The sequence below is a fragment of the Agelaius tricolor genome, unplaced genomic scaffold, assembly GCF_023055355.1.
Source record: "Agelaius tricolor isolate 1412-34295 unplaced genomic scaffold, bAgeTri1.0.p SCAF_4, whole genome shotgun sequence".
Lineage (NCBI taxonomy): Eukaryota > Metazoa > Chordata > Aves > Passeriformes > Icteridae > Agelaius > Agelaius tricolor.
Window position 1 is genome coordinate 33,400,065 of NW_027269264.1, and position 144,179 is coordinate 33,544,243.

At 40.5% G+C, this 144,179-nt stretch overlaps 1 protein-coding gene across 1 annotated transcript; it reads left to right on the forward strand.

The window, feature by feature from the left end:
* The first annotated feature begins 2,660 nt into the window (after window positions 1-2,660).
* ARHGEF28 (Rho guanine nucleotide exchange factor 28) lies at window positions 2,661-87,055 on the forward strand. The gene is made up of 28 exons (XM_071425183.1): window positions 2,661-2,768; window positions 32,073-32,203; window positions 34,684-34,985; window positions 37,475-37,619; window positions 38,948-39,059; window positions 43,424-43,469; window positions 44,001-44,124; window positions 45,468-45,600; window positions 45,978-46,033; window positions 47,574-47,625; window positions 48,182-48,329; window positions 48,439-48,560; window positions 49,420-49,560; window positions 50,024-50,274; window positions 51,199-51,321; window positions 51,715-51,832; window positions 52,708-52,962; window positions 53,866-53,942; window positions 54,591-54,769; window positions 55,431-55,525; window positions 56,406-56,588; window positions 59,154-59,285; window positions 59,915-60,000; window positions 63,324-63,362; window positions 63,452-63,499; window positions 65,290-65,769; window positions 69,075-69,375; window positions 85,971-87,055. The coding sequence occupies exons 2-28, from the start codon at window positions 32,153-32,155 to the stop codon at window positions 86,129-86,131; spliced, it is 3,960 nt and encodes a 1,319-aa protein (XP_071281284.1). The 5' UTR covers window positions 2,661-2,768; window positions 32,073-32,152; the 3' UTR covers window positions 86,132-87,055.
* The last annotated feature ends 57,124 nt before the right edge of the window (window positions 87,056-144,179 follow it).

Below are 144,179 nucleotides of genomic sequence, written 5' to 3' on the forward strand. Positions count from 1 at the left end.
TTTTTGAATATAATAACACTCTTAAGTCCAGCATTTTTGAAAGAGGCTAATGACTTTTCCCCCATTGCCTCTAGAGAAGACATTCAGCTTTGTAGCAGGCAACTCTTCTGTTAGAATATCCTGAGAGGATGTATTTGGCTGAGACATGACAGCAGCCTTCAGTTATGCAAAAGGAAGCTGTGAAGGGTAAGAAATGGAAATTTCAGTGACATTTATTAAATCACTGGAAACCTAACACATTTTAGCTGATTATTCTGAAATCTGTAGAGCAATGGTCTCTAAATACTTGACCCTTATGGAGGAACCCTTGTGTTTAACTTCATACCAAAAAATCAGAAACTGGTTGAGTGGCACTTGAGAATATTTTATTTATTGCCTTTAAACTGCAGAGACCTTTTGTTTGAGAATATATGTATTGAGGCAAATAAATCCTTCCTTGTAGACAGGCCAGGGAATGGTGTGAATGATGATTCAGCATCTAGGTACTAAGTCATGGTTGTGTACTCCTTTATTTTAAACTTCATTCCATTGAACTTGATGATTATGTGCTAAAAAGTGGAGAGGAGAGGAAGGATTGGCACATGAAGTCAGCTTTTGAGAAGAGAGAAGCAGGAATTTTTCAGCATATTCTATGTATGTGTATGTTATTTTATAGCTTATAAGCTTATATCGATTTCTTACTGTCCTGATAAGCAGCCTGCCTTGAGAAATCATATCCCTTTTTTTAATCTTTTTAAAATTTTTTAGTTTAGATACTTGGCTGTGCTGCTGGATGTTTTGTGTTGCTGAGGCAAGGCAAATTGCAGGAAAATTGCTTTTTAACTATCTTCTCCACTGGGACATTTACTGGTGCTGAGTGCCATATTTCACAGAGAGAATGAGAGAAATAATTAAGTAGCAGCTGGAATTATCTAATTTCAGCTAATTTCTTTGATGGAAGAAATTATATAGTATTTAGCTATTCTTTAGCTCTGCATATGCAATTAAGTATATAACTGCTGTTTTCAGTGAAAGACCTAAAATCTTCTGCCAAAAGGATTTTGTCGGTCTGAACCTGAGCTATATTATTTCTGCAGATGATAATAAGTGTCTTTTGATGCTTCCCAGCAAGTAAAATGCTGGGGTTTGTTACTGATGATTTTGATCTGCTTGCTGTGTTTTTTTTTAAGAGCCTGAACAAAGAGAGACTCTTCTCCACCTTGTGATGAAGTTGGGCTTGGTTAAGCTTTCCCTGTTCTTGGCAGCCCACCCTGGAGGGTCATCACCCTTAGCATTACCTAATGAGGATGGAGCAGCACCCTTAGATTTGTTTTTACAGAGTGGACACTCCAAACTTGTTGAGATCTTTACAAAGTGTGTATAATGCTATCTTTGCTCTTTTCTAAATAGTCTTGTCATTTAAGGGATGTGGGGAGTACTGTTATTTATCTGGAGAGAGTTGCCTATTTTGTGCTGGTTTCTGCTGCTTTTTGCCAGTATTATAATTTTAAATGGTAAATTTGCTTTTACAATTGTAGGAAGTTTATTATTTGTGTCCTTCATTACATTTGAAATCAATTAATAGTTAAATGATAGAGAGCCAGCTGCACCATCAGGTACCTCTCTCAGCACTGTATCAGCTGAATCCTGACACACTAAAAACAAGTAAAGACCTTCCTTAAAATATATATAAAGAAATATTTATATACGAACAGAACCATAGAAAAGCTCAAGTTTGAACAAACAAATAAGGGAGAATCAGCAACAAAGACAGTGCTGCAGTTATGACTCTGTTTTGCCAGAGAGCAGCCACACTGACAAATAACTTAAAGGATAAGTGCTTTCTGGCACCTTTCAGCTGTCTGGAGCTCTGTCTGTACAGTCCTGAGGAGGTGCATGGGGTGTATGTATGTGTCTTGGGATACCAAATGGTAAGCATCAGACACCCCTTCTTACTCTTGGCTTTTCTTTGCAAATAGAAACACATGAGAATTAGGATGCATTTTTATTTTGGTATGTGGTTCTTTCAGTTTTGGCTCCATGCAGCCTGTAGTTTATGTGAGACTTATCTGTACTTCAGCTTAAAAAAAAATACAGCATGGGTACAGTACATTATGTTATGACTGTCTCATTTGCTTGTTATGTCCAAACAATACTGTATTCCCTTGAGATACTTTCTGTTTTTCACTCTTGTGGGATAACAAATCTGCTAGCTGCCAGTTGTGTCCTACTGCTATATATGGCAACATTGACAGGAAAAGGTACTTTTTTGCTCATTTACAGCAATAAGGAGAAATAGGTATTGTCACAGCTTGTTCGTTCTGGCTTCTTTAAGTAGTAACTGTCTAGGGCTAACATTGTTTTTTCCCAGTTGATAGCTAGAAGTAGCTCTGTGTTCTTAAGGCTGAAAAGAGTCATTGGTACATTTTTGTTTGCCCAGCTGTGTTTTCAGTGGCTGTTTCAGATTTTCTGACTCTGGTTTTTGCGGTGGGTATGTTGGGGTCCTGACGGGTTGTGCTGGAGGCGAGCTGGAAGCTCAGTGTGGCAGCGCTCTCATTCTGCCTGTGCAGAGGGCATCTGCTGTGGCTAAAAGGGTTTGTCATTTCAGCTTTCAGGGCAGTCAGTCGCTTGACATTTCAAGAGCAGAGATCAGCAAGGGTGCCTGCATACAGCTTGTTCATTCATCTGGAGCTCTGGCGCTGATGTTCAGTCACACTGCACAGCACTTGCTGGAGTCAGACATTAAGCTCTTCAGAAAATACTTCTGGGACAGACCTCTTCTTTACCAGGTACCACGGATTTTCTTCATGATTTCCAGCTGTTGACTTTTCAGGCTGGATTTGTTTTCATTGAGTAGCCTTTTAATTTAAGCTGTTGTGTCACTGATCACCAGTATAATTTTGTGATTACTGGTGTGGGTTTCTACTTTGTGTAGGTGCAGCACATTGTGTGTCTGAAGCTGGAACATAAGAGGTGTTGAGAACTTTGTAAAAGCCTCTTTTGCCTCCCAAGTTGTTTTTTAATCATGGTGGACTCTAAAGGGAGTATCTGTCCCTGAAATCTCTATGTCTTCAGTTGCATTGCCATTGTATTCATGTTTGTACTTGAAATATTTAATTTAGTTCCATTCTTCTGGTAGTGTAATGCCTGGGAGCCTTTATCAAGAGCCAACCCTGGTCTATTATTTACAGTAGAAATACAGAGTACAGACTTTTTTATGGAGTTTAGTTTAGTTTTTCTTATTTTAATGTAAAATGTCTGAAGCACTGTTGTCTTATCCTTCAGGACATCTCTTGATTCAATATAATAAAGAGAATGCTTGAATGTATAAGTTCTTTAATAGCAATGCAGATGCTTACCTGTATTTTTAGATTGAGACTGCACAACATACATAAAACTAGTGAGCTAAAAACACACTAAAAGTTGGCTTTTTTTCTGGTCTTGAAATTCAGCTTTTCTTTTCCGTTCTTAGCTTTGGGTTTCCTCATTTGGGCACTGATTTTCCTTCTGTTACCTTTATTTCATGTGGCATTTTTTTAAACTTAGAAAATGATTTAGATGATATGTTTAATATAGAAATTTAAGGCATGGCATACTGTAATAGTCCTTATGTATAATCTTACATTATTACATTATTGATATTTTGATTTGTTGCCATACAAAAAAGTTCTTCTCTGTAGTTTGCAGAATCCCTGCAATTTGTGTGTGGCTTTTCCATTAGCAATAATGAACTCAAAAGGAAAACCAAAACTATAATCAAGAATGCATTGTTATTTATATGATTGCCTTTTTCTTGCACTCACAAAGTCCTTTTTTTGCATTCAGCCTTTGAAATGGAAAAAGAAAGTGTGGCATGTTAGGTATTCTCAAAGACTCTGAAAAGCTAGAAAATTCTGCATTTGGTATCTTCAGGAAAAAGTCTACTGTCCTGGATTTGTTGGTTCCCCTTTTGCCATTCCTCTAGTTGCAGCAGTCTAGGTTCTGTTGTGGGGGACCTTATTCCCCTCCTGCTCAGCATCAGTGTTGCAGCACTTTCAATCAAGCAGGAATAGACCAGAATAATTGGGAAGATTACATGGTTTATTTAGTTAATTTCTTGTACACAAGCTGTTGTTTTTAGACTATGTATTATGACCAAAAGCAAAAGTAAAATTAATTTTCCTTCTGTTGAAAACAAGAATTTTGAGCTCTTCAGTTGTATCCAAAGCATTGGGAGGCAATTATAAATTTTTGGTAAGTATTAGAGATTTATTTAAAAAGACTAGTACATAGTCTTTTTAAAATAGAGATAGAATTTACTGCTGTCCTGGAGTATTCATTTCATCTACAGAAGACTAAGGCTGTACATCTGGTGTCTTGAGACTGTACCAGTGACCACATTGCTACTTTATGCTTGAGTCAGAAAGTCATGAACTGAAGAAAGGGAGCTTTGTCTCAGTTATGGTGGCATGTAGTGTTGGATTTGTGTGAGATGATTGGCTCAGACAGCAGCACATCTATTCATGCAAGAAAAGTATGAATCTTTCCGAAGTATATTTTTCACTCTCCGCTGTGTCAGTTCTTTCAATTAAAACAAGCTGTCAGTAAGCTAAAGTCACTTGTGTGGGAGCCATGCCTTCATTCAGCAGTTCAAAAAGTGGAAACCCTGTGGCCAGTCTAGGCAACAGAGATGGGGGAGATAGTTGAAATTGCTGAAAAAGAATGTGAAATTGCAAAACTCTGTGTGACCTTCTTGGGGCAGAGATTGCTGTGGGGTAGTGGTGCCTGCCAGTGGGATGATGTGGTTGGTTCATTGTGCACCTCCAGTGGAGACCTAGGCAGCAGGAGAAGGTGATCCGTGAGGCAGTCTGAGCTGCTGCAGGCAGCACAGCCAGTGCAGGGCAGAGGTCTCTGTGGGAGGAAGTGAGATCTGGGGACTGATGGATACATTTGAAATGTGTCAGAGTGATAAAAGAAGCCAGAATGGGCAAGCCAGGCTAATAATCCAAAATGATTATTATAGTTTATGATCATTTGAGTAATTTTTTTTGTCTGGTGATGGACAGATTTAATAGTTTCCCAACTTTCTTTTGACTTTTTCTGCCTGACAGGTGTTCAAGTGGGAAACTGCCTAGCACAGCAAGAGATGAGCAGAGAAAAATGTAACTTGCCCCACTGACGTGGGACTTCATGGCTTTCAAATTAGTTTGGCTGCAGTATTCAGCCCAGGGTCATCCCTGGCTTTTTATTTTGTGTTCAGGTTACCATGTTTTTTCTCTGTTTGCAGCTCTTGGTAGTTGGCAAATACACAGTCTACTAGAGGGAAAGACTAGAAGCAAGCAGAGTGGTAAATGAAAGGATACAAAAGAATCCATTCTTTCTTCCTCCCACTTTGTTTTTAATTTCTGAGAGTAATTTCTAAAATAGGAGACTGTATCCCAGCCCCCTCTTCCTTTTGAGCAGGAGCGATGTAGTTGGTGTGTATCTGAGTGAGGGAGCAGCCTGGCCAGAGGCTACGGACATGGGGAGTGGAATGTCTCCTGGCTTCCAGACTGGGTCTGTCATGCAGTCAGTGTTTAGTCCCAGTTTATTCTCTTGGTATTACCTATCTATCAAAATTGCTTGCTTTACAGGGATGCTTTTAATGTAAACTAGAATTCTGAATGGAGCTGTTGTGCAAAGCTGTTGTGCTGCTTTTCTCATAGAGAAGAAGGTTGTAAGCAGTGAAATGCAAATGGCAAATCAGTTCCTTTGGATCTTTTGTGTATTGTAAGCAGGAGGTGACTTCTCTCTGTGGTTAAAAATATTTTATTGGTTTTCCTCTTGAGGGATTGCTGTCAGTTTCCTCTGGAAGGTAGCCAATAAAATATTCTTTGTGGAATTTCTCTGTCATTTTAGTATTGCTCATAACATAAGTGTTTATCAGTCTTCGATACTTGAGTTCTTGAGTTCTTGAGTTGTTCTTGTTCTTGAGTTTTCAGATAAATGTCATGGGCATCAAATACAGTTACTGTAATTTTGATTTTTTTAATAGAGTATTAATTGAAATGAAGTTGAGACAGTGGAAGGTCCAAAAATGCCCTGCAGTACAACATGCTTTGTAGAAGGTACAGTGTTTTTATTCCATAATGTTGCAATCTTTCAAAGCTCTAGAAAATTGGCACAGATTCATATACTATTTATTTATTCAGAAAGATCATGTTTCATATGGTTTTAGAGACCTCTTAGTAGAGAACAGTGGAATAGGTAAGTCATACATTAAAAGAGTTTTGTAAATCATGATACTCCCCACAGAGCTTGGTTTTCCAGCCTCAGACTGAAACTGTTCACAGAATATTATGATGTTTTTAGTGACTGGAAAAGCCTTAACTGATTCCATTTTAAGAGCTAGAAAAATGTCAGGTGGTTCCAGGAGAGGGCAGTGTTTAACTGAATGAACTCCTGCAAATTCCAGTAAAGCCTAATAAGTTAATAAAGATAGGAGCAGAGTTTGGTTTGTACAGATAGTTCTGGGATCCGGCCTAAACTTCTTAATGTGGCAAAATACTCATTTGTTTCCATTAGATGTTCACTATTTTGGTGAGCAGTTTACCTCTGCAAGGATTGTGGGACTGTTCTTGCGGGTGAGAATGCTCTTTCATTACCAAAATACCTCCCTGTGTACCTCAGAGCAAGCAGGTCTTAGAGCTGAAGAGAAAATCACAAAAAAGTATCATTCTTCAGCATCAGAAGTATGAGGCTTGGGGACTTATATATGATTCTTAGGAATGAATTAAAAGTTTTTATCAGTTGTCCATCAACCTTCCTTGAGGGCAGCAGAAATCTGAGCACCTGCACAAACTGCTGACAGGACCAGGACCTGATGCAAGGAAAGAAAGGATGGGGACTAGTTCGAGGGCCATCAGCTAGTAACTTCAAGTATGGGTAAAATAGGGACAAAGTCCTGAATTTAAATGTATATGCTGCCATTGCTAGTGCTGAAAAAATAGCTTTATACCCAGTTTTTCTGTCCATCTTCAGGCAACAAGTATTCTGCCATTAGAAGTTAAATTAGAAGAGAAATAATAAGCAATTGTTAACAGTTACAAGCTACATATCTGTTATTGTAAGTGCAAGTGAGAATTTATTATACGGGTTTTGTGAATGACCTTGCTGATACAGTGTGAAAATGTGTTTACTCTGGGTGTTCACCTGAGCACTCCACTCTGATCAGGGTGGTCTTTATGCTGCTACGTGAGGATAGAAAGTGAATGGCCTTCATTGGCAGTCTACATGAGGCAGTCACTTGGCCACTGTGACTTGTAGGTGATGATTACTTCCGTATTTTTCACAAAAAGCAGCTTTAACTTGGTCTGACTTGCACAAGCAGAATGCAAATATCAATGGGTATTCATAGCCCAGAGAGAGAGTGAGAGAATCTCCAGTTCAGGACATCTGCAGTCATTTTGGATTCTGATAAGCACCAGAGATATTTGGCATAGGCACACCTAGCTGTATGTGTTTTCAATGGAAGCTGTGGACTTTTGTGCCTTCACGCATCAGAGTTACTTTGCACATGTTTAAAAAAAAATTCATTTCAACACCTGGAAAAGCAGGTTTGTAAGTATTGTAAATACATTTTGTAAGTATTCAGGACCAACACAAACGGATTGTAGTAAACATGTTGCATGTTTTATGCTCTGTGATATCTACTTGTAGACATGAGAAGTCTGTAACTATTGTTTGTATGGTGTTAGTTAACAAAGGTTTTTTATCCTCTGTTATTTTAATATTTAATCAGTTACCATATTTCTGCAAGGCAGACTGTTTTCTAACTGCCAAGTAAAAAAAATTAAAAATCACTGAATGGTGGTTACTGGTGACTAGTGGCTTGTCTTAAAATTTCCATTTGCCAGCACTCAGGAGATCAAAAGAACTTTGTTCCAGATTGAGTTAAAATTGTTGCTGCTGGAAGCAAAAATTATATGAAATTATTGTGCTTTTTTACTACATTCTGAGTTGCATGCACTGAACTCCTTTATGAAGTGTCTGCTAAGTTCAGGACTTTATTTTGGCAGATTCATGTCATGAAAGTATCCCCCTCAGATTTTAAGACTGCTGCTGTTCCAAGAAGTAGTAGCTACTCGCTCCTAAAGTCAAGATCAACAGGCTTTTAAAACCCCATCCTATCAGAACCCCTCAGGTGTTAACGAGAGGAGGCTGATATAGCCAACCTCCTCCATTTCTTGTGAAATGCCATCATATGAAAGCAGTGGATCAGTGTAAGGTGATGCTGCTATCTTGATCTCCAATAGCAACTTAAATTCCAATATATGGAGTGATACATTCTCCTGACAGGATGCAGGACAAAAAGTGAAGTAGGTGGTATTTTGGCTAATTTTATAGTTTGTGCTTTTCTTTTCTCTTTTCTGAGTTTGAAATTCCGTGCCCATGAGTTGACTGAACACTGTTACCAGGAAGATAAGCCAATTGTTGCTACAGTATATATTGTCTAGAGAAAATGGCTTTTTATTTCTGACAATTGTGGAACTGAATAATAATAATAATAATGACAAGTTCATGTCAATACTGTAGAAAAATCTTCTCATGGAAGCTTTAAAGTAGGTGTCTGCACTTACAGAAGAAATAGTCTGTTCCTACTAGCTGAAAGGTGGTGTCTGGAATGTTTAGTTTGAGAGCACCAGGGATTTTGTGTTCTGTGGTTGTGCTGTATTAGAATGCAAGGGGAGATATATTTGTGAGTGCTGCAGGAGTTTAATTAAAGAGGGTGGATTAATTCAAAATGAATGACTGTGGTACTGATCAGCATGGACCCAGTCCTAACTCCTGCCAGTGTCCAGGTGCCCTGCAGAGGTCAGGGGCAGCAGGTTGTAATGGGCACATAACTGCATCTCAGAACTTGTGTGATTTAGGTAATGGGCAGCTGTCTTTGAATTGTTTTTCCCAAGATGTATTGCTAGAACTCTTTTTTTTAAAACCTTGAGTGTATACTTCGTTCAATGCCAGTAAAGGTCCCCAGACTCTATATACCTTCCCCAGACTCCATATACCTCAAGGCACCCTATGCTGCCTGCTGAAGCATACTTAGTTTAACTGTTTGCTGGAGTTGGAGAAGTGAAGAGGATGTCTGAGAGCAGATATGAACCTAGAGTTGAAAGATTCAGTATAAAATGAAGCATATTTACCATGATGACTCTATCTATATGATTTCAGTTTCATTTGATTTTAAAATATGTTTGCTAAACAGTAATGTTCCTGGATGCATGAATGAGGCTTGTGTTCATTTACATTCCTGTATCTTTGCTGTTTCACAGTAGTCCTTCAGGCTGCATTTGTGCAAAACTTGAAAAGTGTGGGAGGTGTTTTTTTTTTGGTGTTGCTGTCTCCTTCTCCACATCCCTTGGAAGAAAATATAAACCAAAACCCAAACAAACAAAAAAAGAGCAACAATGAAGATTTTTTTTTACTTTTTGGGTTAAAAATGCGAAGTCTGATTTCAGAAAATGCATGACATCCCTGCAGAAGAAAAGCAGAGTTCAGCTGCTCTGTGGCATTGGTGTGGGGCACAGTCCTTGAGCTGTTGATTTTCTGAGTGTGTGGGGGTTAATCAGCCCAAACATAACTGTGACAATAAAATAACACTTGTTGTGCATCCAGCTTGCATGCTGCCCACGGGATTGCTGCTGCGGGGAGATGCATGGGCTGCCCATGTCCATTGTTCTGGCTTGCCTGTGTGCTTCTTGTGTCCCCTTTCCTATCTGAAAAAGGAGAGAGACTAGCAGCAGAAACCAAAGCAGACCCAGACTGAATTTCCTTGTTATGAAAGGCAGCAAACTTTGCTCTTGCAGGTCCTGTGAGCTTGGCTTCTGATGAGTTGTCCCGGGATGATACAAAGGTACAGATTTCTCTTTTTACCAATAGCTAAGCTTTATTTAGGCTGAGAAGCAGCAACCTCTGTGTGTCTGTCTGAGCTAAGAAATAAATTCTAGCCTGCCAGGTAATACTTCCTGCTATTTCTATGCTGCAGGAGTAGTTATGTGTGTAGATGATAATTATTTGAAATAACCTGTTATGTAGTTGTGGGTTGGAAAGCCGGCTTGCAGAAGCAAGCTCTGCTTTTGGACCAGAAAGCTCTTGTGTTTATGGTGAAGCTTGCAGCTGCCAGTTTGGGGTCAGCACCAGACCTCCAGCGTAAGTTTTATCCTTCAGACAGCATGGTTCCTTACATCTGAGGAGTTAGTCTCTGAGGGAGACCTTGTGGGTAGCTGTGAGTCCTTAACAAGATGAAAACGGGAATAATGCTTGATGCAAAAAAATACTGCAAGTTCCCATTGTCATCTACTTGGAGGTATCTAAACAGCTTTGGGGAGAGACCAAAATATGTGAGAAGTGCCATTACATCTGTATTTCTGTCAGTTGTACTTGATCTCTAGTCTTATATTCTGCTTTTTATTTATATGTATTTGTTTACAAAACTAGAAAATCTTTGTCTTGGTATTTCTTAAGTACCTTTAAAACAGGAGCTTGATCAGTACCTCGGTTGGTATGAAGCTAAAATAGTAATTTAGATTGAGAGAAACAAAATCTGGTCAAACCAGGTAAATCTAGTAAAAGTGATATCAATACCAAGTGACTACTGTTGTTTTGGGTTCTTTTAATAACATTTGAATGTAGTGGAATATTGCTGAGCTGACGCATTAGGTAATTTTTATAAATGTGGTGACCTCTTTAGGCTTTTTTTGTTTGGTTGCTTGGGTTTTTTTAATTTTTATTGCCAGCTATGAGGGAGATTGACCATTTGTTTGGAACTCACATTTTGGTATTGTAATCCATGACATCTCAGAATTAAATCTGCAGCATGTACACATTTTGGAGTCTATACTGAAAGTGTGTGTTGGAGCAGAGTGTTGCAGCTCACTTGTTGCAGCAGAGTCTTGCTGGGGGGAAAAGATTCTGGTCCCATACTGATGGTCTCTTGTTTTGGTCTAGCAGAAAGGATATAATGAACCTATAATGAGTGAACTGAGCTGTGACATTTCTATAGGTATGAACAGCTCAGGCATTAGAAATATTTCTAATCTTAGAAAATATTGCTGTTTTCTCCATAGCACTGTATATTGGCTATAAGCCAATAAACTTTATAAAAGGCTGAAAATCAAAGTTTGCATAGGAAGTAAGATATGATTTGGTGTCTTTGATTATGGTTAGGATTTGAGTCCTTGGAGTTCATTTGCATATGGAAGTAGCATGCTGTATCAATTGCATTTATGAGAATGCCTAAAATGAATAGTGCTTGAACTGAATTCTGAAAGCCTATAGCACAGTTTGCAACTAAGCATAAATACAGTACAGTTTGTCTTCAGAAATGTAGCTCAATTTTTCTGTTTCTAGCCTTTCCGAGACTCTGGGGTTCCTTCTAAAGAAAATGAAGATAGTGTCTTGTTGGCCATAGGTGAGAAAGAATTAAAATTTTTTACTTCCCAAAAAACTGCTGATAGGTAGTGTTATGTCAGTCACACACAAGACAGTTTCTTTTAAAGAGGTGAAGGTAATTGACATTGCAGAGTACTTGCTGAAAATCAGCCAGTTTTATCTATGTCAAAGAGGGAACCTCTTTTGTCTCTGGCATACATAGATGGTGTATCCAACAGTACTGTGATACCAGGACTTTTCAATAATGTGTTAAGTGTTGTGGGAACAGCCACCTTGAAAATAATATCTGATAGAGCAAACATATGTGACTGAAGCCATATATGTGACTGAAGGCGAAATAAAGTCTGTAGAAATGTTTAAATGACACAGCGAGTTGTGGGCCTGGTAGGAAAATATAGCCAGCTGTGCTAGACAGCACATTTATAGACTGAAACTCCACTGGAAAGGTATTTTTGAGCCTTGTGGAAAGCTACAAGAGCAACAGACAAACATGGGCTCATGGAAAGCACAGCAAGTTGTAACTAAGCTCTGCATGTGGGAGATGCCACTCTGACATCACTGGCCTGTGGTCCAGTGCTGAGCTCAGAAAGAGCAGCCCAAATGGAGGCATTCTGTATGCAGATTTTGGTGCTGCAAAGTTAAGATTCACTTGGTGTGTGCAGAAAGGAAGGGGATAGATGTGCATGCATAGGGGAGATATATGTTGGAGGGAAATGAGCTGACATAAACTCAGAGACAATTCTAAGATAAGAAGCTGGCCGAGTATTTTATTACCTCTCACTAAATCAGCATCTAGTTATCTATTGTTTTAGTTACTGTTATGCCAAATACCTGTACTTCAACTATTTGATGATGATTTTCTCACTGTCCCATACAGGGAATATGAGAGCACCATGAGGGAATTAGGACTAGTAGCAAAAGCCCTAATATTCACAGTCATTCTAACTTTAGTGCTTTTGAAAATAGGACACCGTACCACTCTTTGCCTTGCTCAAAAATGCAAGGTATGTGTGATGTTAGTGCCCATGTGTTCAAATCTGTTTTGTCAAGCAAGACCAAAGTATTGGACTGCATCTCAGTGTAGGAGTGTGTGGAGTCACTGGGGAGTGATTATGGATTGTTAATATGAAAGCCACATTTGCTCTGGTCTTTGTTCCTGTTATACCATCTGGACAGAGCATAAAGTAATTTAGAAGCTGACAAAGTAGAAGTTCTCCACCCTGAAATGATAGCTGATATTTCTTTTTCTTACTCCTGAAATGCTTTTTCCTTCTAAGGCATCATTTGCACAGAATTGCTTGTGACAGCTGAAACAGAAGCCAGGCCCTCTGGCTTCAGACCTGCTCGTTCTCTGGTGCTTGGTTGGGCAGATGCATCAGATCCTGAGTCCTCTTGGAGGAACAAGCAAGTGACTTCGGCTATGGTTCATACTGTTAGGAGTGGTAGTGCAGATTTTTAGAGGAGCTAAGAGGGCAAAAAGAGTGGTGAATGTGAGTATGATTTGAACAAGTTTTAGGTGCTTAAAATTTGATTAAATAAATTTTATTAGGCATCTTATTTGCATATAAAGTAAAATTATAATGTGTAGATATACCTATACGTGTTCATACATGTGTGTATATGAAGTGTGTCCTGAGCACAGGATTATCTTGTATTAAACTGAGAAAAACTCCTTGTTGTAATGCCTATATGAGAAAGAAGCAGCCCTCTATCACCCTCTTTATCATAATTACTTTAGAGTATGTTTAAGAAGTTGACTTGTTTGTGAAAAAACTGCAGTGAAATCAGGTCTACTCATTTTAGAAGTCTCTGTAACTGAGAGTTTGACTGCCCTGTGTAAGGACTGGAGCATGGACTTGCTGCTGGCCCTGCTGTGAGCTGTCCTTGCCCATCTCCAGGTTGTGCACTCAAGTTGGCCAAAACACTCATTATGTAGACATCCAGTGGGATTTTGCCTTTGACCTCAGCAGGGCCTGAAAGGCTTCCAGTGAGCACTATGTATGAGATCTGATGGGGCTGAATTGCAGGCTAGGGAATGAGTGGACTGTTGGGTGTGCAATAAAAAGTGGAAGTGGGGAGGGATGAAGAAGGATGGAAATAGTTTGGTGACAGCCAGAAATTTTTAAGTTTACCGAAGCTGTCTTTACTGGTTTATGTGAATGTAAAAATCAGCATATGTTCTAACCTGACTCATTTAACCATATTGCTGAATATCATAGTTTTCTTACCCTGAATTGTTTCAAACTATTCTTAAAAAAAAAAAAAAAAGGTTTTCTTGGCAATGCTGTTAAATGGCAGTGGTTTGGGCAGGAAAAGCACACAGTGGGGGATAAGAAGAGAAATTCAAATAGTTGTCAGTGGGGGAGAGGGAAACAGCTAAAGGGGATTGAATGAAAAAGAATGAATAGAAACAAGCAAACTCATCTCATTAGTAGCTGGATGTGCAAATCAGAGGGTACTTGTAAGAGTGAGAATGCAAGTGCTCTTTGAATAGGGGTACAAAGTCCCCCACTTCTGTTTTTCACTCCTTTTCCTATGTGGTTCTTGCTTTAGAAATCTTCACCGAAAAAATCAATGTTGTCATGGAATGGTTTTCATTGGAAGGGACCTTTGAAGTAGCAGTGACTACTGGAAGAGCTCTCCTGTTCCTGCTCTCTGTGTTCTTCCTCAGACATCCCTTTCAAGCATGTTGATCATTATGGCACTTTCTCCACAGAGGTTGGGAAGTGCCTTTGCAGAAGGCTTTCAGTGTTTGGTAGGATGCTAAAAGGGAACCAACACTCCCTTCTCCCTGTTTTCTTCATCTTTGGATTGGGACCTGTCTGCCTTAGGCACCACGTCTAGTAGTGAGTCTTGTAGTTTAGTTTTAAGGATTGTAGTTCAATTTTTTTTATGCAAAATGTTTCTCATCCTCCAGGATCTCTGAAGAGCCCCAGGGATATCAGTCCGGGGAGTGATGGGCCAATAAGAAGCCAAGAAGATGATGAGTTTTGGGTTTGCACTATTTAAGAATGGGAGGAATAGGAGTAGGGCACAACAGGATGCTAGACCATGCTTAACGAGAGGCTGTAGGGAGATGCTCCAGTACTAGTCACACCTGCCCATGTTCTTTCCCCTCTTTCTGTCTCCTTTGGAAATTGTTAGAGATCTGTTTAATGTTTACAAGAGAAAAAACTGCTAAACAAAACCCAAAACCAGCCAACCAAACCTCAGTGCCCGCCCCCCCCCCCCCCCCCCAAGGACTTTTTTCCTTTTTATCATTTAAGGTAAATGTGCTGGAAACACTGAGAGAAAACCAATATCTGTTGGGAAGAATGAATAAAAGAAATAAATGGAAAGCAACAAAAAAAGGATTTTTTTTCCCTTTCAATATTATGCATGTGTTTTATTGCCAGGCATTGTCATCCTCAGAATCAGCAACCCTGTATGTACATTTTGGGAAAAGTCTAGGAGGTGACAGCTGTATGCTGTCACTGCTGGGCATGTAACAGTGTGAGCAGAACATGGGTTTTTAAACATTTTTAATTCCTTCCTGTTCTTCATAGCTGGTTGGGAAAGATTATGTTCACAGGGCCATTTGTAAAGCTGCAAAAGTTTCTCTTTCCCATTAAGAAAAGTGACCCAAACACCCAGTTTTTCTTCCAAGGAAATACAGCTTTCCCCCACATCTCCCCTAAACTTCAGGAAGGGATGATGATGATAATTTTTCAAAATAATTTCCATGATCTCCACGTTACATTGCCAACAACCTATTAGTGTCTGTCTCTTTTATTCTGTTTGCTCTGCCAGTGATGAAAAACTCCTGGAAGCCATGTTTTGCCAGAGATAAAATTACTGATGCCAAGTTTTTGGCAGTTCACTGTGTTACCAGGCAGCTACAAAATATTTTTAGTAGAGTCTGCCCTTTGATTTTCATGATTCCACAGAAATCCCCATTTAACCACAGATCAGTTTAAGGAACAGAACATAATTGCCATAATGATCTTTTCTGTATACCAGTGGGCCTGTACTGAAATATGCTGAAAAATCTGGTTTCAGTGTTGCTGTTTTGTTCTTTTCTTTGATTAGATTTCCTCACCATGGTGGGTAAGACTTAAAAGTGGTAATTGTTTTCTGTCTTTTAAGATAGAAAAAAGCAAGGTCCTGCTGTCTGGAGTTTTACCTTTGTGCAGTTTTTGTTATGTCTGTAAATTTATTATATTTTGTACTTACTGTAGTAATATATTTTGCTCCTTTTTTGTGTTTTTTGTTTTTTTTTTTTTTTTTTTCTTCTGGGATTTTTAGGGCAGTGTTTGGAGTCAAGTGTGCCTGTTTTGACATTGGAACTACAGGAAATAATTTTATGGTTACTGATAGGTAAGAGTGAAAGTGTGTTAAGTGTTGCCTATTTGAAACAGTTACAGGAGTTCTCTGATTCAGGCTGTGCAGATCTTTTCTGTTTGCAGTCCTTTTTATATTCTTCTGGCAGCTTTCCATCCTATCTTTGCTTTATGTATGCTTTGAGAGAGGTGGAGTGATCCAGAATAGCATTTCTAGTCCAGGACGTGCAGACTCCTGCTTCAGTTTCTCTCCTTAACAGATTTCTAACAAGACTTTGGGCATATCACTTATCTTTTCTCTGCAACTCATTTTTTCCTGAAAGAAAGAGGACTGTAGAGAGCAAGCTGATAAAAAGGCACTACAGTACTTGGATGATTTGAGATATGCAAATACTCAGATTGGTTGTACCAAAGAAGTTCAGTTTGTGGTAAAGGAAGATTTAAACCCCCTAATTTTTAGTCAAAAGGTAGATGATTTGAAAGTTGCAGAGAGAAACAACAACTGAAGAAAATTGGACAGTTACCACTGCAGCTAATGATGGTGACAATTGCACTCTGGCATTTTGAGCTACAGCTGTGCTGCTTCTTCCACTTTGCAAAATCTTTGCATGGCTCCTTGCATTAGAGGCATACCTTGGGGTTAGTCTGTCACTGTACTGCCAGCACAACCTTTAAACAACATTTAAACATGGCAGTAACTTATTTCTGTAGATCAAAATATTCACATTTGTTTGGAGTGTCTATGAACAATGCAATATTGAAAACTGCAGAATAGTTAAGAGCTGCAGAAGATACAGGAAGTCCCATTTTCCGGGGAAAATGTTCCACAGTTCAGGCTCACAGCCTGAACTGAGTTTAATTAGAAAGCTAGGGAGAAATCTGGAAGAAGCAGCATTAGGCATTGAAATAAGCTTGTTCTTGTTGCTTGGAGTTTCCTCCACTCTTGATTTTCTGAGGGATTATAATTCAAGTTAACCTCAAAAGGAAGAAATAAAGAAAGAAAGAAAAATCAACATGCTACAAACATATGGTTTCTGGCTTTCCAGAACTTGTTCTGTTCCTCTGCCTAAAATCCCAAACAAATTTGCTCAACAAAATAACCCTTCATAAAGGTGCTTTTTAAAAATTGATGTTTAAATTACCTTTTTTTCAGCCTGTCTTCTACCCAGTTTCATTTCATGCTAACATAAATGAGCAATCTGGGATGTATCTAATGTCAAGTTACTCTGTAAATGTGAAATATAACCCGTAAATATATTGTGAAGTAAACAGTTATAGTCTTGAGGGTGCACACAAGAAAACATTTCTCAGCTTTCTTCCTCCTCAAGAGGCAGCCTTCCCTTGAAGTCTTCCCTGAAACATAGAAAATTTGATTTTTAATGAGGTGGGTCTTTGGTGAACTTTTTGGCATCACAGTCTGCCACTGTGAGTGTAGACTCAGTACCCAAGTCACTGGCACAGCTTCAGTAGAAGCAAGGTCCAAGTCAAACTTCAGTTTGCTTTCACATGAGGCAATATGCACGCTCCCTGTTCCTGCTCTCACAGGCCTCCGTGGAGCTGAAACAAGGAAGACTAATCCCTTAGTCCTCCTGCTTTTGCAAATAATCTCTCATTTTCATCAGGTTGCTTTTCATCAGGATACTGAACAAAAAAGTTATGAGCTTTCCACCCACATTTGTTCTGTGTTTCCTAGCTAGTCTTTTGATCTGAATAAATACTGGACAAGGAGGTCATTTAGACAAATTATCTCTATGTTTGCTGTGCTTACTGGTTGTTTCAAGGGTCAGGGCATACTGACCGCTGCCACGTGAAAGTAGTATTAATGAGCTTCTTATCCTAATCCAAGCTTGCTTGCTACCCTACAGTGATATTGGTGTTTTATAAAAAGGATATAAAAAAGAAAATGTCTGCCATCAGCCATGAACCAGACATCAGAGAGGCCTGGGTTGGAGGAATGCTGTGAAATCCTACCAGCATGTGAGTGAACTGGGCAACACAAAGAGTTTGAGACAAAACCCAAGATTCTGTGTGTGCCCGTGGGCTTTTTGGAGCTATGTTGAGTCAGTACTAGGCACAGGTCATGTTCTTGCCTAAGTTTTGTAAAAATATTGGGCCCTTCTCTGTCCCAGTCTGGTCAGTGTTTTCCAAGGATCTTGGAGTACTAGTACAGCTTGTGCAAAGCTATTTCTTTTAAATTTGTGAAGGCACATTGCTTTTTAGTTTATCGAAGAAACAAGCCTGAAGTCCCACCACTTACAAACTACTGCTTTTCAAAAGAGGTACCTATGGCTAAGACCTCTTTGTAGGAGAATGCATCATTCATTCAATATCACAAACATCATATTTTTATCATTTATAACAGTGTTATTCTTATTACAGGTGTTCTAAGTGTAGTTGTCACCCTGCTTTCAAAGAAAGCAGTAAAGAAGTAGCCTAAACAATTAATTTAGTAATTCACATTAAAATTAGAAATGTATCTGCTGGGGAATAGTAAGGAAGTTGATAGAAATTTAGATAGCATGGTCTTCTCTCAGTCTGTCTGATTTGCTGCAACACAGTGATTCCATGTGCCTTGTCTGGGAATGATAAAAAGATAGATCCTTTGGAAGTAAATGGAATTAAGTACAAATACTCTTGGACTGGCAGTCCAGCTTAAAGCAATCCAGAACGCAGTGTGCACAAATTGTCTCTGCTTTTTCTGCAGCCTGCCATGATTGCAGAGTGTTTCAGTAAATTTGCTGTGTCTTAGAACAGTGCTTTTGGAGATGGATAGGGTGCTCTGCTGCTCTCAGCAGAGTGTCAGTGAAGGCAGCAGCTGCTCTGTATTCTTTCCAGGCTAGAGTCCAAAAATTGCTCAAATAAGTAAATGAAAACTTGACGCAATTTCTAGTGCTGTATTGTTATCTTATGTTTTTCCTTATTATTTCTGTTATGTGTCTACACAAGATCTACAGAAGATCTACTTGTTACACTAAGAGGTCCCAAATGTGTATGAATTTTATCTACAGCTGTTTGAATGGAAGAGTGATGAACAGAGCATGAGGGGGACATATGAGCAGGAGATTTATGGGCTGGCGGTCAGGGCCATTTAATCTCATGTCAGAATGTGGCTGGCTTTGATACCTAAGTCACCCAGGACTGTGCTTTTCTGGGAGTGCAAATTCTGCTGCTTTAAACTTGTAGTGGGAGGAGCAGGCTCTGTGATGATGTGGCTATGATCCTCCATCCTGTTGACACCTGTGGCTTCATCACGGTTGGAAGCATGGAAAACAGGCACATACCTTGTTAATGTGTATAAATTATGAAAGGGTTGGTGTCAAGAGGCTCTTCTCAGTGTGACAGGCAATAGGACTAGAGGCAGTGGGCAGAAGCTGATGCACAGGAATTTGAGGAAGGACTTTACTGTGTGGGTGACTGTGCACTGAGCAGATTGCTCAGGGAGTGTGGAGTCTCCTTCACTGCAGATACTCAAGAACCATCTGTGCTCAGTCCTGTGCCATGTGCTCTGGAATGACTCTGCCTGAGCAGGGAGATTGGACCAGCTGACCATTGTGGTCCCTCCCATCCTGGGGTTCTGTGATTCTGTTTGCAAGGAAAGCATGCAGTGCAAGAAATTCTGTGTTCTTCCTTCCCCTGCCCTTCCCAGCTCTGATCCCCTCGGGGTGATGCAGTGTGGTTGGGTTGCCACAGGGTGCTGGAGAGGGAGAAGGAGATGGAATCCACCAAATACTGCCATGACATTGGGTAGTGGTGATGGACAGGGACTGCCTGCCTGGACCATTTGAAATCCACTGCTGAACAGTTTAAATCCCAAACTGCTTTGTTACTTGTGGGAGACCTCTGCTTGCAAAATAAGAAAATAATAGGTCAGTTCCTTAAACAAAATGCCTGAATCTCCCATCAGAAACTTAGCAATAAGGAGCATCATAAAGAATAGGTGAATGAGGTTATCAACTAAGATCTCAAGGATCTGGACTTGGTCCTTTTTTCTTTAGTGATTGGTTCATCAATGATTTGGGAAAGGGAGAGGGAGAGAATAGGGATGTGACAAAGCTTTTCTAACTATTCTTGTATAGACTTCCATAAGAAAGACCCTGGTCTTTACTAGAGAAGAGAAATGGTAAAACTCATGTCTGTGACAAGCCGTCTTTCGAGACCTATGAAGATGTTGGCAGCCACAGTCTGCATAGCCATTGTGTCATTGTCGTGGGCTAATAGTGTTACAGTTGGCAATTGCTTGGTGCCTGGCATCTGGTTGGTAATGTTTTCCTTTAGTTGCCTTTAATTCACATTTGCTGAGTCTTTTTAAGTCTAATGTAGGGTAAAGCAGATAGTTTGTGTAGGTACATTGTCTGATCCTTTCTGTGGGAAGATATGCTCGAATTAGTAAGAACAATGGAGTGAAGAAGGTAGGGAAGCGATGTGTGCCTGTGGATCACAGAGACCAGTGGTGGAGATCACCTAACCCTTTCTACTCCATTTTATTTGTCAGATGCTTTGATGTACTTTGGGAGAGGATTGCAGGCTCCACTGGGCCTGGGGCAGAATCAAGCTGGGGGAAATAAATTTCATTGCTGATACCAGAGGAGACTATTCCCAGAGCAAAGTGAACCGGGTGGTTTTGGCAGAGCTTTTGTTTAGGTGGCTCTCATTCTACCTGTGTCCAAAAGTGATCCTCTCCTGCTCTGTTTGTGGTTGTTAACCACATTTTCCATCCTGTATATGTCCCTTCTCCATCTGGGGAGAGGGTGGTGGCTCAGGGTTGTCCCCTTCTGCTCTGCCTGAGAGAGAGAACTGCCAGCTGTGGTTTAGCAGTGTGTGGGGACAGGCAGCCCACCCACTTGGTACCATAGTGCTGTTCACTGCACGTGCAGGGAGGCAACAGTGCTCTTGCATGGAGTCTGCGGATGTGGTGACATTCCTTTCCTTCCTTCTGTCTTGCCATGAACCACAGGAATGGTATGACAATAGACAATACACTGTACTCTCTCTGAAAAACATTTAGATTTTATGAATGTATTTAGGTAAGCATTGGTTGAAAGAATTTAAGGCATTACATTATTTCTCAAAAGTGTTAGCCTTAGATAATACACATAAACCCTCATAGTTGTTCTTTATCTTCCCATCTGTATCTTGTTATATATTATGAAAAATATTTTGTCAGTGGAAAGAGAGGTTAATATTTTCCAGCTAAAAGCACCTTTTATCTCATAAGCGGTCAGATCTCTTCAGTAGCTGCCTGCAAATGCCACTACTTTTGAAGGAAGGAGTGGCAGGTGAAAAGTGAGTTGGATCACCCTACAAAGTGCAAGAAACAAAATATTTTTAGTCAAAGACTGTACGGCAAAGCCCTTCTTTGTGGCAAAGAACAGCATGACATCTTTCATGGCTGCATAAAGGAGTTCTACAAATAAGAAAAAAGAAGCCTTTCACAAGGCCCAAACAGAGCAAGTAATGTGAGTGATATTCTATTAACCCTTCAAAAGTAGGGGTTAAGGTTGATAATTTATCTGCACTTTCAGACTGGCATTGACAAATTCCTGTACAAGATCCTATTCAGGAGAGGTTGCAGTGTGCAGGTGAAAAGCCTAAGAACTTGGACAAAAAAGAGATGATAAACAGGAGGAGTGCATGTTCAGGGTTTTATCACTGCAGACATTTAGTTGTTGGATTCTCTGAGAATTATGTAATAGGGCTGCTGTTGAAAAATTATTTAACAATCTTAATTACTTGTTTTTGTTAGAATGTTAAATGAACGCAGCTTGTTTAAGGAAGGGAGGGCAGGCAATAACTGAGCAGTCAGTGCAAACATTTATGCAGTGTACAGAGGTCATTCAGGAAAGTAAATGTCTAGGCATGTAAAATATTTTAATGCCATTAAATACATTGGCTGCATTTCCTCATGGTGAGTGTTTTGTTCAGCTCTAGTCACCCCTTCCTAAACTGAACAGAAGTCTAGAAAGGGCAATGAGAGTGAGTTCTTTTAGCTGAATCTATAAGTGAAAAAAGCCAGATTTGCAGAAAATATTCACATATGGAGGTATCACAGAAGTAAGCAAATTTTACCATTTCTTGTAAAACAGAACAAAAGAATAATTGATGAAATTGGAAGGTGAGAAATTTTACAGCAGCTCTCTACATTTAAACTGCCCTTTGTCCATGGAACACTGCCATTTGTGCATGTCTGAAATGAAAACTTTTATTCTGGTTGGCGTTAAATATATCCAATGAGCCAGACAGCACACTTGTGTAGGGAAAATTACTGTGTAGAGGGGAAATCTTCTCTGTTGGAATAGTTGGGAAGGCTTTCCTTGATATGCTCTGTCCTATCCTGTAGTAAACCCCATAAGTTTGGGAAAAGCACCATGGAGAATATGAACAATAGGAATGCTGAAACGGTAAAAGAAAATTCCTGTTTCCCTGTCCTCCACCCTTAACCTACCTCTGTAACCCTATAAGGCAATGTCATGTTAACCCCTTACCCATTGGTCAAGCTTGGATCCTTTCCAACCCTATAAAAGAAGCATACTGTACCCCATTAGTTGGGGAAGAAGAAGAGCAGAGACCCTTCACGGACCTCCCCAAATAAAGCCATCTCCGTGGAACAGCCTGCGCCTTCTCCTTCTCCTCTCTCTCCGTCTGCTGCAGCCTCAAGCCCGGGGCACCACTACCTAGCAAGCAGAGCTGAAATCCTGAGAGCTTGCAATCACTATAGAGCTGATAATCACCATGCTTGCTAGATGGTAGCGTTGGCATGAGCGAGCTAGCCTCGGGCACCTGGTTCCTACTCAGGGACTGAGCTCCTGAGCCCTACTGCTCTGCTTTATGATAAGGCTGATCAGAGGCTTTATTACGATCCATTTCTCAAACTGTGGCCACGGTGGGAGGCAGGCGAGTGCCCTGGGTGGTGTGCAGGTGGGAAGGAGTACGTCAGTGCCTGCATTCCTGTATGCCCAGGGGAGTTATCAGTGCAATTTGAACCTGACATTCCAGGGAGTGGAGATATTTTGAAGTGGATGCTTAGAGCATGGATTTATATCCTCCCTGTATTTTCCATTGTCTGTTGTAATTCCCTGGGGCTGTTAATTATACATATAAATCAAACAAAGTCTCTGAGAGTGTCTAATATTTAAAGTGAAAGTCTAAGGCTTCCAGTGTCTGGGGTGAATTATTCTTTTCAGGCCTAACAAAGCTGGCAGAACTTCAGTTAAGGGAAGGGCAGAACAATGATGTGTTTCAACTGTATTTTATGTAATTTATGCACTTTATGAAGGGCTTGTATAATTATTTTATCCCTGGAAATATGATGGCTATTTTTCTAATGGGTTTTGAATTAAATTTGCATTTGAATTGCATTATTTCCTTCAACAAATACATTGTTATCTCTGACTGAAATGTGGATCAAAGAATCACTTGAAACATAATACAGAAGTAGCACTGCTGACCCTAGCAGCCTGAAAAATAATTGAAGTGAAGTAAGGAATGTTAACAAGCTCAAATGTCATCATCTTCCAAAACCTGACATTTAAGCTGATCCACATTCCCTCTTCTCCTTTATGTGGAATACAAAACCACATACATTGTGGGGTAACTAAAAGAAATGTTTGCTGGAGTTGGTTAAGAAACAGTGGACATGTTATTTTTGTATTAGCTCTTGTATAGCCACATATAAGTCTATTTGAAAAAAATGTAGTTTGTGTAGCGTAAAGCTGTTGGGGGAAGGGATAATGAGTTCCTACTGAATACTAATTGCCTGTGAGTTGTTCGGGGAGACGGTATAAGAATGGAAGATTTGTTGTAAATTAGTCACTAGCTGTATTGTGCATTGCAGTGAGGTTAGACCAGAGCTGTAAAGGTGCCAGCTCTACGAAATCCTGATGATTCACTGTCTAACTTGGTGATTGTGTGGAGAAATTAGTGTGTAGACTAAATATTATTGGAAAAAATGCTCCTCTAATGACTTTCTTCACGACACTTAAGTTTTAAGATCATTTAAGCTAGAAAGATGGGAGTGACAGATTTTGAGTGAGTTACCACTGCTTTTCCAGCTGCAACATCCCAAGGTCTGCCAAAATTATAAATGCTGAGAGGAGGGGTATTGCTCTGGAGTGATATAGAGCCAGCAGATTGATTAGTCCTCATAGCTTGGTGTTCATCTTTGGCTACCTTAGTTCCAGCATTTTGCCTGACCTTAATTTGAGATCTTCTAACCCCCACTTTTAACATGGAAACAAAGCTTTGCAATAGTTTATTTGCTTTTGAGAAGTATTTTCTCATTCCTTACTTGGCTTCTATTGTTTTCATTTGCATCAAAATTGAAAGGTGAGTTAATGATTCATTGGCACACAGTGACCTTACAAATAGTTCTGGACCACGATGCAGCAGCTCAGCTCGAAGCTCTCATACTTCAACCTTCTTGCTTCTGCTTTAATATTTGCAGCCCGATCTGTCTACATCCCTGGACGCCTGAAGAGAGCAAACATTTACAGCTTCTCCCTCCCCTGTGTTTAGTGGGCAATTTGATCCTTCTTTGTCCATTCGTTTATTCCACATTACTCTTAGGCTTGACTTGCTATTGAGAACAACAAAGTGCAACTTTGGGAATCTGCTCTCTGTTTATTTAGCACAAAAATGGACTCAGACTCTGATTCACCTTTTAATTACTCTTGGCCTTCCTTACCTAAAATGAGGATTCGAAGAAGGGCATCCAAACCAGGTAGAAAAAGCTATCTTCTTTTAAATGACTCTTGCTTTACAGCTCTGACTCCTTTTAATTTTCTGCTTCTGTGAAGGTGGCTCTATAAACTGCTTGTGTGAGGTAGATTTTTTTCCTATCAAAAGTCCATCTCACTGTTTTTAATGCCTTTTTAGATAATGGGGTTGAAATTCTTTAAGAAAAAAGAAAGTATTTTTTTCTCCAGATTATGTACTGTTCTTTACGATTGTTTTTATTTCTTTACTCTCTTAAAGCTTTTTTTTCACTTCTTGATGTATGTGTAGCTCTAACTGAACAATTCTGACACCCTGGAGCTGCATGGGATGGCAGCAGCTGAAAAAGTTCTGCTGGTTGCAGTTATTTTCACTTAGGGAGAATTTGGTAATTCAATTATGCCTCAACAGCTAACAGGTTTTTGGGTTTTTTTTAAGTAATTATGAGAAAAGCATACCAGAATGAAGAGAAAAATGAAATGGGTCAGTTACTGTCTTTGCACAGTTAGACATTATCCTTCTTTGTGGAGAAATCTTTGTGAGGTAGGGATTGTAAATGCTGTCAGTATGAGAAAGGGGGGTTTTAAGGAGGCTCAAAGACACTGACTGGTAAGTTTATGTAAGGAAAAGCTATGATTGGAAGTTTTCATGAGGAAAGAAAAATTTTTACTACATATAAAAGGAAAAGAATGAAGAAAAGAATGGCAAAAATATGATTTATGCTTCTTTCATAGAATTGGGAGGGTTTTTGTGTTTCAGAAAGGGAAAAAAACAAATCAGAGAAGTAAGATGCATCAGTGTAATTAAATACAGTAAGCCAAGAGACTCATTTTTACACAGACTGAGACTTTGACCTAGTTTAGAGTGGAAAATGTGTACAGAATGCATGTTGTAATGTGCAAGGCACTTCCTCAACTTTTTCCTTCTTTTCACGAGGAAATCCAGTATTTCCCAACTGCACAGGAGTTTCTGCTGTGTGTGAATGCCCATGCAATTTGCAGAGATGAAATGAGATGCAAGTTGCACAGTATGTGTTTACTCCTTCTCAAAGGAGGACTTGTTTTATCTGTAAATGCTGTAGCTGTGCACTTAACCTTCATTCACCTTTGTTTAGACAGATCTTTTTAAAATACTTGACTGGATATAGATGTGGTGTTTGTGTGTTACAGTATTGCACCTTATTTTCCGTCCTTGCTAATAGTATACCAACAGTATACATACAGGTGACCTTATATGTGGGGTTGTTGGAGCAAGAAGGTGCTTTTGGGTACCTATGCATATTTTAGTGGCAAAGTTCAAGGGTTTGTTTGTGCTTGGCTGATTGAAATTCTGTGTGTTGATGTGGTGGGAGAAGTGCCTTTGCAAGGGGAGAGCAGGCTCATGATCTAAGCACGTGATCTGTGTTTTTTTCTGCAAGTGTTTAACCGTGACCCGTTGATGCTGGTGTGCAGGTGTGGGGCACCTAGCTTATGCCTGCATTTCATTCCTGCAGGGCTTCAGGTCTCAGTGAACAAGAGACTTGCAGTGCCTGGCAGGAAACAGTGCAGGGTTCTTCCAGACACTCCACAAATCATGAAATCATGTATCTGTGCTGGGTGCTCCAGCTCTCCTGGGCCATGGCATTTCAACTGCCACCCTTCCCCTCTGGAACATCAGGCTGTTGGTGTCCTGACCTAGGGTTGCTCCTCTTGGGAGGCCAGGGAGCTGTGAAGACTGTCCCACTCTTTGGAATGGAGAGTCAAAGTTATCACACACCACTTCCCATCATATACATCAGTGTTTTCACATTTTAAGGCCCAAAGTTTCATCGCTGCTCAGGAGCCCTTCAGACTGTGTGTGCAACCCCTGCCCTTCCCCTGAACTCCTGGAGTCTTTCAGGAGCCAAGTGCAGACTTCTTTCCTTTGGGACATATCATTGCAGATTGCCACCTCCTGCTGAAGCTGCTGGGCATGGAATATTTAAAGGGTAATTAGGCTATACAGGGATGTGAACATGACTTTGTCTGAGTGATTGGACTGGGGAGAGGATCTAGGATTTTCTCCTTGTTGCAAGACGCCAAAGGTATTTATTTTGTTATTTTATGTGAAATTGTCACCAGGCATAGTCCTTGCTCTGCACAGTCCTACCTGCTCAGAGACAGTGACTCTCTCAGCCTTTTTGTGGGCTTTAAAAACATTCAGGGGTGCTGAGAATATCTGTCTCTGATATGTCTGTCCTACCTCACTGGGAGGTGGGAGTTACACACTGAGTCCACTCATGCAGAGGTGTGAAGTGAAACCAAACATCCCATATCATGGGAAAGTTTGTTGGGTTTTTTTGTATACTGTTCTATAAAATGAGACACGAACTTATTTCTGTTTGCATATTCATTGGTGTAGTAGGTAAGGTGCCTTCTTCAGGGCGGGAGTCAAGACTGTGGATCCCACATTGAAAACAGCTCACATTTAGGTGACCCCACATTTAGATAAGCAAGACCAAAAGTCAGATTGACAAGTGATTTTATTCTTAGTGTCTACTTTGGTATTACATCTTGAACATGTCGGCATTATTTTCCAGCATCTATATGCCTGATCCCCCTTGTTTAGTATACAGGTAACACAGTGCTTTAGTTTCCGCTTTGTAGATTTAAGACAGTTAAATGTTCATCCATGACAATAGCACTTCAAAGCCTACCTCATTTATCCTCCATGTAGGCTTATTCTCAAGTACTTGCTTAATTTTGCTGTCAGGAGAAGTTGTGCCGTCTGAATGAAGGTCTAAGAAACCTCAATTAAGAGTGCAGTTCTCCCCCTGAAACTGATTGTATGGTTCATTCTGTAGATGTGCATGTTGCTTGAGTTGGACCCCTGCTAGGAACTTCTTTTTAAAAATTCAGGTGACTTGTTTTTAGAGGAGTAGTTCTGCAGTCCTGCATGACCCATCCACTTAGCTGTCTGTATTTTTCACTGATTTCCAATTATACATTAACCCCTGCTCAGATTGCTGGCGGTAAATGTGATGAGCTGTCTGAAAACTGTTCATGGTATTTAGAGAAGGGAATTTGTAATTTCTTTCCTGGCTCTTGGCTTGGTCATGTTGATGTATTTAAATGCTCTTTTGCTGTGTGTTCTCCCATGAAACAAGTTAAGTTTTGATTTTTGGGAAAATAAAAAAAACCAGTGTTGTGTTCTTGCCATTTTCTGACACAGGCCATTCAAGACTATACGTTTTCTTTCACCAACATAAACTATGTTTTTAATTACTGCTATGATGATCTTTAAAGTTATAGTATTTGTATAAACTTTGTGGCTGGCAGAATACACAGACCTTGCTGTGTAACTCTACAATATTAGAGAAGATGTAGAGAAGAGAAATTGTGCTTAGTTAGTCTTTGATCAAGGTCTTTTATTTTACCCATGTTTGGAGATTATTCTTTCCAGCATGACATCTAAATAACACGTACATCTATCTTGACTGTTTATCAGGCAGATGGCAGAGAGCCAGAGAGTCTTCAAAAGAAGGCATGTCTTTATTCTTTTTCTGTGATCACAGTGTAGAGCCAGAGGGTGTTCAGTTCTGGCAGAAGGATAGCTTGTTGAGCTGTGCTTGCTAGGTTGTTTCAGTAGCAAAGGTAATTCTCCTCTGTTCTATTCTGGTAATTCTTACTTTAGTAAGCATCTTGAAATCCATTTCCAATCCCTTACAGAAGCTGAACCATTCTGGGCACACCTTTGCCAGTTTGCTCTGGCAGTCCTGTCTTTTCACAAACAGTGCTGAATTTTTGCATCTGCAACGTGAATAACCTTATTGAATGATCAGGGAAGATTTTTGAGGCATTTTATTTGAAAATGGATTTTGTTGATATGCTTCATCTTTCAGGCAAGTTCAGTCTTGTTGCATATTACTGCTGGTGCCCAGTACACTGAGCCGTTACCTGCTGCCATGTTAACCTGGAGGGAAAAGTCTGCTGATGGTCCCTGTGAGATCAAGAGCACTTGTAGCCAGCAAAGCAGGCTGGAGGCAGTTAGCAAAGCTGTAGCAATGCAGTGTGTGATTTGGACATTTGCAATGATTTTGTCACTTTTTAAACTATGTGGGTCTTTCCAGTGGAAATAAGTTACTAGCGCAGTCAATGTGTAATTAATATTGCTCTCCCCCACATTCAGCAAGGCTTTAAACTTCTCAGGTTACAAAGTTAGTTTGATGTTGTCATTCCTTCACATGTTTGAAATTGAGGGGGAGAGGGGGCCGAGTGGGAGTAAAGAGGTACAGTGGGGTCATACTGCCATTGCACTCAATGATCTTGCAGGTCTTTTCCAACATACCCAATTCTATCATCCTATGAAGCCTGAAATAATTTGTTACCATTTAAAATCCCAATGAATATTTATTTAGTCATCTCACATTTAACCACAGGCTAACTGGAGCATCTCCAGGAAAACATATGATATTTAATGTGGTTAATTAATAAGGGTTTACAGACTGAAGATACTGCAGGTAGGATATTGTGCTATAGCTTGTACTTGCAGCATCTTTCACCAGAATTTGTTACTTAGGTTTTTACTCTTGTACAGAATTTTAAAATAATGTAACATATTATTAGAAGGGGGATTTGGGTTCTTTCTGGCTTGGGATGTTGCAGTCCACTAAGTGACTGTGAAGACCCAATGTGACATCCCACTCTGTAGGGGAAGAGATCACCCAAGATGCTGATAGATGGTCAAAATGAATGGCAAAAGTCAGAGAGCCCATAAAAACTTACAAAATTTTAGTAGTAAATTACAACATGGTGTGGAGAATGTTATAAGGTAGTTCCTGGTGTCCTCCTGTGTAAGCACACAGCAGTGGGTTTTTGGTAAAGAGGTAGGTTGAAAAGGAGGAGAGAGAGAGGGAGATGTACTAAAGAGGGGGGAGAGAGAAAGAAAGGGAGATCACCGGTCCTGGCTTCAATGTCAGTCCAGGCAGTGGGGTGTCCAGAGTCCTGGCGCTCATGTACAGCCCAGCTTTAGAGAAGTATGTTTATTTATGTAATTTTTTTCACACCCAGGAGCTAAGTTTCGTGCTTTCTATACAAATGAGTTATCATGCACAGTCCATTTTTCTAGATCTTTCTTGACCTGGGTAAGAGGGCTTTGACAGTCTTGGGATGTCTTGACCCCTTCCCTACAGCCCATGCCTACTTCTTTACCTCTTTCCTGCACTTGAGCTGTATTGTGTTGTGCTTATCTCCAGGATCCAGAAGAAGGATATTTGTCTCAGAAAAGTGCTGCCCTACCTCTTGAGCCACATCTTGTTCCTTCTCACAGCATGTCATTATGGACAGTCCTTGGCTGGCTTCACAGCTGTCTGTCTATTGGTGTTTGAGACATACACATCAGCCCCCTTATCTTTGAGGTTTCTGCATCCTAGAAATAGGGACTATTGCTGAAATCAAGAAACTGACTTCTTAGGGTCAGGTTTACGCTGTGGTGTGGGAGTCCCTAATGCCTAGGCTGTTTTTTGGGGGTATGTGTTGAACCTTTGCCAGCCTAACACTGGAGGTGTACACCACCCTTGTCTGTTGTACCCCACGGGTTTGTATATGAGAGGGAGTGCAGGCTGGAGGAGCCATTAAGCATACAAGAAGTGATGGAGACTCTGACACTTTTTTGCCTGGTTGTTGGTTTAAGACCAACCTTTGGAAAGCTTTATATGCCCCAAGAAAGTACTGTCAATTTTGCCAAATCACATTTCCATATGATGTGAGCTGCCAGAGTTTGATGAGCTGCTGTAGAAAACAATGCTTTTATATTGTTTATAAACAAAGGCTTTGGAATCTTGTCAGACATAAGGAAATGGTTTGCAGCTTTTTAGCAGTTCTCAATATGAGAGTCACTAAAATAATGTTAAAATTCTTGCATTGATGGAGAAACAAAATGAGATGCGTAAGGATGTTTTAATAGTATGAGATCCCACAAGGCCTGCCAGGACTTGAAACCAAATATTCATACTGTGCCATTTCTAAATTGGAATTTCCGTCTTTCTCTGAGTATAGAAGTTACTCTTCTCAGGCTTTATGAGATAAAATCTTAAAATTAAATAAAAGCTGTGGTGTATCATTGCAGATTTGGCAGCCGTCTGGGACTTTTTTTTTTTTCAAAGCAACAAATGCACCAGATCTTAATAAGTGTTGTTTCTAATCCAGTTGTATTTTTTTATTATGAATTTTCTTGCAATCTGATTTCTATAAGCATCTTGGATGGGCTTCGAGCAACCTGATCGAATGAAAGATGTTCCTGGCATGGCTAGGGAGTTGGATTAGGTAACTCTTAAACTTCTCTTTCAATCCAAACCATGCTATATGGCTCTGTGACCTTCCAAAAGCAGTTACATTGCTATATTAATATAGTGTGAGGAAAGTCTTTGGTGGTATCTTTCCTTTACACCTCAGTAGAAAATAAATTTCTGATGCAGCATAAAAAATATTTTAAAAATAATATTCAATAACAGACAAACTCAAATTAAATTTATTGAGTGGTTTGATTTTGGATATTTTACTGGGTGCAGTAGTCTCCTCACATCATTCTTATGCTAGTGTGGTGTGTCTCCATTCACTTCCAATGGCAATGCTTGCCTTACAGCATTTTAAGGAAAACTGCATTATGACTGCAATTTTTTTAGCCTGTTTTATGACTGCAATTTTTTTTTTAGCAATTGTTTTTAGCCTTCACACAGTCTACAACGGCCTGGTTTTGTGCTTTGTTAAATTTTGCTTGTTTTACATTCAGAGGTACATACATAACCTAGCCCAAATGCTGGACTCTTCATTCTTATAGCCAGTTTTAAGAGAAGTGGGCCTGCAGGACAAGATTTCTGCTGCTCAAAGGCAAAAAATACACAGCCTGTTGAGCTTTTTAAAATACCTGTAGTCACAAGCACACTTTCAAAACTAAACTCTGGATTTGTTAATGATTTCTGGTGAAACTGTTCAAAAGCAGATCAGATGCAGTATTCATCCTAAACATCCTCTTAATGGATCAAGTCTTGCTTGATTGCTGTCACTCTGTAAAGGCAGTATTAGTGGTATTTTATTTATATCTCTTTTGCAATTTTACTGTGTTTTTTTTAATTTTGGTTTTTTTGTTTGTTTGCTTGGTTTTGTTTTAAGAACATTAATCTGATTCCTTGGTCTAAGATTAGTATTTATGTGGCTGTCAGTAGGTAGAATGCTTTAGGAGAATCATTATTTGGTTGCAATTGAACAGTATTTCATTTATTTAATGTATCAGATGTCAGGCATTTAATGTATAGGCAGAATCATGCACAATTCTTCCCAGCCCATAAATCTTGTCCCGTGTTGTTCTGCAACCACAAATCTCTGCTAAGTTCTACTTAGGTGGAAAATAGTAGCTTTTGCTAGCCAATACACAGGGACATTTATTTTTTATTTATGTGAATGATTCTGTGGTACCCTTGAGAGTCTTGACAGCTATAGGCTTCCTGGAACATATTGCAAATGTTGGGCATCTATGAAATGAGCACATTTTGCTGTGGTTGCACAAATATTACTCAAATTGTAATGCTAAGATTTGGTTCTTAATGCTTAACTTTGCAATTTTTATGGTAGTACATATACATGAGAAGGAAATGGTTTGAGAGTTAATGGAAAATTTCCCATACTTTTTATTTTCCAGAGCACAGACACTCTACCCTTGATGTTCTTAGGAAATTGAAGTCTGCCCCTACTTTCTTTGCTGCAACCAGACTTTCTCCCATGCTGAGTGGAAGTGATGAAGTATATGCAAACTGCATGGTAGTAGACCAAGTAAGCTTATATTTGAACTTCTGGCTAATTTTTCTTCATTTTTGGTTAATTTAGTTGCATAATAGTAGGATCTTCTGGATCTGTCAGCAGTGCTGCCAATTAATAAAATTTTAAATTAAAACCAGTAATATCTTACTCTTCTCTGCTATATTTTGTAACCTTTATATGAGGTCTCTTTTAACAGATTCAGTCAATTATAGGAATTACTCTCCCCAAACTGCAGGAAGAACTCTTAAGGCAGGCTGTCTCTTCTGTGTGTTTGTGAGCTATACAACATGTGCTTCTTAACAATATTACTTGTTCGTGTGCATTTCAGATTTCTGAATTCTATGTACATTCACAGTACAGATGAATTTGCTGGATAATTTCAGAACTTAATTATAAGCTCACAGTGAGGCCTACAGGCTCAACAAAAACAAGACATTGGTGAAAAGGTGAAGTTGATGTCCTACAGCTGTCATGGAACATTCTGATATTGGAGGTCCTCACTAGAATTCCCATTTCTGATTTGTCACCAGCACTGGAGATGACCTAAAGTGACATTTTACATCACTGTGTTGCGCTTGGAATCTTTCTTTCATGGTCACACTCCAATACCATAATTTAGGATGTGGGCATGAGTGTGACTAGTCACAACTTGTTTGTGGTGGCTTGATCTAGCTAAAGAGATGCCAGATTCTGGTGGTGTGTAGCTATTTTTCAGTGATGCTTTAAGATGTTTATTTATTTGTAACCTGCTTTGAGCTCTCCCTTGCCTGAATGTTGGAATATAGGAGTAAGAAATTATCAGATAATGTTAGAAGTCTAAGATGTTGAAAGTGTGATTTTCCCCCCCTTTTTTTGCCTCCTGTCTACCCCTACCCCAGTGCCTGAAACACTTCACCCAGTGCATTTGCTGCAGATCCAGTTCATGTGACAGCTGAGATGGAAGTTTGAGTCAGAGACTTTTTTGTGTTCAAAATGCACTGAAGAGATGTAGTATAGATTACATATATATCTGTAGTATATCTATATATTTATCTATATAAACATATCTATATATCTGTAATATATATTAGCAATGAATGTAAGAGATGAATGTATGTAATAATGATGCATAAGTGAGCATCTGCCAGGGGACTACAAAGTGCAGTCTTTGAACCCTTGATTTGAATAATATCGAGGTTGGAAGGACAGAGCTGCATCTCCATTACAGATGGAGATATTACCCAAGTGTATTGCTCAGGAGGCCTTCAGCTTGGGTTGCTAACCTTTGCTCGCTATGTGGCCGCATTCTGCTTTTTAAAATTGCTGGCTGGGGCCAAATTCTCCCTTAAGCACCACTCAGCAGGAGCCAGAGTGGCTGCTGGAAAAGGTCCCTCTGGTGCTGAGGAGGAACATTGCCCAGACAGGAATAACGTTTCGGGAGAAACAGCTGCATAAGACCTGGGAAAAGCATTTTACCTTTGTGCATGTCATGTGCACAGCACAACAGAAGTATTTCCAGACTTGCATGTGCTGTAGCTTTGAATGCAAATGTGGGCTGCTGTAAAAATGCCAGCAGTTCTTCCTGTCTTTCACTAAGAGAAGCAGAATTAAGATGGAGATGAAAGCACATCTCAAGAGGAACTGGAAAAGAGGAAGTAGCAATCAGAAACACCAGGGCTTTGGAGATGCTTGCAGTCCTTCCTTTATTCTTGCCTTTATACAGGTGCTTTTTGGAGATTGAGTGTTTTAACTGGCAATGTGACTTTTCAGTATTATTCAGTATCTAATTACATGACTGTTGCCTCAAGCTAAAAGACTAACAGTGAACTATATTTTAGTATCTTCTGCAGAGTCAACAGGGAATTATTTGTGACTAGAGTCTAAATCCTGATCCCTGTACCTGAGAAAATAGAATTTCCAAATCCATTCCTGTCCTTTTGCAAGAGGAGAGGTGCTTCAGGCCCCAAATTGCTTAATGGCAAAAAATAAGAGTAATTTCCCTTCCTTCCCTCGAGAAACTCTTTTCCAGGTCATGTATATTTATCTCAAAGCTTAGGAAACTGGTGCTGAAAAATTAAAAGTGCATGATGTGTAGGCATCATATAGGCATTTAATAAATTAAATTGCACAATGTTTGAATTCTCTTCCATATGTCTCCCACACAAATGTATTATGCATATTTTTTACTCAACTTAAGGATAGTTTTTAAATAAAATCTATAAATATTTGTATCAGTACATTTAATAAAATGTATAAATATGAGTGATAAATTCAGAAGACTTGGAAATACTAATTAATTGCTGTTCTAATTAGGGAAAAAAAAATAATGCAAAGTCCAGAATCCCTTAGTCATATAAATTGCCTTAAATTCATGTGGTGTAGAAAGTAATAGGGGAAAAACCCACAAAACATATAGCCATAAATAAAATGGCAAACTTCTCAGGTCCTTGCTTCCTGACAATATGTCAACAATATGTTGTTGCCTCTTACCAGCACTCATTTTTTACCTGCAGGCTGGAGACTTAAAGCCTAACTACATTCATGGAGATGGTATCAGCAGTGAAATGTGTCTGAACCCTACCAACTCAGTCCCGATGGATACGAACTCTTTGTCTCCCTCCCCTGAGGAGAATGATAAATTTATGTATCTCCCAAATGAAGAAAGTCAAAGGCCAGTAAAAAGAGAAGAAAACACAGGATTAAGACATGGCATTTCACCTTCTCATCTGTATGTAGCAGATTCATATCTTCCAGTCAAGACCCATGCATATATTAAGGATCGGGGCCAACTTTATGCTGACATGAAAAGAAGAAGGTATGGAATTGATTTGATGGTATGGCCAGAATAAGGATTATTTATTACCACCTTTTGTTTAAAAAGGTGAAGCAGAATCTGAAGTAATAACTAGTATAATTGGGGTGAAATCTCTGTTTTTCTTCACTAATATTTATTGTCCTAATAATCTGTTTTCATAAAATTGCTGTGAAGACATTTTTAACACATAAAAGTGTCTTCTTAGTAAATGTATCTTGAGTGCAAATGGATACTTTTATACCTTTAATTCTTGTATGCAAATAGTCTTAACAAAATAAAAAAAAAGAATCAGCTCTTCAGTGTCACTACCATTGTGGCATTTTTGACAGATAACAGAATTTCACTGTAGTTTTTCCTCAGTTATATTTTCTGTTAAGAAAATTATCCAGAATCTGTTGAAGTCTCTGGGAATCTTTCAAGTCTTTAAATAGGCCTGTAGAAGGCCTACTCCTGATTCCATAGGTATTTATCTCAAAGACACAGTGCACAGTGTATCTGCTGTTTATGACAGGTTCAGACTGTTTTCTTCTCCATTGCTGGTACACAAGGTTTGCTGCCATTTGTCTGAAGACCCTCCTCCAAATGGCTTCAGAAATGCAGAGAGCTTTGAAGATGGAACTATAATTTTGGTCATTAAACATAGGTTTTTAACAATTAATTTAAAATTAAACAATTTAACAATAAATTTTCTTGATGAAAAAGCTTTATTACTTCTCTGAATAGATGAGATTCCTTCTTATGCAGGAGGAAATCTGAATCTTGCTCCCACCTTCTGGGGAGTATTAGGACTAGTTGGAAGTAGAACATCAGATCTATGTAAAAACAGCAAGGAAGAGAAGGGCCAGCCAATTATTATTTCAAGTGGGCAATAAGATTTTCTCTACCTTAATTCTGAGTTTCTTATGCAACTATGAAGGGCCACTAGCAGGAATATTTAACACAGATAATATAATAAATGTCAGACAGAGTTTTTCTTTCACACTCCTTTTTTGATGTTTGTTGTTGTTTAAAGTTTTTTTTTGTTTGCTTTTTCTTGCTAGCTATAGGGATGTCATGTAGAATACTATAATCTTCCTGTGCCTCTAGTCAGAAACATTTTTATTCTATGTATTTTTAGATAGCCCCACCCTTTTTAAGACCTTCGTTAGGTTCCTGTATGAGAACTGTATATAAATATATACACTTGTATGAGAGTGTATATAAATTTTCAGAGACACCTGATTTGCCTTAATATGTCATATGACATATGTAATTGATCCAAATATTAGGCATAAAATAGCACTAGTAGTATGTTATTCTATTTTTAAACTAGCTTCTTATGTCAGAGAAGTTCCCTAGAGAAGTTACAAAGTAAGTCATGGATACTTGTCTGTTGACATAGACATGTACTGCTTTTTCAATTTTAACATGTGACAGTAACTGATAATGCATTTATATAAGTTGCTTCTGATATGTTGTGTGGGCTGTTATTCAGAAACATTACAAAATATTGTACCCAGAATTGTAATAAGGAAGTAGTTTCAGACAGTAGTGATAAATTTGTGCTTCAAAAAAGTAGTGGTGTGTGAAGGAATTTTTGTGCTATTATCCGTGGTAGGAACTCTGGCTGTTTAGAAATACCACACATAATTTAAAGTTTTATGTTGTAAGGCTGGAATGCTATTGCAAGCAGTCAACCATTCCTTTCAGACACTCTGATGAAGAGACCGTGAACTTGCTCTTGCAGGTAACAGGCCTCATCCTGATAAACTCTGCTGAGCAGCCTTAGTGCACTCTCCTGCTCAGGAACCCTTTCCAATAAAATAGTCTCTACATGGCTGACATATTGATTTAGCCAGAGATTTTTCATTCTGCTTGTTGCTGTCTATGTTTTTAGATGTCTATCTCTTGAACTGAACCTTATAAACCATCTCAAGACCCTCCTTAATCTCTTATTGGTGTTTTTCTCTTCCATCTTCTGTCATGAAGTCACAGATGTAGATAAAAATATGTCTGTTAACAGCCATGTCATATCTTCCAAATACACACACGTACATAGTATCCATCTATACTCACGTATACTAAAATCTGAGGTAGTTCTCTCAGTTCCTCTTACTGTCTCAGTTCTCCTTATCTTCTTTGAAGCAAGACAGGTTTATGCCTGGAAGAAAAAATCTCATTTTTTGGGAGATGCTGAGCATGTGTCTAAAACTCATGATCCCGAGGTGGCTGGCTGTGGTGGGAGTGTGTGTGACCCTGGGTGATGCAGATACCTGCACTGTAGGTCCGCGAGACTGTGTCAGAGGGTCCTGGACAGGGAAACTGACTGCCTTGACCAGGTGGCTGCAGACCGGAGAGACACCTTAGGGCATGGTTTACCTGACATAGTAATGGTGCTTTGGGCTGTCATTGGTCAGAAGATTCAGCAGTATCTATGCTTATTGCATTAAGGTTGAAGTAAATTGCCGTGAGGAACTCAGGGAAGTTAAAGACTTTGTTGTTTTCTTCAGTTCAAGTCTCGATGACCTTGAAGTAGACAATGGAAGTGGAGGTGTGTCAGACAGATCCCATGCTCACTACCGTCCCCTCAGCTCTTCACAGACCATGGCTTCTAGCAGAGATGGATTGGATTTACCTACCAGTCTGCAGCCCAAGGTATTTGACCCTGTCTTGGTTTGAATTGTTTTCCTTTTAAGTAAATCTCTGAAACTGTGTGAGAAACGTCTGAATCTGAAGGAGACAGATGAGTTCTCAGCTGGCAGTCCTAGTCTCTCCAGGGATTACTCACATTGAGTTGTGAAACTGAAACTGGGTGTGGCTGAGCTGGGCACCTGCCATAGAAAGAAAGTGTCCATCAGAGATTTACCTCAGCTTTGAAAAACACACCATCTATCGGAAATGTTTCAAAGGAAATATTTCAGGTTCAGTGAATCAGCATTTTTTAACCAAAATATATTTAGCGAGAAAATGTTTAACCAGCTCTAGTTATGTGAGAGAGTAATGGTTTGTAAAGAGTAAAACTAGCCTGCTGCCTGTTTTAAAACAATTTCTACACTCAGGGAAATTCAGTTGGGGTGTCCACGGATTGATGTAAATCTCTTTGTTATGGTTTTCTGAAGTATCCTGTCTACATTAATTTTCATTAGACCATGGTGTCATTTCTGAGGTCTTCAGACACATACATAGAGTTATTTCTTGTTTGCAGAGATTCTTTATGATTTTTTTAGATGCACTTTCTGCCACTGTAGAACTTTATCTGACCTTCAGCAAATGATTTCATGAAGGGAGAAAAAGAGTTCAGCAAAAAAATTAATTATGATAGTGCTACTTTAAAAAATAATAAGGTAAGCATTTTACAGGAGTTTTAGGAATAGTCTCTATTTAAGTGTAAATGACGTATCAAAAATTAGGGGATTTCCTTTCAGGTCTTATTGTTGAGAGATTTGGTAAGTGGAAAATGTTTTCAAATATAATAATGATTAAAAAAGCAAAAAACAACATAGAGAAAAGAAAAAGAGGTCAGGTCCTTTCTTTGGAAACTCTGACATAAGTAATTACTAAGGCATGGCCAAAGTCTCCATGAAATATTGTTCAAGTATTAAAGTAAGATCAATGCCTTCCTTCGTAAAAGAAGATAGCTTGGTCATCAGAAATAATGGCCAGCAATACTGTGTGGATGTCACCTGTTACCAAATTGGAGAAGAATGTAAGCTTTCTTTTATTTTCTTAGTCAAACTTGCACCCACAACTTATTTCCTGTAGCATACAAAAATTTGTCATTTTTGGGATGACAAATGGATCATACTTTGGATGATACTTAGGAAGTATGACAGACTTCCTAAGAATTCACATGAAGTTGTCAAAAATTCAACTTGAAGCCAAGAAAATTTATGCCAGTGGTCAGTTATTCCTGATTTATTTTGGTTTTGTTGCTGATGCAGTTCAAAATGACACAAGATTTCATTTGCTGCAATTTCTCATAGGAATGCACAGTGTTTGGAGTTCGGTCACGCTCCTATTCCTACTCCTCATCCAAAGGTGTGGTGGGAAGACCTCGCATTCCTCGCGACTTTGGAGCTGGGGATTCAAATGGAGGTCAGTTCTCTGGCTTTGCATTATTCAATACCTGCCTACGTCAGGCCCAGTGCTGATGTTACTTTACAGAGCTCACCGGTGTGTATGTTTGGTAGCTCCTTCAGGGCTAGTAGTAGCTACTAGATGGTAGCTCCACCATCATCCCTCCATTTTCTCCCATCTACAGTTCCATCATGCCCCCATGATACAGCGACTGTCCTTGACAGGGCATACAAATGGAGAGAGCAATAGCCACAGAAACGAATATAGACAAGGGCAATAATCCTCTCATTGGAAAATCCTTACCCTAGCCTCCTGCTAAGTGTCTGACAGAGACCAGGAGGAAGCTCAGAATGACACAGAAGGGGCATCAAAGAGGACAGATGGTTCCAGCTTCCCACAGATCCTAAGCAATCTCTGAAACACAGGTGGGCTGTGTTATCTTTACAGGCTGGGAAGCAAAACCCACCCACTTCATCAAGTAGAGTCAGAGATGTCTCTGAAAGGAGCTTGTAATTTTTTATGACTTGTGTCTGACATGCTTTATTTCCAGACACATAGTTTCATGTTTAGAAGACAACACACAGTTTTCTCAGTGAGGATATGGGTTATATTTAAAAAAAGCCTGTCCATTGCCATCCTTCCAGCTTGTTTCTCACTCCAGTATACCTTTAGTTTTTCACTAGTCCAGGGCAAGAGACAGGACATGTGAGCCACAGTGGACAACTGGAGAAGTTTTGGATGCTGTGTCATTGGAAGTGTTCAAGGCCAGGTTGAATAGGGCTTTGAGCAACCTTATCTAGTGGTGGCATCTCTGCCTGTGGCAGAGGGGTTGGAACTAGATAGAATAATGTAGTTAAGGTTGGAAATGACGCCAAGGTCTACCCATTCAATGAGGGAATTCTTCCTTCAGGATGTCCAACTTGAACCTCCCTTGAAGCAGTTTGAGGCCTTTTCTCTTGTGCTGTCATTTGTTGACTTGGAGAGCAGGCCGACCCCCACCTGGCTGCACGCTCCTTTCAGGCAGATGTAGAGACTGAGAAGGCCCCCTGAGCCTCCTTTTCTCCAGCCTAAACAACCCCAGCTCCCTTAGCTGCTCCTCATATGACTTACTCTCTGGACCCTTCACCAGCTTTGTTGCCCTTCTCTGGACATGCTCCAGCACTTCAGTGTCCTTGGAGTGAGGGGCCTAAAACTCAATACAGGATTTGAAGTGTGGCCTCACCAGTGCTGAGTACAGGGGGACAATCCCTGCCCTGCTCCTGCTGGCCACACTATTGCTGGCACAGGCCAGGATGCCATTGGCCTTCTTGGCCACCTGGGCACTGCTGGCTCCTGTTCAGCTGCTGTCACCAGCACCCCCAGGGCCTTTTCCTGTGGCAGCTTTGCAGCCACTCTGCCCCAGCCTGTGGTACTGCCTGGGCTTGCTGTGACCCAAGGGCAGGACCCAGCACTGGGCCTTGTTGAACCTCACACTTCTGGGCTCAGCCCATGGTCCAGCCTGTCCAGATCCCTCTGCAGAGCCTTCCTGCCCTCCAGCAGATCAGCACTCCCACCCAGCTTGGTGTTATCTGTGAACTGACTGAGGGTGCACTTGATGTCCTCACCCAGATCGGTGTTAAAGATACTAAACACGATTGGCCTCAATGCTGTCCCCTAAGGAACAGTGTTGCTGACAGACTCAAAACTGGATATAACTCCATTCACCACCATTCTCTGGGCCCAGCCATTCAGACAGTTTTTTATCCACCAGAGTGCACCTGTCCAAGCCATGAACTGCCAGCTTTTTCAGGAGGTGCTGGCTGGGCTTGATGACCTGGTTGTCGTGTATGTGCCAGTCATCACTCTCAAGATACTCTGTTCCATAACCTTCCCTAGCACCAAGATCACCAAGGTCAGGCTGACAAGGCTGTAGTTCCCCAGATCCTGCTTCTGACTCTTCTTGTAGGTGGGCACCACACTTGCAAACCTCCAGTTATCTGAGGTGTCCCTGGTTAAACTAGGATTGATCATAAGTGGTACAGAGTGGCCTGGCAAGCTCCTCTGCCAGCTCCCTCAGTACTACAATGATCTTTGAGATCCTTTCCAACCCTAACCACTCTGATTCTTTGACATTCATTGTGAATGAAACATACAAAAAGTGTGAAAATGTTGTCATTAACTTTGAAAGCATTTAACAACTTCAAAAACTGTTTTGGGGGCGAGATACACAATGTCTGCAGGCTTCTTTTTTCCTAAGAAACTGAATTAAGCAGTGCAGCAAATAACTTCTTTAACGTTACTCAAATTCACAGTATGATTTCATGTCACCTTGTAAGGAGGAGTAAGTATTTCAGCCTGCAGCATGCAGCTATGTTGTATTTTCATCCATCTCCTAAAGTATTTGTAAGTATTTATATTCAACGCTTTAGGTGAAAAGTCTGTGAAAAAGACTAGAAGAAAAAGCTAGAAGCTCACAGAATTAAAAGCTAGCAGAATAGTAAAGCCCTGTGTCATGCTTAAAGTTAAAACAGAATTCCTTTGACACCGCAGCTGAGGGACTTGCTTGGTGTCACAGCCCCTTAAGTTTCACCCAGACACCATTACTTGCCCTGATTTGGTATGGGCTTGGGTCCATTTCCTTTTCATTCTTTCTCCTCTTCCTTCTGGGACAGTCATTGTTGGACCTTTACATGTTTTGTGGATAAGGTGAAAGCCCATTCTTGTCCAGACTTTAGAAGCAGGGTGTTCTACGCCTGAACCATAGATGCATTGTAATGCTGGGAGGGAGGGGTGGTGGTCTGCTGAGCTTCCTGCTGGCACTTCCTTCCACCAGCACCTCCTGCACTGTGCCTCTTTTTGCCAGCGTTTTGCAAGTATGGGAGCATTGAACACAGTATTTGGCAGCTGGCAGTGATGATTACTGTGAGGCAGGCACACCTGTGCTCACTTTGAGCAGTTTTATCTGGGTATGGAACTAGCCTGGGACCTTGGTCCAAGAAGCTGGCTCAGATAGTTCATCCTGATCTCTGTGGACTGTAGCAGGATTATGTCTGGGCCTGTGCAGTAGTCTGCACGTGGAAGACCTGCCCCTTCACCTCTGCCTAGCTGCCAGCACTTTGGACATCTTGCTTAGGGCTTAGCTATGCAAGAAGGAGGTGCAGCTGCCCTTGCACATTGCAAAAAAAATCTAAGTTAAGCAGATGAATTCAGAAAAAACAGGATGGTTTTCCACACAAAATATGAGAAAAAAAGAGGCAAAACACCATCCTTTAAAATGGAAAGGAAACTTTAAAATGTGCTCAGGTTTAAAACATATTACCTGCCTTTATTTGAGAGGGTTTTACCAGGCTGTAACAGTAAAGGATTTGTGCCTACTCTGTAGATGGTGTGCTCATGAACAGTGGTTCATTCCTCCTCCAGGCCCTTGCACTCTCTAAATCTCAGCTCCATAGTGCTGTTTTGCATGAAACATCTCCTATGATTACATGGTGTTGATTTCTTACAGAAGCTTCCTGTGGCACAGATTGTGCCTGACAACTAACTGAAATGCCCTTTTTGTTTTGCTGCCTCTTTGGTAAATATTCTAGCTCTTGCTAACCTGATGTCTGCATTTGTCTGAAGAGATGTGGATTCCGTAAAGGGTGTTTAAGCCTGTATCTAACTTCAAAGAAAGCATAGTCTGATGCTTTGACTTAGGCAAGCATGTATCTTCCTGAACCATACCTGTGGTAGCTTTGCTGAAACATCTGCAAAAGGGAAGTGCTTTTAATTTGAAAATGGTAGTGTTCTCTACAGTTTTGGGCCTATTTTCTTCTAAAACAACCCAACTGAGTTGTTTTTCTTTTTATTTTGCTTTTTAGAGAGCTTGTGAAAAGTATCTCCTTGGGTCATCTGTTTATAGGATCATAGAATTGTAGAAGATACAAATTTGTAGAACATTAAACATCCTAGGCAGTACTTAAGGTAGTGGTATTCCTCTTTGTGTAGAAGGAATTTTTTTTTTTTGGTAAAGCTGCATAAGATGTGTAACTGCAAATGTTAGAATAATGTCATTAAGATATTTTCTAGCAAATTATATGAAAAGCAAAATGAAGGGAGAGTCATTCAAGTCTATGTTGTTAAGAAAAACAAAAGAAATAATTTGTGCTATTCTTAAAAACAGGGACTGGCATTCAGTGATACCCTTCTGAGTTCTGTCAGAGCCTGTCATCTAAAAGCTTAGTAGGAAGTGGTGTTAACCTAGAGAAAGCTGTTTCTAATGTATGTATGTTTTTGCCTTCCTGATTTTCAAATTACATTGCAAACCCTCAATGGTAGCCTTATGGCTTGGTGGAGGTTGTGAGTTTGAAATGAGCCTGATGACCTTGCAGTGTGAGTGCCCTGTGGCTGTTTGTGTCTTGCAGAGCGCACGTACAGCCTGCCGGAGCAGTGCCGGGAGCAAAGGTACGGGTGCGTGTCATGGAGAGCCGGCAGCAGGTCTGTGCCAGAATGCCATCTAGGGAGCCCTGTGGGCAAGAGACCTTCCTGCCACATGGGCTTTGAGCAGTGGGGTAGAGGCCCCTGGCTTCTGTGAACTCATGCCTAAACCGTGTGCCAAACCCAGCTCTCACCACACGCATCCTGCAGCAGGGATTTACTGGGACATGCAAAGCAGGGATGGGCTGCTGCCTGCTCCTGAGGCTCCTGTCCACTGTAGGAATGTCCAAACCACTGCAGTAAAAGCTGGGCAGTTTTTGATACCAACTGTAAAATAGGCAAGCTTGTTACACATTGCACATGCAGAGTGCTTATTGGCAAGTGTTACTTCTTTTTGTATAGGGATAGCAATCTTTTTCATAATATGTTAAACCCACAACAAAGCATGTAATTGTAAATGTTAGGTGAAACAAGCACTGTCCAGATTCTGCTATATGTTAATTAAAGGAGTGTTGCTATTAATTAAAGGAATGAGGAACATTTTTTCACTGGTCTCTGTTTTAGGATTCAGGAAGAGGGATGGAATAAGTATGTTGTACCCTCAAAAAATGAGTCTGAAAAATATAAAGTGAGTCGGACTTTTAGCTTTCTGATGAACAGGATGACCAGCACACGGAATAAAGGCAAGGTAATTTGGGATTTATGTCCATAGTATTATGTATGATTATGTCACTGTAATTAAATGAATTATAGATGGAAGCTAATTTTTCATGTCAAGATAAATTGTTTATTACAAAACCACAAAAGTCATAGGAAGACTCTTTTCACTTTTCTTTTTTTAAATTTAAAATATATGCAGGTTACCCTGAAATGGCATTTGTATTAAAAACCAGCTTTCCTTTGATGTAATTAGCAATTCTGTGTGGTGATTTAGCAAATATTTAAATGTATGAATTACATTTAAGAAATATTTTCTTTGTTAAATAAAATTAACAGATATGGGCCTGTTCTTGGGATTGCTCTCAAAACGTAATTGAGTATGTAAACTCCTACATTAGGGTGTAATTAGTTGAATTTGCCTTATTTGAAGTTAATGGGAATTCTTGCATAAGTTAACAATGCATAGTGTTAAAGAGTTTGAGAATTGAGGCCTGCACAGTTGAACGGTCCTACTATGGAAGGTAGATTACAATATTGTAACTTAATTCTAAGGCATCTTAATTTTAGATTAATGACATCAGTTAGAAGCTTGAAAGACAGGCTTGGCCTCCAGGCTCTTTCTGGGTGGCCTTTTGACGGTTTTGCAGGCTCCCTAGTATGCCCTCCTGTGCCCCAGGACAACCTAACAAACACAGATGTGAAGGTGTTTGTCTGAGGCAGTACCTTCAGGAGTGTCAGAGCTTACCATGAACATGTGAACATATATGTTTGGTTGAGCAGCTTGTGTCTGTGAGTTCTCCTAAAGTATAACAGTCAGTAACTAGAAGCATAAGCTATATGTATAGTTATGCCAACAAGGGTAGTGGAAAAATAGGCAGAATTTATTAAATTTTTTACCACTCATTAAAAATAGGTTGTTTCTAATGTCTTCTAAGATCTAAAGATAACTTTTCTAAATTTGCATAACTGCACCTCTATCTGCAGAGGCATGAGTTATATACATGTAGAGGATATATACAGTGTGTACAGTGAATGAACAGCACTTCTAAAATTTTGTTTCTTGTCCCTCCTCTCTTTTTAGATTTCTAAATGTATTTCTGCCAGTCTTCCTTGATAATGCTTCCAGGCCTAGCTGCCAGTAAAAACAAGGCCTATATGATTTTAGAGCTTCAGCAATATTGGGTATAAGAGTACAGTATGCTGTTGTAAGTCTTCCAGGACAGGGATTAAATATTCTAGAATAATTTGGTTTGATAAGGGAATATTTTTTTTTATTTTTAGTTTTGAATAATTTTTATTTAAATAATTATTTATTTTATTTTAAAATTTATTAATTCATTTATTTTCCTGCCTCTTTTTTGGGGGATGAAGACAAAAAATAAAGATACCAAAGATAAGGAGAAACCAGCCAGGCACAATTTTACAAATGGGACTTTCCCAGGAGTTATCCCATGTATGGTCTGTGAAAAGGCCCTCCTAGGAAAGGAGTCACTGCAGTGTTCTTGTAAGTAGCTGCTGGCTTTTACTTATGCATTTACAGTGCTCTGAGTGCTGTTCTGACATCCTGGTTCAGTCTGATGTTTGAAACCTTGTCATCATTTGGATGTACCTGCTTTATGTAATGAGCTGAGGTTGACAAGGGAGAGGGAGGAAGGACAGCAGGTAACAGATTCAGAAAGAAACGTTGATCTCCTAGCCCTAGCACATTAGGCAGAAACTTCCTTCTAGCCTATATCTGTACTCAAAGAATCCAGAGGATCATTTTAATAAGTGAATATCAAGTTTTCCCTGAAAAAGGGAAAACTGAAGCCTCAGAGTACATTTTCTGCAGACTGGGGACCCTGTTTGGTGCCAGGCTTTGAAACATACCTTCTCTTTCAGATTGCAGTGTGATTGTGCATAAAAGCTGCAAGGAGTGTGCTCCTGTGTGCACCAAGGTAACCTCCTACACTGATCTTACTAGAGGATACTTGCTTTTCCAGGGGCTAGAAACAATGAAGGAAAAAAGAAAATACACAAAGGCTGCCCAGACCCAGCGTCTGTGTGTGAAGGGCTGCAAGGGTGTTAGAATGGCTAATGTGAGCAACAGAGCAAGCACTGTTTACTCTGTGTGCTTGAATAACAATTTTTAGTAGGGGGTCGAAAAAGAGTTTCATAGAGTGTTTGTATTTTTGAAGCTCAGACTGTGAAATGGTGTGCCTGGAGGGTTACAGAACAGATTGAAAAGAAAGGCTTCTCAAAACCTCAGAGAGAAAGAACCCTTGTGTACGGGGGGGATTCCATATGTTTGGAATAATGGAAAGCAGAGATGGAAGGGGCTCTGGCCGGTGACCTCATCTACCTCCCCACCCTTGGGCTGGCTCACTTCTTGGTAACAATTTGGGCAGATGTTTGTTCTAGGTAGCAATTTGGGCAGATGTTTGTTCTAAGTAGCAATTTGGGCAGATGTTTGTTTCACCCATTCTGGGAAATCTCTGGAGGAGGAGACTCCACAGCTGCCTGCCTAAGCAATTACTCCAGTGTTCAGCTGCTTCTGAGCAGGGCAAAACCAGCACTGGAGCTGATGGATACTACCTTAACAGTTAAGAAGGAATGCATGCATGGTGAGATTATCGTAACAAAGGCATAATCTTGAAAACCAGGCGTAAGGCTACTGCCCTCAAGAAATGAAATGAGACTCGAAGAGAAATGTGCCACGATGATGCAGGTCATTTTTCACAAATGTGAAAAATGACCTGCATCATTGTGGCACATTTCTGGTGTAGCTGGGTTTTGCATCATGGTGGCTTTCAAGGAGAGCATGATTCCATACCGATTCTACAAGCCTTAAACTGTACATAAATCAAGTGGGTTTAATTTTGTTTATAATTTTCACGTCATGGTCTTGCACTAATTTCTGGGAAACTTTAGGCAATAAGGCTGCTGAACTGACAGCTTTGGTTCCTGGGGATGGTGGGTTACTTGCAAGAGGACACAAGAGCCCTCAATTCATCTCAGCAAGAATGAAGTGCAGGAAATGTTCACTGACCCACCTGAAGTGAAGTATATGCCCAAGTGCAGCAGGCTTTTGGTACAGATTTTGCAAAAGTCCACTTTGGAAGGGGGAGCGGTTCTGCCTTTGGTACCCACGCTTCAGATAGTGTACTACCACAAATGCTTTGATCTTATTTGAGTATGAAGCCCTGAATGTGGACTTTTCCTGCAGCCTTTGCAGCCAATACTCATATAGAGAAAGTAGAATGTAACTCAGTCTGCTTAGAAGAAATAATTTTGTATTGTAGTACAAATAATATCCTAGTTTTTAAAAATATTATTATCTACTAATAACTAATAAAATTAGTTATTGGAATGAATTAATACCATAATTTAGGACCACTTTCTTGCAGCCCTTTGTGTGATGGTGTATGTGAATGAATTACTGACTTGACTGTTAAATATATTATCAGCTATGTGATTTCAAAAAATTCTTTTTTTCAGAAATCCCAGGAGAAATACCATAGTAAAAACAAGGTCCAAGTTGGTGTAACAAGTAAGTTAGGTATAAACCTAGCATTTCTAAGGTAGGCCTTGATTAAAAATCTTGGGACTGGCAGCATGAACTTTCCCATGTAATTTCTCTGTTTCTAATTTTTCTTTCAATATCTGTAAGAAAGGGTGTGTGTCTCTAATATGAATGGATTTTTTTTGAGAGATCACTGTTGAATTAATTCGTCTTCTACTAAAATGAGTATGAATTTACTATACCTTCAGTGAAAACAACAAAAAAAGTAGCCAGTTCTGTCTATGTCATTTATCTTGTGCACAAGTATTCATACACCTATAGAGGATGTATGATTTGAGATTATTTCTTTATCAAATGATAGTCACTCTGGGGGTATTCCATATTGCCTACAGGCTTATTTTTATATTGTGAGAGAGCATTGAGGTCATGTACCTTGACAAGTGGGCATTCTTGATGCCTGATATAGGTCAATATGAACACCAGATAGCATTTTTCAGTATAAGTGTGCTGTTGATGACATACTCTGTCAAACAATGACAAACTCATTGTTTGTCAAAATGTTGTGTTGTGCTTTGCCTCACAGATTCCCTGCCTGGAGACATTTCACAGACGGTGCTGCCCTCAGTGCATCCTTCTTTCTCAGTGCCTATCGGACTGTCTCCTGGAAAGAGGGAAGCCTCACAACAGCCCTACCTCTTGTCCAAAAGTGTCCCCAGTGCCAGTTTGGAAAGGTAGAGGGGCAGATGCCAATGGACTATGCTAAATACATCCTTCAGGATTTCTAGGAAGATTTAAACCATGAAATAAATGTGGGTTTTTGTAATTTTATTTCTGCTCTAGAAGAGCTACACAATTTTCTGGACATGACTCTGAGACTAGCACCTGGAAGTCCAAGTCACAGTCTGAAGAGATGTTACAAGCATTAGGGACCTTTTCTTCAATGGATGCTTTTATGATGGAAGGTGAGAATATTGCACAGATGTTGCATCTTATAGCTAGTATTGGAAAGTGAAAACCAGAAAAGCTCCTTAGCTGATTTAGGAAGACACTTCATCTTCTCAAAAAATAGCACTTGATTTTGATAATTACATTTGCATCCCCCTTTAAATTGATGAAATCAAACACATTAATCTTAAAAAAGAACTTTTCCTTTCTTCCTTGTAACTAACTATTTTATAACTTTTGGAATATTTTAGTATGCTATTACCATTTTAAAGTAACAGGGATAAATGTACTGGCATCCTTGCAGAAACAGAACAGTAATACACTTTTCTTTTGCACTCATCCAATTGACTCTGTTGACAGCATCCATTGCAAACTGTAAACCTGCAACATTTCCTCAGTAGCCCAAATTCTTAACTCCTGATGATAAGCTGTGCTCTTAGAATAGCTGCATAGTCTTATGAAGCAAATAGAAATTGATTTTTTTGTGTAGCTGAATTTGAAAGCTGAGGGGCTTTCACTCACGTAGGATGGTGCACATACCACTCACTGGACATCTGGTATTGGAAATGTTGAATTTTATTTTTAAATTTTAAAAGGTTTATGCAAGCAAAGAGTTATAAAAATGATTTGAGGAAAGAAGAGATTTTTTTACCTATTCTCCTCCCCTTCTGTCACAAAAGCAATTCAACACTTTGGTAATAATATTCACATCTGGCAAACTTTGCTGTAGTAAAGACAGTGCCAGCATTTGCAGAAGTCTTACCTGTGATGTTCATCTCTGTGATGTGTTCCCTGTATGAATAGATCTACATGTGCCAAGGGACTTCCCTTCCTCTTTGTATGTGTGGTGTTAAAGAAATACAAATTTTGTCATAGATGATGTGGATTTGTCTCAGTGGACTGATCTCTGCACAGATGCAGAAGAGTTTGAGGCAGACTCCTGGAGTCTTGTTGTGGATCCAATGTTCTGTAGCAAGCAAGAAAAGGATGTCGTCAAGCGGCAGGATGTCATATTTGGTCAGTATTTAAAAGCTGTGTGTAGGTTTAAATGCAATTTGGTCTATCAAATAGAGAGGGAACCTACATGGTTTATGGCCAGAAGAATGAATGCTTCAACTCAAAACAACACGAAGGTTCAAAGAACATTTTTATCACAAAGTATGTCTCCTAAACTAAGGAAATTGATAGTACTGGGTACCAGAGACATACCTAGCCTGTTCACAGAATGGTTGAAATTAGAAGGGGCCTCATCCGATCCTCAGCTCAAGCTATTACAACCACAGCTTTTTCAGTGGGGTAGAGAGAGATGTGTGCCAGAGCCAGATAAATTAAGTCTTCCTGCTGACATAATTGATTAGGTTTGAGGCCCACACCCAAAAAGGAATTATGACTGTGTATTTGATTGACTAAAGTCTGTCTTATAAGGTGTGCAGAATATTCAGGTGATTACTACACTATCCTTTTTTCTTTTATACCACAGAGCTGATGCAAACAGAAGTACATCACATCCATACCCTGTTCATTATGTCTGAGATATTCAGGAAGGGGATGAAGGAAGAACTGCAGCTTGATCACAGCATAGTGGACAGAATATTCCCCTGCTTAGATGAGCTACTGGAGGTGCACAGGCAATTCTTCTGCAGAATGAAGGACAGGCGGCAGGACTCATGTACGGCAGGGAGCGAGCGTAATTTTGTCATCAGCAGAATTGGAGACATCCTTGTGCAGCAGGTAGAAGTATCAGTTCTGTTAATCCTTTAAGTGCTCAGAGTTCCAAATTTAAACAATTTTTTTAATCCAAAACTTCTGTGGGCAGGTAGACAATTATGGTTGCTCAAAAATATTCAAAACCTGTCCTCCCCTGATTATTTCAGGATGAAAGAACAATGCGAAAAGATGTCATTATTGTGAGGTAGCTGTGTGAACTTGGGGTGAATTTCTCCCTATGTGGTATGAGTGACAAGAGAAGTGATGAGCTTGGTCATGTTTGCAGTAGAAGGCTGCTGTCATACTACGGACTGCAAAAAATGGAAGTAATGGATTCACTTTATCAGCTGAGGAGAGATGTGAAGAACTGATGATGGAAAGGAAACTACCCATTAATTTCTTGCAGTAATCTGGCATCCCAGATCAGTTACTTCCCAGGATACTGCTCAGTAAGGAAGGTGTGGTTGCAGGGTGTTTCCTGTGGCTGAAGAATAGCTAAGTGATGGCTTGGCATTCACACCTCAGTTCCTTGTGAAAAGGAGGTGTAGCTTTTCACCTTCTGTCAGTCTTTTTAACTCTGCTGAAATAAAGAGCTGAGATATTAGTTTATCTAGAAACAATGTGGAGATTAGACAAAAGTAAATGAACCTCAGAGGGTTGTGTTTGAAAAGAGATGAAGGAAATGCTGTTATAATGTTCTGGCTGTTCCTGGCAAGAGTACAGTGGAGGTTGCTTGTGCTCTCTCCAGCTGCATTCCTCTTCTTGCTCCTAAAAACAGCTAGCATATTTTCATTCTGTAGTGACAGGCCTACAGACAGGTTAATGAAATTCAGAGAACTTGATAAAGCCTTAATGTAGAAGTTCCCTATTTGTACAAAATTCACTAGTTAAAATTCACTTTCCTGTCAGATAGAATGTTGAGCACAATCCACTTATTAATTTCTTCAGTTTTCAGAGGAAAATGCAACTAAAATGGAGAAAATATACGGAGAGTTTTGTAGCCATCAGAAAGAAGCTGTTAATCTCTTCAAAGAGCTGCAACAAAACAAGAAGTTCCAGAATTTTATTAAAGTAAGTTAATGTGGAATCATGAGCACTACTGACAAAGTGCTCAGGAAAAAGGTGCATGGCTATTACTTAGATTTAGGGTTGGAATTATATTCAGTAACTCACTTTAAATGGCTGATAAAAATGGCAAAATTTTTTTTTCTCCTTAACTAGTGAGCTAATAAATCACAGTTTTCTTTCAAATTTTAGAATGCTTTGGCATCCAGTGTGTATTACACACATGTTCCTGTTATAGTACGCCTCATCCCTCAGCACAGCAGCTGTTCCTTGGGGATGGTTCTGATTACCCAGCATTTGTTTTAACTTATTCTAATGCTTTTAGATCATATTTCTTATTAGCCAATTGGTGGTTTAATATGCATTTACTACCTAAGGTATATATTTACATATGTGCAGCTGAGAAATAGCAACCTGTTGGCACGACGCCGAGGAATCCCTGAATGCATTTTACTCGTCACTCAGCGAATCACCAAATACCCTGTTCTGGTTGAAAGGATATTGCAATACTCAAAAGGTAAAAAAAAGCTAAAGTGTTGCTTCATGTCTGAAATCCTAGCACAATTCTAACATAAGGAATTTGCACAGCTACAATATCACAAAAGATTAAATTTACTGCTCTGTTGAGATACAACCAGAGTGACATAAATACCTACTGTACAGGCAAATGTCACCTGAACAGGGCTGTCTGGTCTATATAGGTCTTGTCTATCTTCTAGGTGAAGATTTCTGATATTCCAGCCAGGTAGGCCATAGAAGTCCAGAAGAACGTACTTGTTTTAGGAAAAGATCTTGACTGAAGTATGTGAACTAGCTCAGATACATGTGTACCTTTGGAATTTATTCTGGAGGAGCTTTTTCTAAGTAGGGCTAGGCAAACATTTTGTAAATTACTCTCTGTTTTTTCAGGCAAAGCTTGAATGCCCTCTGGAACTTAGTATAACTTTTTACAATTACTATTAACTTACAGATAGTGCCCCCTAAATGGGCAGTAAATGAGCATTGTAGAAAGTTGCATATACAATGCAAAATCTTTGTACTTGCAATCCTGTTTCAAGGGTACTTTGTTTAGGCAGAAAAATAATATGCTATATGATTTACTTGGTCACTGATTTTTTTTTTTGAGTGCTCGCACCTCATAAATATGTCAGAAACTATTCAATGAGGTTTTTTGGCTAATGAATAAATCTGAGGTACTGGCCATCTTTTAATAGGTGAGGCAAAGGTATATACCTCTAATAATTCTAGTAAAATGGTTGCAAGGTTCAACTTAAATTAACAAATTTATCAATTTAAGGTTTGCATCATGCTGATTGTTTCTAGAAATCAAGGAATTATATCTTCTCTTGAACATGGTGACTAGTGTCATGTTGTTTTTTTTGTTTCATACAGAAGGAACAGAAGAACATAAAGACTTGTGCAAAGCCCTTCGTCTAATTAAGGATATAATAGCAAGAGTAGATTTGAAAGTGAATGAGTATGAGAAAAAGCAAAAGCTGTTGGAAATTCTCTGTAGAACTGAAAACAAAACATATACAAAGCTGAAAAATGGCCATGTTTTTAGGAAGCAAGACTTGATGAGGAAAGAGAGGATACTTCTTCATGAAGGCTTAGTGTATTGGAAGACAGCGACTGGTCGATTCAAAGGTATTTCATCTGAGCAGTAAAGTCCTTTAACTCTTTATTTGCAAATAACATTCAAAGACTGGTTAAAGAGTGAAAATACTTTCTTGTGCTATATTGAAAATAAGAATGTCTGAGGTAGTGATATTGCCAATGTCACACTAATTTCTGGATGATCAGTTCCAGAAGCTGTGAGTAAACTGCGTAAGAACACAAATTCACATACAATACCATTTGCATTTCTTCTTCCAATCCCCTCCTTCAAGTTTTTTGTTTTTCAATTTTATTTCATAATATTATGTTTTCACTTGTACATTTTTATTGTTCGCAGTATTTGCCATTGAAAATAGCTTATTAACAATTCAGTGGTAATGAGACATCCCTAGTAGAAAATAAATTCTGAAGCCACAATTGGCTGGAGCACAATTTTTACATGCAAGCTCAGATTTTGATTTTTAATCATGTATTAGGTGTTAATCATGTATTAGGGTTTGGGCTTTTTTTTAGAAAAAACACTAGTTTTTGCTGTACAACTTTATAAAGCTGTCTGTTGATCATTATTCTAGAAACGCCTTTACCAGTGTAATACTGTGCTGTGAGTTACAGCACAGACAAAGCAAGGTTATGTGAGATAGTCTTTGCCAGGCTTAGGGAAGTTGTACTGCTGTTGGTGCAAGGATTTCTTTTTTTCCCAGGCCTGTGTTGCAGCATGGTGCACTTTCCTGGGAGATATCAAGCAGGGATGTGCAAGTGCTTCATGCAGACCATGGGCTAATTCAGATATATCTTGTTTAGTTTGCTGTAGGATTCTACAAGATATTTCCTCATCAGGGCTTCTCCCTTTATTTTATAAAGATAAAGTAAGAATTTAACACTGATTGCACTAATTTTAATTAAAAGCCATCATTTTCCATTTCTCATTTTAAGACACCTTAGCTCTGCTTCTAACTGATGTACTACTGTTCTTACAAGAAAAGGATCAAAAATACATCTTTGCAGCTGTTGTGAGTATATTATCAGATATTTTAACACATATGTTGCACTTGTATCTTTCTCAAAACTTAGGTCCTTATCCAGCTCGTTCCCACATAACTTATGTTTTTTCTAAAATCCTGGTATTGTATGTCAGTATATAGAAAATTTAATTTCTTTTCAAAAGTAAATTTTTTTGTGGAGAAGGATAAAAATAACAGAAGTATATCTTTAATTTGTGCCTTACATGACTGTGAAGGTGGGAAGTAATGCAGGCTCTTTCAGTTGTCTAATACAAATTTTAATTTTTTTGTTCCCTAAAACAAGCAGAAGACCAGTTTTTACTGAAAATATAGTAGTAAACACACATAAAGGACATGAAAGGTCATGGAAAGAAGTTCCCAAACTATATAAATACAAACATTATATGAATATTGCGTCTCAGTATCAGTGAGCCTCTGAGATTTTCTTTTGAGCACATATCTAGTGCCTAATTTGTTTGTTGACATATGTTACAAGCAGTGTAACATATTTTAAAGAATAGTTTAAAAGATGTCTGATTACTTAGAACTTTCAGTAGTCTGGCTATACCAGGACTAGTGAAAAATCATGTTTTCCTAGAGTGTGGTGTTTTATAAGAAAGTAATTTATTATGCTTGTGCTTTGACTGTTTCCTGCAGGACCAGAAGCCCTCAGTTATCTCCCTTCAGAAGCTCATTGTAAGAGAAGTAGCCAATGAAGAAAGGGGGATGTTTCTGATCAGTGCTTCATCTGTGGGGCCTGAGATGTATGAGGTTCATACCAGCTCCAAAGAAGAACGTAACAACTGGATGAGGCATATTCAAGAGGCAGTGGAAAGGTAGGGAAAAAGGGGTTTGGTTTTCATGCTGGTAGTCCAAAGCAGATGGGAGGTTGGTTGGATATTCATGGCAGGATGTTCTTTGTTCTCCATTGTACTGGGTCCACCTGTGAGTTTGGGTTTTCCTTTGAGCTCAAGGTGCTAAAATCTCTTAATCACTCCTGCCATACTTCCCATATTCCTCCTGGTTTCCCACTGAATCAGCAGACCCTTTCTGTTCCTCAGACATCCTTACCAGCCATTTTACCAGCCTTCCCCCACCTTTGCCTTTAGCACTGAGTGCCTTCCAGGGTCCTGCAGGTGTCCATACAACCATTTTGAGAAAATCACAATTCATGCCTGTTATCTTGGCATCTGGTCATTAAGAATGGTGGGGAAAATATTCCTTCTGATGGGCCCAAGCTTATGCTTGGGACAGCAGACCTGTGGGTGTGCACCAGCCACTCTGCTCAGTGCAGCCTTACCAGAGTAATAAGGAGTCCTTCAGTCTGCTTGATGTCCACTTACTGCTTCTTAAAGAGGCAGACTAATGGCATGCTTCTGGATTATTGCAAAAGGTGCTGGTGTTATGTTCTGTTTATTGTGAACATAACATTATATTGAAGATGAATATATGATGTGCAGATCTTGCTTTATCCACCTTTGTCTTTTATCTTTGAAGTTGTCCAGAGGAAGAAGAAGAAGTAAAAATGAGTGAATCTGATGAGGACAGACGTATTGCTGAGGCCAAGGCATACAGAATTCAGAAATATCAAGGTGTGGTACCCTTTCCTGTTGCTCTGAGAGCTCCAGCATCCTCAGCATTCAGGATGAATTAGTCATGCACCCATACTGGCTGGTGTGTTCAAAGTGGCTCGACAGGTAGAGTCAGAGCAGAGACAGATGAGGTGGTTTGATGGTATAATGTGAGCGTAGTAAAAAAGAAGCATGTTTTTTCCAAACACTTTAATGTTTTTGCTACATTTCTGTAACTAAAAAATAAAAGTAAAAATTGATGTTTTCAAAACAAACACTGAATTTCACAGATTAGCATCAGGACCAGGTAGTTCTGGGTTTGTGAAAATACCTTGAATCTTCAAAACTGTGTGGCTTTGTGCTTGTTTATGGCACTTTGTCCTTTGCTACTAATATTTTTATCTGCAAATATAGCTAATAAGGATAAATTCTGGTTCCTTGGTGCCCCTGCGCCTACATCCCACATCTTTATACTGCCTTGAAGAGAGAAATTGCAGCAATGTTATTGAGAGCCACATCCTCTGCTGAAACAAGGTGTTCTCTGAGGTTGATGCCCTGAGTTATTAGCACACATGAGCCAAGTGCCTTTCCAGGAGGTAGAACTAGCAGGTTGTTGTGAGAAAAGAGCAGTAATGAGGGCCAGAGAGGGCAGCCAAAGCCACCTCATTAGGGTAGGGCTTTGGCCTAGACTCTGCAAGGGTGTATGTTAGCTTTCATTTGGACAGACTGTGGGATGAACTTGGATGAATTTGGGTCCTGGCCATTTAAAAGAAGTTTAACTTGAATTAGCACTTCCTACATGGCATAAAGATTAGAAAGGTGAATGGGGAGCATGCTTTCCCTGCAGCATAAAAAATGAGCACAGTTTTCAATTTTTGCACTGTTCAATTTTGGTTGACAGAATCACTGAGTAACCAGGACCAGCAAATCTGCAGTTATTTAGAAGAAAAGTTGCGTATCTATGCAGAACTGGGAGATATGTGTGGCTTTGACGATGTCCATGTAGAACCTCACCTGCTTATCAAACCTGATTCCGGAGAAACTCCACAGGCTGGTTCACTGCTGGCAGCAGCACTCAGAGAAGGTGAGTTTGCGCGGGAAGAGTGGATTGGTGGCTCTTCATTTGGGCAGATATTTTAAGGTAATCAAGTGCAGACATGTGACCTTCTGTTGCAATTCTGTCAAGTCTCAAGAAGTGGCAGTGTCAAAAATTGCCAAAGGGCATAGAAAAAAAATCTGCCGCATTTATTGTTGTCAGATACAGGAGATGGTACCTGCCAGAACAGATATGTTTAGGGCATAGCATCAAATATATGCAGGCAGGGGCGTGGTGTTAGGTTCTTGGCTGTCCTCATAATACAGCTCTGTGAAACACAGCAGGGGAGGAGGTTGTATGCAGTATGGTATTGCACCTGGTCCCCAACTTTCACCTACCTTGGCTGATTTTGATGTCACTTCAGAATCTTGTATGATCACATACAGAGCAAATCAAATTTCTAACAAGAAACACCTGCCACAATTGCTGTAGGAGTCCTGTTTTTTCTGCCTAGTATCTAACAGGATGTTGGTAGATCGCTGCACCATCTATAGTGGTGTCCTACAAAGTAAGGAAGGGAATGGTATTTGTAGATACCTTCCCTAGCTGGATCTTCAACTAAACTTCTCCTAAACTTAGTGGAAAGGAGCACTGGTAAACGGAGTCCTGATTTTAGCATCACCTAAATTGAGAACTGTGTGCTACTAGCAACATTTCAACCTATAAATCAGTGGAGCTTGGTCTTCATCATCATTATAAAGTCAAAGAGCATTTTATTGATAAAATTGATTAAATTTGTGTAGGGTAGTAAGTCAATGATGAAACAGAAAATACTTGAAATGGAAGCCTATACTTATTACATACCTTACTCTACCCACTTCTGTACTTTTCACTTTCTCTCACGCTGTTGTTGATGTTGATGATGTCTTGGATTTCGGGACTCTACAACACTTTCTGTGAGCTTACAGTTGTTTACATTATAGACAGTTGTGGGGATCATTTTCCAGGATGGAAATACTAAATTCCTGAGCTAATAGCAGGCTCTATGGGAATAAAGCATTGCTTACAGTAGACAAAGACAGAATTACACCGTGCTTGAGCAAATTAGGTATACACAAATCCATGAGATGAGATGGGATTAGTCCAAGGCTGCACAGCAAGCTGGCCAATGTCACTGTGAGGCTGTTTTCTGTCAACTTTGAAAGTCACAGTGATCAGGAGAGGTTCCTGATGACTTGAAGAAAGCAAGCCTCACACTCCAAGAAGGAATATATAGAGAACTATAAAACAGTCAGTCTCACCAGCATCTCTGAAATAATCCTCCTGGAAGGCATTTCCAAGAACCTGAAAGACAGGAAGATGATTTGGAACAACTGTCACGGATTAATTAGGGCAAGCTGTGTCTAACTAACCTGACAGGTTTTATGGTGAGAGAAAGGTGCATGTTGGTTACCTTGACATCTCTCAGACCTTCCACACTGTTTGCACTGTCTGTAGTGTCCTTACATCTGAATTGATGTAAACTGCTTAACTGGGTGGAAGACAGGCTGGACTGCTGGGCTGAAGGGGTCAGTCATATGACATCCAGTTGGTATCATGTTATTAGGGGATTCTCTTAGGGGGTGTATCCTGAGACCAGTAGCGTTCAACATTTTTATTAATGCAGTTAACCTCGGGATTGAGTACACTCTTAGCAAACCCATGACTGTCATGGTGAGAGCTGGAGCATTCAGTGAGCTGGAGAGACCCCTACAGATGGGGAAAATGGTAAGAGGTACACTTAGACATTTGACAAAGACAAATGCAAAGTCCTGCGTCTCAGGTGATGTAATCCTGTATGTTGGTACAGACAGGACACTGATGAGCTGAAAAATGCCTTTGTAGAAGTGGACCTGGGAGTCCTACTCGACAGCAGGTTGACTACAAGGCAGCAGTTGCCCTTGTGCCAAAGATGCCCAACTTCTTCCTGGGCTGCTGCAGTAGGAGGAGAGTTGCCAGCAAGTTGAGGGAGGTGATTCTTCCTCTACTTCACCCTGGCGAGTCGTGTCTGGGCTGCCATGACAAATGCTGCACTTTCCCTGGCCAAGGGAGACATGGAAAAAGTAGAACAAATCCAGTGAAAGGCACCAGAATGACTATAGGATGGGAGGACATGATGTCTGAAGACAAGCTGAGGTAGTTGGCTTGATGGGATCTCATTTCTGTCCACAGCAGCTTAATGGGAGGATACAGAGAAGCTGGATTTTTGCAGAGGCATATGACAATAAAAGAACACATGGACAAGAGACAATAGTCCTGTGATGAAACACAGGCAATTCCAATTAACTAAAATTAAAAATTAAATGCTATGAGAGTGTTAAAAAATTGGAACAGATTGCTCAGGGAGACTTTGAAGTTTCCATCTTTGGAGGCGTTAAAGGCTTGCTGTGCAACGCTCTGAGCAGCACAATTTAGACTGACCAGGTTTTAGTGAAGTGCAGGACTAGGTGACCTCTGAAAGTCTCTTACAAGCTAAATTATTCCATGTTCAAACATTTCTATGTCATTGAGTGCATTCATGCCCTAAGGAGCTCTTTAAGGGATGTCTGTAATTCTGCATGTTTTCCTCTTTAGTTGAAAGTCTCCACACTGCTGTAATAACATCACAAGTGAGTGAAACAGACAGATCACCAGAGGAAAGTACTGAGGAATTAAGTGTGAAGCATAGATTTGCTACCAGTGAAAAACTGGAATCTGTTCTGGGTGGTGAGTAAAATTTGATGCTTCTACATCTTTCGAGTGCTAAAATAATTGATACCAGATTGGTTTTTTGGAAAGCCTCCATGGTCTAGGACAGAATCAATAGAAAATAATGTAATAGAAGTTGTCTTTGGGCAAATGCTCAGGTAGTGTAAATTGTTACATAACTTTGTTGAAAGTACATTTTCATGTCATTGTTGTTAAGCTCTGCACCAAGTCTATATTGCAATATAGGCCATTTCTGTTATTGTCAGGAGGGCTGAAAACTGGGATTAATATTCCAATAATTTCAGCTGCAAAGGGTAGCATTAATTTCTCACAACAAATTTGTCACTAAAGTTGTGTAAAAAACATTGCTACAGAGCATTTTTAGTGTTATAGTTACACTTACCTCCAACCTTTCATAAATGAAATAGTGCTAATTTGTAAGGTAGGAAAACTGAGTTGAGCCATGTGTGCCATCATGGCTTGCAAATGAGTTTTTCCCCAGCCTAGGATCCATTATGTAACTACAAACTATAAAAATCACTTTCTCATAGTCCTGAGTAGCAGTAGAAAAGCATGCTCTTTATTTTTCTAGTCAATATATGCTTTGATACCTTTCTTATGAATTTTCTTGGGGCTTTATTTGTTAGATGCAGAAAGAAAAGAAATTGAAGAATCACCAGAAATTGATCTCAGTGTTGAAAAGGAAATGGCAGGTGCTGTTCTTGAGGATAAGGTATTGCAAACAGTTTTTCTTCCGGCATTGCACACAGCAGTCTGGGCACTGTGCATGTACATGCTATTCAAATTTTTATGGGGATTTTCACTCAGATCCAGGTAATTCAGTCTAATAGAGGTCACAGCAATTGCATATAAAATTTTAAAAAGCAGCCATAAACAATCCAAGCACAGAATGATTTTTCTGCAAGGCTTGAGATCAGTGAATTGTAATAGCAGGCAGTGTTTTCAAACCACTTGTATGGGCTGTTCCTGTTCACAGGATGATGAAAGTCTCCTGCAGTGACAGAGTCCTCAGCTGATGCAAGGAACACTTGTGCATTGGAAGAACTTTGTCCTGAGAACAAGCACATAAGATAGGATGAATGTTTTTACACCAGCTTGCTTCAGAATTTGAATCAAAACAGAATAGAGCAATTATAGACTAGAAGAGAAGAGAAAGTGCCCATTTTGCAAAATCCTATAGCTGATAAGCAAATTTGGGGAGAAAAGTGGAATCAAAAATCAGTTCTGGGCAAGACTAGGAATGACAAATTTTATGTAGCAGCAGAGTGTTGGAGTAAGCAACATGAATTACTGTGTGAAAATAAAGTGAACCATAATAGTGTAGTTCTTAGGTGGAGAATAAGAATCACAAAAGGAATAAAGGGGAGAGACAAGAATGTAAGATACAGAGTTTGAAATGGAAAGAAAACTTTGTTCAAAAGTTTAGCATTAACATACTGTATTTGCATCAGGTCTGAAAGAGGGCTTGTGTGCCTAAAACCTGTGTTTGTTTGTTTGTTTTCTATATTGAGAATACTCTTGCTAATACACTAATCTCTCTACAACCTCACCTTATGCTTAGCACTAGATCATCTTACTTATCAGACTGCTGATAGAAGGGAGCAAGAGGAAGAATGTGAGTAGAAAAAATTGTTTGAAAACAAAGTGAGGGAGCAGGTGAGGAGGAATCGAACCTAGAGAGGGTGGAGGGGCTCACATATAGCCCGCTAAAAATTGCAGTAGCTCTACAGGAAAACTTGGCCATTGGGGTTATAGAGAAGGTAGAGCTGGGCTTTTTTCTTTTTCAGAGATGTGCAGCAAAAGGGTTAGTGTCTAAGATTACAAGTTGCTGCAAGGGAAATTCTGAGTGTATATAAGGAAAAAAAAAAATCAGTGCAAGGATGATCAAGGAGCAATGTTTGTCCAAAGAGGTTTTGGGGGTCTCTACCATTGGAGGTTTCCTGGATTTGACTGGAGAAGGCCTTCAGCAAGCTCCTCTAACTTTGAAGTTATGCCTATTCTTAAAACTGGAGGGACTTGCATCCAACTCTTCCACTCTAAGTCATCATCCTGTTATTTATGGCCTATTGTTTGGGAAGGCATGTATCACATCTTCTGATACCATGTCAGAATCAGAGTTACCAGGAGGTGGCAGAATGAGCAAAGAAAACAGGCAAGGCAAGGGCTTTCCAGGGAGGTGGGTGTGCCGTCCCAGGGTCGTGGGATGCTGGCTCTGGACTCAGCCCAACTAGCTTGGGAAAACAGGAGCTGGACAGGGGGGCAAGAGCTCCTCCCAGCTTGGAGGTTAGATGCTGACTAGATACTGGAAGGAAAAGCATTGTCCCTGCAACATGAGGGCTCCCCAGTGAGCAGCTGTGAGAAGTGATCCCCATCTTGTCTCCCCTGCTCCTGCCTTTTAAGTGTATCTTCCCAGGCGTTGTTCAAAGCACAGCACAGCCTGCCCTGGAATCTGACCATCTTCATCTCTCTGAACCAAGGTGATCAGGAAAAGAGGCAGAGAGGTGGCCTTCAGCACAGTTAAACACCTGAAATTACTGCTTCACTCCTAGCTGGACTTGCAGGGCCAGCTGTGCCAGCTCAGCTAAGCCTTCCTCAGCCTCATGTCCTAGCACTCAAGTGGTGCTGCAGTGAGGTGACCATGGGCACTGGGACTGGCCACTTGCAACTCCTTGGTCAAGCCAATACCAGACAAACCTTTCCCCTGTGCACATCCATTTTCAGTTAAAAAGAGCTTAAAAACCTGAGGGAAACCCTGCTCTTGTTCAGTGTGCAGGCTCTCCCTTCTTCACTCTTCCTCACCCTTCCAGCCTTATCTCCTTTCTCTCCCTCCTGACCCTGTGCTGCCTCCTTACCCACTGCACACCATACAGCTTAGGAAAAGCAGAGCTATCTTGAGTCTATTCTTGTGCTACACAAAGACATCCATGCTAAATCGTCAGCTTTCACAGGAGAGCTGAGCTTTTCTATGGCTTGGGGATACAGTGAGAAGGAGGAGGTGAAGATGTGGAGGGGGAGTGGAAGGAATTACTGAAGAGATATAATGAGAGAAAGAGTAGTGGAGGAAATGATGCAGCTGGTACTCCCTTTGCCCCAAGGGTGTCTGTGCTGGGTTGTGTTTAGGGGGCTGGTCTTTCTCATTTTCATTTTCAGTTATTGCATCTAAATGTAGCAGATGCTTTGCTCTCTGTGGTGGAAAATGAGACTCAGTAGAGAACTTATGAGAATCAGAGAGAAAAAAAATATTCCCCAAACTCTCCTGAGCTTCTTTAGAAAAAAAAAAAAAAGGAAAAATCATACAGGAAGTCTTTTCAGCGTAGTCTCAGAAGGGATTGTATTTGAAATAGTCCTCACCATTTCATCTTATCTTTCTCAGAGGAGCTGTTCTTCATGCTGAAGGGATTATGGGTAGCTTCACCCCATAAATTTAGAGAGCTTCTTAAGAAAAGGAGCAGGATGGAAAGTGTGAAGCAGCTGTGCCTTGCTGCAGAGGACAGTAGTGACCATGCTGGTGCCTTTTGTAGCATGTACTGGGCATAGCATCTCACAGGGTACCTAAGGCATTTTTTGATCCAATAACATGCCTTCTTGCTAGTTTCTTAGTACATTATTATCTCTAATTTTGAAGATTCTTTTGCTGTTTCATCCTACTGTAATTAATCTTAACCCATTGGGCTGTATATACAGAAATCTGTATATACAACAGATATATAAAAACTCTCAAGCAAACAAAGAATGAATTGAAATGTCTTTTCTGTGTAGCATTACTCATAAGGGATTAAAATTATGGATGAAATAGCTTTATTTGTACAGTTGTGTTCAGAATCTCTAGTAATTTCCATGGGAACTCCATTATTGATGTATTATTAGTCTTCACAGATTGTTGCTTCTGTCTTTTTTAATATATCCACATAAAGGGTTGACTCAGCACACATTTCCTAGCCACATGTCCCCACTAGTTTAAAAAAAAATTACCTTGACGTTACAACTTTAAAATTAAAAAAACCAACTTTTTAAACCTACATGTGTTTCTTTTAGGGAGCAAATATGAATTTTTCAGAATCTACAGGGACAGAGGTGAGTTAATTTAAACTTCAGACAGAATGTAGTAATTATTTAGTTAACAGTGGTCAAACCTTTGAAAATCCTTCTCTTTTATTTTCTAGATTGTACAAGCAATCCAGAACTTAACCCGTCTCTTATACAGCATGCAGGTGACTACTCCACTACTAATTTCAGAGAGTAATTAGTTTGTCCTAATAATTTACTTTTAAAGAATTGTTTTCATGTTGTCCTACTTTTAGACATTATGTTAATTGATCCTGATCTCTTCTGACTGTTGCATAAGTTGTCACAGGATACAGTTTTATTCTACATCATTTCTTTTAAGAACTAAATAATTGTAACCTGCTTGGAGATCAGTCCCTCCTCCCAAAGGAGGATGTCTCTACAGTCCAAAAACCTAGCAGGAAAGCAAAATGATGGCTCCACTTGAACTGATGTCATTCCACATACAGATTTCTGAAATTATAGTTCGAAGAATTGAAAAAAAATTGTATTTTGATTAGACTGTTCTCCTGGCTAGTAATCAGCAGTAATTTGGCCAGGTAGCTCAGGTAGCAAACTCAGCCCATTTTAGGTGCTTAAATCTCACTTACTTTGGGCCTTACTTACTTTACTTACTTACTACATTTACTGTAGAGCCTTAATATGAAGTATTTGCCTCTTTTATGCTAAGCTTGAATGTCTTAACTTACTTCTTTTTATTTAGCTGCACATTTGTAATTCTATTTTTAAATGTTTCATCTAAGTATACCTAATTTTTAGACCCTATTGGCCTTAGCATATTTCATAATAATCCTGGAAACTTTGGGCTTAGAAGTTAAGTGTATTGAAACAATACAAAAGCAAAATAAAAATCCTGTAATTTGCGCAAAAATTTTTGAGTAATTGAAAAACAAATAGGGACAATAAAGTAAGGTTAGGATCATGCCTTAACTGCTCAGACCATGAATGAACAGTCAGGTGCTGAGAAACAAGCAGAGGATCTTGTCCTGTTTACAAGTCACTGGAACTGACCCAATACTGGAGGAAGAGTCAAGGAAAGTGCAGATGGTACATTGCATGAAGTTAAAAGCTTTCTGGGGTGAAGAGCATGTGGCAGTGGGGCTACGTGAGTTCTCTGGGAATGTCTCCTGAAATAGATTCCCATGTCAGCTTTTAAACATAGTGCAATAAGTGCCTCAGCAGATCTAGGGTTTTCTTGCTTTTCTTTCTTCTTAATCACAGCTATTTATTTTTGCGTTACTGGAGGATGTCACAACCTTTAATGCAAACAGTGTCACAACATCCTTGTGACGGATGGAATATAGAACTCCCAACTATAAAGTAGGAACATCAAACCTGAAACCATTACTATACTGCAGGTTTATACTTGCACTGACACCTCGGTCAGCTGTGTGTAGTGGTACAGTCCTGGTGACATGGCTGTGTTGGTAGGTGCAGGTAGGACTGGTGTTAGCTGGACTGCAGTGTTGCAGGTTAGCAAGGAGAGCCTTAAAGCCAGAGTGAAGTCACTTGGAAACAATACAGTTTTATGTGTAGAAGTCACAGCTGTGTTAGGAATACTTGGGTGAATATAGCATTCCCAATGCCTTATTGCCCCCTTCAACCATGAAATATCGTTTTTCCTGTGTGGCTTTACATCCTCTGACAGAACAGGACCCCATCTGTAATTGAAGTGCATATGCACAGCTGTAACATAAACATGTATTATAATACTAAATGTAAACCAGAAACTTTGTTAAAAGTGCTCAAAAGAGTTGAGTTTTATTTTAGAAATACCTCTATGTAAAGGCATTATCACATAATTTTATCTATTTGCTTGAGGAATAACCTCCCAAAAAAGTTCCAGCATTTTAATATAATGATTCTATGTAAAAACACAGAAATGGATTAATGCTGATATTTAGACATTTGTGTCTGATTTTGTTGTGGTGTCTAGGCAGCACTGGCTATCCAGGACAGCCACAAAGAGCTCCATAGGTTACTACTGCAAGAAAACGAGAAGACCAGTCGGAGCCATGGTTCTCGGCTGAACCTCGTTTTGGAACAAGAGAAATATCAGAATCTGGAAAAACAAAGGGTGGAACTGGCCAACATACACAAAACGAAGCAGCAGTTTCAGCAAGAGCAGCAGCGGTGGCTGCGAGAATGTGACCAGCGGCAGCGGGAGCAGGAGGCGAGGGCGGGCCGGCTGGAGCAGCGGGAGCGGGAGTGCCAGGCCGAGGAGGAGCTGCTGGAGCAGAGCCGGCAGAGACTGGAGCTGCAGCTGCAGGAGTACCAGCAGAGTCTGGAGAGGCTCCGGGAGGGCCAGGAAATGGTGGAGAGGGAAAGAGACAATATGAAAATGCAGAAGAAACTCGTGTGGCACTGGAAGCATGGTCAGCAAAACAACCTGTTTTCACACACAGGGGACTATGAGGTTTGTGCTTCCCCATTGTAACTATACCCCTGACTGCATGCCTAGAAACCTGCCTTGATGAATAGGCCAGAATCTCTGGGTTTTGTTGGTTCTTAAAGTAATGAGTGAGCATGTGGGAAGCTGAGATTCAGGCATATCCTAGCGTTTTCTTTGAATGTCATGAAGTTTAAGCGAGGAAAGTGTGAAGTCCTGCCCTTGAGAAGGAGCAACCCTATGCATGGGTAGATGCTGGTGATCACCTGCTGGAAATCAGCTTGACTCTCTACAGCTACCTGAAAGAAGGTTGTAGCAAGATGGGAGTCAGCCTCTTTTCCCAGGCAGTTAGTGAGATGACAAGGGGAAATGGCCTTGAGCTGTGACAGGGAAGGTTGGATTTGGACATTGGGAAGAATTTCTTTGCTGGCATTGAAACAGGCTGCCTAGGGAGGTGGTGGAGTCACTGTCCCTGGAAGTGTTCAAAAAGTGATTGGACATGGTGGTTAGTGGTATGATTTTGTTGATGTGATGGTGGTGTGTTGGGTCGAAGGTTGGACTTAATGATCTTGGAGATCTTTTCCAGCCTTTATGATTCTATAATTCTGTGAAAAGGATTGGGAGTCCTGGTGTAGAATATAAGCAAACAACATACCCTTCGAAAAAGGTGGCACATAGTCTCCAGGGTTGCACTGAGTAAAGTATTGCTAGTAGGTCGAGTGAGGGTATCCTTCCTCTCTGCTGTGGACACACCTGGAGTCTGGCTCCCCCAGTACAAGAAAAGCATAGAGCTGTGGGGTGGAGAGGAGGTAGAGACAGGAAGATGGGTGTCTGGTGAAGTGCCTGTTTGAGAGGCAGGGATATCTAGGGATATCTCTCCAGTAAGGAAGGCTGAGACTGTTCAACCTGGAGAAGAAATGGTTCTTATTAATGGGGATTCCTTATTAATGGGGGTTCCTTTTAATGTAAAAAACCACCTAAATGGAGATTATAAAGGAGATGGAGCAAGGTTCTTTTCAGTGTCACCCAGTGACAGAACCAGAGGCAATGGGCACAAACAAAAACACCCAAGATTTGTTTTGAACATCAGAAAACTATTTTTTCTTGTGGGAGTGATGGAGCCCTGGCACAAGTTGCCCAGGGAAGTTGTGGAGTCTCTGTCATTGGAGATATTCAAAAGCCACCTGGATGTGGTCCTTGGCAATTGTCTCTATGTGGCCCTGCTTCGGCTGGGGGGTTAGATCAGATGTCTTCTAGAGGTCCTTTCCAACCTCAACCATTCTGTGATTTTAAGCTAGATACCTAGAAAACCCAAAGTTAGGCAGGTGTTTTTTATATTGAGAAGACAGAAATTATAAATATGAGAATCTGTGTTTTATTCTGCTTTACTACTGTCTTTGTAAGACCCATTGTGTCTCTGCATCTTGTAGAAATATTTAATTATTGTAATGCTTAAGCATATAAAGCACTTAATGAAGTTTTTGGTTGCTGGCTTTTTTCCTGGACCGCTAGCTCTAGGGAGGAAAAGGTGCACCTCCAGGAGTAACAAACATCAGGCTCTTGTGAACTCCACATATCAGGCCCTGCTGTCCTGTTCCTTGAAACAACCAGCCCCCTAGGGGAAGAGGTTGGTGTGTGGCACCATCTCTGACAGTATAAATCCTTGGAGATGCTTATTATTTGGGGGTGCAATTTAAAGTAGCCCCAAAACTGCTTAAGTGTTTAATAATAAAAATGATTAAGTTTTTGTTGAAGTTGAAGGGTGCAGTCTGCCTCTGAACTCAGCTGTCTGGGTGCTCACCTGCCAGGTCAGTCCTTATCTCTAATACCCGCTTCGTGGTTGTGGTCTTGATTTCCATAACTGTCCTCTAAAGCACCTGAAAATCAAAACATTTTGCCTGGCTTTTCCACATATGGAAAGCTCACTGACCCAAACAGCTTCTTTTTCCCCTCAGGTTCTTGTTTTCACAAGAAAATCTGTAGAGCCTTTCTTCAAGCCATCACCTCCGTAGTTTTTCAGCTGGCAACTCAACCATAACCATTTGGCATCTAAGATTGTGCCCGCCTGAGGGGTTAAAGGATTGGCCTCTGACCTCCCCCTTTTCATCTGGCTTTTGTGAATACAGTGTGTACATGACTTACCCATATATGCTTGCTAGCCCAAACAACGAAGACACTTTTTACTAGCATATCATGTGCTACAGTTTCGACTTGTTTGGCAGTGCTTAAGAAGTGGACGATAAATCCAAAACTGAAGTTTCCCATCAGCTTTAAGGAATATGACTTCTAAAATCTTTCGAAGAGGGGAAGTTGAAAGATAATAGTCTGATACAGGGATATTCAGATGTACAGAGAGGCAAAATAATTCAATGCTGAGTGTCAGAGAGTAGTAGTTTTTGTAATCGAATATTTCATTTGTAAGTCTGCTTGTATTTTTTTTCAAGTAGACTACATGGCTTTGAATCCATCCAGACCTTAAGATTGTCTTTCTCCTGTATTTCCACTACCATACTCAGTGCAGCAGTGGAACAGGTTGAGTGATAGTCGGTCAGCTGGTATTCCCCTCCCAATGTTTTTGTATTACGCACAGCCAAGATAATTTTTGTGTGACCAAACAATGCAATAACTCACTCTTAATTCTCCTGCTTTTTTTGTGAGATTGGCCTTAATAAACACCTGCAGACAAAGAGTCTGCAGGAGTTGCATTTTCCGCCCTTGGGAGCCTTGGCTTGCTTGCTAAATCTCTTTGCCATCCCCAGTTTGACTGCTGCAGCCCTGTTCTCTGTGATTGCCTGTCTATGTGAGGTACAGTGTTATTTTTGGATTGCAGAGTACACAGATTTACATATGAGAAGTGGCACCTTGTTGAGCCATGAGGCAAACTACTTCCAGACTACTACCCTCTGGAAGTAGTCCGCAGAGCTCAATGCATCCCAGATAGTGGTCCTTTTTTATCTGTGACTTCACAGTTATTACTTCTTTCAAGGTGAGCTAAAACCAGATCTGCTAGGTTATTGCTGTTTATTCCTGAATACACATAAAATTTAATATGTTTTGAGGTTAACCTCTGGCAGATTAGATGACTATTTGCAATGAATCCCCATTCTGTCTGGCAGTTAATTTTCTGCATCCTGCTATAAGTATTCTTCAGGATGATGCTTATAGTCATACACTTCAGTTTTATACAGTGGGAAGCAGGGAGTTGGACTCCATGATTCTTATGAGTCCTTTCCAACTTGACATACTCTGTGATTCTCTGGTTCTGTTGCTTGACAAAGGTGAAAGTAAAATTCTGTGTTTTGTTTTTTGCTGGTTTTTTTCCCCTTCTGCAGATAATGGGACATAATCAATTGGACAGCTTACATGGTGAAAATGCATTCTACTTCAATGAAGCTGTAGTGTGTGTGTCTCTAAGAAGAATCAACAGATCAAATTCTTCTCTCATTTATGAGGACGGTGTGTATGGGATGAATATCTCAAATTCTGATGTAGCAGGGGCTAGTGAAAATCAGGTGGACCTCAAAATGGACACGTCTTGTCAGCCAGCATTAACTAGTCCACTGTGGAAATCCACTAGTTCTTACCAGCAGAGGTCTTTTTCCTGCAAAAGCAACAAGGATTCTTTTAATAATGGTAATTAATACTTTATTTAATTAAGAAGTAGTACAGGCAGTTTGCCCCCTCTCTGGCTGAATAGTCCTAGGAACAAAGACAGCTTGGTAGTAGGGGAAGCAAGCGATTTTGATAAAACAGTTGCATGCTTCTTTGCAAGATTTTTCATGATAGGTGAGAAAAACAGCAGAACAGAAATACAGAAAATTACTGAAAAACCCCACAAAACTCCTTTTTGTGTCTGCATAATAGTACTCAGAATGTGTTTTTCTCTCAGTCTTTTCCCAATGCTTTTGCACCTGTTTTTTGTGAGCAGAAATCACTCTTCTACAAGTGCATTTTATTGATTCTTTGAGAACATATGTGCACTACTTGATGATTTCTGGTTAAAATAGCTTTTGATTTCCTGTCTTAGAATGATAATCAGTGTTCAAACACCCTTTTCTTGCTTCATTAAGGGATGAAAATATCTTGAAAGATCTGTGGACAGACAGTGGTATCACTTCTAAGGAATAATATAATGTTTGAATAAGTTACATCAGTAACTTTTGCTGCATTACCTTTCTTTATTCCTGCATTTTACCAGTACTCCCAAAGATACGTAGGCTGCATGGCAAAGATACGTAGGCTGCGTACGGTGGCTACCAAAATGGGTGGAAGAGGCTGCCTATCTGAGCACTGCGTGCACTGAAAATTCCTTGAAGGTCTTAAAAACTTATGAGAAATTCTAAACTATCTGGGGTTTATTTTTATTTTGCACAATATTATTTTTGATCTAACTTCTTTCATTAGTGTGAGTTGTAGACCAGGATGTAAAAACACAACAGCTAAAAGTCTTGGGGGCCAATGGTGCACTTTTGGGGTAAGGGATTAAATGATCTGGTGGGATTTTCTCCACAGTTGTGAAATTCAGGAGACACGACATGGCAATGCTGCAGCAGTGCCTGAGCTCCCATTTTTGTGCAGTTGGCAGTGCAGAATAGCTTCTGTTCTCACACCAGCTTGCAGGTGTCAGATCACAGCAAAGACCAGTGGGCAGCAGAATTAGGAATTGAAAACACAGGCATAAGGGTTAATTGTCTTACATTGCTGATTAAGGAACTTGCTCCTTGTAATGAATTAAACAGGCATCCAGTACAACCTTACTAGTCTTTGGTATGTGGATTGCCAAAACAGCATGTTATAACCAAAGGCAGGGCAGGCTAGTCACATCACTACAATCAGCAAACCAAGCTGATTAGTAAAAGAGATTAATATTTCTAAAAATGCCTAAATAAGTAGCCTGGTGAAACTCGTTCTAGTTTGGCTGTGGTCGTCATTTTAGTTAGTGTGAATTTGAAAAGGAACACATATGTGGGTTTAAAGCTCTCAAAAGTGGCTTAGCTTGCACTGGCAAACATACAGATAGAAACTAACCAGGATACTTTCTGTTGAGCCCACATGAGAGCATCTTTTTTAATTAAACTGGCTTGTACCAGTTAAATTGCACTGATTCTAAGATAAGCTGGTGGAGCGTCTGTGTCTCAAGACACAATGGACCAGCTTTGTGTTCAGCTGTTGTCAATGCATACTGTGTAGACATCGATATCTTGCCCTGGTAGCGGGCACCAAGGCAGTCCCAGCACTCTTGGGGACAAGCTCTGGCTCCAGAGCCCGCCCAAGAGGCCAGTGTAAGTGTCTGACCAAGGTGTGTTGGCAAAATGTGCAGGTACTGCCTGGGTGGTGACACAAGACACCTTATGCAAAGGAGTGAAGCAAATCCTTGCAGCATTCTGATGGTTCAGATGATGCTGTGAAGCCTACCACTGCACTGCTGGAGCAGGCAGGGCTGGAAGCCTCCCCCCAGAGAGATGTGACATCACATTCTATGGTTGCATTTGTTATTGAGAAGATGACAAGAATTTTATGCTTTGATCATGCAGTGCATGAGTCTGCATGATTCAGACTTGCTTCTGTCTTGCATCTGGACCACTGTACAGGGAAGGACTGGGGAATGAGAAGAGTGCTGAATTTCCCCAAGGGACCATGCACATGGAGATTATGCAAATCGCTTGTTCCTAAGCAATGTCAATCAAATTGAATAATATAAACATTTCATACTAGGAAACTGATTTTCTTTTTCTTGAGTAATTTTGGTCATGTTTTCTTCCCCAGAGAATTTAGCAGAGTTTCAGAACATCTCCAACTTTTGCCTCTGCTTTCTGACACCTCAGCAGGATATAGTCAGTTCCAACCACTTTGAAGGAAAGCCATCTTAAATTCAGTGAGGGAAAGAACTTAAAAGTTAGCTAAAATCTTCAATATTTCACGTGGATGAATATTTCATGGCATTTTTGTGCATTTCCATGCATTTTCCACCTAGCTTTGTGTATAAAGTCTCATAATCATCTTTAAAAAAAATTCTTAAATAATTTGTCAACATAGAACTAAGAAACAAATACTTAGTATGGTTTACTGCATATAGCCATGCACCACATACATACATAGCCAGAGCTAATATATAGTTAAAGTTTTGTGTGTACACAAAAGAAATTTCTTGGGTTTGATTAACTTTCACAGAATTATTAGGCATTTTGTAAGAAGTCTGCTCTATCAAAAAAACCCGCTTAAATTATTTAAAGAGAAGCACCATCTAAACTTGTTTCCAAGGAGTTAATCAGACTGCATTCTACCATATGTTAAGTAGTATTCAATTAAGCTTCATAAATATACAGAAATGAAAACGGCTACATTACTGTAGTGCATAATTTTCCATTCATATTTCCTAAGGTAAGACATAGGTGTCTTCCCATAGCTAACATCATGATTATGTATCATTGTTCTATGTGTATGGGAGGGAACTTCAGTAAAGACCTTCAGGCAAGTTCCCACTGAACTGAAACTGGCATAAGTAACCTCACTAGAAAAGGTGTGTCAGTCAACAGGAGGAAAATATGATTGAAAGAAAAATGTGTTAATGCTTTACAGTAATGGTTATGAAATTATCTGCATGAAAGAAGCAAGTACTTTGGCTAATTAGGAAGGAGGGGAAGTATAGGTTTTGTGTCAGACTAGACTGAGAATTGAATAAATTAGTCTTGCATTTAGTTGACATGTCAAGTTAACTAGCCAAGGTGATGCCTGAGGATTTACCTATGAATTCACCTCTTTGATTTCAGGAATCAGGGCAAGTTTAATTCTTTTAAGCTTTGACGTGAATAGATTGTTTGCTGCTGCTACCTTAACTTCATTTATTCAGACATTGTAGTTACAGAAATAGAATTGAAAAGTGATATATCTGGAAAACTGCTGAAACTTGGATGTGGGAAGGTTTTACCTAAGACATTTAGTATGAAGAATCTATACATGTGACACAGTGAAAAACATAGTTTAAATCTTTATGGGGAACATAGGAAAACCTGTGATCTTCATAAGCAGCCAAATGCAAACCCAAGGAGCAAAAAGAGGACTCTATTTGACTAATGTAATTTAAATCTTTTTTAAAGGACAGAAATTTGTACATATATGAGTATAAACAAATGAGATTGTTTGATTTTGGAAAAATTATTTATTTATAGTGGTTTTCATCAAAGTAAGTGATTTCTAGAGATGTAGAATATTTAATTTGCAACAGAAAAAGCAAAGATTCCAGAAACAATGCGTTGTATCCTGTAACTACTAATTTCATATAGTTTATATGAAATTTCCTTCCTGTTCCCTAAGGCAGATTGTGCTAATGGCTGTTACTCTGTTTAACCTGTTCTTAAAACTGTGTATCAGATTCATTTGCTTTGGTTACCCATTGTTACTTTAGATGGCATTTAGAACGTGCATTTTTGTCTGTGCTGGTTTCATCTGGGGTAGAGTTAATTTTTTTCTCAGTGGCTGCTATAGGGCAGTGTTTTGGATTTGTGCTGAACAGAGGGTTGATAATACAGAAATGTTTTTGTTACTGCTGAGCAGGGCTTGCTCAGAGCCAAGGCCTTTTCTGCTTCTGGTACAGCCACACTGGGGAGGGACTGGGGGTGCTTGGCAGGCTGGGAGGAGACAGAGCCAGGACAGGTGACCCAAACTGACCAAAGGGATATTCCAGACCATGTGGCACCAAGCTCAGTGTATAAAGTGGGGACAAGAAGCAGGAAAGGGGGGGACACTTGTGGTGATGTCATTTGTCTTCCCAAGTAACCATTTTGCATGATGGGCCCTGGCTCTCCTGTAGATGGCTGAACACCTGCCAGTGCATGGGAAGCACTGAATTAACTCCTTGGTTTGTTTGCTTGTGTGCACAGCCTTTGCTTTCTCTTTTTATCAGCCCATGAGTTGTCCTGCTTTCACCCTTCCCCAGACATTTTGGTAAGAGAGGGGGCTGTGTGGGGCTTGGTTTCTGGCTGGGGTTAAGCCACCACTACAGCTACCTGAGCTAACCTAAGTTGTGGCCTAATGACATTGTATAAAACTGTCTGCTCTATGTTTGCATCAGGGAGGTTGAGAACAATAGGCCCGGCTCTTTTATCATATTTGTGTTAAGGTGAATTTGTTGCAGTCAGGAATATATACAATGTAAAACTGATACAAGTGTGATAAAAAATAGGTGAAATATGCTTTGCACCACAGTGTTAAAAAGCCATCTGAAGTGGTACAGGCTCTTTGTCTATGCTTCCAACTCAACACTGGATTTTGGCAAGGAGCAAATCTCAGTAACTCAGGGCCTTATTCAGATAGCATAGCTGCTGCTGCCAGTGCTGGAAGTGGCTGATGGGATACCATGATGAGAACTTAGTTAAATAAGATTACTTTCATCACTTGGAACCTGGTAAATAAGGATTAGCAACACCCCCAAAAAAGTCACCACAGTTCTGCATATGTAATCATTGTAAGCTAATTTTTATATTGCTGTTGCTGAAAGAACTCCTTCTGATTTTTCTAAGCTGGATTGTAACTGTGTCCCATACAGCACACACTTTAAAACAGCATCCTTTTGAGTCAGTGACAGGCCAGCCCCCTACCACTTGAGAATTGCATGTGAAGATATGTTTCAACCTATTTTTTCTGGTATGTCTAATGATATTTTTAGTAGTGCCATTTTTTTCACTGTCTCACAGTGACTGAATTCTCTGTGATTTTCTTTCACTTGGAAAGATGGAAAGAGGGAAATTTTTAAAAAGCAAAGGGTGATATGACCCACGGAGCTCACAGTTTGTCAGGGAGCCTCCTGAACAGGTGTCATATTTTGTGCTACTTTAAATTTTTTGTCTTTTTTAATTGAGTAGATGCCACATTGAGAACAATTCTAAATTTATTTTTCTGTGTTTAATATTTCCCTACTAATTTAAGTGCAGATGGCTACAGAGGTGAGCACAGGGCCCATTCAGTGCTCAGTGCAAGTTATAATGAGAATAAAATTAAATGGAAATATATAAGAATATGAAGTTGAGAAACATCAGCACCAGCATCTTCCAAGTTCAAAATCTCATTGATTTATTAGAACAACTGAGCTGTTACTTTTGACTCTGCAATAGGCAACAGCAAATTCTCCATACCATAAAACACTGATTTTCATGCTCTGCCGGAAGATTTCCATGGCTCTGAGATACTTGGATGAAATGAATCGGAGAGGAAGTTTTTTTTTCCCTCTTCAGAATGATGCTGCTGTTTGTTTAAAGCAAATGGCAAAAGGGATTAAATCACATAGCAGTGTGATACTGAAGTCAAAAAGATGTCATTATATGTCACCTGCAATTAGTATATTTCAAGAAACACTTGCTTTTCACTTCTGTAGAAGTCAGATTTTGTTGTTCTGTTACTAATTTTCTCATCTCAAAACACTTTTCTAATTTCTGAAAATAACCACAGTAGATGCAGCACTATAACATAATCCTTTAATTAAGGCAGCTAATGTTATTCTGGTTTTATTTTGTACAGTAATGTAAGTAATGCCTATCCTGTGTAATGTCTGTCTGATTTTATTCTTTCTATTATCTTCTCCTTTAGAGATCATTCATTTGTGGAGGGAAGTTTAAAATAGTGCCCATCTTTAAGGTTATGAATGGAGTAAAAAAGATTGCCTGACCCTGTCTTTTGAAGTACCACTGGTGTTGATGTAAATCTGCACACAATATTCAGGCTTTCATTAACTGCAGACTTACTAAACAGCAACAGAATGATGGCTGAGTCTTTCTAATTTTTCTCACACTTATGATTCCACCAACTTCATTGTAGTGGTTTATGGAGTCAGTGGAATTAGTGGTGTCAATAAAATTGGAATTTTGTGGATGATCCCCCTTATATGCAGATTTATTCTTTACCTGTATTGTGTTTTTTCTACGGGTAGAAGTTTCAGGGAAGTAGAGGGATGAAAGGAGAAAGCAGAAAACCATGGGCAGAGGGATTTTAGTCAGACAACTGGTTCATAGTGAACTGGATCCTAAGCTCCAGCTCTGGGATGTGCAGAGATGTGACTTGGATAGCAAGTCTGCAGGGGAAGAGGTAATCTCTCAGGAAAAGGGCCACAAAACGGCAGTCTTGTTGGTTGTTTGATGTTAAGAAGATTCCTTAGGAGTTCTTTGTTTTCCTTGGGAAGTGCTCTCTGTGGGTGGAGACCTGGCTGCAGTGCCCTGCTTTAGTACATTAAAATATTTTGTATGTATTTTGTAATGAAGTTAGTGCCTGAAATAGATGCACTAGTGTAAATAAATAATTCATTCTAATAGCTGAGCGAAGCTGTTTATGGGTGATCAAATTTTGCAAGGTATTGAGTATGCAAACACACCCTGTAAAACCATTTAGCTGAATCACCAAGTGTATCTGTCTGGCTTAGTTTGAAAAGTACAATCTCATTTTAATTATTTAGTATAATACTTTACATATTCCAAGAAATGGCCCGTAGCATGTTGTACAAAAATAATGAAGTGTTAGTAATATGAAACCTCCTCATCATCATCTGCTGTTAAATATTTATTAAGACACTGGGGAAGATTGTCTGTCTTGTGCGGGTGTTCATCACAGGAGCACCCAACTGCCTTCCAATAAATTTCACTGGCTGTCACCAAACTGGTAGAGGAGATTTCATGGAATATATTGTTTCCCCTTGCCAGATGCTGTAGGAAACTTCTTTTGGGTGTGAATTTTTAGTGGGGCAGTAGAGAGGAGGAGCCTTGGTGCTTGTATGGAACTTAGTTATAGTTTAATCAAATAGGAAGACTTCCAACAGTCACCTGCTGAGATTCCTTGAGTGTTCCTCAGAAGTTTGATCTAAAACTGGGACATAAATGATAAAAAATAGATATGATTTTTCTATATTTGTTTAGGGTCTGTTGTAGAAAAGTCAAAAATCATGTAGTTTAAAAGTCATTGAATATATTCCATGATAAAGAGTATATGAGAGACAGGGAAAGCAGGGTATTTGGCAAGGATGATTTTTTCTTTCTCTTTGTTAATTGAATTTGAAAATATAAGGGTAATTGTTGCTGACATAAAAAGTGCAGGGAAGCTGTCTTCTGTGCAGAGCAACTTGCCATTGGGGATGGGATGAAGGTCTAAGGAAGGCTTCTGCATTAAACACAGGCAATTTAGAGCTGAAGTGAAAATGAATACAGGCAGGTGTTTTAAAACTTGTAGTAAAGGTGAGGTAGAAGGAGGAGGTGATGAATTCAGGCTTAAGGGTAAGACCAGTATTGCTCATACACAGGAGGAGTGGGAGCAGAAGAGAGGAAAGTAGATCCAAGTGCTCTCCACACACTTGTGGGATGGACACACATGCTTATTTGATAATTGTGGGGTTTTATGGCTTTGATGTACAATTTTTCCTTTACCTCTTGTGCAAACTGTTTTCACAGCAGTTATATGTTCACAGAACTTTTAGCAAACAGTTAAAAAGGGCATTCATTTCAAAATATTCAATCACACTGTAAATTCCTATGCTTACAATGCAAAATATGGGGAATGTACAACTTTTCCATTTTTTTCTTGATTTTTTCAAGGACTCCAAGAAGAAAACATGAGTGCATATACTTTCTGCCAAAAATGAATAAAAATGGCTGTGCTAATACTCAATATGCAATAAAAAAGTAGTGAATATTTCCCTCAGTTTTGACCTTGGGAGAGAACAAGTATCTTTGCGACTATAGATAAGAGGCTTCTCTCAGATGCTCACTCATGTAGTCGTGCTTGTATTTTTTCCTGTATTAATCAACAGCAGCAGCTTCTATTAAAGGGTAAGATTAGCATGTAATTGATTTGAAACAGGTGCTTTGCCTGATTTTTTTCTTCTGCAGCAATTCTATATATTGACTTAGTGCTCTTCTGCTGGTCTCTTTGAGTTTTGATCTTGTCAGCTTTTATGAGTAAGAAGTGGTGGATCTGGTCTGTTGTTGGGAAATTACCCTATAAAACCAAAGTGCTTAGGAGGAGACTTGAGTGTTTTATAAATTACCTCACCCTTTTGGCTTTTGTAACAGAGCTGTGCCCTTCTGCTACTCAAGAAAATGTTTGCCAAAGTCCAGAGCACTCTTCTTTATGTTGCACCTGAAAGACTGGCCAAACGCTGGGGACTAAATTGATTTTTTGCCAAGGTCTTTGATTTCACGTTTATTTCAAAGTGAAAAAAAAACCCCAACAAAACAACCCGCAACCAAAGAGTGTCCATAAAATATGAGCCAGAGTTAATCAACAGTCTAACATCTGTCTGTGGTAACAGTTCAGAAGAGGAGTTTTGATGTGCAAATGTCCCCTTTTGTTTCAAAGGGAATGACTTCATGTTCCAGAGACTGCTTTTTCAGGGTTAATGCTGGCCGTTTCTCTTTTTTCGGAAGGGAAGGAGGTAAAACCTCACTGCAGTGTTTTATCTTCAGGGTGCAAATTGGGACAGTGGGTGAGGGAAGTGTGGGGATGTGCTGGCAGGCAGCAGAAAGGGGAACTGGTTCATTGTCCCTTGAGTCCTTGGTAGTGCTGTTTGTGTCTGTAACTTTATGGGGTTTCTGTTTCTCCATTAAACATTCAAGCAGGAACATTCCCTACTGATGGCCATTTGTTTTGACTTCAGTGTGCTGGCCAAATGACTTCAGCAGATGATGGGCTGGGAGGAAATGGTTGCAGACCACTTAGTTTATACCCGCGTTGGACACCTGAAAAAGGAGGCTGTGGGGGTTTTCAGTGCTTCCCCACCACTGTTGCCAGTGGTCAGGCGAGTAGCCCTGCCCCTGGAGAGGTGCTCTGTGTGGGTGTGCTGCTGCCCTGGGTGCGGCAGGGGCCCTGCGGCGGCAGCTGGTCACGTTCCTTATGATCCTGTGTAGGAAGAGTGTTCTTGGGGTTTTATGGTTCTTTCCTCTTGAACATTTGAGTGCAGCTGTGTTTAATGAGCTGGAAAAGAAGTAGGTCAATAAAACATGTGTTCGTTGTTAGCAGAATACCTGTTGGACCACGTGTTTGTCTGTAATTGACCATCTAAAGCTTCAAAGCTTAGCACAAGGACAATTTAATAGGGAATTAATACTTAAATAAATTAATAATAACAGAAGCAGACAGCTGTCAGGCAGTCTGCCCTCCCAAGGTGAGACTGTGGGTATTTAATGCACAGACAAATTATGATTTCAAGTCAGACCTATTTTTAAGTCTCTCTTACTGATATGCATTAGAAAAACAGCATGCCAAAAATAGCTCAGAACCCGTGCGCTTCAAAAACCAATACATCTGATAACATAGCCATGTAACTTGGTTAAAATTTTAATCAACCTAATCAATTTTAATCAGCATGCTATGAATTTGATGTTGAAGTGACATTATCAGTATTTGAGCTTGAGTTAGTTTTAAAATATTTTCTTTGGTAAACACCAGTGTTAGAAAGAGTATGTTTACTGGGCCTTAATAAAAGGAAAATGACTGCATCATCACATTACTCCAAAACCTGGAGTATGAGTTGGAACTTTACGATAAATGCAATTTCGCTGGAATAAATATGTATTTTGTGTTTCTGGTGTCAAGAATTAAGTCCAAATTGTCTAGACGAAACTACACTGATGACTTGTGAAGCAAAACCTGAAAACGGACCTCCATTGTTTTACCTAAGCCAGCAATTACACAAAGAGTAGAAACATGCAGAAAAATGGCAATCCCAGTAATTTTACCCTAATCAAAAATACAGCATTCAGATACAGAGAAGAGTTATGTTTCAGACCTTATTCATCATAGACTTTGAATTCCTTCTGTTTTCTGTCTTGTAAAAAAAAATGTACCAAAATATGCTAAGACTAATTAATGTAGGATATCTTCTGAAATAATTTCTCATCGGATTTTTTGTGTAAAGATGTCTTACTCATGAAGGTGTTTGTTTGCTTAAGAAATACAGTGGCTGCTTTTTCACAGGGTTGGGCTGGTCAAAAGTAAATAACAGCATTACAATTCCCAGACCGATTTTCTTGACTTATTCAGTCAGCTGGAAATGGATTAGGCTCCTCTTTCCTTGGAAGCTTTAGGGTCAAAATATTTTTTCCCAGTGTGTTTTTTGAGACCGGGTACCAAGTTCAGTTCCTGCTGTGAAATCAGCTTTATTGAGTTGTGAAGGGCCTGGTTTGTTGATGGTATGTGAGCTATGTTCAACTGCCAGTGAAACTGTTGGGAATTATGCTCGAATCATCAAGGCTCACACATAACTTTTCTATAGCAAGTGTTCTGTTCTGGATCGGTAGCAGCAGTATCTTGGTTGTTCCAGGTGGTGCCCTGGCGTTCCAGGTGCCCAGTACCACTGCATGGTGTTCCCTTTCTTCCACCAACTTTAAAGAACTGAACTTGCAGTATGGAAAATCCATTGCAATCTGGGAAAGTCTTAGTAGGCATTAAAAAAGGCAATCAAAACTGGTTATGGTGCCTTTCATGGTGAGGAAAGGGAGAGGGGTTGAGGTGCTTGGAGTTCCTGGGGGAATTGACTGTCTGTTGCTAATGAATCTGCATGGAAACCACTGGGAGCATCATTAGAGACAAAGAGCTGCTGTGGGATTTGCCAGTGGGGTTTTCAGTGGATCCCATGGGGAGTTAGGCTGCCATTTGTTGTTGAACTGTGGTGGCAAATGAGGGCCTGTTACCCTTGAATTCCTTTGAATATCCCAGACCCGGTAGACTTAGCACTGGTTGTTAGGTGTCTGCTTGTGCTTTGCATTATGCATGAGTGCCAGTGTCGGGATTAAATAGAGCAGCTCTGCCATTTCAAATAGCTGTGGCCTGAAGCTGATGTGTCAGCTGTCAGTCCAAATGAACTTGGTACCAGTTGTTATAAGTACATGTAAAACCAAAACCCAACTCTATTTATTAATTCAGAAGGTTAGTGGTTTTGTGACTTTTCAACGTATTTGTTGCTAAAAGTGGCATAAATCGCTCTTCATTTAATGCAGTTTTATTATGCAGTTTTTATTCTGTAAAGAGGGCCAATGTGACAGATCTCGGAGAGTCACAGCAAGGTAATTGTCTGCAAAATCCATGTGGTGCGTTCCTTCCACCCTCCCCCTCTTTTTTTTCCCCCCCCTTTTTTCTTCCCTTTTTTTTTCTCCTTCCTTTTTAGAAATGACTAAGAAGTAAAAAAGTATCCAGCCTGGCCTGACCTCAGAGCTAACCCAGCTTTGAGGAGGAGTTTGAATCTGAGGCCTTCTGAGATCCCTTCCAATTTGAATTATCCTGTGGTGCTGTGAAATCAGGGTCAGAGCTGAAGGAGGAACACTAAGGGCTTTCTGTTCAAAACACAGAGACTTGAGAGGTTTTTTGTTTGGAGTGTTTCTTAGTGCCTTGGTTCTTCTGTCCTTCCCACAATCTTCACTGTGTGCAGTCTAGCCTTAACATCAAGAGCTCTGATCCTGGGGGAGAGAGAGGAGGGGTGCAGGGGGTGAAGGAGAGAATCTGTGGCATTTATTTGATGTGGAAGTGCTTACATCCTATGACAACAGACAGGAGGTGAGAATCAGTGTGACTAATGAGTTGTTTACTTGGCTTTTGTGTCCCCTGCCCCCCTAGGTACATGGGCTGTGTTTGTTTTTATATGTATTGATTTCAGATTCCTGCAAATACTATTCCTTTGTCCTTCACCTTGTCAGCAGTTTGTGAGATACTACTAATCCTGTCTCTTAATGCTGTGGAAAAGGTAGGGTAGTTAGGATGCAGAATGCTACTTGTTTTTTCTTTCTTTTCCTGTACAACAGTAACATGTTTTTAGCCAGGAGCTGTCATTTCTCAGAGTTTGGACCCAGACCTTGTTTGAAAATCTGAGGTCCCCTTATAACTCCCTTGAGAACTGATCCCACATCTGACAGGCCTGCCATGTGCCATTGTTTTTATATTGAGGTGGTCTAAAAAAATATGGAAAGAGTAGAGTGCCTTTCTGCAGTTTCCTAATGTTTGTCCTCATGGTACCTGACCAAAACTCAAGGAAAATGGGGAAAAAAATTGAATTTTAGTGTTGAATTTGACAGTGTCTGTGTGAATGAGACAAGATTAGTGTCTCATTTGTGATTAGATGCAGAATTTGTTAGAAACATCCTCTAACTACTTTTGCAAAAATTGGTGGGGAAGACTGCTGGGAATGCCTGGGGTTTCTTTATTCAATGAAATGGTCTTAGCTGAGATTAAAAGGAGTAAAAGCTGTACTTTAGGAGTATTTAATACTGAGGTGTGGCACAGGCTACAAGTCCCAAAAAGGCTGAAGTGCTGTCACAACTTACCTAATATTTGGTCACCAGTCTCAAGCACACCCTTTTTTTGCCTTGGGTGTTTGACCAGCTCAGCTTTTGAAAGAGTGCATTTCTCTGGTCTGCTGTTCACTTTTACCTAGGGTATCCATGATGCAGCTGTGGATCTGGCTTGTTCTTAAGGAAAGACTTACCTGGAATATTGTAGGAGGAATATGTTTTTTTAAGTGAAAAATAGGTGAAGGGGGTTTCAGTTTGCACATAAATTCTGGGGTCCAGGGTACAGAGAGATGCTGACAGCTCTTGGCTGGTGCAAAAGTGGGAGGGAGCAGAAGGCTGTGCCAAGAGTGTACTATGGAAGGATCTGAGCTACAGCTCAGATTTGTTAAAGCTTTGGGAATAGTCAGGGAGTATTTTCTTCATTTATCTAACTGTGAAAGAAAAACAGTGCAGATGAGCAAGTGGATGGCTATGGCCAGGTACAGTCCTTTGGTTTGTCCTCTCTGGGAGGGTGTGAGAGCACGGCAGCAGGCAGAGCCCAGCCCGGGCAGCAAGGGTGTGGGCAGGGGCTGTATCCAGCTTTTGTCGGGCGTTGGTGATGTGGGTGCTGGTCTGGTGGGCGCGCTGTTGAGCCAAACACAGCCTGCCAGAGAGAGCGTCTGCTGGTAGCTTGGAGGAGAGCAGAAAAAAGGGTAAGTAAATGCTGAATTTAAACAAAGGGGATAACACAGAACTCATTTTATGGCTCATTTTGACAGGTGAATTACAATCACATTGACGGAAGCTCATAAAAGGCCAATGGTGTGTGTATTTGCCTGACTCTTGATCCATAGTGAATTCTGATGTTTGCCTCAGTGCAGCAGAGAACGGGCCTGGAGAGGGACTGGGGAGTTCCCATGGGTGCCCCAGCTGCCAGGGGATCGTGGGAGAGCTTCTTGGGTGTCATTTTCTGATAGCAGCCCCTTTGCTTTGCTGTCTGCACAAATAATCAGTTTGTTTTCCTTTTTTAGTTTTATTAAGCATCCTCAGCTCTCAGAGTTCTTTAGTAGACATCAGGTGATGTTTTCAAGTCTTGTTTCAGAAGTTTCCTCCTTGTTTTGGGAGAGCATTTCAAGAGGAAGATTTCTCCCACCCTTCTCCTGCTTGGTGACAAGGGCAACTCAGTTTTCCCATGCTATACCAGAGAGCTCAGGGGAGGCTTCTTGGCTGCTGTTACTGTTCTGCATTACAACAACCAAGGCTGGCTGGCAGCTCAGTCCACTTTTCTCAGTCTCCATTCACCTGAAACTGTTGTTACCATTTCTGGCACTTCTTCCACACTTCACATGCACTACCCTTGGGGCACATCACGCTGCTGCCTGTGATACCAGCTGGTCTGCTAGCTCAGCTGCTTCCAGCATGGCGCAGGGCAGAGAGACAGCAGCCACCCTCCCCGATGGCAGCCTGAGTGTGTTGGCCTTGGGGACACATTGTGCTTTTGTTAGGCAGAGTCTGTGTTGAGTGCCACCTGAAGTGCATCCAAAACCAGCCCCTTCCCTCCTCAGTTGGATTAGGCACAACCTTTCCAGGCTGAAGCCACTCGGTGCCCCAGCAGCGGCTGTGCTCCTACCTCTTGGGTGCTCTCCTGCTGTTCCGGTTTCCCAGATGCAACATATTTAGGAAAAAAAATTAAAAAGAAGCTGAACTAGTGATAAATCATTAATTTTGATAGTGACAGGATCTGATTTGTTTTTGATGCTGAGAGTTTTCACTGCTCAGCTCTGCTGCTTGTAGTTATAACAGTTAATGAGAAAGGGTTTGGAAACAGCTACTGTTTTAATTGCTGAAGCAATTACTATTTAGTTTTGATGGTGGAAAATAATTGCATGTAAGGTGTTTCTTTTCTGCGTATTTTCAAATTTGTAATTAGGCTTCTCAAATTATGTACTTCATAAACTTTGGAAACAGATCTTTCAAATAAGTGTTTACTCCCTGGTATTCTTATGTACATAACTTGGGTAATGTGAATAAACTCGCAGGACTTAAAAGAAATATTAATGTGGGTAAAATTACCCAAAAATGTAAGTCTTTAGAAGTAGAGGAACTTCTGCTAGTAGGGCTCTTTTTAATAAATAAACAACCCAAATGCATCCAGTTTTCATAAAGACAGACATATTTTTGCTTTCTTCTGTGGGCTGCAAATTGCAATCATTTTCTAATATAATCATCAAAAAGAAATAAATGCAGACATCATCTTCAAAAAATCAGGCCTGTTTGACTAAATTAGGGAGTCAAGATTTTCTGTGTTATGTATTGCAAATAACTCACAATCAAGCAAGACTTACTCTGGATTTTCATTAAGACTGAAACTTAATTCAGAATAAAACAGTAAAAGAAAGACAATTGAAGACTAATTTTTGTAACATTCTATGTCATCCCACTGTGACTAAGCTGATTTATAAATACCTTGCTCCTGCCATTGACTGTGCAGTCTTGGCAGCAAGAATAAGATGCATGTGATTTATGCTGGGAGCTGCAGCCCCAAAGCCTGTTTGCTCCCTCCAGCTGTGAGAATATCAAAGAGAAGATGCTGAAGGCAGAGGCTGCGATATGATGTGTTCCCACATGCCCATTGCATAATCATCCCACACTGCTCCACACAGCCCATGCCAGGGAGCAGCCAGAGAGCCTGGGCTTTTCAGGATGCCAGCAAGCTTGTTTTGCCTTGAACTCCTGCCTCAGCGAACAAGACTGATGAAAGTCACATATATTTGGGGAATGCCAAATGTGGGCATGTGTCACTATGAATTGTCACCAGCTAAGTGACATGGTGTGTAAAAACGCAAATAGATCCTTCACAGTAGATTTCCATTGCACATACACCTGAGAAGTAGGGACCAGAGCAAGCATGAAATGTCTCTCCAGCTCTGCATGAGTGATCAAGGCTCAAAGAGCCCCAGTTCTTGGTTTGCATGCTTCTGGCATTACCAAGGAGTTCAAATCTCCCTTTCTTTCTACAGAGTCCTTTTTTGAGAGGGAAGAATGAAAATTTAACCCTCCTGATGTAATAGAAAAGTTGGTCAGGCTAAGATTACAGTGAAAAGTGTTGCAGCATATCCATTACAGATATTTTTCATTGCTATGCATGAGGATACACATTCTTTGTTACACAGCTTGTTTATATGGTAAAGTTGCTTTGAAGAAATACAGATGTAGAAAAGTCAGGTACTGAGATGCAGGTCCTGAGGGCCCAAAGTGCTACAAAATGCTGACTAGGGATAAAACCCAACTGTAGTCATGTTGTTTTGGTTTATAAGGCTATATATGGATCATCATAGAAGTGTTCATTGTGGAATGCTGGAAAACAAGTACATGATTCTCTGCATTTGTGGGAGAAAATTGGAAAGATAATAAGATTGTTGTGAAATAATGTTCTAGTGTTTGGATGCAAGTGTTTCTCTCCACATCACACCAAAAAGATCAAGACAGAGTAGAGTAGGTAGTTTATGTCAATAAACACAGGTAAACTTGGTAGAAAAAGTTGAATGCAAATGCCAGCCATGTAGACTTTTAACTTTGCTCACTTAATTCTTTTGCATCCATAAAAGGAAGGCTTATGAATAAAATTCTGTGTAATGATGAAAACTGTATTAATGTTACAACTGTATTATTACTAGCAAAGATACTGATTATATGCTGTGTGCTTCCCTCCAGCTCAATTCTGACCTCATTTATGTCTTTCCATTATTGTGTATCTGTTTAGTAAAGTATGGCTACACATTTATAATAATTATTATTACTTGAATATATTTCACTAACTTTGGGTAAGGTACCTCTCACCAGGCTGTAGTATAATTTGTGCTAGAGTACTGTTTTCCTTTCCAGACAGATGCAGCAAACTAGAAAATGGTGCTAATGAAAAAGTCGGAATTTTCCCTTTTTGATGGCAGGGGCATGGCAGAAAATGCATTGTCCTTCTCTTGTGTGTTACAGATCTGAACACATCAGAGACCCAAGGTTCCCAGACAAGTGTTCCAAACCAGGGATCCATCCAGTCACCACAGGTAGATGAACTGCTGCTGAACCACCAGCCTGAGAGCCTGCAGGATGCAGAGAATGGAGCCAGAGTAGAGGAAAAGATTGTTTACCTCTGACAACTTGGTTTTCTAATCTCAGTAGCACTTTGGAAAGACAACTGTGTTTGCTTTTCTAAATTTCTGTAGTTGTTCTCTGTATGACCATCTGGCTTTAAGGGTAGTATTTAATAGTAAATGCAAAATTTTCCCCATGATAAATACAGCAAGTAAGTTATTTTGAAGCCATTGTTGTATAATCTTTAATTTATGACATGATTTCAAATGCTTTGCAAGAAGAAATGTGTAGCAGGAGAGACATAACATTTTGAAATTGTAAAGGTGGCACCAAGGACTGTGAAAGCTAGTGTTGATTTTCTTGAGTCCTCTTCTTACAAGGATGAGCTAAGAGAGATGAGTCTGCTACTTGAGATTTCAGAGTGTCTATCAATAACAGCTGTGATATAACATGAGAAGACAGCAATGTAACAATGATGGCTCAAGTCTTTGCTGAAATGTGCTATATACCCTTAGCTGGTGGGTCATTTTCCTTATCTTCTAGCTCAGGAACTGCTCAGAAGGGGATGTTTTTTATGGTCTGAGCATAATTGCATAATCGTAGGTGTTTTCTCATATCCCAAAGCTTATTACCATTTTGATACTACTGCCAATTTCTGTGCAGAGATGCACTAAATCAGTTACTGTGTTATAACTGTTCCTCATTTCATTAAGTGTCCTTACACATTAAAATTTACCAGATGAAACCATCTCACTGGTCAAAAGAAAATAAAGGGGATAAATAGTAGGCTTCAGTTAACTGAACTCTTCTGAAACTCCACTGCTTTCCTGTGTAGAAATCAGATAACTTTCTGCTTTCTGATTCCTGGGATTCTCTGTCTTAGGCAGTAAGAAACCTGTTTTGTGCCTTTTTGTGCCTTTTTGTCTTTCTGAAAAATTCATACACTTCTGTCAAACTTAATAAATGTTCTGTGCATTTCTATGAAACTGTAATTTTGATTCATTTTGAGATTCTCCAGATAAATAAAAAAATTGGAGGAAAAAAAAGTGTCCAGGCCTTGTTTGCACTGAGGTCTGCTGCAGATTGTGTTGCTGGTCCAGCAAAGCCAAAGCTGTGTATTTCAGCTGACAAAACCAAGGATGTGCCTATCGCCACTTAGCATGGCTGATGGCATTGGCAGGGGTGCAGCAGAAATGGAGCTGCACAGCTCCTGCATGCTCCTGCACAGCTGCCTCACATCTGCCCACATCTGCCCAGCTCAAGGAGCAGAGGAATGCAGGATTGCTCCCACCCCTTTGACTGGGTCAGCCCCAGGTGCCAGTGGTTTCCATTTTACCTTAAGCCTTGTGTTGTGAAACGTCTTTTGCAGGCACAGAGTCTTTCTTAGATGTGTGCATTTGTCAGCAAGGGTGTCCTGACTGAGAAGGATTAGTTTCCAGGGACTTGGGTGCTTCAGGGAATACCTGAAAGCAGAGCTTTCTGAGCTGCATCTTACTGGCCTCCAGAGTAGTAGTTCACTTGGTATTTTGGGCAAACAATAAGCACCTGGCGTGATGAGCAGGATGTGATTCTCAGCTATATTAAACGATGTGCAAATGCCATCAGGGAAAGACTGGGCCTGCAGATGTGGTTTCTGGTGTCTGTGCTCAGCTTTCAAGACTCCTGCTAACCTGACAGCACTTTAAAAATATGTCTCTTTATAAGAGAAAAAAAAACCCAAAAACCTCTTTTATAATATCTAGAACTGTTTTATCTTCTTTATTTTTAACAATGAGATTAAAATTAAAATGTGGATCCAACTTCTCTTAAGGGCCCTGCAGTAGGGACAGAGAGTCAGCAATGAATTCAAGGTTGCCACCTGAACAGCTTTTTGGCAAATTTCTGAGTAGCCAGACTAATTTCTTGGGATGCTGTATGCCCCAGGATATGTGCCTTGCCCAGAGACCCATGGGAAATTGAGAAAAAATGAGCAGTTTTCTCCACAGTTACTCTCTTATTATGTCTTGGCTCTAACATCTGGTATTGGTTACTGTCAAATCCAAACTGCTGGATGGATTGCTGCTTTCCCAGTTTGGTGTGGGAATTCCCACATAAGTGTCTTGCCACCGAGAGAGGAAGAGATGATGCTGCTTCTCTCATCAGTTTTAATTGAGGGGCTGGGAGCTGAAAAGCAGCTGGCCCAGACTTCAGCTGTTGTGCAAATTCTTTAAGTCCCTTAAAATCAGGCAGCATTTATCTTATTTTGCTCACCTGTGTTTACAGTAAAACTTCTGGCATTTCAGAAAGGCGAAGGCAGGAAACAGGTGGCCTCTAGATTTAGGTATTTTAATTGTAGAAAATGTTTTAAGTATAGGCCAGTATGGTCTTGGCAGGTGCTCTTTGTAACAAGATGTATTATGCACCCCTGAACTCTGTCCATTATTTAGGCATTTCTTAATACTTAGCAGAATTTAAACACAGCCCCAGTGAGACTCAGCTATTTTAGCAGTCTGTGTTTTCAGTTACCATCAGGCATTTATTAATGCTGGGTCATCTTATTTAATTAGAAAAATATATTCAGAAATTCTCTTCACCTTTTTCATATTATTTTGAGGCTGGCTTACTTGCAAAGCCTGTTTTTTTTTTCACTCATCCCATATATGGTGTTTTCTTTTTGCTATGCTTCTCAAAGCATCTTGCCTCTGAAAACTCAGAATCTAATTTAATCATTAATTTCAGTGCTTAAATTAAGGGAACAATTGTTGTACTACAAATATCCATGGTACCAGGATGAGGTTTGTTTGTTTTTTCTTATTTTAAAATTTTTTCTCTATTTCTAACAAAGAACGGATTTATTTGCTGTAATGCCTTGACTTTTCCAGCATTTTCTCCTTAATGTTGTATGCTAGTGAAGTTGTCACATCAAGCAACTTTAAAAGACCTTTAAGAGAAACTTACAACAAATGTTTTCTTCAGCAAGTTTACAGTAATGGTAGAGAAGAAATTAATGAAGGGCTTGAGCTTACAGTGTGCTGGATCCAGACCTTTGGAGTTGTACATTCAGTCATTTGTAGAATGAGGCCAAAAGGAAGCAAATTCTTCACTTGGATGCTGTTTGAGTATTAAGGTAAACAACACACTTAGCTGCATTTCTGAAAGATTTTTCACAAAGGTCATACATGTTATTTTCAAATTACTAAATTAAATACAGATTAGGCTATCAGCAAAACTCCCCAAAGTTTGTTTACTGAAATGATTGAAAAAACCATGTTGATGTTCCATGTAAGGAACACAAATAATTTTATTTAGAGAGGGCTGTTAGCCACATTAATTTACATGCCACCCACTTAGTTCAAAAAAGTCAGTAGGATTTTTTGCTGCCTCCTAATCAAGTAGGTGCCAATTTTGTAATGTGCCATATTGCTGCTAAAAACATTTTTAGTATTGTGATGGTGTTTTTTCAAAGAAAAAGACATTGTACTTTGGTAAATAGCATGCAGCTTGCTCAGGCTGAATTTTGAACGCACTAGAGAGTTGCAGATGAGACAGTTTTCCTTGTGCATTTGATGACAAAATGGAGAAATAGTGTGACTATTGATGACTAATGGGATAGGGTTTGGATAACTTCTAATGAATATTCTGTGACAAGAATTCCAACCCCAAATCCTTCCCATCCAAAACCTTCACTGTGCCCAGTTTATATTACAGAAATAGAAACAGCACAGGTTGTGAAGCATTAGCATACTGGGACAGGCTGGATGTCTGCTTTTACAGAATTGTGGACCTGCAGTTCATTTCTTTCATTTTTCCAAGGCAAATGGATACATTTGTTGTTTTCTCATCCCTAGTAAAGATTTGTATGTAGAAGCACTGCGAAAGTATCTATGAGTGTTCTTGATAATCTTAGGCATTAGGACAGCTACATGTTAACCTCCAAAAGATTTTTCTGAATTGCTGCAAAATAGTGAGATAAGTCTGTGAGGATGGCCTGAATTTAATGGCTTGAATTTTGCATAAAGGCTCCCTTTGGCAGGCTGATGTCAAAGAGTGTTTCATTTCTTCAATATAAAGGAAAACCCTCTAAGGATAACCTTAGAGGCATATTCTAAAGTGAGGCTGGCACTATTCTAAGGTGTTGGCATCGATCCAGCCCTTTGCTCTGAAAAAGTGCATCAGACAACGATCTACTAGATTTCTACGAGGAGCTTGTCGAAGACTACACAAGGGGCTCATCAAAGGCTTCCACATTGCGGAAGAACTTGCAAGGGTGTGAAATGATCCAGGTATCTCACCTAGAAATGTCAATATTTTTCCCTGACATGCAGAGCAGAGTTAGAAGCAGCTCTATGCAGGTCAGTAGTTGGCTCACAAATTCCAGGAGAGCTATGTTTCTTATTCCATGGATCATCTCTGCTGAAGTTTCTTCCTCTTCTCCTCAGTCCATCTCAGGCCCAGATCAGGATGTTGCACCTCTTATATGGAAAGGTTCTGCCAGAGGGAGGTCTGCAGCACACACCAAATTCTGAGATTGAGTCTTAAAATATCCTGGGTGGAGACCAGGAGGAGAGAAAAGAAACACGAAAAAGCTGCTCTGGGTGTAGAAAAGGCAGGAAGAGTGTCCACTCTAATTCGATGTTTCTTCATGGAACAAGCTCTTTTATTCAGAGAAAAAACCCTCTATTTATCACGCTACTATTGATTCCAGCGCCAGAGAGAGCAAGTACCCTATATGTATGAAAAGGACAGTGAAGTATGTAAGTTCAAATAAAGAATTTCTCCTGTGGAGGCTTAACAGACCCAAGGGAAATTTCTTATCAGATTTCTGTAAAACCGCCAAGCCATACTACAAGAACTATGCAGAGACATGAACCTTCCACTCACCCAGGTTGCCACTGCTAATAACAAGGACCAGCATGGGTAAATAATTGCATGAACTGAAGACAGTTTGTGAAGATCAATGGGAGCCCTGGCCTTCCCATGCAAGTGAACAAATAGGATGTCTGAATTCCCGGTGTCTAGCCCATTGAAGATGCTCAGGCCAAGCTGTGAATCCATTTGTGCTCCTTTTGAGTAGTACAAGAAAGAGAAACTTTCTTGTAGTACAAGTGAGAAATTGGTGTTGCTTCTGATTAAAGTAAGTAAGTCTCATTTGAAATGAAAACCATTTCCTACATGCACACAGCTGTACTAGCATTGTTGAACAAATGCTAAAACAAGCCATTATAGGTAAATTCCAGATACAAAGCAGCCAAGTGGACAAAAAGAACTTTATTAGCACTGACTGAGCATCTCCTGCTTTCAGTCAGTGGAGACTAACTATCCTTATCCTCTGGGGTTTCTTTCCAGCTTTTAATTAAGGGGCAAGTTTCCAGTGTCATACTCGAATTGTCAGTGAAAAGAAAAACATCAAGAGTGAAAGCTACAAGGATATTCCTCTGGATGACCCCTAAGAGAAATGCTGGGTGCTGAGGGAAGGGCTCCAGCTCTGGGGTTTGTACATGGATATCATCAGTTCAATGGTGCTGGTGGCTTGGTAATCCAGAAAACCAAATCTGCCTGTGGGACCAAGACATTTGGTGTCACTGAAGCCGATGCCTGGAAGCATGGCTGCATGTTCAATCCTGCTTTGCCACACAGCAGAGTGGTGGGGCCCTGGCTTAACCTGTGCGTTGCTCAGGTCACCTCCCTGCCTGGCTCCCATCCCTTCAGTGCCTATCTTGAAGCTGAATGGTTGTGTGCAGCCTGTGAGAGATGGCTTGCAGCCTTGGGAAACCTCTGTTGGCATATAACATAAATGCTGAGCACTGAAGGATATTTCACACAAAGAAATTATTGACAGGAGTAGGAGGCATCTGCTGTTTTACTGGAAGTCACCATTTGCTCAGCAGAAGTTCAATTTCTAATCCTGATTCCAGCTGTTCTCATTTAATTTACAGCATAATTCTTCAAAGGGATCAGGATAACAACTTTCAAGGATGAGATATGGACCCACTAAAAGGCAAAGAAGTTTAGTTTATTGGTAAATGGTTAGTTACTTCTGCTTGTCCTACAAGCAGGACTGTTGGAGTCTCATGAACTAAAAACCCCATGAAATGGCATACTTCCAACATATTTCTGAAGGACGCTGATCATGTGTAACAGCATGGTTTGCAGACACCAAACTCAAAATATTCTTCTTTCTGGGAAATTTGAAGTTCAGAACATCTGGACTATTGAAATTCACCAGAATGCAGTCCTTCCATCTATAATTTCAATTCAATGGAAGTCAACTATGCTCACCCCTTAATTTCACAATTGCCTTCTGATAAGCAGAAACATTTCCCTAAACATTGGTCAGATGCTTCCAACCTATTATTTCTGCCACTACCACCAACAGTTCTGGAGTTATAGAGATTATATTTTAAAGATGGGCCTGAACATAAAAGAGATGTCAGATACTTGGAACATACAAACCTGGATCCAAGCTTGACAGACTCAGGCAAAATGCTTCACTTCCACATAAAGTTAGATTATGAACTGTCAGACAAAGTGATAAGGACTCAAAAAGTGACTGTAGAAATAAGCAGCACAAGCAATAATGGAAACTGCTTCTTTTGTACAGCATTCAGGGAGTCACTGACAAAAACACCTGTATAGGTATTCTGTGAAATTACATTATTAAAACAATGATGTCTTATTATTTGATTAAGGATTTTGTTAATGTGTATTTAGTGTATAATTAAACTACCAGGTAGCTCTAGTGATGAAAGTAAAGCTGAAAAAGATGGACTGGGGTACAAAACCTTATAGCCAGGTAGCAGGAAGTATTTTCATGGATCAAGAACCCACAGTGGGCAGAGAAGGAGAACGAGATTACATTGTCTGGAGATAGTCTTGCCTTTTTCTGTCTACTGCTGTGTCACGATTGCCTCCCCAACACAAAATCAGGGTGCTCTGGGCCCATTGCAGCAAGCATCTGGCCTGGGTTTGTCTCCCCAGGGGCAGAGATGTTAGGGTGTGGGGAGCCCACAGATGTGCCCCATTCTGGTGAGGATGGCTTCCCCTCTATGCTAAAAGGGGGATTTTACTCTGTATTGCAGAGAAACTGCGCACTAAACATATCACACACTCAGCCTTCTCATATATTTGGTGCTCTCTTTCATGTTGCCATGTAATAAAATGCAATTGACAAGGATATTAAGTACTGCCTTCTAAAACACAACATCTCTGTGAAAATACAAAATGTGTTCAAATTTTTTCGAAGTAACAAGGGTCAAGTATGGTTATAATAATTAACAACATGTGTGTTGTTTAATCTTCAAAGCAAGCTTTACCTTTAGACATCCATAATTTACTCAGTAAATATTGTTCCTCTTACTTCAAAAGGAAGCAATAATTAGATTATGCCTGGACTTAGGTTAACATTTAATTTTTGCATAGTTTCAGACCAACATTGTTGTCTGCATACAATAGCGAAATAATTATTTTTAACTCTGTATGCTGTCAGTGTTTAAAGTTGTAATTTAATACCCAGAGGAAAAATATGTCAGGGTTAGACATGTAAACACTCAGAGGTTTTCCAAGCCAACATTCCCTCCATCCACTTGTCACTTGTGCAGTGTCACAGACTAAAGTTGCCTGCTCCTGCCTCCTTCCCATCCACTGTTTTGTCAAAATCCCTGCTTGAGTCAATTGTCAGGGGTTTTTTTGGAAGTTTTTTCCTGTTTGCTTTTTTGGTTGGTTGGGTGTTGTTTTTGCTCTTGGTTGGGCTTTTTTAGAGGTTTTTTGGGGGGCCTCTTTTAAGGTCCTGCTCTAGCCCTGCCAAGGGAGCCTGGCCCACAGGCACAGGAGTCCTGTGCTGGCCCCTTCCTACAGCTGTCCCTGGGGAACAGGCTAGCTGGGCATGTGCACAGTGGGAAACAGCTGAGATAGCAGTCCTCCCTGCTCTGAGGCTGGCCTAAGAGGATTTATCTAAACAGCCTCCCAGTGCAGTGCTGGCTAAGGGAAAAGATGGCTTGTAGGCAATGGTTTGCAACTGACCTTTGGCCACCAGGACTACCTTCCCTAGGCGGGGCTGAGACAAGATTTTAATTCCTGGCAGGGAGTCCTGGCACTGTCATGATGGAGAAATCCAATTCAGTGCCTCTTTCAATGTAGCTGGGTACAAAAGGAAACCGAGAATGGGGGCCCATTGCCCACAGAATAACTGAAATAAGCAGCTTTTCCATTAGCTGGAACAACCTCTCTTTCTCCAGCCTCTATTAGCATCTAAATGATGGGGGTCACACCTTGCCAAAACATGTATTTGGAGCCTAAGCTGACAAGATAAGAGGACTAGTGAGATAAGAAATACACCAAAGAAGTTCTTATTTGCTACAAATATTTTCATTATCACCTTTATGATATGAGTTGCAGATGCACTGCAAAACATTCCTATCTATTTTATGAAGCCTGAATTTTTTTTTTAATGTAAAAAAGTGGTAATGGACTTCTTTCTAGGCTTTGAAAAAGAGTGTATCTGTTTTAATGTGACTTAGCTTGAATGCTATTATACATTTTAATGAGGTAATGTATGAAGAGGGGTCAAGTAGAGCAAGGACTCATTCTGTTCACATCAGCACTGACACTACTTTGCTGGCACAGGAGTAGTTCTGCAGCCACAATTTGAATAAAATATGGAATGTAAAGTGCTGGATTGAATATTCTAAATCAGGGTAGTCTGTTGAGCATTGTTGCCATGGGGACTGCGTGAAGGTTGGATTAATTAAGGCCTGAGCAGATGCTCTGAAGTATGTGGTGTCATTTGTGCTTTCTGCTTGTAATTAACATGCATGTGTGCAGGGTGAGAAACAGGGAAAGAGAGAGATACCCACCTTAATTTGTGTATGACAGCTTCTCAGGTAACATGAATTATTGGTATATGAAAAGCAATTCCCCTACACATACTAAAAATGCAGATTAAAAAAGAAAGGAAAAAAGAGACAACAAAAATCAGCATCTAGCTGAGTCACTACGTTTAGTATGAGAATGCCAGAATCAATGATACAAACTTCCCTCCTTGTTACTACAAGATTTAGGAATTCAAAAGAGCCACCTCATCTCTGAAATAGATTAAGACTAAAGAGGAGTATCTTTCAATGTTATCATATAAAGTTAAAACTTATCATAGCCTTGAGGGGTATTTTTATGCATACACAATTTTATGCACACAAAGAGAAAGGGGATTGTTTATTCTAGGAGTGTGTATGTAAAATTAAGTCTCCTTTCTGGTTTTTGGAAGTCTGTTTGAGCTGCTGACCTTAAAGGAAGCAGTGAAATAAAATTTCAAATCACTTTTCCTATGCTCAGTAAGCATTCGTTGTTGTCATAGCAGGGCTTGAAACCTTGAAGACAATGTTAAATGTTTTCTGCTTTGCCTGATGATGGGAGAGTAATGTCCATCTCTTTACGAGTACTTCAGCACTTGCCCTGAGCTTCACAGGGAATGTTTTTGGGGTATAAGGGATCAAACATAGGAGCAACACCTTCCAAAGAGGGTGGTGAATATGGTGGTGATCACCTACTCTTCCACGGCCACTCCTGTTCTCTCTCTACCTTTACACAGGGACGTGGAGGTTCCCAATTTTTCAAAGAGTCATTTGAAAACAAGAGAGAGGAAAAAGTTCATAACTTATCCCATGAAAAAATATTATATGAACTTTTTTGAGCTTTTAGAAGTGGGAATATAGTACCTCAGAGGAGGCACAGTTGCAGTGTGACTACCTGGTGGCACTGGAATCACAGCTGCTAGAAGAAGAAATGCAAAGAAGTGCTCACAGTGTTTCCTATGAGTACTCAGTTGAAAAGAAATCAACCTCTCAAAACTGCACACATTTCCTACAGTGAATGAAAAGTCATCACAGTGCTTCCAGGTGAAATTTTGCAAAAGCCCAACAGCTCCCTGTTTTAGGACAACAAGTTTCCAGCCTTTCATGATTAGAAGATGAGTTTCTACTATTCCTAGTACTAAGACAAAATTAGGCATTTTCATCTAAATATGTAGAGGGCAAAAGCAAGGATATTAACTTGCTGAGTGCTATTAAATTAAATATTCCTGTAGGACAGTTATCATCCTGGGTTCTATTTTTAGAATTCATTTTCTAGGCACTCTTGGTAAACTTTTATACCTGAGCCAGCTGCTTATATAGCAATCAGGGTTTTGAAATACTTTTCTTTTTAAAATAAAATTATTTCCAATGTAAAACTCTCTGACTTGATTGTGTGACTGTGGAATGAAAAGTGATGGATGTTTTTCCCCAGATTGTGAGAAAGAATAGTCAAGCTAATGAATGCTGAAACATGTTTCTTTTCCAGGTGCTCCATACTCTCTTCACTCTCTAATTTGCCTGCTAAATCTGCTGCATTTTCCTCTCATTTCTTAATGTTAAAGGATTATCTCATATGCTCTCTTGGGAAATGTGGCTTGGTTATGGAAGTAATTAGAAAAGATTGCAGCCTGCTTTTTGAATGAGTCTGGATTTATTTCTGTTTTTCTTTTTGTTAATAGGAGGCTTGCTTGTTCTTGCTTTGATTTAGAATTTTTTTTCCAGAAAGAAAAGTATAGTCTAATTCACAATGTGAAAAAATAAATGTTTGAGTGAAAGCTGAAAAATCCACAGAAATTGCTGGATGCTTTTGACCAAATGAACATGCTTAAATTAAACATAGACACCCTTTTAAACAGAAAGGACTGGAAGAGACTGGAGGTATTGATTCAGTTACCATGTCACTAGGGAAGTAAGAAGATAAATGAATCATCTAGGAAGAATATCCCCAGATTTGTGATGAAATCCAAGTAAATTTACACTTGTCTCTGTCCCAGCTCTGAACCTTGCAGCAAATGAAATCTGTACCTTCTCTATAAGCACATGTAGACTTGTCTCTTTAGACACATAGGACAGTTTCATTAAAAGTGTTCTTTCTTACTCCAGGCTTTCCTTATGTGAATAGTTTCTGAACATGTATATTTAATTATCACCTTGATTTCAATGACAATATAGATATTTTTCTCTGTTTTAGATAAATGTCAAAATAAAATTTTGCCCTGGTCAGTGATTCTTGGCTCTGGGGTTTTGTATGTTGTTGGCTGATCTTACAGATACTTGCCATCTTTTCTGTAAAGAACTATTTTCCCCTTTCATTTGTAATACACAGCGGGATACTGTTATGTTTTTATAATATTTTCAGGAAAGCCTTCCTTGAGTTCATTATTAGATCACCCTCACATACTATTCTTCCTTCCTGGCCTTCAGATTAGTCTGTATTTTCCCTGAGGTCCTTATTTGTCTGTCTTCCTGAATGAAACAGTAATTGAATGGTAAGTCTTGAAATTATCTGTGTCTGAAGGTCCTTAGAATATACCTACACCAACCACCACCTTTAAAAGGATTAGAAGCCTTCAGCTAGGTATAACTCAGCTGGCTGGGAAACCAGACAAATTGTAGCTGTGACCACCTCAAGGGGCCTATGTGACTTGGCAGGGAGAATGAGCTGTAGTGAGTGCCATACAGCTCTGTCTGCACTGTTTGTGGTATCCAAACTAACTGGCTGAAATAGAGCTTGAATATTGGCAAGGCATTTTGCATCTTACATGTAAAAAGCCCAGGGATGTCTCAGGAATTGTTTGGTGCTAAAACTGTTACATAGGGCAGGCATTCATGTTCTGTATTTATACCTTAATTTCTTTCCCTGGCACTTATTACTAAATTTATTACGGGACTTATTTATCAAGACTTTTGACATAACTTCTCACGTTACTCCTAAAATCAAAATGGATGGGGTGTTTGTCAATAAAGAAAAATTCAAAGCCTTGCATCTGTGCTGGAATAATGCTAAACAGCAGCAGAAATCTGAGAGATCCAGACCCAAGGGACCTAGAGACCCAGAAAAGTAGTGGTGGGCCCTGGTGGAGCAGCCAGTAGGTCAAACGAAGCAATTATTTTTTCTCCATTTGATACTTGCCAGGCCATTTTAAGATACTATGTCCAGCTAGGGGACCCAGCACAATGTAGTTACTGGAAACTGGAGCTCAGGAGTCCAGAGAAGGATGCAGTGGGTGCTACACAAGAAGAGCCTAGGGTAACCCCAATGGCTTGGTCCATGGACGACAGACCTGGGCTGGGATCTTACTGCTGTCTTCACCTGCCTAATGGGGAACAGAGAGGAGGATTTCTCACAGAGTTGCCCAGTGGAAGGACAGGAGGCAACAGATGAGAACAGCAGCAAGGGGAATTCCTACAGCATTTAAAAGAAAAACTTCACCAAGGTGTAGAACTCACCAGGTATAGAACTGTACAGAGAGGAAACAGCTTGTGCAGAGAGGCAGTGCAATCTCTATCCCTAGATATTTTCAAAATGTCTGTAGCCAAGATCCTGGGTTGCAGGACTTAACCTGGAGTTAGCCATACTTTGAGAAGGAGATTGGATCAACTGCTTCTAGAGAACTCCTTCCACTAAGATTATTTTCTGATTTTGTGGGAATTGCTATTAAATTTAATCTGTCCCATCCCATATACGATCATATCAAAGCTTTATTGTCTGTCTATTTATTGTTCCATTACAGCCTTAAGGTTCCATTTTGAGCCTTTACCATCTCCCTACCTCTGATTCTGATTTAGAAGCCATTTAACATACATTCGCTGCTGTGAACAGATAAGTCTTTACTCTCACTTCAAATTACATCCTCTGCAGTTACCCAGAATTATTTTTTTAATCAATGGTGACTACAGTTGTAGTGGTCACCATTCTTTACTCTGGATTTTATTATGCACTCACTGGTCTCTGAATAGGACAATATGTATCTGTGTTACCTTAAATATAATGCCCAAATGGAGATTTGCTTCTCTCGATGATTTGTTCTGTTTCATTTTCAATTTTGCTAATCTTCTGAGGACAGTAGATTCAGGAGGTGGACTGCAATATTTTCTCTTAAGATATCCTTTTTGGACTCAAGAACACAAGCCTTGGCTTCACATGCTATATGGAAATAGTACCTAAGGCAAACAAGGATCTGTAACATGATAAACATCAGTCTACATTGTTTCACCGAATAAAATCTTAGCTAACCTAGACTTTGTTGCTCTAAACCTGTGATCTTAATAGGTATCTTTGCATACCAGCTATGGTATATACTCAAAGCAATTTGTGCCTCTTTTTTATCATTTAAATCCTACTAATTATTTTCAAAACAGAGTGTTGAATTTCAAGTTCTTTCACTTGCACCAACATGTAGTTTGAGGTTATGTAGGGCTTTCTTTAAGCTTTTAAAGAAATCTAATGAAACAAAGGGGAAGAGTCACACTGGCTTTAATGAGCCCAGCACAAATACCTTTGGGAACTTTTGGGAGAGTGTCAGCCAGATACTCAGTTGTCTCCTTATTTACCAGGGACAGAAACAGTAGTGGTACAAAAGCCATTGCCAGACCACACACATCACCAGTAGGGGTGACAAAGACAGTAGGGGAATTTAGTCCTTCTTCCATTGACCTTGAAGGGAGTGCCTGGGACTGCTGGCTGCAGCCACAGCTCAGGGGTGATTTTCTGCCTCCCCAGAGCAGCATAGAGATCCCTAGCTCCCATGCGGAGCTGCCAGAAGGGGATGAAGTCATGTTATTTAATGACCAGCTGGCCAGTGTGTGAGGAATTGGTTTTCCAAGGAGGTTAAAGAATTTGGCCACTTCTGCTGGGGCCAGTTCAGAAAGACAGATCTCAACAGCTGGACCTAGCACCAGCAAAAGGAATGTCTGATCCCACATGCTGAGCATGGGGAGAAAATTTTCAGACTCCTCCTGCCACACTGTGCAGCTTCTACACTGGGGTTTAGCACGTAGCATTAGGAGATGCTGCTGAGGCCCGGGGCATGTGAGCAAAGACTCCAGCATTTGGGTACTGCACTGTTCTTAGCTGGTGACTTAAGGATAGGCTCTAGGAATGGATGAAGGAAATTAGCAAAGCATAGCAAAGAGGAGATGATGAGCTGTTTGACAGACAGTGAGCAATTAGTAACTGTTTTTTGAAAATCAAATCACCTCTACTATTCTTTGCTATGAAGAGTAGGATGTCAGTGCTGCACTGACCTGAGATGATGTATTATTTGACATATTCAAGATGTTTTTTCTCATTAATCATGAAAGTTGGGTGTTTTCCCACCTTGCTAAAGGAAAGAGCAAAGGCTAATGGGGTATGTCTGGCATCTGCCATATCTGAGGATGATGTACCCATTTTCTCAGTTTCTTAAATACCACTTCTTTTGATATTCTAGTATCAGTATCTAGGTGAGTTTCCCTTTTGACAGCCAGGAAAAATTATTTGGAAAACAAAAGCAGTTACAAACTCTGAAGATTCTTGGGGGTCTGGCCATCATAACTGCATGCCTCTCCCCTTGAAGCCCAAGTGGGCTAAGATGTGAGAAAGAGAGAAAATGGGCACTGGTTTAGTGGTGGTGTATCATTCAATGGCCCCTGTGCTAGAGGGAAATATGGGACATTGTGCTTCCTGTCTTTCTGTGGTCATAGAGAGTCAGGAAGGGCAGGGTTTGCCTCATTCCTGACTCATCCTGGCCATGCCTTGTCTGACCCTTCTCTCACCAGTTCTAGTTTTCTGTGGGAAATAGGGTGTATGATTAATCCTCCCTTGGGTTGCAGGTTGCAGACCTGGGTGTCTTGCTGCAAAAACAAACTTTATGCAACTGCAGGAACAAGGGAAACTAATTTTCACTTTATGCTTGAGAGTTGAAGAGCTGATTTACTAAAGCAAATAGTGACAAAGTTTTCAGCACCCATGACTGATCTCTAAGTCTGGTCCTATTCATCACAGAGCAATGTGATGAATAGCAACACTTCCTAGCACAGAGCCACTGGGAGGCCATGAATGCTATAAAAGCAAGGGCCTGGGGAAGCTTTAATGAAGTTTTTGGGGCCATTGAAGGGCCAACAGACAGGAAATCTTCTACATGGATTTCCCAAGACTCTCCTATCTGCCTAATCACAGCCTAGTTCTTTAGCATGCCAGACTATCAATTTTTCAGGAAGCACAGGGAAACAATTAATTCAAAGTCCTGCAGGTGTGTCCTTTCACATAAGCAGGTGCATTTTACTAATAGAGAGGGGATACATATAAACAAACAAAAAAAAAATCAGAAAAAAACACAGCCAACAGTAAACCTCCTGTACTTCCACTAGCTGCAAGGGTTTTAACCTGCTATTTGCATAAGAAAGCTGATACTTCTGCCTATAAGCGTTCTCCCTTCTGCTGATTCAAATCAACATTGTACTGGTCAGCTGGACTTGCTGACAGAGTAAGTATGAAAATTCAGGTGTATTGCTCGCTCCTTCTCTCTCTCTCTCTCTCTCTCTCTCTCTCTCTCTCTCTCCACCTCTGTATTTGCTTGTCTGACCATGTTTCACTGAGCAGATATGGGACCAGCCTTGATTTATGCTGGTGTGAACCTGTAACTCTATTTTTGACCTCCATGCCCATCTACATCTCTGGAGAGTGACACATTTGTTCCAATAATTTGGCACTTCTCAAGCTACCTCCTGTCACCTCAGGTGGGAGACATGAAATAATAGACTAGTGTCTCTGCTGAAATGCTTTCCCTCCATAAGTTATCCCTTGGTGAATGTATCTCAGGCTGAAGAACAAAAAAAAAAATTGTTTCTGTTTTAGCAGTTTTTTAGTTTTGTTGCCTTTGAACACTCTCTGGAAACAAATACCTTTCTTCTTTATTTTCCTCTGGAGGTTTTCAGGAGATCTGCTTTCAGGCAGTTTAATGAGAAACAAGCCCCTGTTGACAATGTTTAAGGAATGTGATTAATTGCTTGATTTGAGAGTTTCAGCATGCCTCCATCTAATACCTAGAAGAGCAGGAGTAAGGGGCAGGAGTATGCCTTTTCAGCAGTGTATCTGTTCCTTGGTGCAAAATAAGCCCACGCATGCCCTCCTTCACATCCCCAAGCTCTAAAATGTGATGCTGCAAATAGGCAATTACTGCCCTTTTTGGGTCCCATCCCCACATCTTTCTCTATCAGATTTTCCACCTGGACATTTCTGTGCCTTGAAGACACGGAGCTGTGCCTGCATACTGAATGTCCAGGGGAGGATGGGCCAGGTGAGTTGCAGCAGCCTTGCTACAGGGAAGTGAACAACAGCTTAAAAATCCTGAATTCATGGAGAATTGACAGGTCCTTGGTTATCCCAGCTCTGCTAAAAAGCAGCTGGGCAGGCTCAGATCATGCCTCTAAGTTTGCATGGGTTCGAGGATAAACTGAGTAAGCTCATGGTCCGGGATCACCAGGATGTGAGGCTGTGGTTCTGCTTGGGGCTGGGGCCACCTGGCTGTGGGATCATTCTAGTTTCCCAAAGCAGAGCCTGGCACACTCTTACAAACAAGTACCTCTTACAGTTTCCCAAAGCAGAGCCTGGCACACTCTTACAAACATGGAAGGAAAGAAGACTATCACTGGCTTGCCCCCATCACCAGGTCTCTTTAGAGACTAAAAATTCCTGGAAAATACTAACACTAATTTGATGACCTTGGCACCTTCAGGGCATTACTTCTGGTACTCTTGCTTTCCTGATGTGTGATATTCCTGATATTCCTGAGATAGAGGAGACCCTTAGAGAGGGTCCTTGATATTTCAGAGTCTGATTTCCTCCAGGAGTCAACTTCCCTCTGTCCATACAAAGATTTTCTACCACAGAAGCTGAATCAAAAGTTCTGGGGTCTATCAACAGGGTTTGAACTTCTTCAGACCTGTCTGCTAAGAGCAGGGATGCATGCCCTGCACATCAGCATTTTCTTTCCACACATGTGAGCACTTTTAAAATTAATTTATCGGTTTTCCCCATCTTGTGTCAGCTTAGAGTTTGTATTTGATTGATGGCCTAGAAAGTGAGGGGACAGTTATGATTCTTCTGGTCTAAACCAGACTGTCAACAGAAACATTGCCATTCATTTCCATAGGGACCAAGTCTTTGCCTTTGCCTGAAAGGAAGTGATCAAGCTTTGAGCCGGGTCTCTGAGGTCCTGGTTTTACAAGTCAGTTTTCAGCCCCTCAAACCAGGCCGGATTTGTTTCCTCCTGAGGAAGTGTCCTCTGTGCTATTTTGGAACTGGAACTGAATCACAGCATTGCTTTCCAAACCGAACTCACAAAAAACATGTATAGATTGAGAAAATGGTGATTCCTTCTTGAAAATTTGACAGAGACACAGTTAGAGAAAAAGTCTCTTCTAGTTTTCTGCACAATTTTAAATCATCGTAAGGCACCAGGACATGAGTCCTTACCTCTAACATAACTCTCTTTAGTTTTCTTAGGGACAGTCTGAAGTAATTTATTTCTTTTCACCACATGTATTATGCTTGAGGGAAAATAAAAAAGCAAGAAACAAGTCTGCAAATATTCATTGGTTTTCACATTTGATTACTGGATGCACAACATAATATGGTTCTCAAAATGGTGATTGACCAATTTGGATTGAGGAAATATGTTGGAAAAAGAGCTTCTGAAAGGGTAACATTTTCTCTCTTGCCACTGCTGGCACTTATTGACATAGAAATCAAGAACTGTTATGAGGGAAATTCAAAGGCTGACATCTGACATAAAGAAAACAGGGTGAAAAAACTCTAAACACTGGGTGTGAGGGAAAGGTGTGTCTAACACTGTTTGTCTCTGTTGTGCTGGATTAACTCACCCTAGTGTCTATTGCATGTATTTTAAAATTAGAAATGATATTGCAAAAATGCTACTGAAGCAGGCAGGAAGATTTTCAGAGCCAGAGTTTGCTCATTCATGGAACATTCATTAGGATTTAGGCATGCAGTAATTCTTAGTTATTAATATGTGATTCATTCTTCTGGTTGTATCATACAGAGTTATTTACGCTTTTGGGAAGAGTAAGCTCTGACTGTAAAACATGGAGAGGTTTTACATTAATGCTTTTCTTTCATTGCATATGGATTGCAGAAAGCTCAGAAATCACATCCATGGATATAGATATATATATATATATGTGTGTGTGTGTGTGTGTGTGTGTGTGTGTGTGTGTATTATTTCTGTATTAATTATATCCTCCATAAATGCTATGGCATGCTTACAAAGCTTTGATTACTCATCCCACCCCAAGCTGAGAAACTGCTGATCTCCACAAAAATAAAAAGGGAAGACTTTGAAGTCTTCCAACACTGGCTTGTCATAGAGTGAATGAACTTGAAAGAGAAATGTAAGCCCTTACTTCTGATATAGTAAAGAGCTGGCAAGTTCCTACAGATTTTTACTCCCAGATGACATCACTTACTCTCCAGCAACTTGCAGCTTGTCTAGCACTGCAAGGTAAATATAGCCATGCCACAGAGTGCTCATCACCTCAGAAAGCATCTTCATGTCTTCCTATTCTGAATCCAGAATGCCAGCAAGCTGCAGAGCAGATGATGTATGAACCTGCAAGGGCAGATCTACAACCAGTGGGCATTGGCATATCTCCCACGTAGTGGAGACAGAAGTTATGCTCATTTATACCCTTTGAGATTCTAGCCCAAGGTAATGGCATCTTCATTTCTGACTTTAATAGGAGCAGGCACTCGTGTTGGGAGTGAGGCTTCCTTCCACTAGAGAAAAACACAGCTGGAACACAAAGTTGAAGGAAGAGTAGCATTAAAAAACTGCCACAACAGCAGTGGTTAGATTTAAACACTGTGCACACCTTTAATGTTCCTAAGAGCCAAGTTTCTGATGTGTAAGTGCATTTTTTGTCTGATGCCAAGAAAACAGATGTGAGAGTTATTTCCCAATAGCCAAAGGCATTGTCACATGACTAATTCAGCATCTTCCAAAACTGGGTGCATGCCTAGGCATGTGATGGAAAGATGGGAGGAAATTGCCTGGCTATGTGGATTCCTTGTGGTAAGGCAAATTTAGCTTAGTGAAGCCCATGACTAACAAATAACCAAGCACTCAACTTTTCAAATTATAGAATCGCAACACCCTGAAACCTGTTGATAAGCTTTCACAAAGCTTGGAATTTTTGGATGAAAACAGAGCATGATAGGATTCAGAAAGAGAATTTCATGGTGGCAGATAGGTATGTGCCTTAGATGTTCCATTTTGGAATTAAGCCACAGCAAAATCCATTTGAGAGAGTGTTTTCTGCAATTGTAGCTGGTTTAAGAAATAATGTTAAAAAACAGCCACTCTCTACAGGTTATTCTCTGTTTTGTAATTGCCATGAAACTCATATGAAAGAATTTGATGGTATCACCTTCTGTCATGGAGCTGTGGGAGTAGGTCACTCTCAGAACAAACTATTTCATAGACCATTAAACTAAAGTTTTTTTCATTTTAAGAAAATATCTCAACATTAATGATGGAACTAGAACATCCTCCTCTGATTACCTTGCAATTTGTCATTCTCTAATTACCCAGTGAGGTACATCCTGCTGCTTCATCAACTCTTCTGCAGCACTCTATATAGCTCTGCTGTTGGCCACCTTTTTGTTTCTCTGCACCCCTTATCTCTGAGCATGCCTGGCAAGGAACAAAAATTTAACCCTGTCAGCTCTGCAATGCTTCTTGAGTTATGTCTGTGCTGCAAAATCACCTCCTTCAGTCCAAGATAAAATTTTGACTAGAGCTCTTTAAAACTGTACATGATTCTGATCCACAGTGTACTCTTGTCTCTCTGAAGCCAGCACTTATTTAAATGTCTTTTGTCTCTTATTTTTATTTTTGGATTGCCAGGTTTTTGTCATAGAGTGTGTGTATGCTAGCTGTGTCCACCACATGGTTCTTGTTTGAGGATTGCAACCTAAAAGTGCTACAATATTCACAGATGACTACCATAGAGTAATAGTAAGTTTGCAGTTGAAGTGTGTATATCTAATCTGTGAGTCAAACTCATAGTGAGAAAGTTTGTTGATCTACATTTGGGTAAAATGCAAGGCACTTTTTTCTGAAACTTACTCCCAAAAAGCCTAGCCTGTGGAGAGGCTTATATTATGCCCATAGGCATATGTTTAAAAATATCTCACCTTAATGCAAAGAAAAGTCAAAAGCTTTCCCTTTAATTTTTTTATTCTGCTTTTTAATTTTTATTCTTGCTTTTCCATGTTTTTTTCACTCTCATTCAATAAAAATGATATATAAATTCACAAATCAAAAATTCACCCAATATGATCTGACAAATCACACTTTTAAAAGGTTCCTAGTTTCATAAAAAATTCCATTAAAATGGCTGATAAAAACACTGTAGTGGCATAAATTATTTTTCAGTAGATTAAATTCAAGTCCCTGTAATAACATCTTTTGGTCAGCTAGCTGTAGAACTGCCTGTGGTGTAGAACCCTGGTATAATTTTCTTTATTTATTTACCTTTTATTTATATCAGATAGGTTGTGTAAGTCCCATGGAGGAGACAAATGAAAAAGACAGGCTGAGAAACCCATGTCTTGAGTCTGTGATCTTTTATGAAAAAATGAAGTTAAAATGACAACACTGCTGTGGGCATTTGGAGGACCCCTTTTGTAAGGCTGGTGGATACTGACAGGTGCAATGAGTTTTTTTACATCTGGAATTGTATTTTGCACTTCCTGAACAACCTGCATAGACACACAATCTAGACCAGGTCTTCGCCAGGACAAAGATGGTGGTGTGAACTGTTACCGACAGGAGATGAAGGGCTTGGGGATAGTGTTTTACCAAAACTGGGGTGAGGTGGCCTTCATGTTGTCTGAAGAAATTGAGAAAATAAAAAATTATCAACCTGAAGACAAAGAGAGACAACTAAAGGTATCACTCTGAGGTGCACAGGGGAAGCTAAGGACATAGGGGAAGCTAGGGCCGTAGGCATGTATGGGCTTGGTGACCATAAAACACAGCTTTGGCTGTCCTTCCAAACTGGAGAAGACAGGCCAGGCCTTTGTGGAGTCCCAGGGATCTCGGAGGAGAGCGTAGCTGGTTTGGGAGATTTTTCATTTAAGGGATATACTGGTTTTTGTAATGGTATCTGACCTCAAGTGGTTTATTTCACAAGGAAATGTAACAGTGTATTTACACAGTCTCTGGAAAGGCTATTTATATCTGCATGCCTGCTTCCTTCTCCCTGTCCAAGGCCTCACAAAGGTACTTTTTAGGATAGAAGATTCAGCCTTTTGTAAGCTCAGATGAACTTATGCTCATCTCAGAAGAGGCGGGACTGCATCTCAGAAACAGAGAATAGGAATTCAAGTGTTGGCCAGAGGCTGTATACCAGATGCCTCAGGGTTAAAAGGAAGGTACACTACCTAGACATGGCTGGACTCAGAAGCTCTCAGACACCCTGGGAAACAGGGATTGGATCTCACAGTACCTAGATGATGAGCAGTAAGGACATTTGGACAGATGCCATCTATTACTGGTCTTATTTATAAAAGTGGCTACTTCAGGAGCATGTACAACACTCCATTTAAAATTCCTCATTTAAATAAACATATTGTCATGTAAAAGAAATTTTAGCTGCTTATGGTTTTGCCCTGCCACACCGTTGTGTGCCTTATGCTGGATTAAAATGCATGAATCTAGGAGTCACTTGTCAAGAAACAGATTGTGCTGCTCCTAGAATTGCAGCAGCTGTCCTGAGTAATTTTTTGCAAAAAATATTTTTTGCAAAAAATAAGCAAAGCTTATCAAAGGAGAGAAGTGAATGCAGTGCTAATATCCCCCATTACTCCCTTCCCTGCCTTCTTCTTGGTGCCATGTCCTCAGAGCTGCCACATCAGTGCAGATCCTCTGCAAAGGATTGTAAGCTGGTCTTGCATATCCCCAGCAGCTCATAGCCCTCCATACCATTCCCAGAGCCCTGGCAAGGGAGACAGCTCTTCTGCAAAGTAGCCAGACAGGTTAGGTAGTTTAGTTTCTATTCTTTTAAGCCCATTTAAAATATGCTGTAGGGTGATGGAACAGTAACTCACATTTGTTGTAACCCTGATGGTTTAAAGGCATGAGCAGGGCTTAGGAGAGACAATGCAGTGAGGCTGTCTGTAGAAGGCTTTGAAGTGAATAATACTTTTGTTTAAACACAGAGTTCACATCCCACCAGTTTTACCACTGTTCTAATACTGAAAAATAATAGATTCATTAGGAAGCCTGTTAATGTAACGAGTGGCATTTGTTGTATCTTGGTCCAAAGGCATGTCACTCTTCTTAAAGAAAATGCCTTTAATTTTGGATGAAAACTTTGAGGTTTCTTTTAAAAGTACTACAGTCCCCTTGTTGAGGTAGGAGATTTTTTTCTTGCAGTATGTTTCATCATTTCTGCTTTCATGCATAATTTTTCAAATCTTCCCTCATCAAATTACCACAGCTTTAGGGGTCCTGAAGAAATTAGTATAATCACTCACTGTAATTAAATGTTTCATATTTTATTAGACACCGCATGCAATATGCTGCATGGAGATCTCATACAAGGCCTGCCATATCTTTGTGTATCTCTCACACACCTGATTGAATCAGTAAGTGCATAGATTTATTTCCCTCACATCTTTTGTGTTGTGGAGATGATGTATTGTATTGTGTCAGGGAGGATTTGTCATAGAAATTGGCAGCTGTCATGAATGGCATCACCTGCATCAGAACATGAGGTAAAGGGAGACAACATGAAGTCATGTTGTATACACAATAGCCTGCTTTTCTTAAGGTGAAGAGATAAAAAAGGACTAAGTAGAGAGCCACAAAAACACAGCTGCTTTGTCGTGCATCTTGGTACAAACAGCAGTCCTCAGTTGAAGTTTTAAACATATCTAAAAGGGATTTTTTTCCTTCATCCAGGACTTGGTCATCCAAGCTAAACAATTAAAATTGTCCATGTAAGTTGCAGAAAACTGTCAAGAAGTTAGGAGTTTGGCATTAAATTGTATTTCTGGGAGGATTTTGGTGGTCTCAGCTTTCAAATGCTGAAGTGTCATTAGTGAATTTATGGGGTACTGTGGAGAGAAATATTCGTTGTTGCAACATAAATTACTGAGCATCCTGAGAGAACTAGTTCAGAAATAAACTAAGAGCCCACAACCATCAACTCATAAAATAAGGAGAGAGTGACATTAGCTATAAATGCCTCATCTCCTGTATTGGTCCTGAAGGACCTGCCCAGGAGTTCCTAGGAAGTGATGCTGTTGCTCCAGAGAGAATGAGGCCCTTCCCCACATTTATTTATCACTTTGGATATTTTCTTTGTTTTCCAGATCTAGTTTTCTTTATCTCCTGGGTGTAAAATAAAAAAGGAAAAACAATGTGAGAGCCACATGAAATGTATTACTTGAAACCATGATCTCCAGAGAGAGAGGAAACCATGCAAGCACACCTGTAAAAGAGAGGAAAACAAAAGAAAATTAAATAAGTTGCAACAGAGCAGGAAGTTCAATGACATCAACAACAAGAGGAAAAAAAAAAAGAAGAAAAAAAAGAATCAGAACTGTAAAATTCAGAATGAAAGCAAAGAAAAAACATGAAATATTTATTCCAGAATAGAAGGAGAAAAACTAAAGGAAAGAACAACAATAAAGGAGATACATTACAAGTTATCTTAAACATAATGTTGAATTTATACCACCACACTAGTTTGCTCAGAACCTTTATTTTGCGACATCAGCACATTAAGCTCCGGATATTGCCTCAGAAATAGAGAGCTAGGGTTGTGTACTCCAGCAACTGTGTCCACTTCATTGCTCCTGAAGTCCTGAAGTCCAGGCTGTGCAGTGAGAGGGCTAGTATCCTCCTCTTTGTGCATTGCCAAAGTTCTCAGCCCTTTTTTGCAGCAGTCATTATTTAATTACAGCACGCTGCTTGAGTTACAGGTTGCCATTATTGTTAACAAGCTGCTTTCCCATGATACTAAAACGTGTAATCCTGATGACAAGGCTGAACTGGGAAGTAGGGAACCTGCCTGCTCTACCCAGACATACCCTTGGCCTGTTTTGGGATTATAGGTACACTTTGCCACCTACTTAGCAGGATACATGCTATGATTGTGCTATACATAAAATACAAGGACATATATAAATGTGGATGCATATATATGTACATAAATGAATATATGAAGTGTTACATTTTTTGCCTTCTTGATGCTTAATGCAGGTTGCTTGTATGAATAGAAAACCAAATTGCATCACCCATTGTTGTTTTTGACTTTGTAGCTCTCTTTAAATCAGTAATACTCAGGAGACACCACACAGATATAGGACATTTCCTAGATATGGTGAATCCCAGCAGCCATCATATCATGCTGTCCTGCAGCTCAGATCCATTCTGCTGTCTGTGCTAGTGCTGGCTGGAGATGTCACACCTCAGCACTGATGCCCGTCTGTGCCTCCATACCTGGGTAAAGCAGGGAACAGAGATCAATTACTTCCATCATTCCCTCCTTTGCAGGTTTTTCACCCAGAGAAAGCAGTTGAAAATGTCTTTCCTAGGTAAGAAATCCCATTTCCAATGTCAGTCCCATAATCAGACAGGAGAAAAAAAGATTGGTCATTTCAAGCTGGGCATGCACCTGCCAATGCCACTGCCAGCAAATCTGACTTAGGCAAAGACGGGCTGGGAAAGTTACTGGCTCAGCAGGTACTGATAAAATTCTAATTTTAACAAATCATATTTTTTTAAGCATTTGAAAAATACATTGTGGTCAGATATCTTATTGTGAGAGTCTTTTAATAAAACCTACAGCTTTACAGCTTTTCCTTATTATTTGCTGAGACCAAGTTTGTCACATGTTTGTTTCTGGATGGCAAGTACCTAAACACATACACAGTGCACTGGAAACCTGAGTTGCCTTATAGAATATCCCTGTATAAAGCTTTCCAGAAGAATACAGGGCTAGCCATGGTGAGGTCGTGCAGATAATGTGATAAATTGATGGGTACCTTTTTTGCTCTGTGTTTGTACCACAACACACGCACAGACAAGCAACCACGGTAAAGCACATTATTAAGATTGTTCTATCAATAAACCCAAATGTACGAAATGCCAGAATGAAGATTGCCTGTGTGCTCTTATTTCTGTTGCTCTTTTACCTTATGCAGCATGCACAATTTTGAGAATATCCTGTATTAATTTTCCCGTATGCCTATGCTTTATTAAATGTACAGTGTAGATGAGTCCCCTTAGTGAGCAATTATTCAGTGTTCTATTCCAGCCTTGCTATTTAATATGAGGTTTTACACCTTATTTATTACTCATCCCTATAAATCCTGCTGCAAGAATGAAGTTATTAATGACTTTATAGGCTTTTCTGTGATACGTACAATAATGAAGCCTGAATATTTTGCAAACAATAATGAATATATTCTCCCACTAGCTCTGTTGGATAATAGTAAGAGTTATCTCCATCTTGGAGTGGGAAATTTGAAGTACAGAATTAGAATCAGAAGTATACTCTAAGTTTAGAGGCTTAGTTTTGAGTATATGGACTACTAGACAATTTACTGCAGATTTTCTATGCCATTATTGAAACAACATGTGTTTCACCCTTGAGGGTGAAATGTGCAAATTAGATACTGTTGGAAAAAACATATATTGTTACCATGTACCTGAGGTTTGTACCATGTTGTAGTTTAATAAATCCTCTGATTTCACCTTATTATTACGCAGAGCAATACAGCCTGGGGCCCCAGTCCCCAGAGAGACGGGGTGCCCGAGGGCTAAGCTAGCTCAGGCCAGTAGCCACGGGCCAAACCCCATAGCAAGCTTGGTGGCTATCAGCTCTTATAGTGATTGCAAGCTCTTAGGATTTCTTAGCAAGCTCTTGCTTGCTAGGTAAGTTTGCCTTTGGCTTGAGGCTGCAGCAGATGGCAGAGAGGAGAAGGAGAGGCACTGGCTGGTTCTACAGAGATGGCTTTATTGGGGAAGTCTGTGAAGGGTCCCAGCGACAGCTCTTCTTCTGTTGAATGGGCTTTATCGGGTTCGGGGGGTTCCAGATTTGACCAATGGTAAGGGTTAAAGTAACATAGCCTTATAGGATTACAGAGATAGGCTATGGGGCAGGGGGTCACGGACAGAGGAACTTATTTGCTGCTGTGTCAGCATTCCTATTGTACAGATCATCCATGGTGCCTTTCCCAAGTCCATGGGGTTTACTACAGTAGTTGGTGCCCAGATGGACAAAACAGTGTTCCTTACAGTCCACTGCTTTTTGCATTAGGTTTTTTCATTTGCTCCCCATACACAAAGGATGAATTTTAAACTTTTTGGCAGTTAATAGAGGATGAATAGTGACCAATGACAGCTTATGTCTTAGATCGTATGCCACTCACCCCATCTCCACTTTTTCCCCACACCAAAATTCCAGTCTCTCTTTTTGAGGTCCTCATGCTGATTCTGTCTTTAATCAGTCTACCAGTATTGCTGCAGCCTATAAATGCAGCCAAGAAATGTAGCTTCTTCCCTAAGGTTAAAAGGCAGCATTGGTGTGAGAAAAAAATATTTACCAACTTCCCACTAAGACGTTTAGGCTATGATTTAAAGAAAGATGCCTAAATATCAGAAAAATATGCAGTATCCTTTTATCCATAGAATGGACAAAGAAAGGCTCTTTTAAGATGCAGGTGAGTGAGATTCCAGATTAGCAAGTGTGTCTGTGGTGTCCCCAAGATCTGGGGTATCTTTCATTACTGTGGGCACCAGTCCTTTGCTCCTGCCACAGCCAAAACAGGTTCCTTGGTCTTATCAGGTCCCTTCCAATCCAAGAAAGGTGAGGGCAGGTGCTAAAGTATGTGCATCTTGGTAGGGATTGTCTTTTTTTGGTTCTATCTAGTGCTCAGTGTTCTGAGTCTGTGGTCATGGCAGGGACAATGAGAGCTTTGTTCCCCCACTGGATTTTGTCATTCAGCCACTGAAGATGGATGGACATGGGACCCAAGAGCTCTGCAGGTGTGTGCATACCATGATGTGTGCAAGACAGTTTTTGCTTAAATAGTTTTCAGAATTTCACAATAAATAAGTAAAATTAAGGCCTCCATTTGGTAGGGGTGATTTTGTCCACTTACAAACCAGACAAATTTGGGAACAATTTCCCAAGAAGGTAGATGTGTAGGAAGGAACCAATCTTATTCAGCTTGTCAAATCTTGCCTAAACGTTACAACATCTTGGTTGCCCAGAGCAAAGGGCTCAGAAACACTTTTTTAACAAATGCAAAGATATCATCCCTAGTGTCATGGTTTAACTCCAGCTAGAAACCAAGCATCACACTGCCCCTTTCTCACTCCCCCACCAGTAGGTCTGGGTAGAGAATTGAAAAGGTAAAAGCTGGGAATTTTGTGGATGGAGAAAAAGACAGTTTAATTGGGAAAGCAAAGGTCACACACATAAGCAAAGCAAAACAAAAAATTAATTCACTCCTTTCCATGAGCAGGCAGGTGTTCAGCCAAGAGAGCAGGGTCCATCACATATGATGGTGATTTGGGAAGCAAACACCATTGATTTGGGAAGCAAGCACCTTACTCTTTCTTCTCCTCCTCATTTTATACACTGAGAATGATGTCACATGGTCTGGAATATCCCTTTGGTCAGTTTGGGTCACCTGTCCTACTTGCATCTCCTCCCAACCTGCCAAGCACCCCCAGTCCCTCCCCAGTGTGGCTGTACCAAAAGCAGAAAAGGCCTTGGCTCTGCAAGTCCTGCCCAGCAACAGCAGAAACATCTCTGTATTATCAACCCTGTGTTCAGCACAAATCCAAAACACAGCCCCAGACTAGCAACTGTGAAGAAAATTAACACTACCCCTGCTGAAATGAACACACCTAGTCATGTAATTTTAAGTGCCTGTACTACAGCTTTCTGCAATTTATACAACTGCAGAAACCATTACTGCAGAAACCTGATGCAAACATCTGGCATTCATAAATGTCAATCCAGGCAATGTTTGGTGTACAAGGAGTTGAAAAGAGGGTCTTACAATGTAAAGTGTCTGGTAATCTTAACAATGGGTGGAGTTACCAACCATATCTGTAATATTAAATTTCATTGCTTCAAAGCAAGTCTAAAGTGCTCTGTGTCCTTGCTGTACGTCTTGTCCTTTTGTTACACAGATCCCTCGTGTTATTACAGTAAGATCTCTCATTCTCTACATAATCAGGACACTCATATGAAGATACACACTGTATGTCATTTTTGGGGTGCAGCTTATCCAGTGGGGTTCACCAGCTGTGTACTGGATCGCAGTTCCGTGTGTACAGAAGGAAATGCACGCGTGTGTGTACATGCAATTCATGTGTGCAGGTGTGCAAGCATGCTGGTGATACTTACCCCATGACTGGTTTCATTCCAGGGCTATGACTGTGTCTTGGCATTTGACAATGGGTTTCAGACCAGAGGGTTTCACCCTGTTCTTCCACTCCCCAGTAAACACATGCCCCTTTCTGCTCAGGACAGTTTCTTTGCTGTGCCCCCATACACCAAAGGTGGGGGCATGGCCTTGGGGTTCAGAAATTTCCCCCAAGCAAGGAGGCATGGTGTAGCCAAGGCAGCAGTGCGCCAGTATGTGTCAGAGCCTGTCCTCACATCGGCAACAGTTCAGAAAGTGCCGAGAGAATTTCCAAGACAAAGTGGCAATGGGATGACATTTGGGTATCAAGGACCTTGCTTCAGAGGTACAGAAATGTGGAAATCCCTTCTATGAGCTACAGCAAAGTAAGGCACAACAGCAGCACCATTCAAAGTGGTGCAGTATCACTGCCAAGCTGATAGTAGCTGGGAGGTGCGCCAGTCACAGCCTTGGGAGGCTGAGCAGCAGCTGGGCAGGCAGAGCATCACCGTGTGCTTAAGTCCCTGCAAGGGCGTGGTGCCCCAGGCTTTCAGGCACATTATAGAAACCATCCCAAAGTATGATCCCACCTTTAAACAATGAGCTCACCAAGTGGCAATAGTATTTACGCAGGAAGGGAGATGTTCAAAAATTTCTTCACAGAGGTATGAAACTTCATTCTCCACACCTCAGGAGACTGTCCCAGCCAGTATTCCCACCCTAGGCTGTGGAAAAACCAGTGATGCTTTCCTCTCCTCTGTGCCTGGTGCAGCTGCAAGGAACACCCAGCCTCTCCTGGTGAGCAAGAGAAGAGTTGCATGCTGAGGACTCAGGGAAAGGAAAATCCCAGCCTCTGCTGCTAACACTACCTCTATGTTTCATCAATGTCTGATCAATGCAAAATGCAGAAATAATGCAATTCTTACTTACTTTATGCTTATTTAAACTACAACCCTAAATGCTTTTACTGGATTTGTGTCTGACTCCTATTGAAGATTCAGACCGGGTAGTGAATGGGAAAGAAGTCTTTGACAATACCCTCCAAAGGCCTTTTAAAGATAATTTTTATTTTTTCTGCAGGCAGACTAAATTATGGGACTTTGTTCGTAGCACAGTGACTATAAAAATAGCCTGACCCTCTCACTCTATAAACCTATAGCAAATGAGAAAAATAATTGCTTTAATGTAGATTTTTTATAAAGCATCTACTTGAGATGGCCTGAAATGAAAAGGAATTACTTATCTAATCTTCCCAGGAAAAGCATTTCAGCACAGAGGAGTATGAAAGTGAATACTTGACCTTCCTTGGAGGCCAGTTTCCATATGGGGTCAGGCAGAAAGACAGAACCTGATGATAGCTGATGATAAATCCGGGATAAAACACGGAGGCTGACTGAGAGTTCAGTCTTTGTGGTTTATGCTTGAGCCTTATCACTGCTGAAAGAAAATTGAAGTGATTATATAGTACTTTGAACTTAATGGAAAGAAGAAAGATAGTGAATGGTTGATTACATCTCTTCTTGAAGTCCTTCAAGCACAGGCCACTGCCCATTAAACTGTTGCCAAGGCAGCTTTAGCTGGCAGCTTTAGCTGGCAGCTAGATAGCTCAGGGTCCTCTCTCTAGTCTTCCCTAGTAAAGATTAACTATATCATCTCACTTGCCTTCATCCTCTGAGCTAGTCAGAGCAAAAAGTGCTGCAGGAGATTTCTGCTCCTCTCTGTTGCCTTCAGCTGGGATCCAGCTGCAATTAAAACATAAGAACAATGCTTCCTACATTTCTATAAAACAAGTTGCAAGCTGTAACTCTCCAAGAGCTCCTCAAGAATAAAATTACCAAGGATTACTGATGTTTTTCAAGAAACTCTCACACAGTGTTGAGTCCTGACTCATGACTGGGAATGTTCATGCTTGGCAGGATGCAACATGCAAGGAGCAGCCAGAGATGTGTGTGTTGGGTGTGAGGTGCTGCAGGAAGGTGTTTTCCTGGGACCTGATGTGAAGACATTGCTAGGAACAAAGGTGGCAAAGTGTTAGCCACTACTAACAATAAAATAACTTGTTACACAAGTTACACTGCTGCCACTCATTCAGACATGAGAGATTATGAACTTGCCTATGATGGAATTTTGAGAGTCATAATGAAATTTTAGTAGAGTGGACAGATAGCAGAAAGAGAACAAGTGATGATAGTGATTAAGTGACATTGTGACCATGATTAAGTCACTGAACTTTCATCCCCCAGGATCACCATGTAGGGCCATCTCGATGCCTAATAATGGTACGTATTGTCAGCATTAAGGTTGTCACTGAAGATGCTGCAGGCAGTGGTTTCCAGTTTCCTCCATGATTCTGCAGGAGTGCTGTAGGTCTCCAGAGAAAAATACTGTCCTGGGAAAAAATAAAACTGAAGCTTGTGCTGAACTCCACATCACTAAGAGAAAAAGTGCCCAGGATCCAAATGATTGTGAATAGAATAGCTTTATGCTGATGCAGGCAGAGCCCTAGCGCTGAAAGTATCAGAGCCCATACCCCCAGGTATCAGAGCGTATCATGAGTGGCAACAGCAAAGATTTAAGCCTGTCAATCAGACATAGCAAGGGTTAATGCATCCACTTTCACACAAGAAATTCAGAAGTATTGGTGATCTTGCTAACATTGGGTTGCCCTGTTTGTGAAAGACTTGATCTGGAGTTGATCTACCAGTCAGCAATGTCCTCTTCCCTCCTGTTTCAAAAGAAGGGCAAAAAAGACACTTGTACTACATTTCATTATAAAAGAGCTGAAGTCAGGAATCTGATAAGAATTTTTTTATTCTTCCACTGCAGAAATATACTGAAAAGAGAGAGATTGTTGGCCTGCATATAAATGAACTCCAAGTTTAGCCACAGGAAGCAGGCACTTTAATGTAATTCAGCCTACCAAGAAGATACACGTAAAGCAAAATTCCTCTTCATTCAGGAGTAGAAAAATTTCTTCCAAGTGGTACATTTTTCGTCTGTTCCCACTAATACCAATAGGTGGTAATTTTTTTGGTGGACTAGAAAGAGTGTCTGGGAACAGTTTAGGTACAATAACACTGTCTTTGAAGGGAGTGTGGTATCATTTTCTTCGCATGTTTACAATATGGTTAGGTTGTGGTATGTTTCAGTATATGAGAACAGCCTACCCTTATCTCAGAGCAACACCACCAGTACCTCACAGTCATGGTCCCCCAAAGATTCTATCTTCTTCTTCTGCCCTCCATGCACTCACTCCTCAGTCCTCCCTTCTCAACTCCTTGCTACACCTCCCCATCAGAAATCTGGGGGGCTTGGACTTCAGGAGAACACCAAGCTGGCTGGTGGAGGAATTGGTACCCCTAAAACACACCTTTACTGAAGAAATTATTCTTCTCCTCAAAGTAGCTACTGATTTTATCAGAACTAGGAACTAAGACTTTCTGTCCCTTTGTCAGATGTGATTTCAGTGGGCAATGAATAGAAAAGCTCAGAGGAAAGACGGTCCAAGAGAAAAGTAGTAAAGTCAAACTTTCTTCGGACACAGGAGAAATAATGATAAAAATAACCAGTTTTCAAGCTCTTCAATTGTGACCTGTCATATTCAGGCATATATTCTGATTTTTAGGTATTAAAAGAAGGTAGTTCTTTAAAAATATATATAGAAGGAATGTATATGCATGTGTAGACATAAGCACATATGAAGAAAGTGGTAGAATAATTTCAAAACAGAGTTTAGACAGTGAAGTCAAAGAGCAAGATTTCTTAAGGCAAACTCAAACCTAAGTCCTACTTAGAATCTTTTCTGGTCTTTGTGGAAAAGATGATGCAAGCCTAGATTCATATTCGAATGCCCTAACTCAGTAATGAACTAAACATGGCTCAGAGACCCTGACATGCCTGATGGGATTTTACTACTCCTCCTCATAAAATACTCCAAATAGAAGCCAAAAGTCACAGCACTAAGACCATGGCTCATTTCTCATGATGAGCTTCTTAGTTTTACAGTCACATTTGCACTTCCAGACAATGTCCACCTACCTTGACTGCTGGAATCCAACACTGACTATCTCTTCTGAAAAAAAAATCATGTGTTTGTGAAACTGCCATGGCCCTGGGCCCCATTAAGTTAAGCAATGTGTCATAAATACCAGAGGTGTTTCAGGGTGTTGTTCTTGTAGCAAGAGTTCACCTTGGCATAAGGGTCATAGGAGGCATAAGAACTCTGTAGCTTAAAACAACTCTCATAAGGGTGAAAGTTGAAGAAGGAAAGGTAAAAGACACTTCTTTGTTTACTGATGGCACCTTTGCAGGGCTGTGCACTTCTGTGCCCACACAGAAACGATTGTCACTAATCTCTTCCCATCCTGGCTGTTGGGTCAGACTCCCACAGTGTGCAGCCTCTGAAGGTGGTACAAGAATTTCTACCTTAAGCTCACTGAAGGCTTTGATATTCCTTTTCCTTGAATTGTTCTGAGGTGGTTTTTTTCAGTCAAACTCTGTACTCAAAGGCCTTCTGCCTTGGAAAATACTCTCCAGAGCATCCATGCTTCTGAGATATCGCAGCACATCCCACTGTTGTGGCAGCCTGTGGGTACCTTGCACCAGATATATGTGTAGGCAGTGGATGCATGTGCTGGGGATGTTTGGAGTGCAAGGGTCCCACACACCCATATGGTTGGTTTTTGCTGCACTGATCCCCAGGGCTGCTGCATTTGTGCTCTGTGTGACACATACCAGGGCAGCCAGGGCTCTCCTCTGGATGCACAGTAGGTGGAACAGCCCCATAATGTTCCCTCTTAACATTTTCCTTGTTAATGTACTTCAGCTTCTTTTACCATGTTTGTACCAAATGAACTCAGAATTATTTGGCTTTAAGGAGTTTGGTCTGCTTAACTGTTTGTTTCTTTATATGTGGCTTATTCCTGGATCTGCAGGACTCCTCTTTGTTTATCTATGTCTGCTGAGCCCTATTACATGAGTGCAAACAGGAAAATGAGTAGGTGTATGGTAAGTGAACTCCTGTATCAAACTGGAATATATAATTACTTTGTCATTTCCTAATGGGAGGATAATGAAAAGTGAAGCATTAAAGTCAATGAAAATATCAGGATAAGAAATCAAGCCCTGAGACGGGAATTATATTTCTTAAATACATGTTGCCAGCTGTAAAATAATAACAATCTTTGTGGTCTTGCTACATGTTGATGATAAACACATCTCACCGAGAGAAAGATAAATGGGACAAAATTATTTCTGCAGTGGGGTCTCTGATTCTTGAGATTTCCTGGGATCTGAAAACTCTCTTTTTCACTCTTAATGGTAGTTGTTTACTTTTATTTTTTTTCTGTTTTAAAGGTTGAAGGATGGAAAGGAACATCTGAACTACTTGGCACTCATAGTACATACGTCCCATTGGCTTAATCTGGTCACAAAGCTTACAAGCTCCATCAGCTACGCCAGGAGACCTTGTAAATTTTCTGTTAAATGAAGAGTTTAGGTTTGCTGAACATGCAAAAATCTATAATCTTTGCCAATGGAGCTATTAAACTCTTTGATCCACAGCTGTTTGGCCTGAAATCTCTCACAAGCAAGCTGATCTTCATTTTCTATCCTGCCTTTTGCCAGGTGCAATCCCCAAAAGCATCTGAATCCCGGAGGAGCCCAAGTTCCCATGACTGGGATCTTTGCGTGTGAAGGTGCACATTAGTCCCACCTTGGTGTTAGCTCTCAGACATGGGGTGCGTCTCAGCTAGCTTTCCAGGTCTACCTGTAACCAGCAGGGATACCTGTGAAGACAGCAGGCTGGTCTCAGTGTGGGACACTGATCCTGTTCCACCTGGAATGCTGAACCACCCATCTCCTTTCACTGGCCGTGAAGACAGCCGGAGAACTAGCTCCAACTTGATGCCCAGTGGGGATCAGGTGTGATGAATTTCCCCCAAAGGGCTAACCCAAATGATGGACAGATTAAATGGATAAATGGGCATCCATTTCAACACCCATGTGTGTATGGGATTCACAACCTCTGTGTCTTTGCTTGTAAGTCCTTTGAGGATGTGATCCATATCATCACATGATTCTGTGCACAAGGACACATGTATTTCCATTGCTGCTCTTCTATCATCTGTTTATACCACAGGTCACATCACAGATTGTATTCCTGTCTCCAGGAAAGGTCTAACTGTTCCTTTCAATTAACTATTTCAATTTCTTTAGGGAACAGGCTCTTAGCCCTGCCTATCAATCTTTTCATACAACCCCTTTCAATAAGCTCATTTTCTCTGGCTTTCTTCCTCCACAGCCTCATAAAGATTCACTTTTCAGATGCTAAGTGACATGACTTGAACACAAAAGGTGAACTATCTCTGTGCCCCAGATTCACCTTCAGTTTATGGGTTAGGGCTCTCAGGAAATGTTGAAGTAATAGAGGTCTGAGCTTTTTAGCCCTCCTCACCCTTTGCCTAGATGGTTACTTTAGAAATTAATCTATTGTACATAAAACTCCCTGGGATCTCCCTCCTCATGTTCTTTGAATAAAAAAACACAGCCTCGGATCTAGCCTTCAATGTAGGATCCATATCTCCTCCAGCCAGGCCTCTGTTACCTGTACCCAGGGGGTTGTTTTAGTTTCCTAAATCCAGATATGATGACAGATCTGATTTCAAACCATCCTCTTTGGACCAGAGACCTTTCCACACACTATTCCAGACCAGATCAGACACCTTTCCAGGTTTGATACGTGAGGAAGTCCAAACTCTGTAGAGAACAGGAGGTACCTTACCAGAGACAGAGGCAGACACCAGCAGGTGCACACCTTTCCTCAGGTCACCACCATTACAGAGATTTCTGAGGAAACTAAGACTAGAAGATAAGGACTAATCCATAGGAAGACATAAAAGCAAGGATAGCTGTTTTATGAACTCAAAAGGAACATTGGGGCTGTATACTCAATTAAGTCATCAGTATTTTAAATCACGTAAGAGCCCTTAGTTTGGTAGACAATTTGAACTCTCTGAGTCTCTTCGTGCAGAGTAAAATTTTTCATTTTACCTCTGGTGCATGAATTTCTTTCTCCAGGATGTGAGTTTTTGGCCTTGTTCTTGATATTCCAACTAAAGTGTTGTGCAAGACTTTGAACACTTTCCTATGTCTGCTAGAAGTACTTCCCTAACAATGTCTATGAAGACATTTGCATTTTGTACAGCCATATCACCCTGGGCTCTCATAGTTACTCCTGTAACTATGACAATAAAATGACCCTTTCTTTCTCCTTCTCTTTCACTTCTCCAAATTCTTGGAGACATGTAGTAGCAAATCCCCAGACTACTGCAGAAATCTTCTTGTTAGATGTTAAAGACAATGTCTTGCAATGAGTGTTACACTTCACACTACCACTATTTTTCCAGATCTGTAGGTTATCTGTTTCTACCTGTACCATGTTCAGAAGTATTTCTGTGCCATGCTGTCTCCTACAAATGTCTAAAGGGCAAATTTCATTAACACACACCTACTTCTTCAACTAAAGTTCTTTATGGAGACAGCTGTGAAAAGATTCTGGCTCCCGGAAAAAGCTGCAAATTGTCCTTTAGCACAACTGCTTACCATCTGCTTTTAGAGCCATTTCTGACTTTCTTGCTACAGTTTGTGTATTTTTCCTTTTTGTCTTTTCCATTTACCTAGAGATTTCCCATATCACAAGTGCTTCTCAGATGTTTGTACAGCTTAACTTTGCTGCAATTACCTCTCTTAAAGCAATCAATCAGCACTCTTGCAAGCAGAAGCTTTAGGCTATCCTGGTACCCTCCAGCTGGCAGGCACAGGTCGTTGTCCTATTATTTTTCATTAATCATCATATCATTAATTATTTCTTTAACTTAAAATCCTCCATGTACTCTTGCATACTATTACAATCAAGCTAACAGGCCTTTAGATGCAAGTTCACTTCCTTAATGATGGTTACTATATTTACTGTTCTCAAGTCATGTGGATCCCTCTCCTGCACAGCTTGATAAAATTACATAGACTGGCTGCCAGGTATTCAAGTGTCCTGTAGTGAAGGATCTGCTCCCTGCTGGCTGAGCACATCCAACTCTCAGAGTTTTGTATCTCCCCTGAGGAAGTATTTTAAATTTCCTGACAATCATCCCATATCTGTTCTCCTTTTCTCCAGAGTTAAATGTTCTTACAGAAAACCAAAGCTGAGCTTCACTTAATGTTTTCACACACCTATGCCAGCATTAATCCTCTCAGGATAAAAGACCATCACTTCTTTTCTTGTCTAAACTCTTTTTACTTCAATAGCTAAATAACTTTTTATGATTTCCTTTTATTATTACTATTTAATTTCCTCTGCAAACTTCTAACTTGGTTTGACTTCTGGCAATATTTACCTCAGCCCTGTGCTTCCTGGCCTCCAAAACTAAGTTTTCTTTGCTGATTAACTGTGCTGGACGTTATAAGGATCCATTTTGGTCTATAGCCCCTTTCTGCAAGTTTTCCTCCTTTTCTTCTGAAGTGAATTCCACAGAGTTGCTCTCAGCTTTTATTGAATATAAATCATAGGTCTCCTTCAGCTAAGTACCTTACAATTCTTGGACTCCCTGGAGTCACTAATCAGTTCACTTTCTGAAAACCGTTCTTTCAGAACTGGAAATATGACTTGTTTTCATATATACCTCCATTTCGTCTAAAAGCTTGGCTAATGGCTCAGTTTAGCTCTGAAATTATTGTTAGTCTTTCCACTGGCTGTAGAAACTTGGATCTATCCTGTTTAAATGTTCTCCAGGGCTGAGGGTGTAAACACAATGTTATGGGCCATGGTTTCAGCTGGTTTAAATTGCTAAAGCTCTGCTGGACTCTGGCCAGTCAAGAGGAGCCTCTGTTGTCTAAGAAGCTGAAGTTTTCATCAAAGTATTTTGGAAGCAACTGCACTCTCTGAAATTACTAGCAAAGAGATATTTTTGCCATCTTTCCACAAAAGAAACTGCAATAAGATCTGTGTTTTCACACCATTTATAGTAGTCTCCAAATTAATTTACTATACCTGTCACAATGTATTATTAATGCCTTCCATGTGCATTACCTCATTTGAGAGCCTCATATTGTTGCATGCAGCAAATGGCAGGAAAAAACCAATGTGGTACCTACTGGTACAATGTGTACAGAGATACAAACCTTTGGATTGATTAAATCCTGCATGCCTGTACTCTCCCAGCCCTCCTACTTGCAGTGATTGAAACTTTCGGTTCAGACAGTGGCAGCTGTAGTGAGACTGGGAGACGAGTGCCAATCTTCAAAATCTCCAGTGTGCTGAACAGAGCAGGCTACAAAGGGGCCAGAGGCTAGTTATCATACCAAAGTTTGATTAAGTGTTAGCATTCTGGACTGGACAGCAAGATTACATAGTCTATGAGTGTGGGACCCTTACTGCATCCTCCCCTCCACCACACTCCACCACATCTCTATCACCAGGTGTGTCTGAAGACTTGCCAGTGGAGAGGGGGGAGAGAAGCCAAAAGGACCACAGCACAAGTGAAATGTGCCAGTTACCTCTGAAGACACTTTGTATCCTAGGGCAAAACAATACACTTCTGCAAGGTTAAAGGTGAAGTTTTTTCACACGAGGTCATAATAATAACAAACGTACAGTGGCTTTCTGCCACCCACCATCCAAGGTTAATAATTTCCTGATAGTGATTTCCTCATTCAGTAATAACAGAGCATTAGCTGACGCTAAATAGTTGCTTACACTTGACATACTTTGAAGTATTTGCATGTGGCTCCTCTGTATTGGGATTTAAACAAAGGGAGCTATGAACTGCAGAACTCAGCCTGTCCTTTCCTTTCTGCATCTCCCAATTTATATCTACTCTGCAACCTGACCAGCTTCACCAGGGGCTGCTCAATTCATTGTAACAGGCAGGCTAAGAAAGAAAGCATGGTCTCAGGGATTACCTGCCTGGCAGAGGAGCAGAAGCCAGCCAAAAAAACAGCCACTTAATTTTTGTAGGTGTAGACAACTGAGGGAATTAAAAAAAACAGCCATCCTTCTATTTTTAACTCTCTGATTGACACTGTGCTCACTTCAGAATGATTACAAGCCCTACTGCTGAGTGCTCTGCCGATGGAGAAGGGAGTGCTGTAGCACAGGAGGAGGGAGCTGGGGCCAGCAATGCAGAGAGGAAAACAGAGGCAAAGATGAATCCCTAAAAGGCATTCCTTTCAGTGATGGATGCCTGCTCAGACTCTCTATATGCTTCACTGTTGTCAGAAAGGATCAGAGGCTGAGCTGAGGAGAAATAATGGAGCCTGAAAATGTGTCCATTTCTAAATTGTTCTTTTCTTGAGGAATACAGTTCCATGTTAGGCTAGTGCCAGTTAAACTACTTGCACCACTCCAACACCAAGCTCAACATTCAGTGGTCATGTCCATCTCTTAGCACAGGCAGTCACTCTGGGGCACTGGTCACATACAGTTTTCTCAATATTGAAAATCCTCAAATTACAGAGAAGTCATCAAAACTCAAACACTCCTTGATACAGTGTAGTTTATACTGAACTAATTTCTGACATTGATTTTGGATTATTATTAACCTTAAAGAGTGGACAAATACAAAACTTCACTATCTCTTTCTGTCTTATGTGCAAAACATTGTTTCCTCTTTGGAGGTAAAATCCTAGATACTAAGGCAAACCAGGTCATTGTAGTTTATATTTAGGCTATAGCAGTTGTTAGGGTTGGTTGTTTTGGGGGGTTGTTGGGAGGGATTTTTTTTCAGTGTTTTTGTTTAATTTTGTTTAGTTTGGTTTTAGTGATTGCACACATGCATATGCAGTAAAATTTAGCCTGCTGACATAGTCTTACTTTCCTTAGTCACCTTCTGCAGGCTCTGTAGAGGAAATCCATACATTCCTTGGGGTTTCTGGGGTCCTCAGTCTAAAGAAAGTACTCACTGTATTATGCAGCAACACCGAGGTGAGCCTTCAGTACACTGTGGTTCAGGATGCAATGCAGCAGTAGCAGCAATGCAGAAATCTGAATTTTAATCCCTTTTCATGGGTAAAACACTGTGAAAAAATGAAGAAAATTATATCATTAGGATTTATCCTAGATAATTTGTGAGACTAGGAAAGCCTGACAAAATGGAAATTAATTGCTTAATGTGTTCATTTTAGAATCTTGTCACGAGGTACGTAGGGGACTGTTAGTGTGTAAAAGGCAAAAGTGGGAATTTAAAAATCAAATAGGTATTCCTACACTTGTGCTGATCTGGTATGTCTTCACTGCTATGCCTTGTAATCTGCATATATCTTAATGTATGTAATATTTATGCATATTCTGTATATGCATGGAGTTTAGCCTGATATTTTCTGCCAGACAGCTTAATCCAGTTTGGAAAAACCAGAGAATGCACTGCAGTTAGTACTGTGCTGGCTGTTCCCCACCAACTATCATGCATTTTCTTCCTGCTCTTCAGCCAGAACAAATATATCAATTCTTCATTTTCCCACACTGGTGCCAGCTGCAGTGCCAAAGAAACATGCAGCTCTCAAGTAGAGTAAATGAGCAAATGTGTCTCTCAGGCTGAAGGCTTACCAACTGTGATGGCTGGACAGTACTGCCCTCAAAGCTTTGGGAAGCAGCGAGACCATGGAGCCTTGAGCTCTCTTTTTGGCAGTGGCTCTCCATTTGGCAGTGGCTGAGTGGAGAATGCATCAAATCCTGGCTGGAGCACTCCTATCATCTTCTGTCCATAAGGAATGTTACAATTGTCCTTTCTCCTCAAACAATTGCTTATGTTTTGGAAAGACATGAAAATGTTTGTATGCTCTCTTGTGGCCAACAAATAGCCTTCCTTATTTTACAGTTCACACTCAGAAGTAGCTCTTGGAAGGGGACAAGTCACTGTGGTGTAAGGCAGGGTTTGAGCTGGCAGTGCATCAGCTGTGCTTCAGAAACACAGCATGCTCCTGTCTGCAAAAACACAAGGTAACCCTCAACTAAGGAACAGGGTGATTTTCTTTCTTTGTGTTATGATGTGGGGTCTGGAGAGCTGCCTGCGAACTCGTCTAGTCATGATGGCAGTTTGAAGCTGACAATCCATCTCTGATGCCTTTTATTGTCCTGTTCCTATAGCTTGATGTGATGCTGTCGTGCTGCTTTTTACACGGATGGTATTGGTGCAAATTTTATGGTGGAAATTTCCAGCTATCAGGCTTGATCTTGACTGTTGTCTCAAACTGATATTCCAATGCCTCATTTTAGTTAGCATCCACTGCTAGAGGGTTTGTTAAAGAAAAAAACTCCAAATAATTGATGCAGGAATTCAGTGATTTGTAGAATAATTTATCACATTAAGATTTGGCTAGTTCTTTTATGTCCTTCTTCCTCATGAGGAAAGGTATTATGACTCTGCAAAATTTCCCATCTGCCTACTCCCACCATAGAGCACAACATCTGAACACAGTAACAAGCAAACTTTCCTATCTATTTCCTTCATGGTCTTGTGTTTATTCATAGGTCTGAGACAAAGAGAGGAGGAGGCAGTCAAAGAACTGCTGATCTTGATGTTCATAAATCCATGGGACCAGGTGGGATCAATCCCAGGGTGATGAGGCAGCTGGCAGGTGAGCTTGCAAAGCCACTCTCCATCATTTGCCAACAGTCCTGGCTCACTGGGGAGGTTCCAGAGGGCTGGAAGCTGGCCAGTGTGACACCCATTCCCAAAAAGGGTGGGAAGGAGGATCCTGGTAGTTACAGCCAGTTAACCTGACCTCTGTACCAGGTCCTTACCTTATGAAACAGTTTATATTGAGTGTAATCACACAGCACTTACAGGATGGCCAGGGTGTCAGACCCAGCCAGCATGGGTTTAGGAGGGGCAGGTTGTGTTTGACCAACCTGGTCTCTTTTTCTAACCAGGTGACTGCCTGGTGGATGCAGGAAAGGCTGTGGATGTTGTGTACCTGGACTTCAGCAAGGCCTTTGACACGGTCTCCCACAGCACACTCCTGGACAAGCTGGCAGCCCATGGCTTGGACAGGAGCACTCTGTGCTGGGTTAGGAACTGGCTGGATGGCTGGGCCCAGAGGGTGGAGGTGAACGGTGCCACATCCAGCTGGGGCCAGTCAGCAGTGGTGTCCCTTGGGGGTCTGTGCTGGGCCAGTTCTGTTCAATATCTTTATTGTTGACATGGATGAGGGGATTGAGTGTTTCATTAGTAAATTTGCAGATGACACTAAGCTGGGAGCATGTGTCCATCTGTTGGAAGGTGGGAGGGCTCTGCAGAGAGACCTGGAACTGTTGGATGGATGGGCAGAGTCCAACAAGGATGAAGTGAACTCAACTCCAAGTGTTGAGTCCTGCATTTTGGCCACAATAACCCCCTGCAACGTTACAGGCTGGTGAGGGGGTGGCTGGACAGTGCCCAGGCAGAAAGGGACCTGGGGGTACTGGCTGACATGAACATGTACATGACTGGACATGAGCCAGCAGTGTGCCCTGGTGGCCAAGAAGGCCAAAGGCATCCTGGCCTGTGTCAGGAGCAGTGTGGCCAGCAGGAGCAGGGAGGTCATTCTCCCCTGTACTCAGCTCTGGTGAGGCCACACCTCGAGTGCTGTGTCCAGTTCTGGGCCCCTCAGTTTGGGAAGGACCTTGAGACGCTGGAGCGTGTCCAGAGGAGGCAACGAGGCTGGAGAGGGGCTGGGAACACAAACCCTGTGAGGAACGACTGAGGGAGCTGGGGGTGTTTAGCCTGGAGAAAAGGAGACTCAGAGGTGACCTTATCACTCTCTGCAACTCCCTGAAAGGTGGCTGTAGTCAAGTGGGGTTGGTCTCTTTCTCCAGGCAGCAACTGACAGAACCAGAGGTCACAGTCTCAAGCTGCACCAAGGGAAATACAGGTTGGATATTAGGAAAAAGCTTTTACAGAAAGAGTGATAAAGTTCTGGAATGGTCTGCCCAGGGACGTGGTGGAGTCACCATCTCTGGATGTGTTTAAAAAAAACTAATGTGGCACTCAGTGCCATGGTTTAGTTGAGGTATTCGGGCATGGATTGGACTCCATAATCTTGAAGGTCTCTTCCAACCTAGTGATTCTGTGGTTCTGTGATTCTGTGAAAAGCTTTCCCTTGGAAAATATTGGCTCTTTCATGAGATAAATTTCTTTCAACATGGTAAACAATGTACCCAGAAAAGAAATTGTGCATGCTTTCTATTCTTTCTATTTTGCTACTATTTTATTCTGCTCCTGAAGGACCCCTGTGGAACCCCACTAGTCACAGGTCACCAGTCTTACGTCACACCATCCACTGCAACCCTTTGTGTCGAATCCACCAGCTGTTTACCCACCATGCATGAAGTATCCAGAAGGATCCTGTGAGAAATAGTATTGAAAGTTTTACTGACATCCAAATATATTACATAACTGAGTTCCCTTGATCAGCTTGGTGGATTATCCAATGACTGTAAGATGAAATCAGATTCAAAAAGCAGGACTTTTCCCTCATGAAGCTGTGCTGGCTGTGCTGATGACTTTCTCTTCAGGTATTTTTCAATATCAGAATACTCTTCTCCATACTTGTACCAGTCATTGAAGTGAGACTGACAGGCCTGTAATTTCAGGGTGACCCCTCTCAAAAATTGGTACAACATTTACCAGCTTCCAGCTGACTTAGATCTCTCTATATCCTCAAGAATATTCAAAATTTATTGAGAGAGACTGTGTGATGACATCAGCCATCTTTTTGTGTATTCTAAGATGAATCCCATCAAGATTAATATATTAGCGATTATTAACCCCTCCTTAGACTCTTATGTCTCTCTAGGTGAACCACTAGAAACTGACCACTGAGCTCACTGCATTGAGACAGGGTCTAAAATCTGACATCATGGTTAGATGTGATTGGGCCTGACTAGTTAATCCCACTTGTGTTGATGGGAGATCAGATACTGGAAAACGAAGGATTCACATGCACTCACTGCTGTTAACAAGTCCTCAGTGGGATGTCAGCTATGAAAGGAGTAGAAGAACTCTGTACTAAAGTGATTATTGCTCTCCCAGACCAATATGGATGACTGCTGAGAGCAGTTTACACTCATGGGGCAGAACAAGGATCTCACTCCCGTGCAAATTGTGTCTGCTTTGAAGTCAAGGAAATTCCATTAGCAGAGAACAAGTGTGAGATCAGAATCAAACACCAAAGAGTTGTGATCTTCCTGCTGCTAAGAGGCAAGTACAGAGACTGCCTTTTTCAGAGCTTGCTGCTGTGTGAGCTGACTTTTGCTTTGCATAATTATAATTGACTGCAGCCATACCCAGGGAAGGGAGTGGTGATGTTCAATGCAGGCACACACAGACAAAAGCCAAGGGCAGATGCCTGCAGAATATTGATAACAGAATAATGCTGGTTGGCAGAAGAGTGGATATATAGCAGCAAATCTCTGAATCTCATTCACATGCACTTTGAAGGCCATTGGCACAGCTGGTTATGGAAATTAAAAGAATTATAACTCCATGGTTTCCGTCTCCTTCCTTCTGGGTTTTTCTTTCAGACCAAACACTGCACATGTGCCAAAGTACCAACATCAAGTAAAGAAGTGCAAGCATGAAGACAGGGTCACCTTTTCATATGTTTTTCCATATGTGGATTGTGAGAGAAAGCATGCTGTTGCATGAGAGCGTATGAGGGAGGATCAAAGCCCAAGATTTAGCATGGAAAGGTCAGGTGCAGTGCTGTCTGAACAGCCTGTTCAAGACCCAGCAGCTTTAGGATTGTCAGAAGTCATACAAATCACCGAGTAGGTAAGTCTGAATTCTCTGCCACCCTGTTCCTGTACAGACAGCTCCTGGCTGGTGTCCCACCTTTATGCCCAGTGTGGGAGGTAGAAGCACTTAAAGCCAAGACAACATATTTTCTGGACATTTTATAACTCAGCTCCAGGGACTCTTGTTTCCTGATTGCTCTTCTCTTGCATTAGCCCTCCTGTCAAATGTCACAGTTGGGAGATTTGAGGGAGAGTTTAGTTCTGTCTGTCCATATTTTTTTTCTCATTTCTTTTCCCCAGAAACTCAAGAAAATGAAATGCTGGGCTCCTCTCCCTTTTCAGATTACCAGAGCCAATACAAACACCAGATAGTGGCTTCCTCATCTGTAGCTGCTCTGTCTTGGCAGAGCTGTGGCTGCTTGCTGATGTTCCCTGGCAGGGAGGGACCTCTCTGTTTGTGGGATGCTGGTAATGCTTCGTAATGGCAATGGTTAAAAGCAACTTGCACACCTCATTTTAACTCACAAGGAATAATTCTTCTGTTGACAGGGGCAGTGACAATGTATTAGATTATCCTCTAGATTGTTCTAGTAGTCTCTGGGGCTCGTTAAAATGGCCTGTTTTGAGAATCATGCGAACATAAAGAGCTTTTATCATATCTTTTATTTTCCTCCTATGTTCCTTTGTTGGGGAACAGAGACTGTCTTTCAGACTGACACATCTGCTTCAGGAATTAAGAATGGAGATCTTTATATTATCCCAGTAAGGTGATGCAAAATCAAGGTTATCCAGCTAAAATCAACTCTTTTTTAAACCCTTGATTATGGTCTAGAGTTCCTTATGTTTTCTTACTGCTACACAAAAAAAGTCATTCTGACACCCAAACCTAGCATCCCACTGGGGTGTGTGTGCCACTTCTGCTTCTGCTCCAATCCTGGAGTGGCTAAGGAAGTCACTCAATTATAGAATCATAGAGTGATTTGTATTGGAATAGACCTTGAAGATCATCCCCTTCTAACTCCTTCCCATGCCTCCCACTAGACCAGGTCGCCCAGAGCCCCATCCAGCCTGGCCTTGAACACTTCCAGGAATGGGGCATCCAAGATTTCTCTGGGCAACACCTTCAGTGCCTCACTACCCTCTCAAAAAGTTTCTTTCAAACAGATTATCTAAAATAATTTCCACTTGTCTAATCAGTGCCTGCCCTTGTAAAAAGTTCTTCTACAGCTCTCTTGAAATGCTAGAAGGTATTTTAAGGTCTCCCCAAATCTTTCTGTTCTCCAGGCTGAGCAACCTCAACTATCTCAGTGCATGCTCCTGGGAGAGATGTCCTGTCCCTCTGATCATCATAGCTGTCCTCTTGACTCACTCCAATAAATCCATGTCCTTCTTATGTTGAAGACCCAAGAGCTGATGCAGCCCTGCAGGTGGGGTCTCAGCAGAGCAGAGCAGAGGGATAGAATCTCCTCCCCTCCCCTGCCCACAGTACTCTGGATGCAACCCAAGACATGACTGGCTTTCTGGGCTGTGAGTGCCCATGGCTGGTTCATGGTGAGTTTCTTGTCAGATCCAAGCCCTTCTCCTCAAGTCTGCTTTCAGTCCAGTCTCCATTCAACATATATTTGTGTTTGGGATTGCCCCTACCCATTTGAAGGATCTTTCACTTGGTTCTTAGCACCTGCAAAGGCTGGCAGCCAACATCCAACATCCTGCAGCTGTGAAAAGTCATGAGGCTTCTGCCTTCACCATTTTGAATCTTCCATAACCAATGAGAGATGGTGTTTTTTTGCTAAGAATAGAAATACTAAAGGGGCTGTAGGATGGTAACAACAGTGTATGGTATGATAAACAAAACTATTAAACACTCCTGTCATTGTGCAGGTCACCTTGGCTTGGGTCACCATGAAACGGGTGATGTTACAGAGTGGGGCATATGACCCAAGACCTGTGATGATCATCAAAGGACAGGCAGTGCCCACTCTGCTGCTGCCCACTCTGCTGCAGAGGACAGGACAGCCATGGGGGTGAGTCCTGGGGAAAGAGCTGATAGTACACTGCTAAGGACCTGCCTTTACTCACTGGTCAAGGGCTTCATTTCAGAGAAAACCAATAAGAAACAAAGAGCCCATATTGAAAGAGAAATGGATCCAAAATGATGGGTTGTATTAAATTTGGCACTGACTTGCAGAGTCTATCAAGAGTGGGGATCACAGGGATTGGCTGTAATATTGTCACATTTTCTGAAGCATGGCACTGTGTAAATTATTGAAGGAAGAAATATTGACTCAGTCCTGCTGTCACCATCCTAAAATATTAGGCTAGTGAGAGTGCTTTCACTGCAATTTATGATCCTTCAAATGAAGATCAAAATGTGATTTAAAAAAAAAAATCCAACAGCAAATCAGAGGACAGTGAAATCTAGCTGCCTGAGAGGCAGCTAGGGTCTCTTTGTACTCATGTCCCCATCTGAAGTCAGGCAAACACCACAGTCTGGCTGTGGCTCCCAGACTGGAATATTCATCTGCAGAACTCAGCTTTCCTTATGCAGGATTTTTTTATTTTCTTCAATCCAGAAAGTCTGCTTGTTATTAGTCTAGTGACCTGACACACTAGTGACAGCTCTTGCCCTTAGGAAGTTTCTTTATACAGAACTGACATTTGTCCATCTAAGCCCAGTTGCACACAGGATTGCCACCCTCCTGCATGCAGCCTCAATTGCAAGAGGAGAGTTTCAGAGTGTCCTGCTTCTTCCCATCCATCCATTTACATGGAAGTTCATGGGATATCATGGGGTATCTCACACTATATATTTTTTTTTTACTGTGAGGAGCCTTTCTAGCTGGTAGGAGCAACAATGACAACAACACTGGCACTTTTACAAATAGGATGATGTTGAAACATCAAATTCACTACCCAAACTACTTTCAGTAAAATTGATTTCTTTCTAGAATTAAAACACAGATGCTAGGATGCTCTGCGGAAATGCAGATAAAGATGGGATTTTAATGATATCCACTATGGTTTGCTGTTATAATGAACTCCTGTTCCCAGTGACTCAGAAACAATGAAAGCTGGGGGCAGCCTTGACAGTAATGACCATAAGATGGTGGAGTGCACTATTGAATGAAGAAGTAGCAGGACAGTGTGCAAGAATACAACCATGAATTTCAGGAGAGCTAACTTCAGGCCCCTTAGGGGTCTCCTTGGAAGAATCCCATGGGAATAGACCCTTCAGGCAAAAGGGGTCCAAGAGCGTTGGTCAAAATTCCAGGACCGCTTCCTCTGGGCCCAAGACCAATGCATCCCAATGAGAAAGAAATCAGGACAAGAGGACAAGAAACCCCCATGTGTGAATAAAGAACTCCTCTCATTACTCAAGTATAAGGAAGAAGTACACAGGAGGTGGAAGTGTGGTCAGCCCACTTGGAGTGAATGTAGACAGGTGATCACAGTAAGTAGAAATTAAATTAGAAAGGCTGAGGCCCATCTGGAATTAAATCTGGTCAAGGATGTCAAGGATAAAAAAAGGGCTTTTTCAAATACATCAATAACAAAAGGAAAACAATGGGCCCATTAGTAAAAGAAGAGGAGATTGAGGTATCAGAGAACACAGAGGAGACATGAGTTATTGGAAGACTTCTTTGCATCTGTTTTTACTGACAAGACCAGCCCTCGGTATTCCCTGACCCAGGAGACCAGGGTAAAGGAATGTTGGAAGGAAGACTTTCCCTTGGTCAAGGAGGATTAGGTTGGAAGCCATCTAGACAAACCTGGCATTTCCAAGTCCATGGGCCGTGAGTGGATGCATCCACGAGTGCTCAGAGAGCTGGTGGACACCACTGCAAGGCTCCTCATGATCATCTTTAAAAGGTCATGGAGACTCGGAGAGGTGCTGAGGACTGGAAGCAAGCAAATAGCACCGTGGCCCAGAAATATTTAACTTGTTAATTCATTACTTGTAAGAAGGGACATGTGTCTCCTCAGCAAATTCATTGAGAACACAATGCTGGGAGGAATGGCCAGCGCTCTGGAGTGCTGTGCAGCCCTTCAGAAGGACTTTGGCAGGTTGGAGAGATGGGCAGAGAAGAGACATCTGAAAGTCAACAAAGGCAAATGAAGGATCCTGCACCTGGGGAGAAACAGCCTCAGGTACCTGGGGCTGCCCTGCTGGGGAGCAGCTCTGAGGAAAAGAACCTGGGGGTCCGGGTGGACAAGAAGCTGTCCATGAGCCAGCAGCGTGACCAAGAATACTGATGGTATCCTGGGGGGCATGAGGAAGAGCATTGCCAGAAGGTGGAGGGAGGTGATCCTATCCCTCTACTCAGCCCTGCTGAAGCCACATCTGGAGTGCCATGTCCCGTTCTGAACTCCTCAGGACAAGAGAAACATGGAGTTCCTGGAGCAGGTCCAGGAAGGCAACAAAGTTGACTGAGGGACTTGAGTGTCTCTCTCACAAAGACAGGCTGCAAGAATCGGGCCTGCTCAGCCTCAAGAACAGATGATTGAGAGGGGACACCACCAATGTCTGTTAGCATCCAAAGGGAGGGTGTCAAGAGGATGGACCAGGCTCTTCTCAGTGGTGCCAAGCTGTAGGATTGGCCACAGATGAAGCTTTGCTATCCCCAAGTCCTAAGCACTTCTGACTTTTGGTATCCTCTAAACACAGAAGTCCATGCCTTAACCTGGATTATTTTGTATTGGCTAGAGGATGTGGTTATAATGGAAAAGACAACATAAAAAGATAGTTCAGAAAATAATTGATTCTATATTAATAATGTCATTCCTCAATTCTGTGGGAGTTCTATTTCTATAAAGGGGCATGCTTATAAGGGACAACACCAGTTTTTGGCAAAAGATTTCCATGTTTGCGTACAATTATCTGCTAAAGCTTGTACCAAACAAGCTTCTAATCATTAAGTAGTATTACAAACATACCTGGAAGTTTTCACTTTAAATTGCAATTCTTAACTCTTATACATGTGCCTGTGTGACCAGCCTGGGAAAGTGCAGGACAACCCGCAACTCACATGGGATAATGGCAGATGACATGAGGTGTGATCTGTGCTGTGATTTCAATTGCAGCCCCCCCTGCAGCAGCAGTTACATCTGGAAAACACACAAGGATAAACTAGCAGCAGCTTTGCCATTTTGGGACAGTGTTTGGACTAATTCAGTGAGGTCATCATCCTTGTGGTACTGAAATCAACAATATTTCTGTCTGGGGGGAGGGGAGATAGGGTCATGAGAAGCAATGGCTCCTAAATTACAGTGACATTTCCCTATCCCTAGGATCAGGTGATTTTTTACTATTTAAAATCCAAATTACAGGTCAGCATTCCATAGTAATACTTCAGGTACATGAAGAAGTGAGACATGGGTGTGTTTTCCTTTGTTCTATTAATAAACACTGAATAGCTTTGAATTATACATTTCCTCATATTATGAGCAACACTGTGAAGAAGCTATGCTGCTGGCCAACCCTATACATCAAAGTGAAGGTGTGTTACCTTAATTAGCAGGTAAAACAGACAGCAGGTGACGAGATGCTGCCTGCTTTGAAGATAATGATTGAAAATCGTAGCTCTGTGTCAAGCCAACACCCTTCACTTTACCTCCTCATGACTCTGGTTGAGATGACAAAAGGGAAGGGTAGGAGAATTCTGCTCTGACATCTAATGCGAAGAACACCCCATCCTTCTGCCTCAGGAAGATGAGGAGGGTGCTCTGTGGTTAGAATAGAAACTACATTGAAGCAAGTTCACCTGTCCTCCCCTGGGCTTTGGATTGCTCTAAAGGCATAAGATGTTTGTTTACCCAAGGAGGAGAAACACTGAGTACTTTTATGTTTCATGACAGGAGGTTATTCTGTACTTTCTTATGAATACAGAGCTTAACTGAGAGGCAGCTTTGATCAACTGTACCCACAGGGAGAGATTTTAAAAATAGCTGAACAAAGTAGACCCTCTATGTGCAATTTTCCAAAATATTAGGTATGATAATGAGTCATGAACATCATTGTCAGAATTAGCCACTGATTGCAAAAGAAATAATTATTGACAAAAAGTGAGTTAACCCTAGAAATCTCATGCCTATTTACTTCAGATTTATTTCACTGACAAAAAATGCAATAAAAATTCTTCCTACTCTTTGTAGCTTTCTGTAAGACTTATACTAGCAGGTAGAAACTGCACCTTTCAATAAGCTCACACACAGATGAACTACCATAATTCCTAAGGTGAACACAGTCGGATGATTAGTAGAAGTTATCTTCAAAGGGTAAGCAAGAAAAAGGATTCTCTTGAGCCACTGAGTAGCATTTTTATTGGAGTTGAGCTTGACTGCTCAAAATTTCTTTGAAAAACAACCCTGTATAATTTTTTAGATTCCAGCTATACTTTGCAGAATAAATAAAAATGAATTATTTATGTGTTTTCTGGCATAGTTTTTTCCATATTATGGACTTGTGCTGCAGAGGTATTAGAATCTGTTATTGTGCAGAAATTTTATCTGGGCATGGGAACCCTTTCCAGTTGCACACAAGGCCTGTTAAGGATCTGATTCAGTTGTGAGGATAGGATAAACCCTTGCATTAAGATAAGTGAACTGTCTTATACTTGGTTCTTATGTTGTCACTGTAAGAGCTAGATAAACATGTGAGAAAATATTCTGGGATGTTTTTATAGAGCGTTTAACAGAAGAGAGGTACCTATGTCTATTTTAAAAAGGGGTCCTACAGACAACGTACGGTGAACTACTGAAAATATATTCTGCACAGACCCTCAGATCACACATGCAGGCTTCTCTTGGTAATATTTCATTGAGTTCTGGTGTAGAGGTCAGGTTTTGAATGAATACTGTTTATTTACTTCCACAGTCTCTGCAATGCAGCTAAATCTGCATCAGGGCCTATAAGTGATCACAATGTATCAAACTCTGTTGGGAAATTTAAACAAACATTTTCTGAGATTAGAAATTATTTTGCTTTTTACTTTCCATAACAAATTTGTAATGATTTGTTAATGCTGTTTATTTTAACTGCTGACTAAGTCTGTGAGACTGAAATATTCTTTGCAAGCCTGGAATAGTGAGAGCAGCAGTACAAACCTAAATCCTGGCAATGTCCAATAGTTTGTTTGATTTATACAAGCTTTGTGACATTTACAGTGTAGGTGCTAAGAGAAAACTTGCTCTGTGGTAATCTAAAGATGCTTTTGATTTATAGTGGATCTATATGATCAGGCTAGAGGTGTTTGAATAAAAGGTTACTGTGTAACTCATAAAGAAACAGAACAGAGATTAATGTTTCAAATGCATGAGGAAAAGTCATAGATGATTAAGAAATTTAATGTCCTTGCAATTACAATTGTTACCAGACCGAGATGGTAACAATCTCCACTGACACTTGGATAGTCACTTGATGGATTATTATAACTAAAAAGAAAAGATAAGGAAAATAATGATAAATAAGAAATGGTGGTTCTTTTTATAAATCAGGTCTACAAAAGAATTTGCTCTGTCTGGTACCACCAACCTATCTGAAAGTGAGAATATGTGCTAGTCATCCTCATACAGAAGGTTTGGTTTCAGTTTCAGTGAAATATTTCTTATGATTCTTATACAAAGCCAGCCCAGGAGAGTTGCATATGACTGCTGTACCTGATGGCAGTCCTCCAAGGACGCTTTTACAATCAGATATATTTTCAAATTAACCAAACAAAGAAATAAGGCAATTTGCTGCTACTCTGCAAGGCCTTTTTTTGAAATAAATGGAGCAGATGCCACCTTAGTTTCTGTGCTTTATTGATTGCTTTATAAAATATGCTTTTCTTTTAAAAATACACTCTGAGTTGGCCTGCTGACCCTGGGAATACAAACCTTATTACTCCAGTTTAAACACTTGCCAGTGTGTAGACAGTTAACAAAGCTAAATCCTCTCCCAGCTGAACACCAGATTCCCTGGGGAATTCAATCAGGCTACTTTATTCTGGTCTTTTAAAAAGTCAGGTCAAATAGCTGTTTGAATTGTAATGATCTCCATGTGAATTCTGGTTTTGATAGCAAATGCTGATACCTCTTCACTTCCAGACAGATTTATTAATTGGCTATCTTCTGTCATATGCAATGTGATGCTGCTGCTGCTGTTGCTGCTGCGTTGCTGGTTTTTTACTCACATCCAAACCTTTAATTGTGTAAATAAGATAAATGAGGGAGCCATGAGCCCTGCTATCTTGAGATACCAGCTGATACCGAGTCTTCTGCTACACTTAGTAGATGTATTAAGAGTTATGACAAGATAAGTTGTTAAAAGGTACTATCCATGTCTGTATACATGTCCTCATTCTGGACCAGATCAGTGAGAGTGGGCAGGACCAAGGTTTTGTGTTATTCGATACCATCTTACATTGTTGCCAGGGGCAGGGAAAGGGACTCTTTCTCTCACTTCCAAGAAGAAAGGGTGTTCCTTTTGGTCGGGGGGGTAAAGCGGGCAGAGAGTCTGTCCACTATTGCTTCATTGTCCTGGGCTTGGTGAGCATTTTGCAGTTGGATCATCCTCTCCTTGTACCCTTTTGTAATTTAGTATTGTTCCTGCTACTATTTCTTATCTTATTGATGCTTCTGGTAAATTGTTCTTATCACCGCACATGATCTTTGCCATTTGTGCTTCCATCTAGAGGGGAGGAGAAATGAGTGCCGGCACAGCTTCACTGGAACCACTAAATTGGGGAATACTGTTCCTAAACCACAACCATCCAAAACGGTGCAGTTTGGAAAGATTCAGGAGGACTTCTTGATTCATTTCATCTCACCTGCACTTCCCCTAGGCATGGTGTTAAGAATAATGTTACAGAAGGATCCCAATATGGCTATAGCAATCCTTAAGAGCTTCTCAGCAGACTGAATGCATGAGAAAGCATTGAGAAAGCATTTAATTATTACTGGGGTTTTTTTTGTTTTAATTAATTCTTTGGTTTTTTATACCACTTTCATCCACCCAGCAAATGATGGAAGATAAGCAGCAAGCAGACATTCAGAGTCTGACAGTTTTCACTCCTAGTTCAACCTTACAGCCTTGAAAACAGTAGTAATATGTTAAGTCACTATGGCTGTTCCCACTCCCAGCACGGTTAAATTTTGTTCACTTTTTAAAAATTATCTTGCTGTCTATCACAATATTTCCTGCAGCCGTTGTCACCATGGTAAAGTCCTTCTAGACCAGAATCTAATCTTCCTCAATCAAGGACAATGGCTGCATTTTTAAACTCAAAATCTCTGGAAATTAACTACTATTCAGACATATAATAATATAATTTCTTTTTGAATGGTAGAAATAGATACACTTTTCTCTTTTTGATTTTTCATTGAACTTTGTCTGATTTTTTTCTGGAATAATTATTCAACTACTTCAAAGGAGTACTTTCACTAGGCCTATTTTGCCTGAGTTTTACCCCAAATCTTTAAAAACAATGGCAGTACATATTTGCTTTTATTAAGTGGTTGCTTATATGCTTTATTGAACAGCATTCTAAATGAATTGATCATGGTTTAAGTTCTATTCGAGTAAAAGACTGGGTCTGAACTTTCCTTCAGGTAGATTTTGTGGAAGTACAGCCAGTAAGACAGTTGTATATCCCAAAGACACCACTCATCAGAAAGTGGCACCTAAAGATTTAGACATTGGTCCTTTTTGTGCAGGGGACATTTATGCCAGTGGGTATTTGCTGCATTTGTCTGCTTGTTAGGAAGGATTCAGAGCATTCAGTGGTCACTTAAAACATCTGTGTCCAGTTGCATACCATGGTTAGTAAAGCACTAACTTTACTCATAACGAAATGCCTCTTTTGAGGAACAGTGTTACCATTTTCCTTGACGTTCCAGAGAAAACCTCTAGACAATGACCTAAAGACTTACACTGAGACCACTGAGAATGTTGACAATAAATTTATCTAGGAATGCATATGCTGAGTGTTTTCCTAACTCACTGTGCTGCTATACCTTACTTGGAGTGAATTCAGTGTAAATCAAGAAATGTGGAGACAGAGGGTAAAATATATTGTAGTGGTCTGTTGTTTCAATTACAGTGATCTCACACATGTTTAACTGGCTGAAAGGCCATAAAAACAAAAGTCCCATACAGAAGCATATCTTGAAGGGCTTTCTAAGCCTGAGCTAGTGTCTGTTAAATGTTATTTCTGCCTTCAGGTTACATCAACACTGGCACTGTAAGGGCTTAAGTGCTCGAGTCCCACCACCTGGAGCAGTGCAGTCATACCCTGTATTTCCTGTGGTGGTCAGCAGGCACTGGTTGATGCCTGACCATTCCTTCATCTGACACATGTACACCTCCCCTTTCAGCCCTGGTACTGGCAGATGACCATGTTAAAAAAACTCACAGTTCCCTGATTCCCTGTAAAAAGTGACCTAAATAAAGAGAAGTTCAAAGTTTTAGGTATTTCGGCTGTGTCCATTGCATAGTCTGCATGCTCCTGTTTCCACCTGCCAAAGACCTGTAGCTCAGAATTTAGGGGTGGCAGGAGTGTCATGCATCCTGCCAGCCACCTGTGATACAATCTGTGCCTTGTCTCTTCTAGGGTTTTACCAAAGTGTGCTACTATGCTTGTGCTACTATGAAAAAGAGGAAGGGAAAGAGAAAGAAGGAAAGAAAAAAAAAAAAGAGAAAGAGAAAAAAAGAAAGAAAAGAAAAAGAAAAAGAAAAAGAAAAAGAAGAAAAAGAAAGGGAGAAATAGCCTCCTGTCTTATTAACAGCGTAGAAATGAATTTTTGGCTTCCAAGTCATTCAGTTTGGGAGTAGTAGGATAGTCTGAACAGGCATTTTAGCAGTCATGGATTTCTGCCCTGAAGATTTTGCTCAAATTGAAGCGACTCACTTCTCACCCAACCGTCTGTGCTGCATAATAGTGGCAGATGGAGAGAGGAAAATCTGGATTTTTTTGCTTTCAAGGAACCACAAAAGTTAATGAGGTAATGTTGATTGTTCTGCGGTTGTAACTGAAGGAGGTCTCTGCACGTACATTGCTTCCTCTTTCTCTTGTGAGTGAATAGAACAGTGTATGAAAGAAATGCAGCTGAATCATTATATTAGGGTGTGATAAATCAGATATGAGGAATTATGGGTTAGGAGGTAAGGAGAAATTTTATTTGTTCCTCTTGGAATAGGAGTAGCATTGTAGAATGCTTCTTTAGTTCCAAAAAATGGCTCTAGTTACAAGAAAAAAAGAGTGATCTAAAAGCTTACATTAGATATTCTTAAAAGTATTTAAGACACCATCTCATAGTATCAGTGACACAAAATCCAGCTCTTTTCTCACTTATCACTCACAGCAATTTATCTGTGCAGTATTCTAGCCAAACACAGGAGTAAATGTTATTTTTTGGCAAAAATCCTCACTTAAATAACTATTTTGCTATCACCGCTTTTTACCATGGATTTGTGAGCTGCAGGTCTTGACCTTTTCTAAAGATCCAACGAAGTTTGTGCCATGGTACATAATTAAGACTGATGGTTATGGTCAAAGTAACATTTCCTTATAAATTTCATCATTTTCTGATCTCTTTGGAGGCATGGTGTTTTATAGTGGACGAGGCGTTCACCATTAAAAAGCATTTTCTTTGTTGTTTCCTAGAGAGCCATTCACCAGATTAACAAAACACCAGTTAGGAGCTAATAAAGGTCCTCTCAGCTAGACTTGAGAGGAGGACGTGCTAATGCCCCCAGGCAAATGCCATTGAAACCAAAATGTCAGGACTGGTCACAAAGACTTTGACCTGTAATTGCGTCCAGAGAATGAAAAAGCGTGAGAGTTTCCAGGGGAGGAGAAGGGAGCAGTTTTGCCAGGCCATTCACTGCCTGCAATTAGGGACAGACTTTTTACAGAGAGAGCAGGCCCCCACCAGATCCTGATGGCTCTTCGTGGGGGCTTCTGAAAAGCCTCCCTTCAAGCGCTTTGGCGAGGAGAGATTGAAGGCAAATTTTGGAGACTTAAGGAATGAGTGCCATTCTCACGTGTGTCTGCAATGCCCCCCTCCAAGCTCCCCGGGGGAGCACCCGCAAACCAAATTAGAGATGAGAATGGAGTAGCTCCTTTCCCTCTGTGTGCAACCGCAAAGAATAATGGCTCGATGTGTTTTGGTTTCCTCAGCTCTAAAGGCTGCACGGCATTTCTTATCACCTGGGGATTTAAACCCTGAGGGTTAAGAGCAACGGTTCCCACGGAATAAACACTGACTGGAATTTGCATCCAAAATTCAAACCAAGTTGTACATTAGTAACATTTTAGCACACAATAGGCTATCAATCCTGCAGTTCTTTTCTGTATGAGATACTTCAATCACGAAAGTACAGCCAATTCCAGCAAAAAATATGGCACTACAGCAATATGGCATCTGATATTAGAAAAAACAGGCATAAACACTAGGTTGGAAGCAGGTTTCAGATAGAAACTGGTGCTCAGTTACAGTTTAGCCTGATCTCTTCTGCTTTCACTACAGGTACCCTTCAAAATGACTACAAGGAAACATAACCTTTTGGCCACTTTTTGTCAAAGCTGACATACCCAAAACCTGTCTTCACTAGCCTCATGCAGAGATAATGGTCCAATATAAATCTCAAGAAGAGACACCTAATAAAGTACTTCCGTCAAAGTAAAGAGACTTAATCCAGCCAGGTCTATATTTGCCACTGTTCCTTACAAGCGCTACTTAATTTTCTAAGACTCTGTGTCCTTTTCTGCCTTTGAAATTACAGTTGTTACAGTCACATTAAACTTAATTTCTCCTAATTCTATTTTATTTATCTTTCTAAATGGACTCATGCTGCTTTTGTTGAAGGAGAATTAAGTTGTTAAAACTCCAGATTTTCTTCTGGTTTTCTTCTTTCTATATTTTGCAGCACTGAAAAAATACCTTATGGATGGTGTCATTCGTTGTGCTGCTTGCTGTCATCGAGCTTGTCATGTCTAGCCTCCCAACAGCCAGACCTGGCTGGGACACACTTTTGTCCCATTACTGTGATTTTTTCATGGTATGCAAGGCTGGAGCAATTGCAGTTCATTTCAACAGCAGATTATTAGAGGAAGAGACATTACAAATACAAATCAGTTTGTGGGATTCCCTATCTCATGTAATGGTTCCAAGACATGCCCTGGAAAATGTTGCTGTGTCTTGGACTGACAGATAGGGCAGGCAAACACAGGCAACCACTTTCTCACTGGCTTTCAAGATTTTGGACAGTGTGGTGTCTGTTTTTCATTCATAAATTCATTGATCAGAGTTAATTGTATCTCAGTAGCTACAACTGGGTATTTAGAATTACAGTCTACATCTTCATAGTCTGCTAGAAAGAGGGATAGAAATGAATAATGTATGTATTAATATGAAGAGGTTACAGACATTCCTGAAGTGCAGGGTATTACAAAATTGCATCAGAGATAGTTCAAGGATTTGCATTTAACCAAACATGGCCTGCTTTGTAACAAAACTCATTATGTGGCTGTGAATTCTGAGGAAATAAAACATTGAATCTTGGTGAGGATACACACTGCAAAGCAAAGCCATAAATAAGTAGTCTTGTACTTTCCAGTTCTGGCTTGGGGAGTAGTAAACCTGGTCATGCTCCAGCATGCTGCACAGTCCATATGCAGAAGTCCCAACAATGAAAATGTTTGCATAAAGCCTCATATTCATAAATATTCGCAGTGCTAACCCAAACTTGGATGCAGGTTTCATTTTCCTTTTAGATTCTTTCCAGTATAAAAAAGCTTTGGAAATTTTTAACCCCATCTAACCCCCTCCGGTCCCTGCCTCTAACACACACAAATGACTTGCTTAGGATTTGCCAATAAGTAAAACGGAGCATATTTTCTGCAGCATGCCAGATGGTGCTGGTGAAGACCAGACACACAGGAGGTTCCTAATTAAAGCTTTAAACCTAGGGATGAGAAATGGCAGGTGCAGTCTGCGGGGGGGCTCAGATAGTGGACACACAGGCGAGCTGCCTACGGATCTTTTTGAGAGCACCCTCACACTCATCCTCAGGGAACTCATAATGACAAGAGGCAGTTAAT

Bases quoted from the DNA above. Each gene is read 5' to 3' on its own strand.
- ARHGEF28 (XM_071425183.1), top strand. From the start codon at position 32,153: ATGCTGAGTGGAAGTGATGAAGTATATGCAAACTGCATGGTAGTAGAC. The intron at 45,601-45,977 runs GTAAGTAGCTGC...CTTCTCTTTCAG, and splicing joins GGAGTCACTGCAGTGTTCTT to ATTGCAGTGTGATTGTGCAT. The intron at 54,770-55,430 runs GTAGGGAAAAAG...TTATCTTTGAAG, and splicing joins ATTCAAGAGGCAGTGGAAAG to TTGTCCAGAGGAAGAAGAAG.